At 37.5% G+C, this 118640-nt stretch overlaps 4 protein-coding genes across 4 annotated transcripts; 1 reads left to right on the top strand and 3 right to left on the bottom strand.

The window, feature by feature from the left end:
• Positions 1–15513: 15513 nt before the first annotated feature.
• PlexB (plexin B) lies at positions 15514–64174 on the top strand. Its single transcript, XM_044395311.2, has 5 exons — positions 15514–16364; positions 40615–45387; positions 46604–47190; positions 61279–61461; positions 61528–64174. Exons 1-5 carry the CDS (start codon positions 15854–15856, stop codon positions 61633–61635), a joined length of 6162 nt encoding a protein of 2053 aa, XP_044251246.1. The 5' UTR covers positions 15514–15853; the 3' UTR covers positions 61636–64174.
• Positions 64175–81356: 17182 nt separating this feature from the next.
• Positions 81357–85950, bottom strand: LOC138913723 (uncharacterized). The gene is made up of 3 exons (XM_070218015.1): positions 85167–85950; positions 81876–82673; positions 81357–81679 (listed from the first exon to the last, which is right to left on the bottom strand). Exons 1-3 carry the CDS (start codon positions 85948–85950, stop codon positions 81357–81359), a joined length of 1905 nt encoding a protein of 634 aa, XP_070074116.1.
• A 117-nt stretch (positions 85951–86067) lies between these two features.
• LOC123003300 (uncharacterized) lies at positions 86068–86646 on the bottom strand. The gene has a single exon (XM_044395405.1). It carries the CDS (start codon positions 86644–86646, stop codon positions 86068–86070), a length of 579 nt encoding a protein of 192 aa, XP_044251340.1.
• A 66-nt stretch (positions 86647–86712) lies between these two features.
• LOC123003299 (uncharacterized) lies at positions 86713–88011 on the bottom strand. Its single transcript, XM_044395404.1, has one exon. The coding sequence runs from the start codon at positions 88009–88011 to the stop codon at positions 86713–86715; it is 1299 nt and encodes a 432-aa protein (XP_044251339.1).
• Between the last annotated feature and the right edge of the window lie 30629 nt (positions 88012–118640).

Genomic DNA, 118640 nt, shown 5'->3' with positions numbered 1-118640 from the left:
GCGAGTACACTGAAAAAAATCTGTGATAAATTCTGTGATATATTAGGTTAAAAAGCTTGTTTTTGTTATTTATTTATTTAAAATGTTGTTTTGCTTAAAATGTAATAAATTCCTGAGTTTTTCTCCCCGTCCTGAATTTCTAATTTTATATCGGTTTTAAACTTAAATGGTAATCGTGACCCGTAGCGGCCCTACGCGCTGCATGGTTGCCGCGATTTAAAATAGAAAATGCCGATGGGAAGGAAAAGCCAGCAGGAGTAAAACCAGCCAAAGTCCTTAACTGGCGGCTATCACCACGAGTGATAGCCAGTCCAGTTGACGAACGGCTAGGAGGTGACGGGAAAGTTCGGTTTTGGAGAAAGCGCAGGACGGGTTAGGTCGGAAGTCCACCGGCGAGGGTCAGTTCCATCTCCCCACGTCCAAATCTGTGAAGGGAAAAGAATAAGAAAATTTAAATAGGTAATTTGTGAAGCGGATGTTTGTGATTAGGAAAGTTTGAGTAATTTTTTTTATATTTTCACTATTAGTTATTCTTGTTTATTTATTTATCATATTTATTTATTCTTATTTATTTATTATCGTATTTGTGCATCCTTATTTATTTATTTATTATTTATATTATTTATTTATTGGATTATTTATTATTATTGATTGTATTTGGGATTGGTTAGATAGGGAAAAGAATGGAGAAGGATGCAGATAATAGGCATGGCCATCAGCTAAGGTCGATGGGTCCTCCCAACGCCGACGAAGACGCACTCTGGTCCTCAGACGGAGAGGGCGCTGCAGGGTTGGTGCGAATGTCGCTGGCTGGGGGTTTACCCAGAACGCCGGTAGGCGGTGGTCCAGTGGATCGGCTTAGGGATCAACCGGTGGACATCGAACAGCATCGGTCGCCCAGAAATCTCGATTTCAAGGGGTTCTTCGAGGCGCGGGATAAACTGGCGGTTTCGGAGAAGAAGGATCCTCAGGAGCCAAACCTGGAACGGGATTCGGCAGCTGAATCGGCGGCGAATGCAGCGCTAGCACAAGCGGCACAAACATACCGCGCGTCCCAGGAGTCTGGGGTTAGCCAGACGTTGAGGGAGGAGATCAGGAACGGATTCATGGACATGATGAAGTTGCTGAACGATGTCCTTCGGCCAGCCGAGAGCAGACCGCAGCCGCTACAGGAGAGCGAGGATCGCCAAGGATCACTGTTGGCCAGGTCCACGGGTCCAGAAGTCGCCCCAAGTGGTGCAGCTGGCGAAGTCCATCAGCGGCAGGAGACGGACAGAGGCATCCGAAGGCCTCCAGAGCTGCCACCCAGGCAACGGCCTCGGCTACTGGTGGACGAGTCTCCGGGAATCGACAGCAGCCTGAGCCAGGAACCGGAGTATCATCCGCCAGGCCGGAACGATCGCCACGCTCGGCATTGGCGTGTCGAGGATCGCAGGGCTGATGATTTTAAGGACGAGCCGCGGCTGTACGCCAACTCGGGAGCTGGCAACGGGAACCGATGGATCCGAGTGGACCGCTGGAATGTCTCCTTTGACGGCGAGGACGACCGCAATTCCGTCGACGATTTCGTGTTCCGTCTTGAGTTCCTGCAGCGGCAGCACCAGTGTCCGTGGAATGAAGTTCTGCGAAACTTCCACGCCCTCCTATCGGGCAGAGCAAGGGAGTGGTATTGGGTCCATGTACGCCAAGCCAGGGTGGACACGTGGAACCAGCTGCGCAGGGCTCTGATGGATCGGTTCCGTGGTCATCAGACGGAGCACGAAAAGATGCACGAGCTACTACAGCGTGAGCAGCAGCCAGGAGAAGGCGTGGATGACTACGTTCACGCAATTCAGCAACTCGCCTCCCGCCTGAAAAAACCAATGCCAGAGCGGCAATTGGTGAAGGTGGTGAAAAAGGGCTTGAGGGATGGGATAGCCAGGTTTGTCTACGCAATGGACGTACTCACGGTGGATGAACTTCGGGAGGAGTGCGTCGAAGTGGAGAAGACGTTCGGTCGTCGAGGACGCGCTGCGTACGGGCAGCTGAACAAGTTGCGGGTCAGCGAAGCGCGCATACCGGACGAAGTCGACGAGCAGGAGATCCTGGAAGTGGACGAGATCCGTGGACGGCCTAGAAATCCTTTCAAGCCAGGCTACTGGAATTGCGGAGCCGCGGAGCACGGATTCCGAGACTGCCCGTCCACGGAGTGGAAGAGGTTCTGCTTCAAGTGCGGCAGACCGGACACCATTACACCAAAATGCCCAGAGTGTGCGGAAAACGGTCGACTGGGCAGTCAAAAAGTGGGAGGGACTCGCCCAGATTGGAATCCCACGAAGTAGTGCCTAAGATAGACAATAACGTAATAAATAATCACATATATAGCCAAGCGAATAGTAATAAGTACTGGTTAAGGTACCTACCGGCTGAAGAACGGCTACGGCGATATAGGGAAGCGCGAAACAGGATCTTTGCAGACCATCAACTGAGCGGCATGCGTATCGTCTCACGGAGAGTCCAGAAGGCAAGGGAACGCTTTAGGCAGCGGAGATCCCGACGACGAGAGGTAGTGGCTGCCGTGAAGCGGATCGATTCCGGAGATCCGAGACCCTTTGCAGACGTGGACATCATGGGCAAGCAGCTCAAAGGCTTGCTGGACACGGGGGCTAGTGTTAGCGTGCTGGGCAGACATTGTAGAGAGCTCTTGGAAACGCTGGGCGTGACGGCTCAGCCGTATTTCTCGGTGGTCCGGACGGCTTCTGGAGAGGATCGTTCAATTATCGGACGCGTGGAGCTACCTGTGAAGTACAAAGGCGTGAGTAAGCTGATCATGTTCTACCTTTGCCCATACCTGGAACAAGCCGCGTATTTTGGAGTCGACTTCTGGCGTGCGTTCGGACTAGCCCCAGCCGTCCTAGGAAACCCGGTGCCGAGAGTCGTGAAGGCAGCTGAAGAAATCCATGCCAGCCAGATGGAACACTACGCCGATCAGGAGGATGAGGACGAGACGAAGGAGGAACCCGAATGCTGGAGACTTTCTGCGGAGGAAAAGGAGGCATTAGAGAAGGTCAAGGAGGAGTTTCTTACCTTTGAACGGGATGGTCTAGGGACCACCAACCTGGAAAAGCATTCCATTGAGCTGATCGAGGGAGCCCGGGTGTTCAAGGATCGTCCGTACCCGATGTCTCCGGCAAAGCAAAAGGTGGTCGAGGATGAAATCGATAAGATGCTGGAACTGGGGGTCATCGAGGAGAGCAAGAGCCCGTGGAGCAATCGCACAACGGTGGTGTCGAAGCCCGGGAAAGACAGGTTCTGTCTGGACGCCCGTAAGCTGAACGCTCTGACAGTCAAGGATGCGTATCCCTTGCCCAGTATAGATGGAATCCTCTCCAGGATAGATCAGACGCATTACATCTCCAGCGTAGATCTCAAGTTTGCGTTCTGGCAGATCGAACTGGAGGACAAAAGCAAGGAGTATACGGCGTTCACGGTTCCAGGCAGACCGTTGTACCAGTTCCGGATGATGCCATTTGGACTGTGCAACGCGGCGCAACGCTTGGTGCGACTTATGGATCGGGTGATACCAGCGGAACTCAGATCCAACGTTTTCGTCTACCTTGACGATCTCCTAATCCTCGCTCCAGATTTCCAGACGCACCTGAAGTACTTGCTTCGCGTAGCCCAAAGTCTGAAAGCAGCAGGATTGACGATAGGGTTAAAGAAGTCGAAATTCTGCTTTAAGTCTTTAACGTACCTGGGGTTTATAGTCGGAGGTGGACTCCTGCGGATGGATCCTGGACGAGTGTCAGCAATTCAGAAGATGCCTTACCCGAAATCCATGAAGGAAGTAAGAGCCTTCCTGGGCACTGCTGGGTGGTATCGACGATTCGTGAAGAACTTCGCCACGCTGGCTGCACCGCTTTCCGAAGCCTTAAAGAAGACGGGAAGCACGAGGTTTTCATTGAATCCCAGCGCAACACAGGCAGTCGATGACCTAAAGCTGGCCTTGACGAGCGCGCCGGTCCTGGTTCATGCGGACTTCAAGAAACATTTCTTCATCCAGTGCGACGCATCCCACGTTGGCGTCGGTGCAGTTTTGTTTCAGCGGAACCAGGACGGAGACGAGCAACCCATCGCGTTCTTCTCGGCCAAGATGAACAAGCACCAGGTGAACTACTCGGTCACGGAGAAAGAGTGTCTGGCAGCCATCCTAGCCATTCGAAAATTCAGACCGTATGTGGAGGGGATGCCGTTCACATGCATCACTGATCACGCCAGTCTGAAGTGGTTGATGACGATGAAGGATCTGTCAGGACGACTTGCGAGATGGTCTCTCCAGCTGCAGGGTTACGATTTCGGCATTGAGCATCGTAAAGGCAGCGAGAACGTAGTTGCCGATACTCTCTCCCGCTGCATCGAGGAAGTCCTCATAGATCCAACGGAGTTATTAGGATTCGAGACGACCGAGTTTGCTGCAGAGGATTATTTGGAGTTAGTGCAAGATGTAGAGTCCAACAGGGAGCACTTACCGGACCTCAAAGTGGACGGCGGGCTGATTTTCAAGCGTTTGGGTAATCCGAATCTGGATGATGAACTGGAAGGATCCGAGTGGAAGCTGTGGATTCCGCAGAGCCTAACGCACAGCCTGATAGAGCGTGCCCATTCCGACCCCAAGGCTGGCCATGGTGGAATGGCGAAGACGTTGGAGACCATACGACGCCAGTTCTATTGGCCCGGGATGACTATCCAGGTGCGTGAATACGTCCGGGCTTGCGAGGTGTGCAAGGAGTCCAAAGCGCCGAACTTCAGGATGCAGGTGGGAATTGGGAAACGGGTAGAGACGGAAAGGCCATTCCAGAAACTCTACATCGATTTCCTGGGCAAGTATCCGAGGTCTAAGAGTGGTCACGCGTGGATTTTCATCGTGGTGGACCATTTCTCCAAGTACACCTTCCTAAAGGCCATGAAGGATGCGACGGCGTCAAACGTGGTGACTTTCCTGGTGAATGAGGTGTTCTACAAGTTCGGTGTGCCTGAAATTATACATTCGGATAATGGGAAGCAGTTCACATCCAAGGCGTTCGAGGAGTTGATAGATGGCTTCGGTATCCAGCACATCAGGACTCCGATATACTCACCTCAGAGCAATGCAGCGGAACGGGTTAACCGTAGCGTCTTGGCAGCGATTCGCAGCTTCTTGGACGAAGACCACCGGGAATGGGATGCACATCTGCCGGAGATTGAAGTGGCCATCCGGAACGCTGTCCACTCTGCTACAGGAGAAGCGCCGTTCTTCACCGTATTCGGCCATCATATGTTCCTCAACGGTTCCAGCTACAAGTTAGCCAGACAACTCTGGTCCCTGTGCGACCACGAGATGGCGGGAATGCAGACCAAGGACAAGCTTCGGATAATCCATGCCAAGGTTCAGAAGCAGCTGAAGGGCGCATATGAGATGAGCCGACAACGCTATGATAAGCGAGCCCGTACGCTACTCGCCAAACCAGGTCAAGAAGTCTTCCGCCGCAATTTCGTGCTGAGTGACTTCAGCAAATCCTTCAATGCGAAGTTTGCTCGCAAGTTCCTGAAGGCCAGGGTGGTCAAATCTGTTGGCGGCAATGCATACTTGTTGGAGGACCTTCAGGGCCGCAGTCTGGGAGTGTATCACGCTAAGGACATCCGGCTGTGATCTGCAAAAAAGGACGCACAAAGTACACAAGCATAGCAGCAACATCAATAATACTTCCCGTCATGCGTGGGCCCCGCGTAAGGCGCCGTCCGAACTGCAGGACGATGTCAGTGCCGTGTTGATTCCTGCCGTATCTCCAAAGCTACCAATTATTTCGTCGTTCTGCTGGGACTCCGGGTAGCGCCTCTCGAAATCTTTGGTTGGTGTTGCAGTTGGAGTCGATTGTCAGATAGATTTTATCGATAGGTCAGGACGATAAGGTGATGGTTTTGGTGGCGCCCCCCTGTGGGGAATCTGGAGGACGATCTGGCCATTTGGAGTAATCCCGGTTCGCTCAGGGACTACTCTCCCGTGGCCTTGAATCCGTCCGATGACCCAGTTTTGGGAGAGGCAAGGGAATATGGCAATACCGCCATGATGATAGGCAGATTAGAATGGTCGCAGCCATATTGTCCCAGAAGCTGGACGCAGCGGGAGTTATTTGAACAAGTGTTTGTGCAAAAAAACAGAAAAAAGGCAACCGGGGTCCCAACACCACGGGCCCCGGAAGATTTATCCCAGGAGATTTACTTTGGAAATACATTTTGGAAGTGAGGTTGGAAATTCTCCTACAACCCATACACACCTTGAAGTGGATCCGAGAGCCTGAGGTGGTTATATCCCTGAAGCCGTTTGGACTCAGCTAGACGACTCCTACCCTGCCTTCCTCGTACGCCGTCCACGCCAGGCAGCCGATCTCCGGTGAGTCCGTTCCGGGGTATCAGTCCCTCTCGCCTTCGGGTCCAACGGCGTCAATTTGCGCGGCGGTGAACGGCCACGCCATTTTATAGACCATCACCATTCCTCGAGGCTTTCCAGGCTTTAACGGCCGCTGGCCTCCAGCGGAATAGCCCTCGTCCGGGATAGAATATCGCCATATATCTAGCCTAGAAGTGGCGGAAAATTATAATAATTAGTCATAAGTATATCTTTGTAAATATTAATGGGAATACTTCCCGTGGTTACGTGTAAATTTATCCGGATCCAGACCCTAAAACCATAGTTGTCCTCAGTGTTGCCTATTGAAAGGGTCGCGAGCCTTAGTTTTCGGTGGGGGAGATTGCAGCGCGCAATTACATCTTTGGCCTGTCCCTTCTTTTCCCCAGGAGCTCCTTTGGATTAGGTGACCCGACACACAGATAGTGTGTCTTATTTGCGCCTCGTTTTAGTGTGAGCTCCACCAACAAATGACTGGTGGAGCATAGTTACGCGGCGCCTGCAGACTTTTCCCAGGGAAGCAAGTTCCTCTGCTTTGACCGCCTAAGTTTTGAAACGGCGGCCAACTGTGATATTAAAGGCTGAAGAAAGATAAATGAATTAATGCAAGAACAACAATAATGATGTTAAACTTGAACACTTGTACTTACCACCGATATTAAATGTAATTGAAGACCGAAATGCGTGAGTAAGTCGTCACTGTGGGGGAGATGGAGCTGTCGTAGGCGCGAGGAGTGACTCCGGCTGGCCAAGAATGGGTGATGCCTCTGCGGAATCCTCCGGGGCATCCTTGGTTGGGTGGGCGTGCTTGGCTAGGTCATCAATAGCCACCAAAACAATTAATATTTCCCGTCACTTGTAGTTATTTGCCTTTGTTTACGTTTTATATGTAGTGATGATCGATAGTTTAGTGATGTGAGACTGCGTAGTTGTCGATATTTATGTTCCGAGCTGTGGCATTAGGGGGACTCCGCCCTGAGGGAAAACTGAGCTAGCGGCACTGCCAAAAGGAAAATTAGCAGTTCGTAACAAGATCTAATTGAAGACGAGAACAAGAATCCGGTAATGACATAGACAAACACAGTTTAACGTCGTCAGCAAACATTAAAACAGTTGCGGACTTAATAACTTGAGGTAAGTCGTTAATCAACAAGCCAAATAATAAGGGTCCCAAATGACTTCCTTGAGGTACACCAGAGGTAACATTTATAGTTTTGGACGTTATATCATTATATTTCACCCTCTGACAGCGGTCTGTGAGGTATGAAAGTAACCACGCTAACAACTTTGGAGGGAACCCCATAAGATTAAGTTTTTTTATAAGTACACAGTGGTTTACCGTGTCAAATGCTTTGGAAAAATCCGTATAAATAACATCTGTTTGTTGCTTATGGAGAAAGCCACGGTTTACTAGTGAGGTAAACTCAAGCAAATTGGTGGTAGTAGATCGGCACCTGGTGAAGCCATGTTGACATGGCGAAATAAGCGACCGACATTGATGCTGCAATTGACTAGTTATTAATTTTTCGAATAATTTAGGAATAGCACTGAGCTTTGCAATCCCCCGATAGTTAGCAATATCGGACCTATTACCTTTTTTAAACAGCGGAACAATGAAAGATTCCTTCCAAGCGGATGGAAAATTACATTGATTTATAGACATATTAAAAAGGATTGTTACAGGACTGGAAAGAAAATTTGCACAATTTTTTAAAATACAGCTAGGAACCATATCTGGTCCTGCTGAAAAGGAGAGTTTCAAAGCGATTAAGCCCTGGAGAACATCGGCTTCGAGAATAACCGGATTAAAGATTGAGTCCAGATGAGGTAGAGAATGAGGATAGTTAAAATCTATACTACTGTCAACATTGGTATAAGTTGATTGGAAAAAATCAGCAAATAAATTAGAAATACCATTTTCATCGGAAGCAACAGCAGAATTAAAAAACAAGGAGGGAGGAAAGGATTGAGACTTTCGTTTGGCATTCACAAATGAATAAAATAGTTTTGGATTACTTTTAAAGTCATTTTTACAGCGAGCTAGAGAGTTATTGTAGCATTCAGAATTATGCTTTAAGTAGTCTGATTTGACTACCGAATATTTGGCAAAGTCCGTCTGCAAGCCAGTTTGTTTGAATCGTTTAAAGAGTCTGGATTTTTTATTCTTAAGATAAGAAAGCTGACGAGTAAACCACGGAGAGCTGTAAGGAGTTTTACCACTAAAAAGGAGTACATATTTATCAAACAAACTATAAAGGACACCATAGAAATACTCCACACCATCCGCAACAGGGACATCTGTTAGGCATGACCAATCAGTTATAGATAACGAATGCAAAAGCAGCGAATAATTAGTTTTTCTAAAGCAAAATCTTAGCTGTGGCCTTGCTGAAGCTCTCGCAGAGTGGAAAACACCATTTAAAGATAACTGGAGGGTAGGATGATGATTATCTTCAGGGAGAGATAGAGGAGGAACACGAGACACAGCGGCGTCGCAGTTATCAGATACAAAAGTCAAGTCTAAAATTCGTTCATTGTGATTGGAAATCCAATTTATCTGAAGCAAAGATAGTTCAATGAGGCCTTCAATAAAGTCATTTTGAGTTCTGGGAGTCATTAATATCGAGTCATTACTCTGGAACCAAGAAATATTTGGGAGATTAAAGTCACCAAGAACAATAAGGTGATCATTATCGTCAGCCAACGAAGATACATAACGTATTGCAGACAGGTGGAGTAAATACATGTCTATTTCAGACCCTGGAGGTATGTAAGAGCAGGTAATCAACATATTAGACTTTGGAAGGGAGAGTTTGACAGAAATAAATGCAATACTTGAGGAGTTAGGACAGTTAATAAGCTCTGAAGTCAAGTTGGATTTAACCGCAATAAGGACCCCACCACCACGACGACACGGACGATCATTTCTATAAATAAAGTAGTTTTTAGACAAGATTTCACTATCATTTACAGTCGAGTTTGCCAACAGAATTGGCAATTTATATCACTATGGACGGCAGTCTATGTAGTGACGAAGCGCACCAGGAGAGTGTGCGAAGGCGACTACTATTATATAGCCGCAAAATTGAAAATCTGCTGTGATAGTCCGATCGTAATAAGTAATACACCGATCGAAAGGTATTTCAAAAACTTAAAGGATTGCATACCAAGACTTTAAGAAAATCAATTGGCTTGGAAGAGAGAGCGGTGAAAGTGAAAAAGTGAAAATTTCGAAATTTTGAGCTGTTGGGGCCGGTGGGGATAAATGCCCCCTTGCAATGTTTTAGTTGTATTCCTTTTGAAAATACCCGTCGAATGAGGGGTCATTTGTCAAAATCCGACGCTCCGTTCAAAAGTTATAGCCAAAATAAGATTTTCTTCTTCTTCCCAAAATGAAAATTTAATTCTGTTTGTCAGTTTGTCCAAAACATGTTTCTTAAGTTTTGAAAATTTAATAAATTTAATTTAACATCGATATAAAAAACTTTTGTTCTACCACTTTTGGAAAAACTCGCTAGTTTAGCGGGAAAACAGCTATAAATAGCTAAAATTCGGAAAACCGTAACTTCTATACTACTAAAGCTACAGACTTGTGGTGCATCTTGTTTGAAAGGTATTTTTAAATGCTATAAATTATATTATATATAAATCTATATGCCATTTGTGTAAGCCGCTACTTTAGCGGGAAAAAGCTAAAAATGGCTAAATTTCGTTAGTTTGTAAGTTCTACACTACTAAAGGTACAGACATGTGCCATACCTCGTTTAAAAGGTATTTTGAAATACTTAAAACCATCTAAAGATATTTGGTTCTATTGCAGTTGCTCTGGACAACGGTCCACGAAAAGGAAGCAAGTTTCAACCAAAAGACAAAGAATATACAATGGTTGGATACTCGGTGGCGGCCAAAGCTTATCGCCTGTACGATTCAACTACGCGACTAGTATTCGAAAAAAAGAGATGTCTTTTTTGATGAGAATCATGATGCAGGAGACGATTGGTCACGATTCAAGCGAAACTGGTGGTGATGACAGCTCTAGTGAAAGTTCCGATCAGTTCGAGAGTGCATCAGAGTCTGACGAAAAGGATAAGGACAAAAAGGACAAGGACGAAAAGGACAAGGAAGAACAGGATGAGAATGATGACAAAAATGAGATAAGTGTAGGGCCTGGTCGACCGAAGCTCACCCGGACTGGCAAGCCTGGTCGTCCCAATAAGCAGTACAACATCCTAGGTGCCTTAGTTTCAAAAGATGTCCCGATACCAGCAACATTTAAAGAGGCTATGAGCAGTCCGTATGCATCCGAATGGCGCGTTGCTATGCAAAGGGAATATGATTCTCTTCTCGCAAACCAAAAAGATGGCAGATCTACCAAGAAATCAGCGTGCGATCGGATTCAAATGGGTATTCAACGTTAAGCGCGACAAGGATGGCCGAATAGAACGCTTCAAGGCACGTCTGGTTGCAAAATGCTGCTCCCAGCAGTACGGCGTTAACTATCAAGAAACTTTATCTCCAGTGTGCAGGCTAGAGAGCGTGCGTTTTATATTGGCCTTAGCAGCAAAGCTCGGTCTGTACCTGCATCAGATGGACGGATGTACAGCGTATTTAAACAACGATCTTAGTGAGACGGTATACATGAAGCAACCGGAGGAGTACATCGATCAAAGTCGTCCTGGGAAAAGTTGGCTTCTCAACAAGGCGATATACGGATTAAAGCAGTCAGGAAGGGAATGGAATTCCATGCTTGACAGTACCCTGGTTAAGCTCGGCTTCATTGCTTGCGAGAACGAACCATGTCTTTACAAGCAGACTGGAAATGAAAACCTCTCGCTAATTCTCGTATATGTCGATGACATTCTGGAAGCCTGTCAGTCAAAAGAGGATCTAGTCAGAATCAAATCGTGTATCTCAAAGTCTTTCGAATGCGTGGACAAAGGGTCACTAAAATTTTTCCTGGGCATGGAGATTGAGCGTGAAGGAGAGCTAGGACCAATTTCCCTAGGCCATTCGCAGTATATAAAGGATCTGCTGCATGCACACGACATTGAGGATTGCAAACAGGCGGACCACTGGATGCAGGATTCCAGGTAGCATGCACTAGCAATCAGTGCAAAAAGGTTGATCCAACTCTATACCAGTCAGCAGTTGGCAAGCTAATGTGGCTTGCACTTACATCCAGGCCGGACAATTTGCATTCCGTTTCCAATGTGACGTTCGTAGAAGGGCGGAGATATGTCGTTTTTAGGCCATGTCGTTTTAAAACGTCATATCTCCGCCAAATAAATCGCGACATATTTCCGCCGACGAAATGCACTGGGCGGAGATATGACGGCGGAGATATGTCGTTATCCGAGATGTTACATTTAAATTAGATTTCCTATTTTGTAAACATGCAAGCATTAAGGAAGGGTGTATGAAATAATTGTCTTTGTAGAAGTCTGGCAATGCTGGCATGTACTATAGAGGTCTCGCTCTTACGAAGATGGAGCAACATCAATGTATGATAATTGTATTCTCCTTTTAAGTTAGTTGCAAATAAACTCTTCATGTGAACACACGCACGGCGGTTAATATTATTAGATTTGCCAGCTCAATACAGAGGTTGTGTGCCCTGCGGGTATGCTGTGCGTACCGCATGGTATCCAATATGCGGCGTTGGTAATATCGTGAATTATACCGATCGACCTGTTGGCACTGGAATAAGTTGAGATTCGAGCAGGCAGCACAGGAATCGCAACTACTGAATCCCTACGGAAAAGGTGCACAGAACTTACCATTGCAAAATGCCAAGGGAGGTGGGAACGAAGTAGCACAGGACGTTGGACGTATAAGCTTATCCCAGAACTGCAGAGATGGCTGGGACGGAAGCATGGACATGTGGACTTCTACTTAACGCAAATGTTGACAGGACTCGGATTCTTTAAATATTATCTAAATACGTTTAAGTATGAAAGTTATCCGCACTTTCCAATCTGCGAGTTGGATAACGAAGACGCAGAACACGTGTTTTTTGTCTGTCCGAGATTTGAAAATGATCGAAGTTTACCAATTTTTTTGGTTTAAACCGCCATTTTTAGGCAAATTAGGCCACTTCTAGGTGAAATATCTTAAAAACTAATTATTAAACTGTCTTCATGTTTGGTTTCCCTAATTGGTTTGTTCATTAAGTACAAATTACGTAAAAACAAATAACAGTTCGAAATTAGCATCTCATTGCTATTCGATTTTTGCTAAAGGTCTCTTTTTTCACTACTTTTCAACTTTGGATGGAGATTAGAAAAAGATATATCATCATATTGCATTAAAAAAGAAACAAAACAAAAACAGAAGTTATTATAATTTTAGTCAAAAGTTTGCAACAGCGGACAGACTGACAGACCAATGACCAATATAATCTCTATTCTAATGTCGTTAGACAGACGGACATGGCTAGATATACTAGGCTATTGATGCTGATCAAGAATATATATATTTTATGGGGTCGTCTCCTTTACGGCGTTGCACACTTCTGACTGAAAATATAATACCCTCTCCAAGGGTATTAAGGGTATAAACAAATCTAAACTATTTTAACATATCCCACACAAAGTAACAGTTCATAACAAACTTAAAATAATTCATCGGTAGCCAAAAAACAATGAACTTAAGCATTATTAAATTATTTTCCGCCTTTGATTTGATTTGTTCTTCTAGTCAACGTTCCATTTTTCACAGTCAAGATGCAGAATTCAGAGTTGCACCGAAAAAACATCACCTGACTATCGCATAAAAGAGCCCGTCAAAGTCCGTCAAAATTGGATTGCGGTAAACTGGGAAATTTTCGGAACGGCAAACCTTTACGGACCATCCGTTCAACGGATCTCTGCGGATCTCTATTAAAAATAATTTTCCAAGTTACAATTATAAAAATTATGCCCTCTGTTCATTATGGACGCGTCGCGTTTGCATCCATTTACCGTTTAACGCGCCCAAATCCCATACAAAACTTGCTGGCGAAGGACGAGAAGGGGAGGGTGGAATATTGTCGCGTTACAGGGCTGGAAAATGAAATTGGTTGTATTTTTTAGCAGTATTAACCAGGCATGAACATTTTTCTGGACCCGAAACTGATAAGAGGCTTATAAGAAGCGGGAAATATTAAAACCATTTATTGTTGATATTTTCATGAACTTTATTTCGTATAGTTTTGGTACTTGATATATCATATATGCCAAATAATCTGGCAATAGTTCAGTATTCCGAGGATGATCCAAGCGCATAAAGGGCAGTAGCAGTTCGTTTATCCGATGGAATGGCTCGGCTAGAAAGGATCGGAAGCGATACGCATCAAGTTAGCAGAACAACTTTGGAAATTGCAATTTTTTTCTTATTAACAATTTGCCGTTATTTATCCGTAAATTATTCGTGAAAGAAAAAATTTAGTTGCTCTTGTTTTAACATTTTTGTTGTTTAAATCATAGTTGTTCTGCTAACATATGTATGTACAACGCGGACGGTAGCAGAGCTCTGCTAACGTCGACGTCAAATGTGTATAATTCGTGCATGTTTTGATTATTATGGCTTGTTGTCCAACTGTGAACTGTTTTAAATGTGTATCTTTTTAGCTTAAAACTAACAAGTTTGTTTGTGTTCCGTGGTGTACAACTTATAAATGGCACAAAGTTGCAAAAAGGTAAAACGCAAAGTTATTACCAAATGTATCCTTAATATCGCAAAACTAATAATTATTGCAACTTTTTGCACGTTTCTTAAAAAAAATTACTTAAATCCAGCAACTTATAAACATAAAAAAAAGTTCTATTTAAATAAAAAACAATCTAAGTGGCTTTCATTAATCTTAAAAATTGAATTTATGGAAAGGGACAAGTCAAGTGAAAATCCTGGCTCCAAAGGGCTCAAATATAAAGAAGCTGGATCCCCATTAAAGCTAAAATTGGCATCTGCTCTTAGATAATATTTCACTTTTCTTGTACATGTCAGCAATTTTTTTTTTTGACAAATTTTAAAAATTAACGTAATTCGAAATTATTTTACCGTCTTACCAATACAAATAAAAATTACTTTAAATCCCTACCAATTAATTTGAATATGCGGCGTGGGCGGTGGATGAAAGCAATGGTCCGATTCAAAAAGCAACAAAAACCGAAATTACAGCTTTATCTTAATAGTATATATAACAAATTTCTAAATTGTATCTCTAAAACTAGAGTTTATGCCAAAAAAATAGACTTTTTTCCCATAGTGCATTCGTCCACTGGTCCTGGTCGCAGCGCAGGTGCAAAATCTGCTTTGACCATAGATGGCCATTCCATATTCAAATGAAACACGTTGACAGGCGACTGCTGGAAAAGGGCACATCTCCCTCCTTCTTGCGCACAATGTCCTTGTAGGCGTTTCAGCCCCGTCTCAGATTCTGTTCAGTGACGTGCCGCCGCAGCTACTGCTGTCGCGGGTCGTGTCAAAGAATTATTTAAATGACTGTTCAGATCTATATATATGAACGCTTTTTGCAGCAGATCCTTTTGCTTTCTGCCGTAATAAATGCTCAAGCAGCATAACGTGGGATGTTGTTATTGCTTTCATAATTGCAGCAACGTTTCCACGCTGTTCAAATTCTATTCAAATTACAATTAGCAATAACAAATTATTTAAATTCATCGTGTACTTCAGCTCGCAAATGACAATAGCAGAACAGCTGTTTTCAGACGCGTTTGCCAATGGAAATACTTCACGTCCGACTATCGCGATGCCAATCGAAAATACACAAAAATATCGAAAAAACGGCATAGTGGAAAAATGCCTTTAATTCAGAGTATGTGCTCGATGTGCTCTTTAGGAAGAGGTTATTATCGGTCATCCAGAAAATGCATTGTAACTGTTACATGGATCTCTGTGGGAAAACCCTATTAAATATTTTTTTCCAGGTACAATTATAAAAATTTTAATATTTAATTCCGAGTATGTGCTCTGTGGGAAGAGGTTATTATGGGTCATCCAGAAAATGCATTCTGGATGTTGCTCTATGAAAATCGGATATTACGAGGTGAATGAATTAGTATTCGATAGATTGATATTACTGAAATAAGTTAGGCCTGCTCTAGGACTATTAGTGTACACACTAAGCGTTGCTCTGGAAATTTTGTATAAATAACATTTGCTTACCCTGACAAAATACTGTTTATTACGTCGAACAAGCGATCTTTTAAAAATCGGAAGTACCACCAAGAACAATATCAATATAAATTATTGCTTTAAATGTACTACATTGAAAAATAAATAAAATACGTATCGGTTAAATAAAAAATTAATTTGCCTGTATGTTCGATCCTTTTGGAAAATCATACTGACAAAAGAACTGAAAATGTAATTTTTTAAAATGTTATGGAAAATTGATGTTCAAAAGTTATTCAAAAAACAATAATAAATATGCAGCGAAAAGAATTTTATTGTGCGGACTATCTACAAATGATTTATGGGCTGTGCATTATTACCTTACTCAGTTCGCAACATCATTCCGTAAACTGCGCCAAGGAAATGCCGGCTCAGATGTCTTCTCCGTCAAATGACATCGTTGCCCAGTTTAACCTGCCTTCGATAACGGCCCCATTAACAGCACCCAGCTATGGAAATCGCTCAAAAGGAAATAATATTGAAATTGGTGGAGACTCTCAATCTAAGAACTATTTTACGCATATGAGCTTTGATTTTATGCACAATGTCTTATTTGCGGGTGCAACAAATAAAATACTTAAACTGAACGAAAACCTTCGTGTGCTGTCTGAGGCCGTAACTGGACCCGTAAATGATTCACCGCAATGCCATGCCGGAGGCTGCCCGGAGGACATAGAGACATCGCTGGTCAACAATTATAATAAAATTCTCGTAGTAAGCTACGCTCAGGACGGCATTCTTATATCGTGTGGTAGCATTCGACAAGGTAATATTCGTAACACATATATAAACATAGTGAAAAACAAGAGAGAAGCGAGCAGTCGAGTACTTCGACTATTAGATACCCGTTACTCAGCTAAAAGGAATGCAAGTGAGATCGATATATGCACTCGTCAAAGCTACTAGAGCTGTTTAATTTTTTGCTCAGAACTTGTTAATGGATTGTCCGATTTGAAAAATTTCTTCTACATTTCGAGAGGTTTTAATTCAGTGATGAACTTAATTCTTGGCACACTTGGCATCTTGGACTTTAGGTTCAATTTTCCCCGACCAATATATGAATAAAAAATTAAACAAAATTTGTTTATATAAAGGCCACATTTTACTGTTTAAATAATTTGGTTTCATATTTCTATCTCTTAAGACTAATTTTTTAAAACTCAAAAACGAAAAAATTTGATTATTCTGCTCGAACAAAATTCTTGGCACACTTGTGTTGTATTTAACTATTTCGCTAAAACTTAACCGATTTGACTCATTTTTTTGCTAAATCCGCTTTGTCTCAGTTGTCTAGGTGGCATAATGCTAAATTTATATCCTTAAATCATTAAAATAACTTAATTTTAACTAAAAACGGTTATATAAAAGTATGTTAAATGCCAATACCCATATCTGTGCGAAAAATAATATTTTAGGGGCAGGATCAGGGTCAATCATATGCTAATATTAGGAAACATGTGCCCAGAAGTTGTTTTTACCATTCGGATCCTTTTACGTCGTTTTAAAGGACTCTCACTGTCCCAAAAGGCCCTGCAATGTGCTAACTACATTTTTTTGCAGCTATGCCAAATATTTTTGGCATCAAAAAATCAACTCACTTTGCGCTGTATCATTTACATAACATACTCCTATTTTTCTAGTCTATATTAGCGACATAAATTTTAAAATTTTTGAATATTAGAATTTTTTAAGATCTTTATAAGTCAAATAATCCGTTATTTAATCTAAAGCATCGCAGATAAATTGTGTTTTTTTTTTCGAAAACACGTTTTGAAAATCCGTGTTCATCGGCATTTCCAAACGACTCAACCGATCGTTTTCAAACTTGTCACATTTTTTTCTGCATTAAAAACCCCTGGAAAGATATTTTTTCCATTATTTCCATTATTTCCAAGCAAAGTCGAATTGTGTATGCGGGTATTCCACGACATTGCACAGTGGTTGACTATTTCAACTATTTCGCTACTCGATCAAACAATTTAAAAATGATATTAAATCGTATTATTGTTCGTTTTGTTTTTTTTATAATTTTTTTGGTGTGGGTGGAGTTCAGTTATCACTCACACAGTTCTAAGTTTGTAAACAAATCAACTTGTTATTATTACAAAAATTGAATTTTTGATTGCCCTCTCTTGTAAACGCAAACACTGAGAAAATCGTTCCTATGGAAGCTATAGGATATAGTGGTACGATCTGGACAATTTTTAAAACATATATTTATAATATTTATCTAGATTTTTGGTAAAAGTTTCATAGCGAAAGCACATCTAGAAGTATTTATGGCCGCGGCTCCATTCAAGCCTCACCACTGTGCATTGTTCGGCTCATTCATTAGAGGCTTAGAATGGAACAAATATATATACATTTACTATAATTTGTTTGGGTAAGATGGCTTAGAATTGAAGCGTTAAATTGAAACATAATTCAAATAACTTTAAGTGGTTAAATCAATAAGGTTCAAAGCTGTAAAAACTAAGAGCGTATTTTGCTATGAAATTAGACATTTTGGTAGGTATTTCTAAATACCAAAAAAGACCAGAAGTCTGTTTTTCACAATTTTGCTCATTAATTGCTTATTGGAGCTGACATGTCTATGTCTTGCTCGCACCTACTTAAAATCGTATATGCTGAGAAAAAATTGCCAAACGATGTTGTAAACTTTGAAAGACCGTAAAAAATTTGTAAACTGAGAAATTAAAAATTGTGCTATATAGGGGCGGGATTTTTTTTAATTCTATAGGGAAATGTAAAAACAAAATGTAAATCGGATGATTTTTGGCTCCTATGGCAGCTATATGATATAGTGATTAGAGCCCTGCATGAGTCCACTTAAATTGACAAACAAGTCAGTTTTTTAAAATAGAGTGTTATAAGTTCAAGTCCACTCACTTACAAGTTAGATTCAAGTGAGTGGTGCTGGGTCACTTGGTTCACTTGCTCACTTGTAAGGAAAAACAAGTGATACAAGTCAGAGTGAGAGTAAGTTAGAGTGATAGAATTATTAAGCAAAATAAGTGAGTGATTTTTATTTCTTTTAGGGCGAATCCCCAATAAAAAACTTTGAGCCAATTATGTAGAAAGTAAATTTACCTTGAGCATGCCAATAAAGAAATCGCGGTTTATACAAGACATTTGGGCTTCACTTTAAATGCCCCTTAAAAATTCGCGGTTCACCGAAGGACTGTTTGTATCTAATCGTAGAAATCCCTGAGGTGAAATTTATCTTTAGCCGCTCCTTAAGAACTCGCGGCAGTCGCAAAAGTCGGATATATATCATTTAACTTCTTATGCCTCAAGAACTCGCGGTCCACGGAAGACTATCTAGTTCTTACCCATCAAAGTTCTTACAAACATATATATTCCTTATTAAAGAAAACTCACTTGCGTGTTTATGTCCCGCTCAAGATTTCGCGGTCCACGAAAAAACCCTTTACCCCCAACATCCTACCGAAGTCCAAGTTCTTACAATGCCAGCAATTAACTGTTCGTTACTGTCCTCCACCAACCCGAAACTTGACCACACTGCGCTGCGCCCACGTTTATTGCGAATTTTATATTCGCAAGCATTCAATTTATTTTGGGCCTCAGTTGGACATACCAGCTTTAAAAATATGTATTTTTTAATTTATAGTTTATTTTATTTTAACAAAAATATAGCTTACGATTTCCGAGGAAGCCATTTGAAACATGAACACAGAATTTTTTTCACTTGCAAACGTTCTACTGACTTGCAAGTCATAGAGTTCACTTTAACATTTCCAAGTGAACCGAGTGGACCAAGTTAACTTGAAAGTGGACTTGTTGTTTCAAGTCATAGAGTGAAAGATCACTTTAAATTCATAGACTTGGCTTGCTTCACTTGAACTTGTTTTTTTTTAAATTAGAGTGACTCAAAATTACAAGTTAACTTATAAGTTGTCACTTAAAAATCAACTTTGGCAGGGCTCTAATAGTGATCCGATTTTTTAAATATGGCTGATTCCACGTGAAACGTGACAGGCCAATTTGGGTCAAATCTCAAAATCAATCGAAACTTTTTTTTTAAATACAGGGATGGGTTTTGATTTTTTTTTTTTAATCTCTTACGTTTATTTTTAAAAAATATGTTTGTAAATTAGCTCCGATCGTTGTCTTCACTAGTAGGTCTTGCAAATACAAAAATTTAATTTAACACTTCGTGAAGAATTGATGAAGCAACATGAGGATAATTTTTTGGATATTTTTGAGGATATTTTTTTCGGAAATGGCGTGTACAAAATTTTTTAAACTTAAATATCCCTTAAAAAATACTTAATTTTAAATTTACAATTTTTTTAAAATATTTTTCTGAAAGATATGAAGATATCCCTCAAAGTTGCATACCAAATACTAAAAAAACTCAAAGGAGTCTCACGTGATGCATAACTGAAAAATGGGAGATAATTTACATAAATATTTTTTTTAAAATAAACGGTAGGAGAAAAAAAAAACAAGAGAGAACGCTATAGTCGGGTTGGTGTCCCGACCAGGAACGGACTTAGACAATTCGCCGCCCTAGGCAGTTTTGATTTTGCCGCCCTAGACTGCAGAATAATTGTCGTTTTTTATCGTTTTGTTATTGACCTTGTGTTATACAGTTGCATGCATTTCCACATTAGGAGTTAAAGAAGAAGGTATTAGTGGTTCAGAATGTTTTTTATTAATATTATATTTTTTGTTAGTTGTAGGGAGAGGTCTGTAGGTTGGTACACCTCTTGTTTTTAATCTGCCATTTCGACATTCACTTATGAAACTTTACGCATTTGGTACTGATCGAAAGGTAAGTCTATTAGCTTAATAAAAAACAAAAAAAAATATTTTTTTTCCTTAGGGAAAACTAAACAAATATTTTTTTTGAAAAGTCCCAAAAAACGACATTTTGAAAAAGAGGTCTGTAAGTTGAGACACTTTTAAAAGTCAATAATACTCACACAAAAAGTACTCCAAACTATAAGGAACTATTTATTTATGTTAATTTAATCAATTTTAGTTCGTCCTAAATTATTTCCCATCCATTTTTTAAGAACTTTTCCCCTAATATCAAAGAAATGTACTAGGCAGAAAGCGACCTCTGTCGGCCTAAGGCCTTTTTGTTTAAAAAAAGGGTGTCTCAACTTACACGCTCAAAGTGCCTCAACTTACACAAAATAGGATGTTTCGGGAAAAAATTAATAACTTTTGTTCTGACTGTCACATTAAGCTATTTCTTTTTTTAATTAGGTAACAGTTAATATACTAATGTTTTAAATCTCTTACCAAGTTAATTTTAGGACGTTATTAATTTTAAATGCAATATTAAAAAAGTAGAGAAAAACTTTTTTGGTGAAAAATGGTACACAACTCTCACAGCTTTAATCTAGCTAGAGCCTGGCTTATAATGTTTTCCCCAAAAGTTTTGTCACTAAAAAGGACTAAAAAAAAAAAATAAAAACAATTTTTTTAGTGGATAAGTTTTGAGAAAATTGAGTGTCTCAACTTACAGACCGTCTCAACCTACAGACCTCTCCCCTACATAGTCGGGGGTGTCACAGAAAACCATTCCAACCGAATTTCTCCCGAATAGCAAATCTCGGTGACACAGACGTCATTTTTGACGGTTTCTAAATCCCCCTTATTTTGCCGGACGTTTTGATAAAATTACCCAACTTAAAAATGTTTCCCAAAAATATAACTTTATTTAAGATAACTCTAATGAATTTTATACTACGATTTTTATACCTACTTCGGTTTATATTTAAAAACATGCTTTTTATAAAACCTCTCACAAAAAATTAGCTAAAAACAAGAGAGAACGCTATAGTCGGGTTGGTGTCCCGACTATCTAATACCCGTCACTCAGCTAAAGGGAGTGCGAACGCTGTGTCGGGTTGGTGTCCCGACTAATAATCGTAACTCAGCTAAAGGGAGTGCGAGGGAGATAGATATATGTTGACAATTTATAAAGCGTATAACTTTTTAATGAATGGTCCGATTTGAAAAATGTCTTCTACATTTCGATAGGTATAAATATACATAACAAAATTGCATTTATACTTCTCGGAAATCTTTAAAGATGTGGGCGCAGGACCCATTTTAAAATCGTTAGTGGGCGATTGTGGGCGTTAGAGGGGGCGTGGCGCTCGGCTAAAATAAACTTGCGCTGCGTAGGAAGCCAAAGAAAATGTGTGGGAAATCTCAACCTTCTAGCTTTTGTAGTTTCTGAGATCTCAGCGTTCATACAGACGGACAGACGGACATGGCTAGATCGACTCGGCTAGTTACCCTGATCAAGAATATATATACTTTATGGGGTCGGAAACGCTTCCTTCTAGCTGTTACATACTTTTGCACTAATCTAGTATACCCTTTTACTCTACGAGTAACGGGTATAAAAATCCGTCGGCAAACCGTCTACCTGGCAGTGTTACCAATTAGCCAGTACTTTAAAATACCAAATTTGTCCAAATTTCGGAGTTAGTTATCGAAATGTTTTGTTAACGAATTATTTATTCAAAGGTACTTAGTATTGTAGTTAAAATTGAAACTTATTTCTGGTAAAAATTTTATGGTAAAAGAAGTTGTAGTTATTGAGAAATTAATAAAAACAGGCCGCCTTTGCAAAAAGTTGGCATCACTGTCGTTTCTATTTTTTCCAGGTAAAACGCTGGCTGTGAAGAAGAAGACATACATGTAAAAAAGTACAAAATTTTTGTTTATTATTAATTTAAACTAATAAGCTTTGCTAATTTTCAGGGGTAAACATAGGTTACCAGCGCAAGACACCATATTCTTCCGATTCATTCGCGATAATATCGACATTGCCGAAGGATTTACTCAGGGCGGCCCAATCTTGTGAAAGGACCTGGCCAATGAGTTAAATCTCCATGGTAGTCCATGTAAAACCGTTTGTAAGGATCTCTCCTGCGTCCTAGCCTCTCGCAGTTTATGCCTTCGCAAGTACTCTAGAGCAGACGGCATTTTGGTTCGCTTTTAAAAATCTTGCCAACTTAGAAATGATAATAAACCAACGCAGCCGCGGCAAACCGTTGTTCAGGGCTGCAATATGTAGCCTGTACAATATGCGATTTAAACATATGATCTTTTTGTAATTTTGGAAGAAAAACATAAATTAAGTTTAAAACTTATTGGGAAATAGTCCAAATAAGTCAAATAAAATTCGATAATTATTGAATATTCGATATTTAGTGTATGCGTCCAGCCCTGGTCGTTTTTCGGTAAATTTTCCGAAAAAAGGAAATCTCTCGAATTCCTGTGACACCAACGGTTTGGGTCGGTTGGTTTCTAAACCAACCGTCCCCAAAACCGTCGACGGTTTCTGTGACACCCCTGAGTAAGATAATGTATCTGTAGATGAGTGCTTGTTCGGTGCCCAAATTGAATTCGGTTTATGTTAAATTCAGGTTCTTTCGTCGTGCTTTACGAATTGCAAATTCAGAAATGATTGCATCGCATTCTACCTCTCGTAAAACTTCCGCTTCTATTGTCAACAATAGAAGCCGCTGCAGTTTGTTATAGCCATGGAAAGGAAAATTCTGTAAGCAATGTCGATATTTGGAAAAACTTCGACAAGATCTTTACATCTGAAAAAGTTTAAAGTTTCAGTAGGTGTGGGTGTGTTCAACTCCAGATCACACTCCAGATATGCTTTAAAATGGATCAATTCCTCAACTAAACAACTTTCCAAATCTTCATTGAATGCTTCTTGCAAATCTTCGGCTTTTTCACGGATTTCCGCATTATTCATGTTTCTCAAATCAATCAAAACCGAGAACTTTTCGCAAACTTCTTTATGTTTTTGGCACCTTTCTCGTAAATCAAATAATAAATTGTCAAAAATTACATTGTACGTGTTGACTCTGAAATCATCTTTCCCTAGCAATGTTACCTCCTCTTTTTTGTTTTATCGTCATAAATTTTCCAACGTTTTACCCTGCCTTGAAGTGTTTTGTATTCTTGGTTAACTGATAACTCAAAGGTTTTTTTTTTCGAAATAATCAAAATCATCACGTAATCCACGTAACATTTATAAGACTTTGATACAATTCAGGTAAGTAAGCGTGGATTGTAATTTTTTGCTCACAGCATTGAATTTTGAAAGTAAAAAACTCCACAAAGATTGCATAAAAGCTGTTTCAAGTAATTCGAAACGAATCCTAATACCTTTGGCTTCACTTCGTGTAACAGCTTTTCGTGAAAGATCGTTTTCTATGTAATACAAAGCTCGAAGTATTTCAGTATAATACTGATCAAGAGTGCGAACGGCATCGTTGCGAGCTGACCAACGTGTTAATGAAAGAGATTTCACAGTAATTTTCTCAGATTTTTTGCAGAAAGATTGGAGAATATCCCAACGACTCGTAGATGCTGAGAAAAAGTTATATAAATTTTGAAGATCATTAAAAAAAGCAGCAGCTGAGGAACTACTTTCAACCGCGTGATTTTCAACTAGATTAAGAGAATGCGCTGCACAGGGAACATAGTATTCGTTACGATTTTTGATCAATTGTTGCAATCCTGCATAAATACCGCTCATATTTCGGGCTGTGTCATACGACTGACCTCGAAAATTTTTTTTCATATTCAGCAATCACAGTTTTGTCGATGCGACCTAAAGCACTCACTTTATCTTTCAAAGTTTTCAAACAAGTTTGATGCTTTTCAGAATTTTCATGTTGACTCATTCTTATTCTAGCATTTTTCCAATCGCTAAATCCATCTTTCTTAGAAAAAGCAGATTACCGCCAAAAAGAAGGCATTGAGCACAATATACCGACCCTTTGCTTACGGAATATACTAGCCAGACACGGGTAGTTTTTTCGCCATTTAAAAGTTTTGTTTCGAACATGGATGATATTGGATATTTCTTTTTGACTGCTAAAAATCCAGATGTTCATTTCTCTTATAACACTAGTTTACAAAATAAAATCGACCTCACCCTAATCGAAGGCAACCTTAATTTTCCGGTAAAGTACATCTCCCTGATTAAGAAATGGGCACTTATAATTTTTTGTATGGTGTCAATTTTTTTTTAAGTGTAAGAAACGTTTTTGGCCCTTTTTTATTTTTTATCTCGAGTTTTGGTATACTGCTCTTTCACTTTCTTATACACAGCATTGAGTTTCAGTCATTAGTTTAGAAGCCACACCTCGTCAAAGTTAAAAAATTTGAAAAAAATGCAAAAGTTTTGGCATAAATGGCTTCGTTAAAAATACACGCAAAAAAACCGAAATTAGTTTTATAACTTATTCTGGTAGATGGTACTTTGACAAAAAAAAACAAGCTAATGATCATTAGAATCCACCAGAAAATGAATTTTATATGAATATTTTAAGTTTGGGACAACCATGATTTTTTGGCCGTTTACAGCTGTTAACTGAGACAACAGGTCTCTGACAGGGCTCTAACAGGGCTGTAATATCCGTTTTGCCCAACTTAAAAAATCGATATAAAATTCATTTTCTGGTGGATTCTAATGATCATTAGCTTGTTTTTTTTTTGTCAAAGTACCATCTACCAGAATAAGTTATAAAACTAATTTCGGTTTTTTTGCGTGTATTTTTAACGAAGCCATTTATGCCAAAACTTTTGCATTTTTTTCAAATTTTTTAACTTTGACGAGGTGTGGCTTCTAAACTAATGACTGAAACTCAATGCTGTGTATAAGAAAGTTAAAGAGCAGTATATTACCTGTAAAATGAGTCATCGATGACCTCTGTCGGTTTACCAGAACTCGAGATAAAAAATAAAAAAGAGCCAAAAACGTTTTTTACACTTAAAAAAAAATTGACACCATACAAAAAATTATAAGTGCCCATTTCTTAATCAGGGAGATGTACTTTACCGGAAAATTAAGGTTGCCTTCGATTAGGGTGAGGTCGATTTTATTTTGTAAACTAGTGTAATTATACTTAGCGATATGATCACGTAATTCGTCATTTACGAGCCATTCCGCAGGGTCATCGCTGAATGAAAATATCGACTTTTTTTTATGTTATCTACTTTTTAGTCTGCGTACAAATTTTTTTTTTTTTACAAAAATACAGAAAATCTAGAAACTAGAAGTACCACCTTGAAAGAATTATGATGAGTAAAATTAAAAAAATAATAAATTATAGGGAACAAAAAATCATGAAATTCAAAATAATGTACCTGCAAAGTCTGTAGTTTCCTCGGAAATTTGGCTTGTTTCGCCCGTCACTCATTTTTGTAAAAAGTTAAAAAATGCATGCAATGCCCTTTTAAGAAATTTTTACGATTGTCAACAATGTGATTGCGAGATATTTCACAATCGTGTATAAGTGTGACCCACCTACTGCGCATTTGTGAGAAACCTTTAGGATTCGCCTTTGAGAAAAAAATGTTTGTGTCCTTTTAAATGCATTTTTAAATTTCAAATCTTAACCTTCTACCTTTTGTAGTTTCCGAGATCTCAGCGCTCATACGGACGGACAGACGGACATGGCTAGATCGACTCGGCTAGTGACCCTTATCAAGAATATATATACTTTATGGGGTCGGAAACGCTTCCTTTTAGCTGTTACATACTTTTGCACGAATACAATATACCCTTTTACTACAAGTATAGTATAGTATAGTATACAAGGGTATAACAAGAGAGATCGCTATAGTCGGGTGCCCCGACTATCAGATACCCGTTACTCAGCTAAAGAGAGTGCGAAGGAGATGAAGATAAAAACTTTGATCCGCCGTAACTTTCTAACGAATGGTCCGATTAAAAAAATTTCTTCTACAGTTCGATAGGTATTGATAAACACCACAAAACTGCATTTTTACTTTTCCAAAATATTGAAATTTTTAAAATCGTATATAAGTGATTGTGGGCGTTAGAGGGGGCGTGGCACCCTTTTGAAACAAACTTGCGCTGCGTAGGAACTCCTAGAATCTGCATGCAAAATGTCAATTTTCTAGCTTTTATAGTTTCCGAGATCTCAGCGTTCATACGGACAGACAGACGGACATGGCTATATCGACTCGGCTAGTGACCCTGATCAAGAATATATATACTTTATAGTGTCGGAAATGCTTCCTTCTAGCTGTTACATACTTTTGCACTAATACAACATACATAAAAAAACAAAAACCCATCCTTATATTTAAATCCTCTACCGAAAAAAAAAGTTTCGATTGATTCTGCGATTTGACGCAAATTGGCCTATTACGTTTCACGTGGAATAAGCCATATTTGATTCGAAATTCAGAAATATATAAAAAATAATATTCCCAAGAGTAGAAGGTACACTCAAAATAAAATTAACCCTAAAGTCAAGGAAATCGCCCTACTTTTGTCTTCAAGACAAGCTCGCCCTAAATTTTAGGGTCACATTTTTCTATATTTTTGATTTTGTTTTGACGTCATATTTCTATATTTTAGGGTAATTTTACTAAATTTAAGGGCAAAAATTTCTAAAAAGTAGGAAATTTTCCTAAAAAATAGAAATTAAAAACAAAACAAAAAAACATGTTCAATCATGATTTTTTTTTGTATATACGTTTATATTATGTACTCCTCCCTATGTACGTATGCAGGCGTTGTGTGTCTTGTATATTGTGAATGCTAAAGGTTATGTATTTATTATTATGTATTTGCGCTTGGATTTCTTATCTAACCAAAGCCAAATGTGGTTGTAAATGTGGACTAAGGGACTGCGGAAGATTGGGAATGTAGAAATTATGATTAGTTAATATTTTATCTTCATGAAAAAAACTTACATTTTTACTTGTCCGTCGGTGAGAATCGAACCCGGGTCTCCCGCGCGAGGAGCGAACGGCCTACATACTGGGCCATTGTAGCACTTAAATTTGCTCTGGCAAACCGAGCATTGTATGTAAAGGGTCAAGCGGACAACACATTTGAATACTAATTGCATAATTTTGACCATTCGCGTTTTACTTATTTACATACATATATACATACATGTATGTATATATTTATGCTATCGCAATTTATATTATGTGTAGTATATAGTAAATAGCTGAATATAAACCAAATTATTTTCGGTTTACCGCTTGCCATCAATAAAAAAAAGAATAAAAAAAGAGTAAAAAAAACAAATTTAAAAAAAAAATAAAAAAAACTTTAAAAAAAAGGTAAAAAATAGTTTGCTCTGGGACTCGAACCAGGGTCGATTCGATTTCTAACCAAGTGCTTTAACCGTCTGCGCTACGAGTACAGCCGCACGGCAGCTGACAAGTTCTGGCATTGAACATTTTGGTTTGCCAGAGCATTTGAAAACAACTATTTCCATTTTTTAGAAAAACTTTCTACTTTTTAGAAAATGTTTCTATTATTTAGGGTTAGCTTAATTTTAGGGCTAGGCCACTCATTTTTAGAAAAGGTGTTATAAAATATTTTATTATTTTCGTTTGCCTTTCTATTTTTCAGAAAATAATTTCTAATTTTAAGGGCATTTTTTCTAGATTTTAGGGTGATTTTAGTTCATGGTAACCATTTTCTACATTTAAGAAAAACTTCCTGGATTTAAGGACAACTTTCATGACATAAGAAAAATTTCCTTAGATTTAGAAATAACTTTCTTGTATTTAGAAAAAAGAAATTTTAATGGCGATTTTCTAAAATTTAGGGTTACATTTATTTTGAGTGTAATATTTGAAAAAACACCGAAGCTAGAATTTTCTTAACGTTTTTTTTTTCCGATCCTTCCTATAGGAGCTATAAGATATAGTTGTCCGATCCGGTCGGTTACGACATATATACTACCTGCAAGAGAAAGAAGACTTTTGGGAAAGTTGCATCCCGATAGCTCAAAAACTGAGAGACTAGTTTGCGTAGAAACAGACAGACAGACGGACATGGCTAGATCGACTCGTCTAGTGCGACATTCGCACGGTTTGAAGCCAAAAAAAAGTATGTTCCAAAGCGTTATTTTTTCGACAAATGAAAGGTCTTGACTAGCACTATAATGGGTGAAAGGACTGACTTTGAACTCTTGCTCGTTTTTAAGAAATATACAAAAAACCAAGCTTTTCGCACGCGACACAGATAGAAGTCATCTTTTTGACTATCACGCTAACCCTCGAACTCAGCGAATCCTGATGGAATATTTGGATGCAGTTAATTTTATATTGTTTCTCATTTATTCTTCTTTAAAATGTATTTGGTTAAAAAATATTGAGTAGTTATTTGTTTATTGACATTGACGTGATTGTAACACGCTACATGTCACACGCGACAGTTTTTTCCGTAAAATTTTTTGTGTTGCTTTTTTACCTATTATGTAATAAGCATGCATCACATGTATTTTAAACAGAGCATGTAAAAAACAGTTGACTTTTTCTAGCTGTCTCAAAATAACTCTTACTTTGGGACCCTTTGAGCAAATAGTCACATAGAAACTGTTTATTTCAGGGACCGTAAATAAAAGTTATTTGTGATTTTTATTTTAAAAGGCATACTGAGATTTGTACAAGTTTTTATCAACAATTTAACTGGTTTTTATGCACTTTATAGACATGAACAAATAACAGTTAATTTGCTTTCCAGATTTGTTGAAGTGTATATACTTTGTGGACAAGAGTAAAAAGAACGTTATTTTTGACGTTTAAAAGCAAATATCATAGTAGTCTTTTTAAAATAAAAATCACAAATAACTGTTATTTACGGTCCCTGGTTTATTTTGTTTCAAAAGGTTTTCGGTCTTTGCTCTACCAGTAACCGATTTTTTTGTTTCAAAACGGTTTCGGTTGATCAAAGACCGTTTTAACTGAACGTAGAACAAAAACGGTCTTTTGACTTCTTATACCTATGTTTAAACACAGAATATGTTCTATACACCAAAAATTTTGTTTGTTTTTTCCAAATATTTTAAACCTAATTACATTTTCTAAATTTAATTTTTAAAAATAATTCCATTCTTATTTATAAAAATCTTAAAACAAAGAGTATTTTTGATTTTATTGGTCTTAAGCTTGAACGCCAAGTACAAAGCTTTAGCAGACCAATATTTCCAGTTATCTTTATACCCTTGTTTTAACTAATGTAAAATATGAAAACCGCGAATTCTTCAGAAGATTATGGAAGATGATTTCCTCGGATAATACTATCTCTTAGACGCTTTATCAAACAAAATAAAAAACCGTCTTCAGAAGATGATGGCCATTGTATATATTTACTCGTATAACAACATCACCAATGGCGCTTTATCATAAAACTTGAAAACAGCGTATTCTTTAGAAGATAATGGTATTAGCAATTGTAATGCACCTGGTGCTAATAATTTTTATTTAGCATATATGTATTTTCAAATAGATGTTCTATTTATCAGCTTAAATTTTTAAAGGTGTAAGGCAAACTTAAATGATATGTTTACTATTAAGTAAAGGTTTTTTTAATTGAATAGGCGGTTCTAGCTGACTCTACCTGTTGGCCATCGCAACTAAACCAATGCATCTTGGATATACCTGGAATGCTGTTTACATCTTTCCATTTTTCGTCCAATTTGTACTGATTTGACAAGCTTTTAATTTTGTTCAGATGATATAAAAAACATTTTAATGCCATTTATGTTGTTTTCTGCGCATTGATAAAATGAAAGTGCATCGGGCAAAACTACGTTTTTTGATCTTAGTAGGGCGTGATTTGTTTTAGTTGTGCGAGTTGCTTTTCTAATTTACTTTGCCGTAACATCCGTTGTCGTATACGATTGTATTTTCGATTTTCTTCTATTACATCCTTATTACTTATAGTCAGCGCTTTCCATGTCTTTCTAGATTGACGCATTCTTTCGTTATTTTTTAATTTATGGTTTTGTAGTTTCGTCTCATTATTTTTCAACTTTTCTCTCTATCGTTTGCAGCTGTCTTTGTTTTTTCGGCATTAGTTTCACACATCTCCATTACAAAAAGTTAAAACCCATAAAGACCCATTTTAAAATCTTTAGTGGGCGATTGTGGGCGTTAGAGGGGGCGTGGCGCTCGGCTAAAATAAACTTGCGCTGCGTAGGAAGCCAAAGAATATGTGTGGAAAATCTCAACCTTCTAGCTTTTGTAGTTTCTGAGATCTCAGCGTTCATACAGACGGACAGACGGACAGACAGACAGACGGACAGACGGACATGGCTAGATCGACTCGGCTAGTGACCCTGATCAAGAATATATATACTTTATGGGGTCGGAAACGCTTCCTTCTAGCTGTTACATACTTTTGCACGAATACAATATACCCTTTTACTCTACGAGTAACGGGTATAAAAATGTTTTTAAGTTTTTATTTAACTAATGCTTTCCCTCACCAGAGCTGAATGTAGCATTTTGACATTGTTTCGTATATGTTACATTTTTCTCATATATTTTCAAGTGGTTCTAGAGGTGGGAGAAAAGATCATTCGACAATAAATGCTACTACATTTCGATATTCTCGTGCCTAAAATACGAAATATCTGAGTATTTTTTGACTATCGACAAAACGGCCATCGCAAAATTTTCGAAATAATCAAGGCCCACTATAGATGATTTCTCTGCAGAAAAAAAATTACGAATAACTGCCGTTAACAAAACCTGGCTATTTTTTTGCCGCTCAGGTTTGTCACAGGAAGTAAGAGGCAACAAACCACCATATCGATAAGACCACAGAAGGATTGCAAAATCAACAATAAAATTATCCCAAAAAAAGATCAAATGTGCGAGCATAGCTTAAAAAATAAACAATAAAGATTCAATATATAATGCAAACAAAAGCTTAATAGAACATTCAAATCTTTATTGTCCATGGTCAATACATTTGATTGTTCAAATCTCCTGCTGGCGGATAGTATGCGAAATTATGCCCATATTTCAGGTTTTGAACAAGAAAGGAAGCTACCTTCGGCCAGCCGAAGCTAATATACCCTTGCAGATAAAGTAATACTCACTCGGTGCAGTTTCAGGGATTCCAGATTCAGCGTTTCTATTTTTGAATTTTGTTTTTAAGTAGTCAAGAATTAAAACGCCTACTTGCTACAAAGCCACAATGAATTTTCTTATATATGTTTGAATATTCCTATGGGAGCCTTAAGATATAGTGGTCGGATCCGGCTTGCTCCGACATATGTACTACCTGCAATAGAAATAAGACTTTCGGGAAACGTCTCCGGAAACGTCTCCTTCACTGCGTTGCAAACATCTGACTGAAATTATAATACCCTCTACAAGGGTATAAATATAAAACAAAATGTCAACATATGTGTGTGCCGACCGCTGGTGTAGAGTGATACCTCATCTTGCCCGGTTACTCTGTCATTCTCCGAGTCTTCCCTCGTTGGAAATCCGTGAATCCGTTTACAAGTCTTATCTCCGCTGTCATATAATCCGTTTTGTCCTTTGCCAGAGCTTTGATCTCCCGAGACCCTGCTTTTCCGACCAACTTTTACTAGCTTGTGTTTTGTAGTGTTCGTGTATCCTTGCTTGGACTGTATTTAGGGATTCAGGTAGAATAGTTGTATAGGAGTCGTTGCCGACCCCAATCGTGCAAGTTCATCCGCCTTTTCGTTTTCTGGTACCCTGGCACCCATGTTACCTGTACATGGTTGTTTGTTGCTAGTATGTTAAGAGCCGACTTACAATCGGCTACTAGTGTCGAGATGGTTCTTGCTGCTGCGAGAGATTTGATAGCCGCTTGGCTATCAGAGTAATCCGTACCTTGGTTTTCCTGAGGCATTGCTAAATCGAAAGCTTGGGTGCTTCTAAATTAGCAAGTACCTCAGCCTGAAAAACTGTCGCTGATTCTGGAAGGTGAAATTTCGATTCTATCTCCCAGCTTTCAGTGAAAATTCCAGCCCCTACACCACAGGCCATCTTGGAGCCGTCAGTGTAGAGAGATACCTCATCTTGTCCGGTTCTATCATTCTCCCAGTTTTCTCTTGTTGGAAAGGTAGTCGTAAATCCGTTTCCAAATCTTATCTCCGCTGTCATATAATCTGTTTTGTTCTTTGCCAGATAGTTTCTGTCCTCTGAGATACGGCAGTGCCCTGTGTGGTAGCCTTTCCAGCACTCTGGCCGCACTCTGCGCTGCCGTATCCTTTATGAAAAGTTCTATAGGCATTATATCCAGAATAGTGTTCAACGCGGCAGCCGGGCATGACTTTAATGCCCCTGTAGCTCCTGCGCAAGCTGATCTTTGTATACTTGTCAGCTTGGTAATATTGTATGCTCTTGTCAGGGCTGGCCACCAGACTAGTGCCCCGTTTGTGAGAACTGTGTATGTACTGTGTAAAGCCATAATTAGGGTATATACCCCAATTTTTGCCGAACATTTTTCTGCACGAGTAGAATACTATACTGGCCTTTTTTACTCGTTCCGTGATGTTCAGTTTCTACGAGAGCTTCGGGTCTAGTATCACTCCTAGGTACTTAGCTTTACCCGATAGCTCGAGATCGATTCCATGTATTTTTGGTTTACTGTATGGTGGGATCTTTGTTCTTCGCGTGAAGAGCATTAGTTAGGTTGTACTCGGGTTTATACCTAGTCCGCAGGGGTTTGCCCATTCATTGAGTCAAGTAAGGGCCCCCGTCATTATGTTACTAATAACATCTGCGAATGGCCCTGATATTAGCAGCACTACGTCGTCTGCGTAGGCTGCTACTTTAACTCCTCCGCTATTGAGCTCTCTCAATATGTCGTTCATGTTAATAAGCCAGAGCAGTGGCGATAGAACCCCGCCCTGAGGTGTGCCTCTCTTCACAAAGCGTGTGAGGTAAGTACCACTTAGTTCGGCTGTTATCGTCCTGCTCGTGAGCATAACTCCGATCCAAGCTCTGATGTCTCATTCAATGCCGATCGAGTTAAGGGAGCTCAGTATGGAATCGGCGTTTACATTATTGAACGCACCTTCTATATCTAAGAAGGTGGCAATTTTATATTGGTTAAAATGTAGCGATTTTTATATGTGGCAGACTACTTCGTGTAGTGCCGTTTCTGTCGATCTGTCCTTTCGGTACGCATGCTGAGCGTCCGATAAATGCTGCTTCTCGGTGTTTTCCCGGATATGAATATCGATCATTCGTTCCAGCGATTTCATTAGGAAGAAGGTAAGGCTGGTCGTTCTGTAATCCTTTGCTAGGATATAACCTCTTCTTCCTGGTTTTGGTATAAATACAACTTTGGCTTCTTTCCATAAAAGCGGTATGTGTGTTAGTCTGATGCAAGCCACCTACTGATGCTGACCTGTGTTGCTTGAAGCATTGCCGGGAAAATGCCGTCTGGCCCCGGACTCTTATATTAATCGAAAGAGTTTATTGCCCATTTGATTCTTTCAATGGTTATGATACCGTTGAGTGTGTTGGTTGATGAGCGCTCTGACCTTCAGTAGGTGCTGGCTTTTCTCAAAGGTTGCCTGGAAAGTGTGTATCCACCAGTGTCTCCATGATTTCTTCCACTGCTGTAGTCGCTGATCCGTCTTGTTTGTGTAATAGAGTTGGACTGTTATACCCTTTGGCAAGGACCTTGCTTAGTATAGCCGAGTCTTTTATACATTCGAGCGATTCGCAGTTAGTCCTCAAAGAGTCTTTCTTGGCTGAGTATATCGCTTTTTTGTATGCTTTTTGTGCTTCTTTGTATGGCTCCCATTCCTTGGTAGCATAGCTGGAGATATAGGCTTTTCTTGCCCTCTCTCTCAGTGTGCATAGCTCTTTGTTAGGTCCTCTACTTCCTTGTCCAGGGTCGTCGTAGAGGTTTGTACCCGTATTCTTCATTTACTAACTTTCGAGTTGACAATCTTGCCGAATTTTTCCCATTCTACGGGGGTTACGTTGCGGATTCGGTTTGCTAATCGGAATCGAAATTTGGAAGAAAATGTACCTGTGATCTGAAAAGGAATTTTGATTCGACACAATCCACTTGTCAACCTTATATTTACTAAATTCTGTCTGTAAAGTGAGGTCTAACACCTCTTCCCATCCCTGAAATTCCCTAGTGCTTGGGAATATAAAGGTGGGTGTGTTACCTCTATGGGTTGCGGCGAATAATATTATCAAAAAGAGACTCACCCCTTTCGTTAGTTTCCGAGCTTCCCTATAGTGTGTGCCTCGCGCTAGCGTCGCATCCGAGCACCAGGGTCGTCTTAGTGACTTCCGCTCATTGCAGGAGCTTGATGACTGGCTCAGGTGGAGCAGGTACATCATGGGCCATGTAGGATGAGTATATCACCATCGATGTCCCATCCGCCGCCACGAATCTGGAGTGCTCTCGGCCTACCTGTCGAGTTAGTATAAGAGAGTGTATATCCTTGTTGTGTTAGACCCGAGATTTGTCTGTCTCGAGTCCATGTTTCTTGATTGATGCCTATGTCAATGTTCCTCTCACTGAGAAGAACTGCAAGATTGGCTGAAGCATGCGGGCTGCGCTTCAGGTTAATCTGCACAACTTAGGCATAGGTGTTGGTTGTTACGTCTGGGGTTTTGTCTTCGATGACCAGGTCATCCAACAGCTTCTTGGTGTCATCGGCCTCCTCGAGAACATCCTCTGGCTCTGCCAGGAAGACCTTGATCTTGGCCTTCCGTAGACCCTACCGGATGGTGTAGTCCGCCTTCTCAAGCTGCGGAAGACAGCGCTGGTTGATGAGGAAGAGGAACGGCTGACAAGTCTTCATCTCCTTCTCCACTTTAAGTATCGCCCAGTCCTCTGTGTGCACTTCTGGGTTCTGAGCCCTCAGCAGCGACATGCATCTCCAATCTTGGCTATGCATTCCGCCAGGAAGGACCTTGAGAACGAGTCATCGCACTTGATCACCCGGTGCCCCCTGATCATGTCCGACGAGTCGAAGGAGGGGATCGATGTGCATAAAGTTAGCGATGCAACTTTTGAAAATGCAAATTTTTTTCTATCGACAATTTGCTGTTATTTTTCCGTAAATTATTCGTGAAAGAAATAAATTTTCCGCTCAATTATTTTTAAAATTATGAGATGTTCTGCTCAGTTGATATCAATTTAGCAGAACACCCACACTAAAGTTCAAAATTTCCAAAATCTTTTCTAATGGGAATTTGCCGTTATTTATCCGTTAATGATTCGTGAAAGAAAAAATTTAGTGGCTGTTGTTTTAATTTTTTTTTTAAACTTAGTTGTTCTGCTAAGTTGATATCATTTATCCGTAAATGATTCACTAAAAAAAAAAAATTAAGTTGCTCTAGCTTTAACCTTTTTTTTTTAATCATAGTTCTGCTAACATCAGGGCTGTGAACCACTCCGGAGCTTTTTTTTTTGATATTCGGTTCGATTCACGAAAAATTTATTTTGTGTGTTCGTGTTTTTTTATTCAACAGTGTGGGGGGTTTTCTGATCATATTAACATAGAGTTTATTTACTAAGGGAAATAAAAATGCGCCAATTTTTGTGGCTATGCAATGACTGCATCTTACTCAAACAATCTAATAATATATAACTATCATCTTCCAAAACTTTTCGCAGTATGCCCACATTAAAATTACATGATTAAAGCAAAGAGTATACTCTTTGCCTTAACTGGTAAACACTTTATAAATCATAAATCTAGTAACTTTACTTATAAGTCTTAATGTTATGGTACATATTTCAATGAAAATACATGGAAATAAATGTTGACTTTATTATTTCATTAAAAAAAATTTATTTTTTTGAACCCTGGTTCGAACCTGAACCCTGCTCCGGCTCATCATTGAACCGGTTCGCAAACCGGAACATTATCTGTCGAACCCATGCAAAAATAATATGGGTTCACAGCCCTGGCTAACATACATATGTACAACGCGGACGGTAGCAGAGCTCTGCTGACGTCGACATCAAATGTGTAAACTTCCCGCGAATTCTGCGTCCTTGGGGTTTATTAATTTCTGCAGTGAGTCTGAGTCCGTGTGTACATATGTATGTTAGCAGAACTATGATTAAAAAGAAAATGTTAAAACAAGAGCAACTATATTTTTTCTTTCACGAATAATTTACGGCAAAATAACGTAAAATTCCCATTAAAAAAGATTTTGGAAATTTCGCACTTTAGTGTGTGTGCTAAGTTGATATCAACTTAGCAGAACATCTCAAAATTTTAAAAATAATTGAGCGGCAAATTTTTTTTTTCTTTCACAAATAACACTGTGCAGCATTTTATACGCTTTTTAAATTTACCTCGATGGATGCTATATTTTTGGATTCGTTATAAATTCCCAAGTTAAACTGCGTTTTCCAAAAAATTCCCCGACGCAAGGATTTTTAGCACAAGTACCTCAAAGTTCGAAAAATGCTGAAATTGGCCAACTTTCCGGAGGTCTCCGAGGAAAACGGATTAATGGTTTGTTTTGATGTTAACGTTTTTTTAAATATACACTCTTTATCTTTCAAACCCCTTACTTAGAATAATATTAGGACTTTTTTTAAGGGATACATAAATTCTAGAAAACAGAGTGAAAAAATATAAAAGCATACAGCTGCAGTCAAAAATGTTGGTTTTTGGTTATATGCTAAACAGCTGCAAATAAGGTTTTATATTAAGGGGTTATATACCTTTTTAAAAAAAAAAAAAAAGATTTTTTTTTTTTGCTGAATCTTAAAGTATATCCCCTAGAGAACATCTTTCCAAATTTTCATACAGATCCGAATAATAGTTCGATAGGAAAACAGCGTTTTGACGCGCTCGACTTCAATAGTTGCATATACTCAACGTAAAACTTTGAATGCGATTATCTCAAAGTCGTGTTTTTCCAAAAGTGCCTTCGCTGTGACCACGATTGCGCAAGAACTATTTGATCGATCATCTTCAATTTTTTTTAAATTATTCGTAATGATTGTGCCGAGTTCGTGAACGATTCAGTTTTTATGCGCCAATTTTGATTTCGCAGATCAGAATTTTTTAATAAAATTTTTAGAACTCAAAAAATCAACTTTTTGGAAAAATTGTTACTGTATGCAGAAAAAGCAAATATTCTTAAAAATAATCGTTCACGAACTGGAAATAATACTATACTAACTACAAATTTTTGGTTTTTTGATATCAGTTGACCTGCTGGACTTCCATCGTGGTCACCGCAAGCCGCTATAAAAAAAAGAGTTCCTAAAGAATTGCCATAACTTCGAAAATGATTCATATTTTTTCAAGAACAAAGGCTTGTTGTTTCGATAAAAACATGTACTATCAGTAAATAATAACTTTACTGTCATAAAATAATTGCTACACACATGAAAAAAATCAAAATTTCCCTCAATTTTTTCGCTCAAAAAAGGTATATAACCCCTTAAATTGATAACAAAAAAACTTTGGTTTATATTTTTAAGATTTTTTTTTAAATGTTAATAATTTAATCTTCATAGAAAGTGTACTACCTAGTCCGACTCCGAATTCGAGTCACAGCTGTCGTCAGAGTATCCATCATTTGATTAAAGTTGGGACACATCTTCTGGAAGCTCTAAGTGTCTAATTTTTGGTTTTGGACAATTTTTTACTGTCTATCATAAGGGCTAGTGCTTGATCTGCTGAAACGCGTTTGGAAGTGCCATTAGAAAATTATTAAGCTTTCTTAATTATAGTCCCAGTGGACGCGGGAGTATTTGATAATTCCATTAATTTAGCTGAATCCCGTTTTCCTTCCACCCGCAAAGCCTGTTCTGTGGCTAATAGCAGTTGATCCTCATCTATCGTTGGCAACAATTCTTGGCTTTTCCTTTAATGTGTTTTAGGACAACACTTAGAAAAGGCTTTTTGTGCCCTTCCTCTTGTACTTGAGGTGGAAGCAATGACATCAATGCTATAGTCTTCGCCATTCAATGTGACGTGAAGCCAACTTGCATTATGACCAAGATACCTGGCTTTATCTCTCCTAAACTTAAAAGACAGTTTACTCATGTGTAGTTTCAATTTGGAGTGATCAATGTCATTGCCAAACACCATCACTGCGTGCCTTACAAGAATGCCTACGAATTATGTATTCTGGTTAGATAGAATACGATAGAATAATATAAGTTTTTTTCCACCAAAAAACAAAAACATGAAAAATTAAACTTACTTTTTGGTACTTTTAAAAAAAAAATTTTTTTTTTGGTAAAAAAAAAATGTTTTTTGTCTTTGAAAGTATATTAAAAATTTTTTATTTTGTTTTGAGCCTGTTTTTGTAATAGTTGAACATTTCTAAAAGTGCTGCTTAAAGCTCATCGACTTCAAAAATAGTTCAACTTTTGCTAAAAGTTCCCCTAGATTGGCAAAATCTTACACTGTGCGCCCTGTGTTTTTAAAAGTTTGTTGCTGTAGCTTCTCTTATACGATTAGTATAATAGCACAATTATAATCAATACAATATTACCAGGAGAAAATAAATTATAACAACAAACTCTTAAAAACACAAGGCAAGATCACTACTACAATTTTGACCACATCTGCATGTTTTTATACCCATTACTCGTAGAGTAAAAGGCTATATTATATTCGTGCAAAAGTATGTAACAGCTAGAAGGAAGCGTTTCCGACCCCATAAAATATATATATTCTTGATCAGGATCACTAGCCGAGTCGATCTAGCCATATCCGTCTGTCCGTCTGTCTGTCCGTATGAACGCAGAGATCTCGGAAACTACAAAAGCTAGAAGGTTGGGATTTCCTACACATATTCTTGGGCTTCCTAAGCAGCGCAAGTTTATTTTATCAAGGTGCCACGCCCCTCTAACGCCCACAAACCGCAAAAAGCCGTGGCGCCCACAGTTTTGTGTACAAACAGTACCAATTCCGTGCCATAGATGGGCGTGTTTTACACTCCTTCTGGTGCTGGAAAAAAGATGCCAAGCTGATAAACAAAAAATACGTAAATATTTTAGGAATATTTCAAATAAAATGTTCTTTTCTTTCTACACCAGTGGGTTGTAAGGGAAAAGGGGTCAAAAATAGTAAATAGTTTACGGCCCTAGCGGCCAAACCAAAAGGCTGCATTAAAAATTTGAGCATTAATCGCCATCAGTGGAAGATATTACGAACCAATTTCCGTCAATATCGAACTTTTAAAAATAGTTTCATTCTGTCCAGGACACTTTATTAGACATTGGTTGCTCGCAAGATTTTTTGAAATAATTACTTTTTGAAGCGAATTGTTATGAGCTTTCTCTTACCAAATATTTAATTGGTCCTCAATCTTGTGGTATTTAGCAACACTTCAAACATTTTTTTTGGGGGAAAAAAGTGGAGGGTACTATATGATAGCACAGGTCCTTACTTTTTTTATGTTTCTGCAGGCTGGTATGTCGTGGTACTTAGCAAAACTTCAAACATTCATTATACCCTTGCAGAGGGTATTATGATTTCAGTCAGAAGTTTGCGACGCAGTGAAGGAGACGTTTCCGACCCCATAAAGTATATATATTCTTGATCAGCATCACTAGACGAGTCGATCTAGCCATGTCCGTCTGTCCAGTTTTCAAGCTATCGGGATAAAACTTTCCCAAAAGTCTTCTTTCTATTGCAGGTAGTATATAAGTCGGAACGAGCCGGATCGGACAACTATATCATATAGCTCTCATAGGAACAATCGGGAAAAAAGAAAATGTAAAAAAATTATATCTTGGGTGTTTTTGAACCTATAACATCCTACTTTTGGAAATGTCATTTTTTATCTAATTCTGAATTTCGAATAAAATTTTTTCAAAATCGGACGACTATATCATATAGCTGCCATAGGATCGATCGGAAAATTAATGGGAATATAATAGGAAATAAATTATTGCTTCGTTGGTTTTTATTGTATTCTCTTCTACTCTAGGATATAACTCTTTTCAAATATGTTCGAATTTCGATTTTAATTTTATCAAAATCGAACTACTATATCATATAGCTGCCATTGAAACGAACGCAAAGTTAATGAGAAATAATAGGAAAATTAACATTTTTGCGATTTGTAAATTAATAGGAATTATCTGCAAGGGTATATAAGCTTCGGCTGGCCGAAGCTAGCTTCCTTTCTTGTTTTTGTCTGATCTTAACTGGCTGAATACGCGAAGTATGGAAAACATAATAATTTATATTCTATTTATTTATTTATAGGAGCCTGTGAAATTTATAGCCTGCCACGCTTTCCATCAACTCCTCAGTTTTTCGCAGTTCCATTGGCTGCTAATGATGAAAATGCATCCACATATGCGTTTGTAGGTCCTGCTAGATATTCATGGAAAGAAGAGGATATTTTATATGTGGGAACCACATTTACTAACGTTGGTGACTATCGCCATGATGTGCCAGCTATTTCTTCCCGTCGGCTAGATGATTTAAACTACGCAGAGTTCTCAATACAGCAGTCTATTATAAATATCGATGTCAAATATCGGGATCATTTTTTGGTTGATTATGTTTATGGCTTTAATTCTTCTGAATATGCATACTTCATTATAGTTCAAAAAAAATCGCATTTAGCTGATGAAGCGGGTTATGTAACCCGTTTGGCACGTATATGTATCACAGATCCCAATTATGACAGTTATACTGAAATAACAGTTCAATGTACGGCAACTGAAAACCATGTTGACTACAATATACTACGCGATGCTAAAGTAACGCCGGCAAGCCAAAAATTAGCTCAGAAAATGGGCATAAAAAAAGATGATCATGTGTTAGTAACTGTTTTTTCGCCTTCGAAAGAGATAAGCGATCAACCAGAAAGCAAATCGGCTATGTGCATTTATAGCATAAAAGATATTGAAGACATGTTTATTGAAAATATTCATCTGTGCTTTAATGGAACCATAAAGGATCGAAATTTGGGTTACATTTCCGGCACTATTAATGATGGCCGATGCCCTATAGTTGGCTCGCTCGGTAACATTTACAACTTCTGTTCTGTAGGACTTAAGATAAGCGGAGTATCTCCCATAACTTCACATGCTCTCTTTCATTTTGATAATGTCTCCGTTACGTCAGTGACTGCAACTTCAACAACTGATCAACAGCATTCTCTTGCTTTTCTTGGAACAGACATGGGAATAATCAAAAAAGTACTATTATCTGGTCAAAGCCCAGGAGAGTACGAAGAAATAGTTGTGGATGCTGGAAATCGTATTCTACCGAATACTATGATGTCGCCCAAAAAAGATTTCCTTTACGTTCTATCTCAACGTAAAATAACTAAGCTGAGAATTGAGCACTGCTCTGTGTACACAAATTGTTCAGCTTGCTTGGAGTCTCGAGATCCCTTTTGTGGATGGTGTTCTTTGGAAAAACGGTGCACAGTTCGGTCAACTTGTCAGCGAGATACATCAGCATCACGATGGCTTTCACTGGGCAGTGGTCAGCAGTGCATTGAGTTCGAATCAATTATCCCAGAGAAAATACCAATTACTGAGCTAGCTCAACTGCATTTAATAATTCGAACATTGCCGGAACCCTTTAATGCAAAGTACCGATGTGTCTTCGGAAACTCTACTCCCATTGATGCTGAGATTCTGGACAATGGACTTGGTTGTGCCACGCCCCCTCTAGATGAAAGACCAGTAATACCAACTAATACTGATCATGTTTTGGTGCCCTTGTCAGTACGAAGCTCAGAGACAAATAAGGACTTTGTATCAAGATATTTTGCATTTTTTGACTGTTCGCATCATGGCAATTGTCAGGAATGTCTGCACAGTTCATGGGGCTGCAACTGGTGCATTTTTGACAATAAGTGTGTCCACAAATCATTGCAATGTCGTAATGTAGAAACTGCTGTAAGTACGGTTGGTCAATGCCCACATTTGAAAAAAAATCGACCGGCGATTCTTTTACCGGTGCGGGTGCCGAAAGAAATTCGGCTTGAGATTGAAAACTTACCAAAACCCAAAAGCGCTCACGCCGGTTTTTTATGTACAATACATATTGAAGCCGCTCAGATGTTATTGCCTGCGCACATTGAGTCGAACAAGATAGTTGTGTGTGAAAAAACACCGTATTTCTACGAAACTAATACACATGAATATAAGGCAAAAGTTGTAGTTACATGGAATTTCCAGCACTATGTCGACACTGCAGTTGTTACATTATACAAGTGCGACGTACTGGGCTCACATAGGGATCATGCTGATTGCAGTTTGTGTGTCACTCGTGATCCAAAATATCAATGTGCCTGGTGCAGGAACTCATGCGTATATAATGAGACTTGCCTAGCAGACAATGATCGTTCTATCAGCGCAGGATCTAAAACAGCTATAGAAAACGAGTGCCCTCTACCAAGGATCGATATTATTAAACCGTTATCTGGACCTATTGAGGGTGGTACTCTTATTACAATCGAAGGCAGTAATTTGGGTATTCGCGAAGAAGATGTGCGTGGGAAAATATTTATCGGATCTGTGCCTTGTGAACTAGTGAACTACCAAATATCCGTAAAGATTGAATGCCGCACTGGAGCTGTGATGTATGAAATGTCAGCACCGATAAAAGTGGCAAATGATGCAGGGTATACTGAATCTAGTGTACAGTTTCATTTTAAAAATGTGTTGTTAACAGGATTATATCCCACTATCGGACCCAGGTCGGGGGGCACACAGTTGTCCTTAATAGGAAAGTTTTTGAACATTGGATCAAGTATGCGTGCATTTTTAGATGAGTATGAGTGTCACATAAATGTTACACAAGCTTCGTCATCCCAAGTTAGTTGTACTACATCAGAGGCGACCCAGCCAGAACCAATTCGGTCCCTCCACCTGGTTATTGATGGTGCCAACCGAACATTAGAATGCCTAATATCAGCAACAAGCACGGCCAGTAAAAATCCGACCCGAAATAATTTTTCTTCTTATCAATTCCGTACTCCACCACGGCAGCCCTGTTCCATTTTTAACTATACCCAGGACCCGCGAATAATGCAAATCAAGCCTCTACGCAGTTTTGTAAGTGGTGGTCGCGTCCTGACTGTTCATGGAATATATCTTGATTCAATTCAAAAACCTGAGCTTGAGGTTTTTTTTGACAACGAAAGAGTAAACAAAACGTCTTGCATTGTAATTAATTCAAATCAAATGGAATGCCCATCTCCTCCAGTAAATCATAAATTTCAGACTTTTAAAAATACCAACAGAATACTGAATTCGGAATTTGGCTTTAAAAATTCTTCTCAAATAACTGAAAGTGGGCTTCAAAATGAATTGGTTAGGGAGAAACGAAGGGCAAACTTAGTGGACAACTTTCATATATACACTACAGGAGGAACTGCGTCTAGCTATTTCGTCAATAATAATATGGATGTCACAACTTTTGTAAAGGTCCATGAAACTCAACTAAATTTACAACTTAGTTTTGTAATGGATAATGTACCGCTTGTTCGAGACTTGAATAAATATTTTCATGATATAAGGAGCACTATTGTTTATTTAGCCGATCCCAAATATTTGCCATTTCCAAACGACGGCATTAAACTCTATAAGGGTGATAGCTTGGTAATCGAAGGCGAGCTTCTAAATTTGGCAGCTGATGAATACGACGTTAATGTAACCATTGGTACTACTCAATGCAATATTACCAGCCTCGCACTAACTCAACTTTTGTGCATTCCCCCGGAGCAACAACCACTGCCAACTGACGAAAATGGTGTTGATCAATCGACGGATTTACCGCTAGTTGTGGTTAAAGTAGGAAGAAATCTACGGTTCGTTATAGGATATCTGAAATATGACTTGAATAAACCCTATGTTTTTTCTCATGCCTTGTTTGTCGTTATGTTAACAGTGGCAGTAGTTGTCATTGTTTTGGTTATTGTACTAATAATATTCAGGAGGAGATCAACACAGGCAGAACGAGAGTACAAACGCATTCAGATTCAAATGATTACCTTGGAAAGCAACGTACGTTCCGAGTGTAAACAAGCATTTGCTGAGCTTCAAACAGACATGACCGATCTAACAGCGGACTTGGAGAGCACCGGTATACCTACGTTAGATCATGTTAACTATATTATGAAGGTGTTCTTTCCTGGAGTATCAGATCATCCTATTCTAAATTCCCCGAAATATCGTGGAAGTAACCAACACACTAACTATGATGCAGCCATGATGCAATTTGAGCAACTGATTGGTAACAAATATTTTTTGCTAATGTTCATAGAAACTTTAGAGGCTCAACGATCGTCTTTCTCAATTCGCGATCGTGTTAACGTCGCCTCATTGCTTATGATTGTGCTAATGAACAAAATGGAATATGCAACGGAAATTTTGAAGTCTCTTTTATTACGATTAATTGATAAATCGCTTGCTAGCAAGCATCCTCAGCTAATGCTACGACGCACTGAAAGCGTAGTTGAAAAAATGTTAACCAACTACTTAGCAATTTGTATGTACGATTACCTAAAAGAATACGCTGGATCGAATTTATTTTTGCTATTTAAGGCAATTAAACATCAAATTGAAAAGGGTTTGGTAGATGCAATAACCAACGATGCTCGTTACTCACTTTCGGAAGAACGTCTTTTGCACGAACAAGTTACACATTCTGTTGTAATATTGCACATTTTACAAGACGATCTTGATGAAAAAGTCCAATGTCGCGTAAACGATTGGGATACTATTTCCCAAGTCAAGTTGAAAATCCTCGACGCAATTTTTAAAAATACCCCGTTTTCAATGAGACCATCTGTACACGAAGTTGACCTGGAATGGAGGCATGGACGAGGAGGACATCTCACATTACAGGATGAAGACCTAACCACAAAAACAATTAACGGATGGAAACGCCTTAACACATTGGCTCATTATGGAGTAAAAGAATCAGCTGTAATGTCACTAATAGCTAGGCAAAATGATAACTACCATATACCCTATGGGAAAACCCAAAATCCGGCACCTTACCACAATTGTAAGTTTTAAACTTAAATAATAATTTGTTCATAACACAGGTACACAGCCAAAAATTTCCACGAACCATTTCAAGTTTTCCATGATATTTGGGTGCTCCTGAGTAAAAGTCCCATACAAAATTATTTTCCATCACCTACAGGTTCCGCGGTATAGCTAAGAATACAAAAAACCGATGTTTGCCGACATTTTGAATTACGTGGCCTATATAATTGGACTAACCTTTATTATTATCGGTAGGACCTATTCTCAATACATCACGGCATTCCTAAAAAATAGTCCCCATTGTGAACCATTGCCCATGTCTTTGGAATTCGACGCCAAAGTTGAAAATCCCAAAATTGTAGAGATTTTTCAGATGGAAAAACAATTCTGAGGATTAAATCTTGAATGGAAGTAATTTTGACTATTCATTGTATCTATTGTTCATTGTATGCTTTAATTTCGGTTTAAAGCGTTTTCATGAGGACATTTTATTGGATTTCTTATACTAATAAAACCGTTTTTTTTATTTCATTATCTACTCCTAAATGTTGTCAAATTTTAAAAAAGTCAAGGCATCCTACAGAATGGGAGTAAACATTTACATTTTTCTATGTATATTCAGTGAACGTATTTTAGTTTCTTAGTTCTAGAGGTTGCCATGACTTATTCTAAATTTGACAACATTTAGGTGTAGATAATGAAATAAAAAAATCGGTTTTATTAGTATAAGAAATCCAATAAAATGTCCTCATGAAAACGCTTTAAACCGAAATTAAAGCATACAATGAACAATAGATACAATGAATAGTTAAAATTACTTCCATTCAAGATTTAATCCTCAGAATTGTTTTTCCATCAGAAAAATCTCTACAATTTTGGGATTTTCAACTTTGGCGTCGAATTCCAAAGACATGGGCAATGGTTTACAATGGAAACTATTTTTTAGGAATGCCGTGATGTATTGAGAATAGGTTCTACCGAAAATAATATAGGTTAGTCCAATTATATAGGCCATGTAATTCAAAATGTCGGCAAACATCGGTTTTTTGTATTCTTAGCTATACCGCGAAACCTGTAGGTGATGGAAAACAATTTTGTATGGGACTTTTACTCAGGAGCACCCAAATATCATGGAAAACTTGAAATGGTTCGTGGAAATTTCACAAAGTTTAATTTTGTGTTCCTGTGTAATTAATAATTTGTTCATAATTATTAATTTGCTTTTATTGCAGTTTATTTTATAAATAATTCGCAAAGCCATATTATAATTAATAATGACATCGAGTCAGGACTGCAGCAGCCTCGACTTTACCATCTTATCAAGCCCATTATACCTGATCATTATATGAACATTAAAAACTCCGTCTTATCTGGAGCGTCACCAGCAATGCCATCATCGCATTTGGTAAACAGTTGTAACGAGAGGGTCAACAAAACGATACCAGAAGTCTATTTAACACGTCTTTTGGCCACTAAAGGAACTATACAAAAATTTGTGGACGATTTCTTCTCAATTATTTTAACTGTTAATGAGGAGTTACCACCTGCAGTGAAATGGCTTTTTGATTTACTAGATGAAGCTGCGCGACGTCATGATATTGCTGATACTGATATTGTACACGCTTGGAAATCAAATTGTTTGCCCCTTCGATTTTGGGTTAATTTTATAAAAAATCCAGATTTTATATTTGACGTCAACAAAACTTTTTGTGTGGATTCCTGTTTAAGTGTCATCGCGCAAACTTTTATGGATGCTTGTTCAACATCGGAACACAGGCTTGGAAAAGATTCTCCATCAAATAAGTTGCTTTTTGCGAAAGTAAGTATAAAGTAAACATTAATTTTTATTGTTATTTAAAATAAGTGCACACGTTACATCCTCATTTTGTAAGATATATTTCTATAGTTATTGAGGCCAGACCTCTCAAACCTTTTTATTTTGAAATAAACAATTGAAGGAAACTATATATATTCTTGATCAGGATCACTAGCCGAGTCGATCTAGCCATGTCCGTCTCTGTTCGTCTGTCTGTCTGTATGAACGCTGAAATCTCGGAAACTATAAAAGCTAGAAGATTGACATCTGGCATGCAGATTCTAGGAGTTCCTACGCAGCGAAAGTTTGTTTCACGCCCCCTCTAACGCCCACAATCGCTTGTATACGATTTTAAAAATTTCAATATTTTGGAAAAGTAAAAATGCAGTATAGTGTTTATCAATACCTATCGAAATGTAGAAGAAATTTTTTAAATCGGACCATTCGTTAAAAAGTTACGGCGGATCAAAGTTTTTATCTCCATCTCCTTCGCACTCCCTTTAGCTGAGTAACGGGTATCTGATAGTCGGGGCACCCGACTATAGCGTTCTCTCTTGTTATACCCTTGCAGAGGGTATTATGATTTCAGTCAGAAGTTTGCAACGCAGTGAAGGAGACGTTTCCGACCCCATAAAGTATATATATTCTTGATCAGCATCACAAGACGAGTCGATCTAGCCATGTCCGTCTGTCTGTCCGTCTGTCCGTCTGTCTGTATCTACGCAAACTAATCTCTCAGTTTTTGAGCTATCGGGACGAAACTTTCGCAAAAGTCTTCTTTCTATTGCAGGTAGTATATATGTCGGAACCGACCGGATCGGACAACTATATCTTATAGCTCCAATAGGAAGGATCGGAAAAAAAAACTTTAACAAATTCTAGCTTCGGTGTTTTTTGAAATATTACCTTCTACTTTTGGGGCTGTTATTTTTTAAATATTTCTGAATTATTTATTTAAAAAATCGGACTACTATATCATATAGCTGCCATAGGAACGATCGGAAAATTAATGGAAAAGTAATAGGAAATAAATTCTAGCTTCTTTGGTTTTAATTGTATTATCTTCTACTCTAGGATATGACTCTTTTTAAATATTTCCGAATTTCAATTTTAATTTGATCAAAATCGGACGACTATATCATATAGCTGCCATAGGAACGATCGGAAAATTAATGAGAAATATTAGAAAACTAGCAGGGTCTGTAGCCTGCAGCTTCGCCTGCGGAAATTAAAATTGAAAATTAAGCATTGCTTTATCTTTGGTACTTATTTTAAATTTAAAAAATTCCTAATTTTTATTCTATAAACCGAAAAAAGATTTTATCAGAACTTTTTCCCTTGATATCCGTAAAAACAAAAATATTTTGTCCTCTGAAAACTACTTAAAAAAACATGTGTTTTTTTAAATCTTTTTAAAATTATTATGGATTGTTTGCATAAGTTAACAGATGGACAAAACAGAAACAAACAGATTCCTTTTTCGACACAAATCCTTACACTAATTTCATTCAAAACATCAGTATTTTGTCCAAAACATATTATTTAAATATAGAATGTCATACTGCGTTGAGCATGTAATTACATTCCCAATCCATTGCCATTAAAGCCTAGAACCATTATTTGAAAAAAAATTTCTTTAAGAAAAAAATAGATGGGATACGAATTTGATTAAATTTACATGTTAAAAATATATAACTTTTTTTTTCAATTTCGGAGAGTTTTGACTATTGCTGTCTCGTTCTTACCCATATAAATTTATGCCTTTTTTTGTATGAATTAAGAGTGCAAAAATATGAATTTCAAAGCAGTATTTTATCGAAAACAAAGCAAAAAACTGCCAAAATATGGATTATCACGCCGCGTTAAGTTTGTAATTCAATTCCAAATCGATTAGCGTTTAACGCTGGAAAAAAAACTTGTATTCTTAAAAAAAATTGCTAAAAGTTTTACATAGCTCTCCAACAACCAATATAATAATTTTGATTAAGATTTAAAAAATTTGAGGGAATATTTGTAATTTAAGTTCGTCTTGAAATGTTACAACCGCTTCAAAATGTGATAAGATGTTTATCCTTCGACAGTTAAAAAAAAATTAATGTCTCCAATTCTTATTTTAAAAAAATGAATGCCAGAGATAGGATAATTTTAGGCTTACTTTTATTTCATCGGTCCCTTAAAACAAATCCTGTTGATATTGGCCTTACTACCTCGTTCTATATTTTCTATTTATATTTTCTATTTATATTTTCTATTTCTATTTCTTGTTTTTTAAAGATGCAATTTTTAAACTATTTAAACCGAGTTATGTTTGTAAAGATGTTAATTCTTGATAACACTGTGCAGTATTTTTAGTGCTTTTTAAATTTACCTCAATGGATGCTATATTTTTGGATTCGTTACGAATTTCCAAGTTAAACTGCGTGATCCAAAAAGTTCCCCGACGCAAGGATTCTTAGCAAAAGGACCTCAAAGTTCAAAAAATGCAGAGATTGGCCAACTTTGCTTTATGTATTTGACTAATTTAAGAAAAGACATCAAGAAAGGCAATTCCAAATTACTGCATTTCACCATTGATATTTTGTTTCAGTATTTTTGTTTTCACATTAATTTTTCACCTTGATTAGAACTATATTAATAATAAGGAAGGCAAATGGGCGGGGAAGCCGTGAATCAAATTGTTTAAACATTTGAATTTGTTTAAACAATATGAGGCACGTGTAATAAAGAGCAAGAGAATCAATTGGTATGGATATTTAATGTTCTTTTAATATTATCAATGCGATTTGAATTTTAGTTCACAAAAATCGGTTACAAAATTTCTTATGTAAGTATGTTGTGGAAATGTAAATGAAATATTCTTTTAGCAAAAGGATATCAGTATTATCTTGAATTTGAATTTGAAAAATTGAACTTAATGGGATTTCTGTAAGGTCTACCGATATTTTAAAATTTAACGTTTACTGAAGAAAAAGGCGCAAAAGAAAAGATTTGCGATGTAATCGATTTTTTTTGGCTGTGGTATTTTCATTTTCCCCTTGCGCGGTCACACTTAAATTGCGACAGCCGGACATACATATGTACATTAGGGTGGACTTCTTTAAGGTCAACTGAGCTCAGCATCTTAAATGGTAGGTTTCTGTGTCCAATAAATTTATGCGAAAACAGAAAAATTTTATTTCATCGTTTAGGCGGTGCGCAATGGCCCTAAAGTTTCGCTGAAAATTAAGTGTAAAACTAGGAATTTACCCCATTCCATTTCTTGTCAAATTTTAACATGTCAACTTTTTGGTTTCGCTCGAATAAAAGAGTCAAGTAGAAATTTATTTCATGAATATTAACAGTTGGACGTAGCCTAGCTAGTAGAGCTTCTGTCTCCGAACAAAAAAAACCGAGTTCGATCCCCGACTCATCATTTTTTTTTGTGACTCACAATAAAATAGAGATTCTATTTTACAATTTTGAAGATTAACTATCACTTTTGCGTTCGCCAATACAAATCTTCGTCAAAGAAGAAAGCCAGCATTTAGGATACAACAATATTGACTCTTATTTTTCAGAGACCGTAATATTTATAAGTTTTACTCTAAAAGTCCTTGATTATTCGTTATTATTGTTATTTTTAAGTTGTAATTGTCTCCCAGGGACTCGAATTTTATCAACGACTACATCCCTTGTTAAAAAGCTCGGGAAAGTGATTAAGATACTTTTTAAAATACTGTCAAAGTATAAAATTAAGTCTACGGCATCTAGATGAATCTGAAATATGCGTAATAAACTTTAAAGCCGTTGCGCACCGCCTAAAACTAATTATTTTTTACTTTTTCTTTCTTTAATGGATTAAGGATACAAAAATGCTATATATGAAGGGGTGAGAGCATGGCCTTAGAAATTTCATACAAATTAAGTCCACCCTAATGTACATACATACATGCGCCAGCAGAACATACATGCAAACATATGGGGACGCGTGACGTCACATCAGGTTAGCCAAATTTGAAAATATTGGGGACTTGGTTAAGGATGCTGAATCTCCAAGAAATTTAAATGCAGTTATTTGCGGGTATGCCATAAGATTATGAACATCACATTTTTAAACCATTTTAACAACATTTATAACAGAGAAATGGCAAAAGAAAGAATTAAAAAAAAAAAACAAATCGAACTTTGGGGCACTTTGGGGTCGTTTTTTGTTCTAAAAAGTACCCCTTACTCCTAATTATTTTAGTAATTACTGTGATTTTTCTAGATTTTTAGGTCAATCCGTTCGGGTGGAATTTGCTACTGACCGTTTTTTAATCAAGACAAATATTGATATAGATTGAACATTTTTGCGATTTGTTAATTAATAGGAATGATCTGCAAGGGTATATAAGCTTCGGCTGGCCGAAGCTAGCTTTCTTTCATGTTTTTTGGATACTTTTAATGCTATTTGCATTTTAAAGCACAAAAATCTATTAGAAAATGTCTTCGATCTGTTTTAGAAATGTAAATGCAATTTTTTTTATGCAAAAGGGTATCAGTATTATCATTAATTTGAATTTAAGCGAATCTAACTTTCTTAGTCAGCTGCAATGCAGACACACGCACATAGCTGGGGATTGTGTTTATAAAAACTAATTTTGTGGCTTATATATATTTCGTCCATGTGTGTGTGTGCAACGGAGCGAATTAATGTTTTTTAAAAATCATCAATTTGTCAATATCTCAACGTTTGAAAACTAATAAATAGTTTGCTGATCAGTTTTTTTTGCATTATAAAAATAAAAGGAATTTCAAAGAAAATTTCGACTGTAAAATTCATCTTAATGGGATTTGTGTAAGGTCTACCGATATTTTAAAATTTAACGTTTACTTAAGAAAAAGGTGCAAAAAAAAAGATTTGCGATATAATAAATTTTTGGGGCATTTTTTGGGTCGTTTTTTGTTTTAATCAGGGACCGTAAATAACACAGGTCGACAAAATCAAGACTTTTTCTTGGCCCAAGAATAAACGCTACAAAACCTGAAAGAATGTTAGCTGTAGATTACTACCTCATACTTGGAAACTTTCCAACACGTCGAAGATTTTAGAAATCCGTGGTCAAAATTCCAAATTTTCGATTTTTAGGCACTTTTTGCGGCTTAATAGTAAGAAAACCTTTCGTAGCCCAGAGCCACAATTTAGAGAAAGTGGTACCTTGAACCTTTAACTTCAAGAGTGTCCAATCACAAAGTTGGGCGACCTCTAGTTCGTTAGCTACAATGGATTTTACTGAAGTACTTTTTGTTACTTTTTTTCATCTATAGTAGCCTGATATTTTCCTTGTTGAACTGAGACCCATACACATACAATACATTAAAAATATCAGGCTACTATAGATGAAAAAAAGTGACAAAAAGTACTTCAGTAAAATCCATTGTAGCTAAAGAAGTAGAGGTCGCCCAACTTTGTGATTGGACAATCTTGAAGTTAAAGGTTCAAAGTACCTTTTCCGCTAAATTGTGGCTCTGGGCTGCGAAGGGTTTTCTTACTATTAAGTCGCAAAAAGTGCCTAAAAATCGAAAATTTGGAACTTTGACCACGGATTTCTCAAAACTTTGACGTGATAGAAAGTTTCCAAGTATGAGGTAGTAATCTACAGCTAAAATCCTTTCAGGTTTGGTAGCTTTTATTCTTGGGCTTTTTTTTTGTCGACCAGTGTAATCATTATTTGAGATTTTTATTTTAAAAAGGCTACTGTGATATTTTTTTTTAAACGTCAAAAATAACGTTCTTTTTACTCTTGTCCACAAAGTATATCCATTTCAACAAATCTGGAAAACAAATTAACTGTTAGCTTTTATTCTTGGGCTTTTTTTTTGTCGACCAGTGTAATCATTATTTGAGATTTTTATTTTAAAAAGGCTACTGTGATATTTTTTTTTAAACGTCAAAAATAACGTTCTTTTTACTCTTGTCCACAAAGTATATCCATTTCAACAAATCTGGAAAACAAATTAACTGTTATTTCAAGTCTGTTTCATGTCTATAAAATTCATAAAAACCAGTTAAATTGTTGATTAAAACTTGTAAAAACCTCAGTAGGCCTTTTAAAATAAAAATCTCAAATAATGATTATTTACGGTCCCTGGTTTTAAACTTTACGTCTCACTCTGCGCCTAATTATTTCCGAATTAATTTGATTTTTCTAGATTTTTAGGTCAATCCTATTAGGGTGGAGAGATGGATATCCAAACCAAAGTCGAAAATTTTACGTACTTTTCGGTTTATTATTTTTAAAAAAATAACTAGAAGGCGCACTCAATCCATTTTCAATCACGATAAAGTTTGATATAAAACAAATTAAAACAAGAAAGGAAGTTAACTTCGGCCAGCCGAAGTTTATATACTCTTGCAGGTATGCCTACTTAAAATGTTGTTTTTACATTGTCAAAAATCAAAACGCCTACTTTCTACAAAGTTACAATAGTTTTTCAATTATTTTTTGATTATTCCTATGGGAGCCATAAGATATAGTGGTCCGATCCGGCTCGTTCCGACATATGTACTACCTACAATAGAAAGAAGACTTTTATCATCGCGATAGCTTTAAAACTGAAGGACTAGATCGCATAGAAACGGGCAGACGGACAGACGGACATGGCTAGATGGACTCGGCTATTGATGCTGATCAAGAATATATATACTTTATGTACATCTGACTGAAATTATAACACCCTCTGCAAAGGTATAAAAATGTAGAATGTATAATGTAGAGAAATGAGAGCTGTGTGGCTATGAGGGCACCGAGGAAAGAAAGAGCGCGATAAGACCAAATCAGCAAAGAACCGATAACTCGAAAATGAGAGCCGGTGACTGAAGTTGGGAGATGAGTAGAGCAAACGGTGCGAGAGAGCGCCAAAACGACAATGTAAATAAAAAACAACAACAATGCACTCGCGTCGTTAACTATTTTTCAATATCTTTATAAAGACGATGGTTTTAACACAAATCACTAATTTGCATTCAAACGGCGGGCTCAACCGAATTGAGAATGAAAACTTTGTGAATATAAAAAATGAATAAGTGTGGGAGCGAATGTAAAACACGTCCGTATACAACAGAGAGCGAATGAACACTTTGTCTTCGATTGTGTGACCCAAGAAACTGATCCTTTTCTCTAAGAAATGGAATTTTTTCCACTTGATACGTAGTCTGTATTTTGCGGCCTCCTGTAGTACTTTTTCCAATTTCATTATGCATTTTTCATCTGCAAAGATAATTATATCATCAACGCATTACGTCATCTTGAATTAGGTCTTGGAAAACACAGTTGACAAAACGGTTAAACACTGCGGGTGAATTGCAAAATTCGAATGGAGCTTTGCAGAATTCAAAGACCTTTGCCGCTTGCAGCTTTTCTAAAACATCATCCATTAGTGAAACAGGGAAGCTGTCTCTGAGTACCATCCTGTTTAGCTGTCGGAAATCAATGCAAATTCTGTTTGTGCTATCCTTCTTCCTTACGACGACCACTCGACTTGCGAAGTTTGGCGTAGACTTCCGTAATACGCCCTCAGCGAGCCATTTTTCCACTTGTTGTTTTACGGCGTCTGTTTCTACTGCTGAGTATCGACACAAATAACGTTTTTTTTATGTCAAAAATATTTTGAATATTGGAAAATAACACACAAAGTACTATACAAATGTATAATACTGAAAATGATTGATACGCACAGTATACTATTCCTTGTGTATTATACATGTATGAAATAAAATGTGAAGTATTCTATTTAAATAAAACACACGAGAAAAATACATGTATTTTATTTTGACATGTACATTAAGTCGTGTACTTTATTTCTGACGTGTACGAAATAATTTTGATTTCGTACATCACTGTTTTGTTTATACTTAACAGAGAATATGTCATTAACTATTTTCCGTGATGCTGTTATATAAATGACCATATCTCCTAAAGAAATCGCGGTTTTTCACCTTATATGATAAAGCGCAATTGGTGATGCAGTTAAACAAGTGAATATATACAATGGCCATCACCTTCTGAAGAATTGGCGGTTTTTCATCTTTTATGATAAAGCGCCATTGAGAATACTGTTATTCAAGTAAATATATAAATGACCATCACCTTCTGAAGAATTCGCGGTTTTTTTATCTTGTATGATAAAACTTCTAGGTAATAGCGTTGTACGAGTAAATATACAAGTGACCATCATCTCCTCAAGAATTCGCTGTTTTTTATCTTGTATGATAAAACTTCTAGGTAATAGCGTTGTACGAGTAAATATACAAGTGACCATCATCTCCTCAAGAATTCGCGGTTTTTTATCTTGTATAATAAAACCTCTAGTGATGGTGTTATACGAGAATTGCTCGTCAAGCAAATATATATGACCATCATCTTCTAAATTTTCGGTTTTACAAGTTTTTAATAAGAATGTTAAGTGTTAACATAACTGTGATGTACGAAATCGAAATTACTTCGTACACGTCAGAAATAAAGTACACGACTTAATGTACATGTCAAAATAAAATACATGTATGTATTTTATTAAAATAGAATACTTCACATTTTATTTCACACATGTATAATACACAAGGAATAGTATACTGTGCGTATCAATCATTTTCAAGTATTTACATTTGTATAGTACTTTGTATGTTATTTTCCGAACCCTGCTATTCAAGGGTTATTTCAACTCAATCTTTACTTTTAATTTCTATTATAAAAGTTGACAAATAATTCTTATTTGTTGATTTTTATAATAAAAATCGAAGCTTCAGAATAGGTTGAATAGGTTAACTTACAATCCCTGATTTATTCAATGGATTGTATAATGAATATTCGTCACAAAAAATGATATCAAAACTTTTGTATGTTGAAGGTGCGATCGTCACTAGTTTTTTAGCTCTTCAAGATGTGTTTTTGTGATTGTGATATATACTACCGACAACAATTTTTGGGTCATCCTAACTTTCTAGCACTTGTTGTTTCCGAGATTTCAGCGTTCATACGGATAAACAGACGGACAGACAGACGGACATGGCTAGATCGACTTGGCTATTGATTCTGAATATATCCAGAATCGAGGTTCAAAGAGGATTATAAATTTTAACCTTTTTATACCCGTTACTCGTAGAGTAAAAGTATGTAACAGGGAGAAGGAAGCGTTTCCGACCCTGATCAAGAATATATCGGAAATGCTTCCTTCTCCCTGTTACATACTTTTGCACGATTACAATATACCCTTTTACTCTACGAGTAACGGGTATAAATACACATGTTGGTCATCCATGGTCATGAGAGCTCTTAAGAAATCGCTGTCCATCGCGGATCATTTTTTCGCGGTTGTTCCCTATAATACCAAATCAGATTTCTGGAATTTTAAATTTCGTCTTATTATGACAAAAAGGGAAAAATGCACATATGTTCATATATGATTTCCAAAAAGGATAATTGTTTATAAAGCAAAACACGCAACCTTAAAAATTAAAAATTACAAGAGAACCATGGCTGACCGCCAATTTTTTAAAATAAAAACTCTTTAATTTCGGAGTGAGGTTCCTTAAACTAGTGTATTACCAAAAATCGTTTTCCCAGCCCTTAAAACTAACTACTTTTGAGAAAAAACGATGGCCCACCCGTTAGGACCAAAAATTTCTGAAAACCAGGTCGGAATCTAACTTCGGCAAACCGAATTTTAATACCCATGCAGATTTCACGAATAACAAGAGCGAACGCTATAGTCGGGTTGGTGTCCCGACTATCTAATACCCGTCACTCAGCTAAAGGGCGTGCGAGGGAGATGGATATATAACATTTTTTTTTATTGCGCATAACTTTTTAACAGAGCTTGCAAATAACTGTCAACCGATTTTCCTGAGGCAGTTTAATCTCGACAAAACCGAAAAAAATGTTGCTCACAAACTCTCTCTCTGAGCGGAACCCTTTTTTAGTTTTGCTTGTCGGTTTCGGTCCGACCGTTCGGCTTAACCGAACCAAGCAAAGATAAGAAAGATATGCCAAAAGTGGAGTTTTGGAATCGTAAATTATTTAAAATATGTAGAATATTGGAATTTAATGGTAAATGGGCTAATCTTACAGATTTAGCTTTAGAGAATACACATTACGTATTTTCCCTTACCCTTTTGAATTTTAATAATCAAAAAGCAATGTTACGACTGAAACATTACTGAACAGGTCACACATACACACTCATACAGCTGTGAAAAAAATAATAGCACCACTAACCCAAAAAAATTTTAACTAGTCACCCTACTCACATTTTTTAACTTTTTTAACTTTTCAAAACGGGTTTTAAATAGTAAGACTAAACATAATTTGAATATGAAAAAAAATGTTAGCTTTATAAAAGGTTTCTGGACTTATTTAAGAAAATCCGTGCAAAACTGGAAAAACGTACGAAAAAAATAATAGCACCACTTCTCTAAAAATAGAATAAAAGGTAGAAAAATGACAAATGGGTAACTTAATCTTTAGTTGGCGGTAGCTAACAAGTAAATCTAAGTTTAAAGTGTAAATATCTTTTGCGATTTTTGGATATAATGACTTACTATCGATTAAACAAGTCAGGACCCTACCTATAAAGGAATTGGGGCCCAAAAGTCATGATATATTTTCAAATTTTGTTCGGAAATGATTTAAGACGTTTTAGATTAACTGTATAAACTGTCTTTAAAAAAAAACTCCAAGATTTTTGGTTGTGTTATGGTCAAGCGAGTACACAAGTCACTGTATATTGCTGACTGAGTACTTTCGAACTCTTTCTTTGCTATCCTGACCGTGATCCTGGCCGGATTTTATTGGTCAAAGATTCATTTAAGAAGTATTATGTATTCAGTTTAAGCTACGAATTACTACCGTATTACTATTTACATCATAGGATGATTCATGAACGATGTATTCATCCGTATTGATCTTACTTCAAGAAGGAAAAACAAGCCTATGTTAATACTAGGTCCATGCTCAATAAATGGATGTTTTGGTACCATGTTTTTGGTCAATTTAGGTGTTTAGAAGACACATAACTTATAAAAAGGATTTCTTCTTACCCAATTTAACTTTGCCTTCACACATTCTCATAAGTTTGCGGGCATTCATTTGTAAGTTTTTTTGACGAGCCCTATGCCCTTGTAAATGTGTTTCGCATTTCGGATAGGATTTTTTTTTAAAGTGCATGTTTTATAAATTTGCTTATTAAAGCATTATCCAACTATTAAAATATTCGCCATTATTTTAAGCACGTGTTTTAGTTTAGTTTTGGCCCTGATAAGATTCTTTGTGCTTTGTGATATAACATTTTAGAAGGAAAAATGGGCCAGGACTCGCTTTTTCTGTGTTATCCTTTAAAAGTTTATGCCATTTTTAATAAAGATGATCCAAGACCTAACAAATTGAGCCGGTTTTCATGACCGTTTTCCATCCAATATGTTTCTTTTTTGAATATTTTTCTTTTCCGACTTGGAAAATTTTCCACATGTCCTTGTATTGCCAAATGGTAATCAATTTGATGTCTGGATATCAGGAAAAGTTAGTTTTAGTCAAATCTCATAGAATATATCCTTTATACACATGAATATTAGCGCATCGTAACGTTTTATTTAAAGAAAACGGAAGTGGTGCTATTATTTTTTTCTGCCTTTTTTTGACTTTTTTTCTTAAAATCTGAAAAAATTATATGTAGACAATATTTTCGATATCCGTATCAATTTTTTCAAATAGGTGGAATACTAATCAAGATAATAAAAAACACTTCTTGTATAAAAATCCCCGTTTTCCACATATTTCTTTAATATTAAGAACCTGTGACGAAGTGGTGCTATTATTTTTTTCGCAACTGTACATTCACAAAAGACCGTTTTCCTTAACAGACCGAGCAAAGTAGTCAGTAGAAACCGAAACCGAAATAACTCTAAAAAAAAGTGTTTTGCTCTGAGCGTAACATCTGTTAAGCAAAAACCCTTTTAAGGGGTTAGCTCTCACCCAGTTGTCATAGGGTTGTTTGTGACAGGTTTTTTTCCAACACTTTGAAAAGGTTAACCGAACCTTGCAAGCTCTGCTTTTTAATGAATGTTCCGATTTGAAAAATGTTTTCTACATTTTGATAGGTATACACAACAAAATTGCATTTATACTTATCGGAAATCTTTAAGGGTGTGGGCGCCAGACACATTTTTAAATCGATAGCGGTCGATTGTGGGCCTTAGAGGGGTCGTGGCGCATGGCTGAAATAAACTTGCGCTGCGTAGGAAGCCCAAGAATATGAGTGGAAACTCTCAACCTTTTAGCTTTTGTAGTTTTCGAGATCTCAGCGTTCATACAGACAGACAGACGGACATGGCTAGATCGACTTGGCTAGTGACACTGATCAAGAATATATATACTTTCCAGGGTCGGAAATGCTTCCTTCTAGCTGTTACATACTTTTGCACGAATACAATATATCCTTTTACTCTACGAGTAACGGGTATAAAAATTTGACTAGAATAGCAACCGGAAATCATAAACAGCTGAGCTTTTCAAATTTTTCTCTCTACTGTTCCTATGGGAGCTATAGGATAGAGACATCTGATCGGCACTCCCTTTTACCCTGATCAAGGTATGCATAAAAGAATAAGATTGCAAAATATGCATGTCGATAGCTTTTACACTGCGCGAAGTATCTTAAATTTTAATGAGTTATATCCGATTGTTCCTTTGGGAGCTATAGGATATAGACGTCCGATCGGTCGATTTTTAAACTTGATCTGCGTACACATGTTATAGGAAGACTGTGAAAGTTTTAATCCGCTAGCTTCTGTCTGTATGAACGCTGAGATCTTGGAAACTATAAATAACCATGCAGATCCTTTAGCTTTAAAGCCACACCCACTCTAACTCTCACAATCGCCTTAAGCGACCCTAAAGTGTCGTTCTTAAAACCTTACATTTTTCAATATAATTTGCATGGGTATTAAAACATAGGTTTGTCGAAGCTGACGTGGTTATAAACTTCGCCAATTCGGTTATTCCACATTTTTTAATTTTTACCACGTTTTTAAATTGTTTTGGGCTGTTCAAAATACATCTGTAATTGTTTTTCATTATAATTATTATAATTATTAATACCAAACATTAATTTTTAGGAAGGCAATTTTATATAAATTTATAGACGCAGTTATGTCTTTATTTTTAGCGTTATTTTTAGTTGGCAACGGAGTAATTAGGCCTCTAAAATAAAAAGGTTTGACAATTCAATCAAAAAGAATCAAATTAATGTTTATTATTGATCCCATTTCACAGTAGCTCTAATGAATGAGAAAAATTGTACTTTTTAGATTCAATTTTGCTCATCGGTCCAGTTAGTACCGTATTGAGGCATTTTAAAATACCAAAAGTGCCCATCGGTTTTTCAATTTTGCTCATTGTAGCCGACATATATCTGTCTTGCTCGCACCTACGTAAAATCGTATAGGCTGAGAAAAATTGCTCTAATGAATGAGCCGAACAATGTAGTAGAATAACCGCTGAAAAGGTGGGGCAGCTAATCCGCGGAGCTTAATAGCTGCTGCCTTTATGATGGATGAAATGCTGGCGTAGCGCTGTGGGGCTGTTGCTGGCAGTTGCGGTGATGATGTTGATGATGAGGATGTCGATGCTGATGGTCAGGATGTCGATGATGACTTCGATGATGAGGATGCCGAGGATGACGCTCGGTTCAACTGCTGGAGAGTCGGTAATTTTTGCAAGAAAATAAAAAAATTGCGGAGCTTTTGTCTTCTCTTGTCAACGTTTTATTCGAAGTGACCGGAAACTCTCGTTAATGTAGAGTCCCCAGTTTTTAATTTTTACTTATTGAGGAATGGTGAGATAGGAACACTTGGTTTAAAACAATGTAGGACTAGAGGCTATTTACATGAGCTTGCTGCGTATTTACAGGATTACAGGCTATTAACATTGAAGTGTTAACAGTGATTTATTACAGGGGTTAGCGTGCGCTAGCAACCGCATAACCGAAGTTAGTTTCTTTTTTGTTATAAATAATACTAAATTTATGAACATTTTAATTTAAGTTAAATTATAAACACCTTTAATATGTTTCTCCATGCAGGATATCCCCAACTATAGAATAATGGTTAAGGAATTTTACCGCGATGTGTCAAGGCTTCCACAAATAAGCGACCAGGAAATGAGTACAGCTATGCAACAACTATCTGTAAGGCAGAATGATGAATTTGACACGATTTCTGCATTAAAAGAGTTATATATTTATATAACGAAATATAAGGAACAGGTTAAATTTTCCTTTAATCACAACTAACTTTTTTCACTAATCATTTATTTTTCTCTAATAATACAGATTATGGAAGCACTTGAGAACGATATAAATTGCAGGAAGATGCAACTTTCCCGAAAATTGGAAAATGTTGCTAATACGCTCGATGGTGACGGATCATCTAATTGCTGACATACACATGATATTTTAGGAATTGTTTGGTATATAAAATACATTAACTTTCCATTTTGTTTTTTAGCGAGAACAATATTAACTAATTGCCACTCAGCAAAAAGTTTTAATTTCTTTAGTTAAAGAAGAAAAAAAAGGTCATGCACAAGAAGCAGGCTTTGTAATATAAGAACAATACCCTACCGCTATTATTACGAAGAAGAGATACACAACATTTTTGTCGAAATATTAAATATTTTTATTTTAGTATTTACGCAAAGGCTCGCACTGATTGTTTTTACGGAATTTTTAATATAGTATGGCAGCACCATATTTAAAAGCCTTATATCCGAAAGTCGTGATAATATACTGCCATACTTTAGTAAGTGAATAATTAATGTTAGTAATAGTCTTAAAAACGCAAACTTAGCTATTAATTATACCAGCTACAAAATAAAATAGACCTCATCGAAAACGACTTTGGTTTTTCGATAAAGTACAACTACCTGATTAAGATAAGGGCACTTAAAATGTTTAGTATGGTGTCAAATTTGTATTTAAATGTCAATGTTCTTGTTATAGAATGTCCTTTAACTTCCTTATGCACATAATTAAGTTCCAGTCATTAGTTTAGAAGTTACGCCTCGTCAAAGTTTTATAAAGTTACAATCTTTTTTCTATTATTTTTTCGAATATTCCTATGAGACCCGCTCGTTCCGACATATGTACTACTTGCAATAGAAAGAAGACTTTTGGGAAAGTTTAATCGCTATAGCCTAGTACTCAGTTGGGCTAGGAGTTCCAATAGTCGAAAGATATTATTCTTTTGTAGTGTGACCGAGCTTTTCAGAGTTCACCCGCTTTGTTTGTGGCATGGTCTTATTGTAAACCACCTGCGCTTACACGCAGCAGACAAATCAACTGGGGCCAATTTTAAAATATTACAAAATGTTGAGCCGACCTGGGTCGCAAGCTTTAAATTTGCTGTTGGCATGGAGATATGTGTTGCCCCTACTCATACATGCGGTTTTCAATTGGTTTTTGGGGTTTTCCTTCCATTTATAATTGGTTATTGGCACACCGCTTCTGCACAAACACGGCCAAGGATAACATTTTTTATTCTTTGGGCCGCGGCTAAAGGCGTTCATCGGAATTCATCCGCTAAATCTGTTATTGGTTGATGGCTGATTAGGAATATATATACTCGCGAACATCTCCTTCACCGCGCTTAAAATATCTGAATGAAAATATAATACAAAGGGTATAAAAAGTTGTAAAATATGCAAAAACGCTGGCATAAATAGCTCATTTAAAAATACAATCCTTAAAACCAAAATTAGTTAAAGAATATGCTATTACGAGTTAAATGCGTCTTTGAATTGGCTTATCAGAAATCGAGATAGAACCAAAAACGTTATAAACAATTAAAAAAATTGATACCATTCAAACAATTTTAAGTGCCCTTTTCTTAATCAGGGAGGTGCCCTTTACCTAAAAACCAAAGTCGTCTTCAATGAGGATTTTGTCGATTTTCTTTTGTAAAATGGTATTATTAATAACCAAACTTAAATTTAAACTTTATAATTCAAATAACTTTAACTGGTTCATTAAATCATTTAGGTTGAATGCTGCAAAATTAATAGTGTGTGTTGGCAAAAAAAAGAGAATTTTACCACGTTTATAAATTGGGCTGTAATTGTTTTATTTTTCTGTAATTGTTTTTAATTTTATCACACCCGGCATTAATTTTTCCAGGTCCAGGTAGTACCGTATTGAAGCATTTTAAAATACCAAAAAAAATACCCAAAGTGCCCATCGGTTTTTAGAATTTTTCTCATTGATTGCTCATTGTAGCCGACATATATCTGTCTTGCTTGCACCTACGTAAAATCGTATAGGCGGAGAAAAAAATGCTCTAATGAATTAGCCGAACAACAAAGCGGAATTACCGCATAACCAAAACAAAAGTTAGAAATTTAGAGAAAATTAGATGCCCTAAACATACTGTTTAATCAATTTTTCTTCACTCATTAGGATTCAAAAGTCCCAAAAAAAAGAAGACTGGACCTTAATTAATTACATCTTTTCTCAGAAACTTTCAAAGTATTATTTCTCTGTATGAAAACCGAATTAATCACAAATTAAATACGTTTACCGGAAATTTGGTCAAATGTGTATAATAATATTAGTATATTTGCAAACTTGTTGTGCATTTAGCCTTCGTGTTAATGACGTTTGTAAAATTTTTCAGCAAGTAAAGAACTGATCAATGTATCTTTATAATAATTAATTCTGTATTTAAATTAAGCTATAAAATGTTAATAAATATATGTATTTATATTATATATAATAAGTTCTTAATAATATAAATGCAGTGGTCGAAAAATGTCCCTTCATCAACGACAAGCCTCCAATTAGTATAACTTTAGAAAAGATAATATTTTTCTTTCGGCCACGATTCATTTTTATGTCAATTAAAGTTTATTTAAATGGGATTAGTTTTGGTAAATAAAGAAATCTAATGGGAAAAATATAATAAAAAAATTAATAAATACTCTAAGGGAAGATTTTTTAAATGTGCAGTGTTAGCATAAACTCCATTTCGTACAGTTGTAAGGTACGTCTGTACAACTATGTGTTACGAGACGTAAGAAAATGTTTATGGGCGGAGGTATTTTCTGAGAACGTAAGCAAAACATGAGCAGAGTGTAAATAAATAAATAAATAAGATTCACACGTTTATGCGTTTCACATACATTCTAGTGCACCCAAGTCATACTTCTAGTTCAATTAGCATAGAGTGGGGTTCGATTAGAGTGAAAAGTTTGTAACCTTTGAATATGTATGTCGGTAGTAGACCCCTTTCATTAATGCATTCACTTAATGATTATTTTGAAAAATTTGTATGCAGCATACACATACAGTGGGAAGGGACACAGCATTTACAAACGAACAGACAGACAGACAGACAGACAGACAGACAGACAGACAGACAGACAGACAGACAGACAGACAGACAGACAGACAGACAGACAGACAGCCAGACAGACAGACAGACAGACAGACAGACAGACAGACAGACAGACAGACAGACAGACAGACAGACAGACAGACAGACAGACAGACAGACAGACAGACAGACAGACAGACAGACAGACAGACAGACAGACAGACAGACAGACAGACAGACAGACAGACAGACAGACAGACAGACAGACAGACAGACAGACAGACAGACAGACAGACAGACAGACAGACAGACAGACAGACAGACAGACAGACAGACAGACAGACAGACAGACAGACAGACAGACAGACAGACAGACAGACAGACAGACAGACAGACAGACAGACAGACAGACAGACAGACAGACAGACAGACAGACAGACAGACAGACAGACAGACAGACAGACAGACAGACAGACAGACAGACAGACAGACAGACAGACAGACAGACAGACAGACAGACAGACAGACAGACAGACAGACAGACAGACAGACAGACAGACAGACAGACAGACAGACAGACAGACAGACAGACAGACAGACAGACAGACAGACAGACAGACAGACAGACAGACAGACAGACAGACAGACAGACAGACAGACAGACAGACAGACAGACAGACAGACAGACAGACAGACAGACAGACAGACAGACAGACAGACAGACAGACAGACAGACAGACAGACAGACAGACAGACAGACAGACAGACAGACAGACAGACAGACAGACAGACAGACAGACAGACAGACAGACAGACAGACAGACAGACAGACAGACAGACAGACAGACAGACAGACAGACAGACAGACAGACAGACAGACAGACAGACAGACAGACAGACAGACAGACAGACAGACAGACAGACAGACAGACAGACAGACAGACAGACAGACAGACAGACAGACAGACAGACAGACAGACAGACAGACAGACAGACAGACAGACAGACAGACAGACAGACAGACAGACAGACAGACAGACAGACAGACAGACAGACAGACAGACAGACAGACAGACAGACAGACAGACAGACAGACAGACAGACAGACAGACAGACAGACAGACAGACAGACAGACAGACAGACAGACAGACAGACAGACAGACAGACAGACAGACAGACAGACAGACAGACAGACAGACAGACAGACAGACAGACAGACAGACAGACAGACAGACAGACAGACAGACAGACAGACAGACAGACAGACAGACAGACAGACAGACAGACAGACAGACAGACAGACAGACAGACAGACAGACAGACAGCCAGACAGACAGACAGACAGACAGACAGACAGACAGACAGACAGACAGACAGACAGACAGACAGACAGACAGACAGACAGACAGCGATGTCAGGCGATTTCAGCTGCATTAGCTTGTGGAGCATAGAAGAAAGTTCGTATGTGTCAAATTCCATGTTGCTCGAGCAGTTCTGCGAATACCTGAGAGACGAACTGCTTGCCGTTATCGGAGTGCCTTCAGATACCTGAATGTCTGGTGTCTTTTCTGCGTGCCTCTCCACTGCCAGAACCAGCTCTCGGTTCTCTTTTGACTGGAATGCGTCCGCCTTTAGATTCACTTGGATTTCTGCTGGGTCTTCTGTAGCTATCTCGTCCATATGTGTTCTCGAGAGCGCGTCGGGGACTACGTTCAGTGCCCCTTTCCCATGCTCAATCTGGAAATCAAAAGCTTGCAAATTTAAACTCCACCTTGCCAGTCTTCCTGACAAATCTTTTTGTCCCATGAGCCACTTTAAACTAGCATGATCCGTGATTACTTTAAAAGGCATGCCTTCCACATATGGTCGGAATTTACTAATACTTAAAATCGCGGCATAACACTCCAGTTCCGTTATGGAATAGTTCCGCTGAGCTTTATTCAACTTTGCAGACATGTATGCGATTGGATGTTCTCCGCCGTCCTCGTCGGTTTGAAATAACACGCCTCCTACTCCCGTTGTGGAATCGCATTGAATTGTGAAGGGTTTGGAGAAATTCGGGGTTATCAGTACTGGCGCGGAAACCATGCTGGTTTTCAGAGCCTCAAATGCTTTCACTCCTTCTTGGTCAAGTTCATATTTCTTAACCCGATCCTTTTTCAGACTTTCATTGAGCGGCGCCGCCGTTTGTGAGTAATTCTGAATAAAACGCCGATACCATCCTGTCATACCCAAAAATCTCCGCATTTGCTTGGCGGAAGTGGGCTGCGGAAACTCTTGAATCGCCTGTATTTTTGTCTGGTTTGTTTATGCAACCTCCGCCTACAATATACCCTAGATATTTAGCTTGGCTGTAGCAGAATTTACTTTTATCCACGTTAATCGTCAGCTTTCCCCTTCTTAAGCGGTCACTGACCTGCCGCAACATATTTAAATGTGCCTCAAAAGTAGGCGAACATACCAGCAGATCTTCGAGATACCAGCTGTTGTTTTGCTGGCGAGATGGGATAGTGCCTTTGCTTAATCGGCAGATTTTCCTGGGTAACTTCTATGACATGTTCTTCTAAACCAGTCTTCCCTAAGCCCATGTCTGAACATGATGGAAAGGTTGCCACCAGTTGGTTTAAGATGGTTTCTTGTTCTATCGAGAGTTTATGCGGAGTGTATGCGGTCTCCTGCCGTGCCGGCTTGTCTTCTTCTATGGGTGGCACTGGATCTACCTCGGCTACCCGCACGTAGCGTTGTCCTGGTAGCGGAAGCCCAAACTCCTCCCAGAACTCAATCCCAAAATAAAACGATTGCTGTAAGGCTGGCACTATCAAGAACTCTAGTTCTTTCGTTTCTTCTTCCCATTCTACTGGTAAGGTGATCATGCCCGTAACCTGGGTTTTTCCCCCGCTAGCGGTTTGGACATTCTGCTTTGTTAGCTTTTTCACTTTCTGTTCTCGCCCTCGCAAAAACACCTCCGCTCCTTTTCCAATGCAGTTGGCGCTTGCTCCGGTGTCTAGTAACGCGACTATCTCCTCGCCGTCTACTCTAGTCTTGGCAAACAAGCGGTTGTCGTTTTTAAGGCTGACAATGGAAGCCACTAATTTTTTCCCAAATTCCCGTGTGGTATCCATAGAATGATGTAGGTGTTGAAGCTTCTTGTCCTTCCGGTACTGACTCTCGTCCTTTTTTTTATCGTCCGGGTTAAAGATTCGTGCGCCAGCCGCCTCATGAAATGATTTATGCGGAGAAATCTGCGCCGGGCTCGCTATCGTGTTCTCTATTGCTTTTGGGTCTCGTTTTTCTGACCGGGCTCCCCTGCGTCCCTGGTCAGACCTTTCGATAAAAAAGGAGCCTGCGTTGAGTGATACGAGTCACTTTTGCCACAGTAATGACACTGTGTGTCATGGAACCGGGCTTGGCATACGGTCCCGTCTGCTTGGTTGCGGTGGCGATAGAAATCGGCCGGCTTGTTGCACGTGTAACACAAGTATGCGTGAAACGGGGATGAGCACTCTCCTTCTGGTCCGTTCCCTCCTGCGAAAACTTTCTTGTTCGCATTTTGCCGGAATGGGTTCATCCTGCTCGGTTTTTCCGCCTTCGCTCCCTGTGATCGCCGGTCTTTTTGGAACGCCTCAAGTTGGTACTCTTCTGATTCGCTGTCTTCTTCCGACTCGTTGAAAATCTCGTTGACGTGTCGCGGCCGTGCTCTCTTATCTCTTATCCACTTCTCCAACCGTCTTCCCTTCTTTTTGAACTCTGCTAACGAATCTATTGGAGAAGCCAACATAAATGCTCCGAGTTGGGAGTTCAAATTCTCTTTCAAAATCTCCACCAGGTCTGATTCCGGAATTTTCCTTGGCATCTTAAAATGCCGATTGTGCATTGCCGAGATGTAATCGTCCAAACTCTCATTATACCTCTGATGCCGCTTCACCAGATCTTTGATGGTAACATAATCGTTTTCCGAGGCTGAGAACGCCCTGGTCATTTCTCGTGTCAGCGAAAAGTAGCCGAATTCGTACTCATCAGCTTTGTCTTCTAACAGTTGCCAATACCACTTTAAGGCGGGGCCTGTGAGTAACACATGAAACTCTCTGAACACCTGTTCCTCCGTGCACCCGTATAAATCCTTCATCTTTTCCACCCGAAACAGAAAACTCTCCACGGACATACCCCTGGCAGTGCCATCAAACTTGTGATTCCACTTGTCGAGTCTGGCGTTTTGGTTTCCAGCTGATCGACTAATTAGCTGTGAAACTTCCTGCATACTAGTAGTCTCTCCCCTCTCTCGTTCATTTGGAGTAGGCGGATCCCCTGAAGCCTGTCCAGGATATCTTGGTGGTTCTGATCCTGAACCCATCCCGTCGTGATTCCTATGTCTGGTATCTCGACCATTTGCTGTTGGTTCTCGTCCCCTTGCTAGTTGTGGAGTGGAGCTATTGCCTCCTGATAAGTTCGCTTACTTCAGCGACTCGCAACTGGAGATTTATCATTTGTGTGTTTAACTCTGTGATCTGCGTTGCGAGTGTTGCCTTTAGTTCGTTGCCTTGTATAATAATGGCTGACATCATCCTCTCCAGCCTACTTTCGGAGGTGGAATGACGTGGCCTTGCTCCTGTGTTTGGGAGCATGCTGGACCTTCCTTGCGGTTGTTTACGTTTAGCTTGTGCCGTGGTAATAAGAAACTGACTGGCACGCGCCCTTCAGACGATCAAAAAAACAAATAAATATTCAAGAATAAAAATAATTGAGGTAAATCTTCAAATTACCAAAGTGACGGTCAAATACGATGACGACTATATAAGTGTATGTGGACGTATGGGTGTATTTATGCTGACTATACTTTTCATGCATAAGCTTTCTTTCAATGGACAAAGACTTGAAACAAATATAAATCAAATTTTTAAGTCGGGTTTGCTGGTATGATTGGGTATATACGGGTCAAGAAACCGTCCGAAATTAAGCCCCCGAAACTACAAAAAATCCCTAACCAATAAAAGTCCATGGGTGAATTCAACTGGCCTCCACCGGAGTTACCAGTTCCGTCCATGTCCTACTGACCCCTTCCCACGACTACAGCCTCTACCGCAGTGCTGATTCCCCGTAAAAGGTACTGTCCGAACCCCCTCCCCCCAGTCATCGGAAAACAGCTAAGCTCACTAATAGACAGACGAAAAGAGCTTTATTCCAAGACACTAGGAACTGCCTCGCTGCTTCCTCTCTCTCTGGTCTCGAACCTCTCGAGCGATCTGGCATCGCCTAGTACAAACGGATAGCGTCGGCCAGAGAGATGCAATTCGTCACCCGCCCTTGTAGTTCTGGTATCCATACAGACTCGAACCTCTCGAGCGACCTGGCATAGCCTAATACAAACGGATAGCGTCGGCTGTATGGATCCGGTCAGTACGCCCCCCTTTCCCCAGGTCATGAGATCGCTGATCAGCCACGTAATCGCAACATCCTGACACCGCCAGTTGTTACGCCGCAGCCTTTGCAGCAACTCAGCTTGATCTGGACTCGAACCTCTCGAAATACCTGGCATAGCCTAGTCAATTGGATAGCGTCGGCCAAAGGAAGCCCTTGAATTTAAATTCCTACAAAAAAAGGTCGGTCTTGCACGTAGTGTTTTAATAATATTATAAAAAGGAATTCTCATATTTCTCTTCGAAATTCTTAGTAAATTTTGCCATGTTCAAACAAAGGATATCTATTATTTTAAAAAAAGAACCAAAGTATAAAATCATTCCCCTATTCTGAGACAAAGTCCTGATGGATCAAATCTGACTGTCGCAGAAGTTGTGGACTTTACATTTTAAATTTTTTTCCAATGTAATATTGCAAGAAAACTGACGCTAGCCTTGGTTTAAACTACTTATCTCCCTTGCTTTAACAATAGTCAAATTAAAGTTTGGTATTCAAAGGTGGAAGTTATACCGAAATAAAGTACCCCTACTCTAACACCATAGGTATCTAAATGGTGGACCCTGCCAAAACTTCTTAAAGAATATACAAAAATCCTGCGTTGGGCGCCAATTCTGTTACGTCGGCATATTAGTGCCCCAGTCCTGAGAAGGACTTGGGCCGAGGAAGTTGCGTCCTGAGCAGGCACGCTGGCTGCCGGCTAAGCTCGCCGTATTTGGGGTGGGTTCTTTGGAAGCCACTTCCTCTCCAACAAAATGAGAACAAATTTATCGTGCCTGAAAAATGGATAGAATTTGTAAGGTCCGTTGGTCCTCTGTCTGCACTGCCCCACAAGCTCAGCTGTAGCTTGATTGTAACACGATCGGGCTGTGTTTCGGCCACATTCCCTCCCCTTCACACTTCGTGTGCCAAATGGATCGTCGCGGGCCGCGCAATACGATCCCCTAATGTCGCGGTCGTCAGTCAAAAGTTGTGTCACTGTTCTTGACCCCTTCTTCCATGTTTACCAGCTTTTTTTGTTTTATTGTGTGTACTTAGAACAGATTAATTATCTTTATTGATCATAAAAATAGTGACATCACCTAGCAAACTGTTGGAAATGAGTTCTGAATATACTCGTACATTGGGTACCGCGGCTACTATAATAGCTTTTTCTTGTTTGTTCCAATGAATTAATGGAGAGAAATCTAGACAGAAGGTCGCAATGTATAAATTCTCCAGTTCTGTTACGGATATTGGTAGATTGACTTTGGATAGCAAATATTTTACTTTAATAGCGAAATGAGGTTCTCTTGAAAGAGTAGTTAACATCGCCTGTGTTGTGATCATGGTGCAATTGTACATATATATACATATTTAGAGGAAAATGAATATATAGAAACTTACTCATTGATATCCTGGCGATGAAATCTCGACGCTCTGGATCATTTCGGTTGTAGATAAATATTAAATATTAAATTAAATATAAAATCTATATATATATATATATATATATATATATATATATATGGAATTAGTGCACTTAAAAATAATATTTATGGGTAATATATATTTTGGAACATCGCGCCTTTCGTGTAACTATTATAAAACTCTTAACAGACAAATAAAAACTATAAGCATATGGAGGAAATGAAAGAAGCGGCACTCGGTCATCCAGGTGAACTTTACTGCGGGAACTTCTCAATGAGCTTCTTATTACACATGCACGTTTGTGTGGTGGCTGATTTTGTTTTGGGTTTTCTGTTCTGTTACAGCACTAGTAACCCGGCAATTATACACAAGACATTAAAGACTTTCACGATTTCGTCCTTGTGGTCTATCACTTCCACATTGTTTATAACGTTGGCAGTATTGCCTTCCGCTTTTGAAACTTTGGACCCCATTTTTTTTATCTTTGGTCCTTAAACTGAATCTCCGTGAAACGCGAAACAAGGATTCATGTTCACTGTGTTGAACTTTCCGTCGAACGGATTATTTTTGTTCCTTGTGCTCGATTGGTATTATTGCCGGCCGTACCTGCGAATCTGACTGCTTTCTCCGTAGAGTTATAGTTCTTTTATACCGTAGTTAGAGCTTTTCTTTTTGCTTCCGGGTTCTTATTTTCATACGTAAGTGTTCCCATCTAGGCACTCATTTCCCCTTGCTCTAGCTAACTGGCCCGCTTTGGATTTAGCTAGCGTCAGCTTTCGGGTTCATTTCAGTCTCTCGTTGCTTTTACTGACCGATATATTATTCCATTGAATTGCCCAATTGGTGCATTATATTGCATTGTGCAAAGCTGGTCTTTCTTTCTTCTTTCGAACCTTAAGGAGTTTGTGGCTTCTGCTGTCCCCCTTTTTGCCTCGCTTCCCGCCATAACCGGCGCTCGTAACATGCTTGTAGGTGGAAGTACGGAGCATATATGCAGATAAAAACAAGAGAGAACGCTATAGTCGGGTTGGTGTCCCGACTATATAATACCCGTCTTTCAGCTAAAGGGATTGCGAACGCTGTACTCCGGTTGGTGTCCCGACTAATAATCGTAACTCAGCTAAAGGGAGTATATATTGCGTATATCTTTTTAATGAATGGTCTGATTTGAAAAATGTCTTCTACATTTCGATAGGTATAAATATACACAACAAAATTGCATTTATACTTCTCGGAAATCTTTAAAAATGTGGGCGCAGGACCCACTTTAAAATCGTTAGTGGGCGATTGTTGGCGTTAGAGGGGGCGTGGCTCGGCTAAAATAAACTTGCGCTGCGTTGGAAGCCAAAGAATATGTGTGGGAAATCTCAACCTTCTACCTTTTGTAGTTTCTGAGATCTCAGCGTTCATACAGACAGACAGACGGACAGACGGACATGGCTAGATCGACTCGGCTAGTGCCCCTGATCAAGAATATATATACTTTATGGGGTCGGAAACGCTTCCTTCTAGCTGTTACATACTTTTGCACGAATCTAATATACCCTTTTACTCTACGAGTAACGGGTATAAAAATATGGATTTTCTTTGTATAAACCATTAAAAAAGCGGTTTTAAGTTTACAAGAGGTATGTGCGTACCCAATTTTCTATCAACAGTAGACTTTTACGTCATTTATGTGTTACTAAAATGGCTTAACGAGAGAGAGTACGAACTATTCCACCCAGAATTAAGTCGATATGTAGGCTAGGTGTTAGTGTGTTGGTACACAGTGCGGTGAACACGAGTTCGAACCCCACATTTTTCCCCTTTTATTTAAAATGAAATTTTTGTTTGTATTACTATTTGTACTACATATCTAGGCAACTGATATATTTTTGAACTATTTAACTTGTGTGGCTGGAACCGCGTGCACTTGGCCAGCTTATATAAATAAGGATAAGCAAACTTTTGGCGCTCCCAATGCTCCATGATGCCAGTGCTCACATCAATAGGCTTCGGGTTGTATAGATCGATTTCTTGATTTTCTGCCTTTATATTGAAATCCATTATTTCATCGCCCTCTTCATCACTCGATACCACTTCAATCGAGTCTAAAAACTCACTTAAGAGGGAGCTACTATTGCGTTCTGCTGCGGTTGCAGATTAAATCCATGGTTAAATACATAAACATAAACAAAGGCTAGAAATATCTCCTTTACTGACTATAAGAATGATACCATTTAACGGGATGCAGAAGCCAAGTTCAATTTTTTTTCTTCAGAGGTGGTACGTCTGCATTCGCTACATAGGACTATACAAAAAAAACACCGAAAATCGGCAGAAAAAAATAAAAATCAACAATAATCATTATTTTGGAGTTTTATTTTTTTCGATCAGAAATAATGATTATTATACCCTTGCAGAGGGTATTATAATTTCAGTCAGATGTTTGCAACGCAGTGAAGGAGCTGTTTCCGACCACATAAAGTATATATATTCTTGATCAGCATCAATAGCCGAGTCCATCCGTCTGTCCGTTTCTATGCGAACTAGTCCCTCAGTTTTAAAGCTATCGCGATGAAACTTTCCCAAAAGTCTTCTATCTATTACAGGTAGTAGGGGAGAGTGGGGGAATTTCGTCAGCATTTTTTCAAAGCTATTTTTTGTCCATCTTGAGACACGTTATCATATTTCTATTTTTATTGTTGAATGCGGTTAGCACCAAGCTTAAAAATGTGACATTCCCCTATTTTTTTAATTACCTTGGTGATTTATAAAAAAATAAAATGTAATACCAATATACTGGGGAAATCTCGCCACACAGGGGGGTAAAATCACCACACCACCGGGGCAATTTCGTCACCTGAAAAATGTAGGGAGTTTAACGCCTGTAAATATGCTACACTGATCAAGCGTACCATTTTTGCTGACGTCCTATATTTGTTGCTGCTGCTGGTAGTCTGTTCGTTAGCCAGCTCGTCAAATATAAAAATATGTATTTAAAATAGGTGCGAATTTACCCTTAGCGTAGGGTGGCGAAATTTCCCCAGACAGTCCTTTTTTAGAAATAATTATTTTTCTTCCGAAATTAGGCGCGAAGTTAAAAATCACTGACGCAGAAATGCACATTATAGCACTGTGTATTATATAAAAAATCGTGTATCTTATTCCTTTTGAATTGTGGCATACAAAAAAAATTTCGTCGAGAACTAAATGTAGCTTTTGAACTGTTAAAACACATTTAATATTATAGCTTAATTATCTTGGCCTTCTGTGCAAAACAAATGCATTGGTTGTGTCTGGCCGTCTTGAAGGACTAAAACAAAAAATTATATATTTTTACGACTTATGGATTCCGAGATATTGCAGGTGAAGAAATTGCCCCTGTGACGAAATTCCCCCACATACATATGTCGGAACAAGCCGGATCGGACCACTATATCTTATGGCTGCCATAGGAATAATTAACAAAATAATAGAAAAAACTTTATAGAAAGTAGGCTTTTTGACAATGTAAAAATATTTTAGGTAGGCATACCTGCAAGGGTATATAAACTTCGGCTGGCCGAAGTTAACTTCCTTTCTTGTTTTTGATTATACCCTTGTAGAGGGTATTATAATTTCAGTCAGATGTTTGCAACGCAGTGAAGGAGACGTTTCCGACCACATAAAGTATATATATTCTTGATCAGCACCAATAGCCGAGTCTATCTAGCCATGTCCGTCTGTCCGTCTGTCCGTCTGTCCGTTTCTATGCGAACTAGTCTCTCAGTTTTAAAGCTATCGCGATGAAACTTTCCCGAAGGTCTTCTTTCTATTGCAGGTAGTACATATGTCGGAGCCAGCCGGATCGGACCACTATATCTTAAGGCTCCCAAACAAATATAAGAAAATTCATTGTAACTTTGTAGGAAGTAGGCGTTTTAATTCTTGACTACTTAAAAACAAAATTGAAATAAATAGAAACGCTGAATCTGGAATCCCTGGAACTGCACCGAGTGAGTATTCTTTTATCTACAAGGGTATATAAGCTTCGGCTGGTCGAAGGTAGCTTCCTTTCTTGTTTTATTTTAAAACTCAAAAATAATGATTATTTTATTTTTGAGGAATATTATTATTAAATAAAAATCATGGCGATAATTCATAGATTAAGCAAAGAGGATCACTATGGTGTTTTCCTTTTTTGCGCATATCGACCCTAAGTGCCTGATTTTTTGGTTCAAAAAATATATCAATAATTATTACACTGTGCAGCATTTTTAGTGCTTTTTAAATTTACCTCAATGGATGCTATATTTTTGGATTCGTTACGAATTTCCAAGTTAAACTGCGTTTTCCAAAAAGTTCCCCGACGCAAGGATCCTTAGCAAAAGGACCTAAAAGTTCAAAAAATGCAGAGATTGGCCAACTTTCCGGAGCTCTCAGAGGCAAACGGATTCATGGTTTAATTCGATGTTAAAGTTTTTTAAGTTTCTTTATCTTTCAAGCCCCATACTTAGAATAAATTTAGGATTTTTTTTAAGGCAGAAATAAATTCCAGAAAACATAGTCAAAAAACTTAAAAACATACAGCTGCGGTCATTATACCCTTGTAGAGGGTATTATAATTTCAGTCAGATGTTTGCAACGCAGTGAAGGAGACGTTTCCGACCACATAAAGTATATATATTCTTGATCAGCACCAATAGCCGAGTCTATCTAGCCATGTCCGTCTGTCCGTCTGTCCGTTTCTATGCGAACTAGTCTCTCAGTTTTAAAGCTATCGCGATGAAACTTTCCCGAAAGCCTTCTTTCTATTGCAGGTAGTACATATGTCGGAGCCAGCCGGATCGAACCACTATATCTTAAGGCTCCCAAACAAATATAAGAAAATTCATTGTAGCTTTGTAGGAAGTAGGCGTTTTGATTCTTGACTACCTAAAAACAAAATTGAAATAAATCGAAACGCTGAATCTGGAATCCCTGGAACTGCACCGAGTGAGTATTCTTTTATCTACAAGGGTATATAAGCTTCGGCTGGCCGAAGGTAGCTTCCTTTCTTGTTTTGAATTTCCTTTCGATCAGTACCAAATGCGTAAAGTTTCATAAGTGAATGTCGAAATGGCAGATTAAAAACAAAAGGTGTTCCAACCTACAGACCTCTCCCCTATTATATTTTAACCTTTTTCACGGTCTAAAGAAAATCGTAGAAAAGGCTACACCAATAATGCACGAATTTTATAATCCTCACCGCAATACAAGTACTTAAAAAAATTGAAAGAAGAAGTGCATCGCACCGCAGGCGAAAAATATTTTTTAAAAAATCGCGCGATACTTTGCAATATTGGACCGCGATTTCTTAAACTTTACTTTTATAAGTTACGCATTTGTTGGTCATTTGAATTCTTAAGGAACAGCGGTCCATCGGGGATATTTATTTCGCGGATGTAGGGGTCTGGCCCCCTATAAAAACAATTTCAGATTTTGGTCGAATTTTTGTGAACGCCTATTATTTTGACAAGGGATGAAAAGCCCTTATATTTTTTATAGCAAACTATTCAAAATCATAGAAAAGGCTATATTATTTTTATAGCAAAACACGTAACTTTGAAATTCGATTACAAGAGAACCATGGCAGTCCACGCCCATATATTTCTTGATGTAAATTCTTAAGAATCCGCGGTCCGTCGAGGATAATTTTTTCGCGAATTTTGGGGGTGAGGACCGTAAACTAGAGTATTACCATAATATTTTTTTCATTTTTTTTTTGTTTTAAATAATTTTTAAAAATTAAAACACAAAAAAATAAAATATAAAAAAACAACTTTTAAAACAAACATTTTTTGTGGGGAAAAAATGGATTTGTTTTTAAATTGTGACTTTGCCGATTTGTTAGCACTCCTTTGTCACGCCCATCCCCTGTCTTAACAATAATTTTAAAGGTGGATCAATTATCTATCATTTGCCGTTAACATCATTCAATTATCTACGCTGCTTCAAAAGTTATGATTTATTACCAAAAAAAGTCAAAAGGCGCCACTGCACTATGGGTAAAAAACCAATTTTTGGTGCAAAAACTCAAGTTTAAAAGATTTTATGTTGAAATTTTTTTTTTGCATTATTTGAAATTAAACAAAATTTTGAATTTTGTTTTTTTTTTTAATTTGATCCCTTAGTAGTAGGTAACATTTTTTTTTTGTATTAAGTAATTGTTAAAAATTTTACATGCCAACAGGCTTGCCACCGTTTTATTTCGATAAATACGGCTTTTCTAAGCATTATTTGCCACTACGCCTATACTCCATCAGCTCAGGTATTTCCGGTATCTTTAATTTAAGAAAATCTTAATTTTTCTGCGTCCTTTGGGATATATCTTCAAGAGTGGTCAACCAATTTTGTTACTCTTTTCGGAATTATTTGAAAATGTTATCTAACGTAACCACAAGAGAATGTGGGAGCATTCAAAGTTTGAAAGTCATAGCAAAATTTAAAAATCTTAATTTGTGAACAGCGTTTATAAATTAAATACAAATATTTTCTTCTACAATGCTTTTTTGACCCAAAGATATCTTACGTCCTTAATTTATAAGCCACTCACCAAGTTTTTATACCCTTGCAGAGGGTATTATGATTTCAGTCAGAAGTTTGCAACGCAGTGAAGGAGACGTTTCCGATCCCATAAAGTATATATATTCTTGATCAGCATCACAAGACGAGTCGATCTAGCCATGTCCGTCAGTCCGTCAGTCCGTCTGTCCGTCTGTCCGTCCGTCTGTCCGTCCGTCTGTCCGTCTGTCCGTCTGTCTGTTTCTACGCAAACTAGTCTCTCAGTTTTTGAGCTATCGGGATGAAACTTTCCCAAAAGTCTTCTTTCTATTGCAGGTAGTATATATGTCGGAGCCGACCGGATCGTAAAACTATATCTTATGGCTCCCATAGGAACAATCGGAAAAAAAACTTTAAAAAATTCTAGCTTCGGTGTTTTTTGAAATATTAGCTTCTACTTTTGGGGATGTTATTTTTTAAATATATCTGAATTTCGAATAAATTATTTAAAAAATCGGACTACTATATCATATAGCTGCCATAGGAACGATCGGAAAATTAATGAAAAAGTAATAGGAAATAAATTTTAGCTTTTTTGGATTTTATTGTATTATCTTCTACTCTAGGATATGACTCTTTTTAAATATTTCCGAATTTCAATTTTAATTTAATCAAAATCGGACGACTATATCATATAGCTGCCATAGAAACGATCGGAAAATTAATGGAAAAGTAATAGGAAATAAATTCTAGCTTCTTTGGTTTTTATTGTATTATCCCCTACTCTAGGATATGACTCTTTTTAAATATTTTCGAATTTCAATTTTAATTTGATCAAAATCGGACGACTATATCATATAGCTGCCATAGGAACGATCGGAAAATTAATGAGAAATATTAGAAAATTGAACATTTTTGCGATTTGTAAATTAATAGGAATGATCTGCAAGGGTATATAAGCTTCGGCTGGCCGGAGCTAGCTTCCTTTCTTGTTGTGAATGGTTTTGGATTTTTTAAAATTAATTTTCTTACTTCCTTATTAAAGACGATTCAGAAAACTGCGCCTATCTACAAACAAAGTTTGTGTCTAGGTTCTGATGCACTTTTTGCTACGGACTCAACAGGAACAATGTATTTTTCAATTATAATGTGGCTTTATAGGGAACCAAAAGTAATTAGTCCTATACATGGTGAACTCATATGTGGCTAGATAAACGCAAGTTTACTAAAAAAGAGCAAAAACAAGAAAGAAAGCTAGCTTCGACCAGCCGAAGCTTATATACCCTTGCAGATCGTTCCTATTAACTTGCAAATCGCAAAAATTTTAAAATTTGTATATTATTTTTTCTATCCTTCCCTATTGCAGCTATAGAATATTGTCGTCCGATTTTTGTTAAATTTAATTCAAAACTCGGTAATATTAAAAAAATCATATCCTAGAGTATAAGAGAAAACCAACGGAGCTATAATTTGTTTCCAATTAATTTCCCATTAATTTTTCGATCGTTCCTATGGCAGCTATATGATAAAGTCGTCCGATTTTGATAAAAGTAAAATTGAAATTCGTAAATATTTAAAAAGAGTCATGTCCTAAAGTAGAAGAGAATACAATAAAAACCAAAAAAGCTAACATTTATTTCCTATTACTTTCCCATTAATTTTCCGATTGTTCCTATGGCAGCTATATGATACAGTCGTCCGATTTTTTAAATATTTTATTCAAAATTCGGAAATATTTAAAAAATAATATTTCCAAGAGTAGAAGGTTTTTTTTCAAAAAACACCGAAGCTAGAATTTTTTTTAACGTTTCCTTCTTATGGGAGCTATAAGATATAGTTGTCCGATCCGGTCGTTTCCGACTTATATACTACCTGCAATAGAAAGAAGACTTTTGGGAAAGTTTCAAGCCGATAGCTTTAAAACTGAGAGACTAGTTTGCGTAGAAACGGACAGACAGACGGCCGGACGGACAGACGGACATGGCTAGATCGACTCGTCTAGTGATGCTGATCAAGAATATATAAGACAAGTAGGTAAGACGGCCAATAACTTTTGAATGGAATGTCCGATTTAAACCGATTACACAGGCCAACAAAATGTGACATGGGTCGGTGTCCAGGCTTGCCACCATTTTATTTCGATAAATGAGGCTTTTCTAAGCATAAGTTGCCACTACGCCTATAGTCCATCAGCTCTGGTATTTGTAGTATCTTTAATTTAAGAAAATCACAAATTTGTTTCGTTTTTTGGGATCAAGAGGGGTCAAAGTCACAGCAAAGTTTAAAAATCTTCATTTGTGAACAGCGTTTAAAAATTAAATAAAAACATTTTCTTCTATAATGCATTTTTTATCCAAAGACACCTTATGTCCCTAATTTTTGGGACACTCATCAGGTTTTTGTATATTGTTTTGGAATTTTTAAAATTGTTTTTCTTACTTCCTTCACAGTGACGATTCACAAACAGTGCTTAAACCTGTCACAATTTTACGTAACTCATAACTATTTTTGAGCACAAGTGACCCTTGCTTTAAAAATATTTATACATGGGCGTAAGCTAAAAGCTGAAGGGGGATTACACTTCAAGCATTTCAGCCCCCAAAGATTAGTAGGCTACGCTCATGTGCTTATACTCAAAGCAAAACTACTTAGATCGTTTAGAATTATGATATTTAAAATTGTGACAGCTTTGTGCACTGTTTGTGAATTGTCACTGTGAAGGAAGTAAGAAAAACAATTTTAAAAATTCCAAAGCAATACACAAAAACCTGATGAGTATCCCAAAAATTAGGGACATAAGGTGTCTTTGGATAAAAAATGCATTATAGAAGAAAATATTTTTATTTAATTTTTAAACGCTGTTCACAAATGAAGATTTTTAAACTTTGCTGTGACTTTAAAATTTTGAATGCGCCAACCTCCTCGTGTGGTTGAGATAGATTGAATTTTCCAAAGCGACCGTATAAAAGAGACATGTAACTATTTAATTCCGAAAAGATTACTAAAATTTGTTGACCACTCTTGAAGATATATCCCAAAAAACGAAAAAAATATGTGATTTTCTTAAATTAAAGATACCACAAATACCAGAGCTGATGGACTATAGGCGTAGTGGCAACTTATGCTTAGAAAAGCCTCATTTATCGAAATAAAATGGTGGCAGGCCTGGACACCGACCCATGTCACATTTTGTCGGCCTGTGTTATACTTTCTAAGTTTATAGGTCTTGGTGATGAATAAACAAGGTTTTTTTCGTATTTGAATGGACTGTATATTTTGAGTTAAACTTTATTGAGCCGACATGTTCCTCTGTAGTCTCATTACTTAACTTAGAAAACGAAAAAATCTCATCGTGTCACGCAGCACAGAAGATACCTAAAAATACTAAAAATGGGCGAAGCTGGTATTTCACATGACCAGTTAACAAAAATTTAAATTCAAATTATGGATGCAATCCGTTCATCAACATCCCGGGCCGCCCTGAAACATGGTTTCTGAATTAGGCAGCACAGCTAACTTAGTGATAGGTCGCGTCATCTCTCCAGTAGACGTCTTAAGTTTCACAGCGCGTACAAGTCCATCTGGTCCCTGATGAGCCTCCAATACGCGGGCTAGTATCCAAGATGCTGGAGGGAGATTTGAGTCCTTTACAAGGACTACACTACCTACAGCGATGTTACGTTCCATGTTGTTCCACTTTTGACGTTGCTGCAGCGATGTTAGATTTTCCTGGTGCCAGCGCTTCCAAAAACCCTGGTACATTGATTGTAAATGCTGCCAGTAGTCTAAGCGATTGATCGGAAAATGAGTCAGATCACCCTCTGGAACCGTTGTAAATGGGCGGCCAATTAAAAAATGGCCCGGAGACAAGTAGGTGATGTCAGTGTCAGGTGTGTAGCATAACGGTCTTGAGTTCACCACCGCACTGATCTGAACAATCAGAGTTTGCATCTGTTCGAAGGTTAGAACCGTTTTTCCCACGACGCGTCTCAGATGTAATAGATAATGTGCTAAGGTCGGTGGCCAGTTCCAAATGAATGGCTGATGTTACAAGGCAGACGAAGAGACATATGTAGCTTTTAGTTTTTCTGGGATTGCGCCCTCTCCTTTCCTTGAGGATGAATGGTCCAGCGTAGTCGCAGCCTGAGTGCTGGAAGGGAAGAACCTCCGTTATACGAATCCTTGGTAGATCGGCCATGAATTGGTCGCACTTTACGCAGTTGTGTACCAGGTTTCTTATTAGGTTACGCGCACCGAAAATCCAATACTTTTGACGCGTAAATACAAACAGAGCAGACACCCCTGGATGTAGATTTGCGGTATGTTCGTGTTCCAAAATCATCCTTGTAATGCGGTGAGATTTCGGAAGCAATATGGGGTGTTTGACGTCAGCTGGTAACTGCGAGTTGGCCAAGCGTCCTTCAACTCGAAGGAGGCCATCCTTGCAGACAAACGGTGAAAGCTTGATCAACTGGGAGCGGCTGCGAAGTGGTTTGTTTTCCGTCAGAAGATTTCGATCATCCATGAAGCATTTCTGAGCCTCACGCAGGCAAAGTATGCGAGCAGCCTGAATCTCTTCCAAGGTGAGCCTGGCCCCATTTGTCAGCGCTTCAAGTTTAATGGTCCTGGTCCTTTGTATGAAGCGTAATGCGTAAGCTACAACGTGGACCAATTTTGTGCAGGACGAGACCCGCTGAGTCAACGCTTCGATCGGTGAAAATGAGTCACCTTGCTGAGTGGTTAATGCGGTGTACTTGACTTCTTTTTTGCCATGGTTATCTGAAAGGGAAGAACAGATTTTTGTGCAGCTCAACTTTACCGCAAGCTTTTCTGGATCTTGCAGCCATGAAGGTCCCATCCACCATAAGCCGAAATGGAGAAGGTCTGCAGCCAGCATCCCTCGTGTGGCGCAGTCTGCCGGATTCTCCTTCGTGTTTACATGATGCCATGCACTACGCGGCAACGCGTCGAATATTTCTGAAGTCTTTTTGCTACAAATGTTTTGAGCTTCGATGGTGGATGCGAAAGCCAAGCCAAAACTATGGTTGAATCACACCATGCATGTATTTCGATGTCCTTGTGTTGCAGAGAATCCTTAACAGATAGGTAATAAATTGGAAGCAAACAATTATAGAGGCATATCTAAATTGTCAGCTATCCCGAAGCTTTTTATACCCTTGCAGAGGGTATTATGATTTCAGTCAGAAGTTTGCAACGCAGTGAAGGAGACGTTTCCGACCCCATAAAGTATATATATTCTTGATCAGCATCACTAGACGATGCTGTTCGTCCGTTTCTACGCAAACTAGACTCTCAGTTTTTGAGCTATCGGGATGAAACTTTCCCAAAAGTCTTCTTTCTATTGCAGGTAGTATATATGTCGGAACCGACCGGATCGGACAACTATATCCTATAGCTCCCATAGGAAGGATCGGAAAAGAAAACGTTAAAAAAATTCTAGCTTCGGTGTTTTTTGAAATATTACCTTCTACTTTTGGGGATGTTAATTTTTAAATATTTCTGAATTTCGAATTAAATATTTAAAAATTCGGACTACTATATCATATAGCTGCCATAGGAACGATCGGAAAATTTATGGAAAAGTAATAGGAAATAAATTCTAGCTTTTTTGCTTTTTATTGTATTATCTTCTACTTTAGGATATGACTCTTTTTAAATATTTCCAAATTTCAATTTTAATTTGATCAGAATCGGACGACTATATCATATAGCTGCCATAGGAACGATCGGAAAATTAATGAGAAATATTAGAAAATTGAACATTTTTGCGAATTGTATATACCCTTGCAGAGGTATATAAGCTTCGGCTGGCCGAAGCTAGCTTCCTTTCTTGTTGAAAATATTATTACACTTCATTTGCAGCACCAATGTAGGTCAGTTATATCTCCATGTCAACATGGTTTTATGAAACGTAGATCAACAATTACTAACCTTTTGGAGCTCACTTCATTTGTGATAAGGGGATTCAAAAACAATTTTCAAACAGACGTCATCTACACTGACTTTAGTAAAGCATTTGACTCCGTAAACCACCTACTTCTGGTTAGAAAACTCGATTTAATTGGGTTCCCAGTTGATCTTTTGAGATGGATCTCAAATTATTTAAAAGGCAGAACGCAAAGGGTACTTTTTAAAAATTCTCTTTCTTGTACACTCCAGGTTACCTCGGGTGTCCCACAAGGGAGTCAATTGGGGCCGCTACTTTTTACTTTATTCATAAACGCCCTTTCATCAGTTATAAGTCATTCTCGTGTACTTATGTACGCTGATGATGTGAAATTATGCCTGCAGTACAAGGATACTTTTTGCCAGTCTGATTTACAATCCTATTTAAATAGTTTCCAAACATGGTGCTCCGACAATTCGCTGAATTTAAATGGCTCTAAGTGTAAGATGATGACTTTTTGTCGTGTTACTCCTCAATATGCGATTTACACGCTGAGTGAGAGCACTCTGGACAGATTAGACCTAGTCAACGATCTTGGTGTTCTTTTGGACCCAAGACTAAAGTTCACTGATCACATTTCATCCATGGTAAATAAAGCTAGGGGTGCGCTTGGCTTTATTAAAAGGTGGTCTAAGGAATTTGATGATCCTTATATTACTAAGACCTTATTCATCTCGCTCGTCCGGCCGATACTTGAGTATGGATCACCCGTCTGGAGTCCCCAATACGGAATTCATATTGACTGTATCGAATCCGTACAAAAGAACTTTTTACTTTTTGCCTTAAGGCGCCTAAACTGGGATGCAAACCGCATTTTACCTTCTTATTCTAGTAGAATTCCCTAACCAACCGTAGAACGATGCTTGGAACTGCCTTCATTTATAACCTTATTCGAGGTGAAATTTATAGCCCCGACTTGGTTGGACGACTTAACTTTTTTGTTCCAAGTAGATTAACTAGAAATTACATTCCCTTAATTTTAAACCACTGTAGATCTAACTATGACATGCATGAACCTTTCAGAGTACTATGTTCTGACTATAATAGACTTTATCCTATTATATCAAATTCTGACTATCTGCCTCTCCTAAAACGATTAATATTAAATTTCCTAGCACAGAATTAGATCCTACTTTTTTTTCCTCGAACTATACTTATATTTTCTACATCGCGTCTATCATCTCGCGAATCGTGCCGTACTATACACGGCAGCGCCCCTCGGTCGGTTGGGCGGGAGGTGTGGCGTGGGACTCCGCGCGAAAAAAAAAAAGATAGGATTAGTCTGCTCAGTAGCAAAGCGCCACACAGCTCGAGGCCCGGTAGGGATTGCTGCTTTAGTGGAGCAACTCTGGTTTTTCCTGCTATGAGTGAAACCGATACGGTGCCATCTGCTCGCACCACTCTGCAGTAGATGACTGCGGAATATGCCTTGATGGAGGCATCTGAGAACCCATGCAGTTCGATGTGATCGCCATTGTTTTCGACAAATCGCGGCAGGCGTATTTCTTGAAGTATGTGTAGGTCGTTACGGCTTTTGTTCCACCAGTCAGCAATTTTTGGAGGAAGCTCCAGTAACCACAATTCTTGGAACAGAATTTTAAACTGCATCACCACTGGCGACAAAATACCCAGCGGGTCAAAGATCCGTGCCACGCCAGACAGCACTTGGCGCTTGGTGTTGTCCGGATTCGGTGCAAGGCAAACTTTGTAGGATAACGTATCCTCTTCTGGATCCCAATGAATGACAAGATCCTTTGCTGTAGAAGTGGATCCTTTGCCTTGTACCTCGGTTGTAGAAGTAGCTCGATCAGCTATACATGATGAATTTGAAACCCATTTGCCAAGTTCCATGCCTGCACATTTCATTAATTGGATCAGCTCTTTTTGATTGTGAATTAGCTCCTCCTCTGTAGGTGCTCCCGTCAGTACGTCGTCCACATAAAACTGCTCCTTTAAGATCCTTGCAGCGGTGGGAAACTCGTGTTGGTGGTCGTTAGCTAACTGATCCAGGACTCTTACTGACAAGAATGGTGCACTAGATGTGCCATATGTAACCGTGGAAAGCTCATAGTGCTTGATAGGTGTCATCTTCTCTTCAAACAATACGCTGATAGCTACAATGGTTGGCAGCCACCAAGATTTGTCGATACATTTTGACAATATCTGCAGAAAAGACGAACTTGAACATTCTGAAACGCATACAAATCAGAAGAGGTTTCGGAGAATGCTGGGTCCAATGTGTAGAGCATCGTTTAAGGATTTTCCATTCGTATCCTTGAATGAGCCGTCAAATACTACCCTTAGCTTTTGGGTAATTACTGGATGATGAGGCAAGTAAAAGCTTTTCCCTTTGTCAATGTCTCCTGGCGATAATTCCCGCATGTGTCCTAACTGAAGGTGTTCACGCATAAATTGTACATACTGTGAGTGCAGATCGGGGTCCTTCTTTAGGCGGCGTTCTACACACCTGAATCTTGCCAGTGCTCCTTGTAATGTATCCGAAAACTGTTCGTTGGAGTTTTTGAACGGAAGTTCGACTATGTAACGCCCCTTGGAGTCCCGAGTGTGCGTTTTCATAAAGTGCTGTTCAACTTCATCGTCCTCTGGTTTCCCATGGAATTCCTGGTTGACATCCTCCAGCTTCCAAAAGCGCCGAAGCGTTGAGTCAATGTCAATAGCCGAGTGCATTGTTGTTGTAGATGAACAGCCGGTAGTAACGATAGATGTTATGACCCATCCAAAAATGGTCGATATGACGATGATGTTGCCCTGGATGTCGAACATCTTTTGACCGGTGAACACGGTCCAAAAGTAATCGCTGCCCAAAAGAATATCGACTGGTGCCAACGATTAATAATCAGAATCCGCAAGCTCAAAGCCAGCAAATGCCTTGAGTGCTGAGGCCTCGATATCGTGTCTTGCTAACGTGGGAGTAATTTTGCTGAGTACGTGTGCGTGTACCTTCATTGTGTGATCTGAGATTCTTGACTGCATGTCCAGTGTGCTGCAGCCTCTAGTTATCTCCGCCTTGATCAATGAAATTCCAGACACTACAATGCGTGAGGGCGAGCGTGCCAGACCAAGTGCCTGTACGCACCTCTCTGAGATGTACGACAGTTCCGAACCACTATCCAAAAGTACCCGACATGTAATGTGCGATCCCTTTGCGGTTTTTTCAAATACCAGAGCTGTTGGCAATGCACTTTTCCTTAGCCCTTGGGGCTGTGTAGCCGTTGTTGATCCGTTGCACAAGGACTCAGCTGTGGGACCCGCTTGCGCGCGAGTAATATGGCTGATGGTCACCGTAGCATCTTCGGGAGCGCTTGAGACGTGCCTTTCATCAGTATGTGGCTGTGTCGTGGTCACAGCGGCTGGCGATCCAGGAATATCTGCATGTAGCAGCGAGTGATGGCGATTATGGCAAATCTTGCATGTGAATTTGGATTCACACTTGCGTGATATATGCCCAAGCTTAAGACAGTTGAAACACAAGGATTTTGTCTTTACAAATGTGCGTCTCTGGTCGATTAATGCTAATGGGCAACCGTAGATCTTGTGCTCCTTAGAGTTACATTTCACACAAGCATTATCTTCCATCGATACTAAGGCATGGGACGAACGCTTTGCTTTGCTCAGTTGTGGTGCGCCAAACTTGAGTAAATCATCCACAGACGGAGATTCAAGTTCCCGGCTTCCCTCAATCCATTTGCGTCGAGTTTCAGCGTCGATTTTGGCCAGAATGAAGTGTATGATCCAGCAGTCCCTGTTAGTTTGCCCTGCTGCATCCAATCCTCGTACAATCTCCGTGGCTCCGTCGGTAACCTTGCGCAGAACTGCAACATCTGCCCTGGATGTCGAAAGGAGATTCACAAACGTTTCCAGTAGAGTGTTGACAATGTGACGTGGTCTGTTGTATCGCTCAGTTAGGCAACTCCAAGCAGCCTCATAAGCAGCATCCGTTATTGGCATATGACGAATCAAGTCCGCTGCTTCCCCAGTAATGTACGTTTTTAAGTAAAGGAACTTTTGTATTGCTGTTAAATGCTGTTTGCTGTGGATCGTACTCTCGAAGATGTTTTTAAGCGCTGGCCACTCTTTGTAGTCACCAGAAAACACCTTGATGTGGATTTTTGGTAGCTCGTTGTGCATTACATTTGCTGCGGAGTTTGCTCACAAAAATGTTGATTGCTGCCCAGCTAAACGCTCATTCAGCTCCTGCTGTTGTTGTAGAAAACGAGCAAGGCGGCATCGTCAAGGTTGCCAGATTGCCTACCGTCGCTGCCTTCTCTGTCGCCCTCATTGGATGACTGACAGCGCCGTTTAATGGTGTGAAACAAGGTGTTTGCTTGCATGTACTTATCCTCGTACCTCTCGTTGTCGATGGCTGGATCGATGTACCCCTCTTCTTCACCATAAAGAGCCATTTGATCGCTAATGGTCTCAAACTCCTTCCAAACGTTGTTGAGCCTTTCCAATGAGACGATGATTTCGTCCAGTTCCCAGTTTGATCCCGCACGTGGATCTTGTGACGCCGTTAGCAAACGCGTAATGCTTGCCTTCGCACGACTTCTTGCTGCCTTTGAAAGCTTGAAATGATCCATGTTAATCAAAGCTAAATTTGGGTAGAAGGTCCAAAGATATGGTGATGAATAAACACGGTTTATTTCCGATTTGAATGGACTGTATATTTTGAGTTAAACTTTATTGAGCCAACATGTTCCGCTGTAGACTCATTACTTAGTAAAGAAACCGAAAAAATCTCATCGTGTCACGCAGCACAGAAGATACCTAAAAATACTAAAAATGGGCGAAGCTGGTATTTCACATGACCAGTTAACAAAAATTTAGATTCAAATTATGGATGCAATCCGTTCATCAACAGGTCTTGATGAGTAAAACAAAGTTGCCATACAATCCCTCTTTCTATCTCTTGTAGTTTTTTCAAAACCGTCTTATATCTGAAAATAAAGGAAAAACATGGAAACGGATGAAAATGGTAAGACAAGTAGCTAGGACTGCCAATAACTTTTGATTGGAATGTCCGATTTAAGCCATACTTTCTGAGTTTATAAGTCTTTATGAGTAGAACAAAATTGCCATACAATCCTTCTTTCTATCTCTTGTAATTTTTTCAAAACCATCTTATATCTAAAAATAAGGGAAGAACATGGAAACGGATGAAAATGGTAAGACAAGTAGCTAAGACTGCCAATAACTTTTGATTGGACTGTCCGATTTAAACCATACTTGCTGAGTTTATAGGTCTTGATAAGTAGAACAAAATTGCCATTTAATCCTTCTTTTTATCTCTTGTAGTTTTTTTTAAAAACTTCTTATATCTGAAAATAAAGAAAAAACATGGTAACGGATGAAAATGGTAAGACAAGTAGGTAAGACGGCCAATAACTTTTGATTGGAATGTCAGATTTAAGCCATAATTGCTAAGTTTATAGGTCTTGATGAGCAGAACAAAGTTGCCATACAATCCTTCTTTCTATCTCTTGTAGTTTTTTCAAAACCGTCTTATATCTGAAAATAAAGGAAAAACATGGAAGCGGATGAAAATGGTAAGACAAGCAGCTAGGACTGCCAATAACTTTTGATTGGAATGTCCGATTAAAGCCATACTTTCTGAGTTTATAAGTCTTTATGAGTAGAACAAAGTTGCCATACAATCCTTCTTTCTATCTCTTGTAATTTTTTCAAAACCATCTTATATCTAAAAATAAAGGAAGAACATGGAAATAAAAACTTCTTATATCTGAAAATAAAGAAAAACAAGAAAGGAAGCTACCTTCGGCCAGCCGAAGCTTATATACCCTTGTAGATAAAAGAATACTCACTCGGTGTAGTTCCAGGGATTCCAGATTCAGCGTTTCGATTTATTTCAATTTTGTTTTTAAGTAATCAAGAATCAAAACGCCTACTTCCTACAAAGTTACAATGAATTTTCTTATATTTGTTTGGGAGCCTTAAGATATAGTGGTCCGATCCGGCTCGCTCCGACATATGTACTACCTGCAATAGAAAGAAGACCTTCGGGAAAGTTTCATCGCGATAGCTTTAAAACTGAGAGACTAGTTCGCATAGAAACGGACAGACGGACATGGCTAGATAGATTCGGCTATTGGTGCTGATTAAGAATATATATACTTTATGTGGTCGGAAACGTCTCCTTCACTGCGTTGCAAACATCTGACTGAAATTATAATACCCTCTACAAGGGTATAAACATGGTAACGTATGAAAATGGTAAGACAAGTAGCTAAGACTGCCAATAACTTTTGATTGGAATGTCCGATTTAAAGCATACTTTCTGAGTTTATAGGTCTTGAAAAGTATAACAAAGTTGCCATACAATCCTTCTTTCTATCTCTTGTAGTTTTTCAAAACCGACTTATATCTGAAAATAAAGAAAAAACATGGTAACGGATGAAAATGATAAGACAAGTAGCCAAGACTGCCAATAACTTTTGATTGGACTGTCCGATTTAAGCCATACTTTCTGAGTTTATAGCAGAGCTTGCAAATAACTGTCAACCGATTTTCTTGAGGCAGTTTAATCTCGACAAAACCGAAAAAATTGTTGCTCACAAACTCTCTCTCTGAGCGGAACCGTTTTTTAGTTTTGCTTGTCGGTTTCGGTCCGACCGTTCGGCTCAACCGAACAAAGCAATCGGTCTTTCCATAACCACTCGGTGAGACCCTTTTAAGTTAACAGTCACCTTAAAGGTTTCTGAAAGACTACTGTTAAATAAAAGTAAAAAAATGGGTTTTCTCTAGAAAGGAAAAAGTATAGGCCTGCTGTGATATGTGCATAAATTTTACATAGGAAATCAAGATAATTCTAAAATTGCATTGTACATATAAATATAAAATTGTATTCTGAATATAGGTTAGCTGCTATTTTTTTGTTTGCTTCAATATATTTATTGACTATATAAGGAACTATCTTTAATAAGAAATGCCATAAAGAAACGAATTACCTTTCAAATGAGCTATACCATAAGAATAAATGAGAACTACCATAAGTCTTAAGATAAAAAATGGCTCAAAGTATTCCAACCAAGCCTATTCCTACAAAATGGATCGCGCGTTCCTTCAAATCTTTCGAAATATTTTGAATAAAACTGAATAATGTTGTGAAGATATTCTTAAATAGTTAGGAATTGATTTAAAGCTACATAAACAAAATTTGAAACTGCTAAAGGAGGTTTAACCTGTTAAAAAGCTCTAATTTTTCTTGTAGCTAAAATGATTCGCTTCTTATTACGTGGATTTGGTTATTAATTACTACATAAGAAAGATATGCCAAAAGTGGAGTTTTGGAATCGTAAATTATTTAAAATATGTAGAATATTGTAATTTAATGGTAAATGGGCTAAACTGCTGAACTCGAATTCCTCGCCGCGTCGGTCTAAGAACTTGAGTAAATCATCCACAGACGGAGATTCAAGTTCCCGGCTTCCCTCAATCCATTTGCGTCGAGTTTCAGCGTCGATTTTGGCCAGAATGAAGTGTATGATCCAGCAGTCCCTGTTAGTTTGCCCTGCTGCATCCAATCCTCGTACAATCTCCGTGGCTCCGTCGGTAACCTTGCGCAGAACTGCAACATCTGCCCTGGATGTCGAAAGGAGATTTACAAACGTTTCCAGTAGAGTGTTGACAATGTGACGTGGTCTGTTGTATCGCTCAGTTAGGCAACTCCAAGCAGCCTCATAAGCAGCATCCGTTATTGGCATATGACGAATCAAGTCCGCTGCTTCCCCAGTAATGTACGTTTTTAAGTAAAGGAACTTTTGTATTGCTGTTAAATGCTGTTTGCTGTGGATCGTACTCTCGATGATGTTTTTAAGCGCTGGCCACTCTTTGTAGTCACCAAAAAACACCTTGATGTGGATTTTTGGTAGCTCGTTGTGCATTACATTTGCTGCGGAGTTTGCTCACAAAAATGTTGATTGCTGCCCAGCTAAACGCTCATTCAGCTCCTGCTGTTGTTGTAGAAAACGAGCAAGGCGGCATCGTCAAGGTTGCCAGATTGCCTACCGTTGCTGCCTTCTCTGTCGCCCTCATTGGATGACTGACAGCGCCGTTTAATGGTGTGAAACAAGGTGTTTGCTTGCATGTACTTATCCTCGTACCTCTCGTTGTCGATGGCTGGATCGATGTACCCCTCTTCTTCATCATAAAGAGCCATTTGATCGCTAATGGTCTCAAACTCCTTCCAAACGTTGTTGAGCCTTTCCAATGAGACGATGTCCAGTTCCCAGTTTGATCCCGCACGTGGATCTTGTGACGCCGTTAGCAAACGCGTAATGCTTGCCTTCGCACGACTTCTTGCTGCCTTTGCAAGCTTGAAATGATCCATGTTAATCAAAGCTAAATTTGGCTAGAAGGTCCAAAGATATGGTGATGAATAAACACGGTTTATTTCCGATTTGAATGGACTGTATATTTTGAGTTAAACTTTATTGAGCCAACATGTTCCGCTGTAGTCTCATTACTTAATAAAGAAACCGAAAAAATCTCATCGTGTCACGCAGCACAGAAGATACCTAAAAATACTAAAAATGGGCGAAGCTGGTATTTCACATGACCAGTTAACAAAAATTTAGATTCATCAACAGGTCTTGATGAGTAAAACAAAATTGCCATACAATCCTTCTTTCTATCTCTTGTAGTTTTTTCAAAACCGTCTTATATCTGAAAATAAAGGAAAAACATGGAAACGGATGAAAATGGTAAGACAAGTAGCTAAGACTGCCAATAACTTTTGATTGGACTGTCCGATCTAAACCATACTTTCTGAGTTTATAGGTCTTGATGAGTAGAACAAAGTTGCCATACAATCCTTCTTTCTATTTCTTGTTGTTTTTTTTAAAACCGTCTTATATCTGAAAATAAAGGAAAAACATGGTAACGGATGAAAATGGTGAGACAAGTAGCTAAGACTGCCAATAACTTTTGATTGGACTGTCCGATGAGTTTATAGGTCTTGATGAGTAGAACAAAATAACCATACAATCATTCTTTCTATCTCTTGTTTTTTTTTAAATCGTCTTATATCTGAAAATAAAGGAAAAACATGGTAACGGATGAAAATGGTAAGGCAAGTAGGTAAGACTGCCAATAACTTTCGATTGGACTTTCTGAGTTTATAGGTCTTGATGAGTAGAACAAAGTTGCCATACAATCCTTCTTTCTATTTCTTGTTGTTTTTTTAAAACCGTCTTATATCTGAAAATAAAGGAAAACCATGGTAACGGATGAAAATGGTAAGACAAGTAGGTAAGACGGCCAATAACTTTTGATTGGAATGTCCGATTTGCTGAGTTTATAAGTCTGGATAAGTAGAAAAAAGTTTCCATACAATCCTTCTTTCTATCTCTTGAAGTTTTTTCAAAACCGTCTTATATCTGAAAATGAAGGATAAACATGGTAACGGATTGAAATGGTAAGACAAGTAGCTAGGACTGCCAATAACTTTTGATTGGACTGTCCGATCTAAACCATACTTGCTGAGTTTATAGGCTTGATGAGTAGAACAAAGTTGCCAAACAATCCTTCTTTCTATCTCTTGTTGTTTTCTTTAAAACCGTCTTATATCTGAAAATAAAGGAAAATAAAAACGGATGAAAATGGTAAGACAAGTAGCTAGGACTGCCAATAACTTTTGATTGAAATGTCCGATTTAAGCCATACTTGCTGAGTTTATAGGTCTTGATGAGTAGAACAAAGTTGCCATACAATCCATGGTAACGGATGAAAATGGTAAGACAAGTAGCTAAGACTGCCAATAACTTTTGATTGGACTGTCCGATCTAAACCATACTTGCTGAGTTTATAGGTCTTGATGAGTAGAACAAAGTTGCCATACAATCCATCTTTCTATCTCTTGTAGTTTTTGTAAAACCGTCTTATATCTGAAAATAAAGGAAAAACATGGTAACGGATGAAAATGGTAAGACATGTAGCTAAGACGGCCAATAACTTTTGATTGGAATATCCGATTTAAGCCATACTTTCTGAGTTTATAGGTCTTGATAAGTAGAACAAAGTTGCCATACAATCCTTCTTTCTATCTCTTGTTGTTGTTTTTTTTTAAACCGTCTTATATCTGAAAATAAAGGAAAAACATGGTATCGGATGAAAATGGTAAGACAAGTAGCTAAGACTGCCAATAACTTTTGATTGGACTGTCCGATCTAAACCATACTTGCTGAGTTTATAGGTCTTGATGAGTAGAACAAAGTTGCCATACAATCCATCTTTCTATCTCTTGTAGTTTTTTTAAAACCGTCTTATATCTGAAAATAAAGGAAAAACATGGTAACGGATGAAAATGGTAAGACACGTAGCTAAGACGGCCAATAACTTTTGATTGGAATGTCCGATTTAAGCCATACTTGCTGAGTTTATAGGTCTTGATAAGTAGAACAAAGTTGCCATACAATCCTTCTTTCTATCTCTTGGTGTTTTTTTTTTTAAACCGTCTTATATCTGAAAATAAAGGAAAAACATGGTATCGGATGAAAATGGTAAGACAAGTAGCTAAGACTGCCAATAACTTTTGATTGGACTGTCCGATCTAAACCATACTTGCTGAGTTTATAGGTCTTGATGAGTAGAACAAAGTTGCCATACAATCCATCTTTCTATCTCGTGTAGTTTTTTTAAAACCGTCTTATATCTGAAAATAAAGGAAAAACATGGTAACGGATGAAAATGGTAAGACACGTAGCTAAGACGGCCAATAACTTTTGATTGGAATGTCCGGTGTGAAACAAGGTGTTTGCTTGCATGTACTTATCCTCGTACCTCTCGTTGTCGATGGCTGGATCGATGTACCCCTCTTCTTCATCATAAAGAGCCATTTGATCGCTAATGGTCTCAAACTCCTTCCAAACGTTGTTGAGCCTTTCCAATGAGACGATGATTTCGTCCAGTTCCCAGCTTGATCCCGCACGTGGATCTTGTGACGCCGTTAGCAAACGCGTAATGCTTGCCTTCGCACGACTTCTTGCTGCCTTTGAAAGCTTGAAATGATCCATGTTAATCAAAGCTAAATTTGGCTAGAAGGTCCAAAGATATGGTGATGAATAAACACGGTTTATTTCCGATTTGAATGGACTGTATATTTTGAGTTAAACTTTATTGAGCCAACATGTTCCGCTGTAGTCTCATTACTTAATAAAGAAACCGAAAAAATCTCATCGTGTCACGCAGCACAGAAGATACCTAAAAATACTAAAAATGGGCGAAGCTGGTATTTCACATGACCAGTTAACAAAAATTTAGATTCATCAACAGGTCTTGATGAGTAAAACAAAATTGCCATACAATCCTTCTTTCTATCTCTTGTAGTTTTTTCAAAACCGTCTTATATCTGAAAATAAAGGAAAAACATGGTAACGGATGAAAATGGTAAGACAAGTAACTAAGACTGCCAATAACTTTTGATTGGACTGTTCGATCTAAACCATACTTTCTGAGTTTATAGGTCTTGATGAGTAGAACAAAGTTGCCATACAAGTCTTCTTTCTATTTCTTGTTTTTTTTTTTTAAACCGTCTTATATCTGAAAATAAAGGAAAAACATGGTAACGGATGAAAATGGTGAGACAAGTAGCTAAGACTGACAATAACTTTTGATTGGACTGTCCGATGAGTTTATAGGTCTTGATGAGTAGAACAAAATAACCATACAATCCTTCTTTCTATCTCTTGTTTTTTTTTAAATCGTCTTATATCTGAAAATAAAGGAAAAACATGGTAACGGATGAAAATGGTAAGGCAAGTAGGTAAGACTGCCAATAACTTTCGATTGGACTTTCTGAGTTTATAGGTCTTGATGAGTAGAACAAAGTTGCCATACAATCCTTCTTTCTATTTCTTGTTGTTTTTTTAAAACCGTCTTATATCTGAAAATAAAGGAAAACCATGGTAACGGATGAAAATGGTAAGACAAGTAGGTAAGACGGCCAATAACTTTTGATTGGAATGTCCGATTTAAGCCATACTTGCTGAGTTTATAAGTCTGGATAAGTAGAAAAAAGTTGCCATACAATCCTTCTTTCTATCTCTTGTAGTTTTTTTAAAACCGTCTTATATCTGAAAATAAAGGAAAAACATGGTAACGGATGAAAATGGTAAGACACGTAGCTAAGACGGCCAATAACTTTTGATTGGAATGTCCGATTTAAGCCATACTTGCTGAGTTTATAGGTCTTGATAAGTAGAACAAAGTTGCCATACAATCCTTCTTTCTATCTCTTGTTGTTTTTTTTTTTAAACCGTCTTATATCTGAAAATAAAGGAAAAACATGGTATCGGATGAAAATGGTAAGACAAGTAGCTAAGACTGCCAATAACTTTTGATTGGACTGTCCGATCTAAACCATACTTGCTGAGTTTATAGGTCTTGATGAGTAGAACAAAGTTGCCATACAATCCATCTTTCTATCTCGTGTAGTTTTTTTAAAACCGTCTTATATCTGAAAATAAAGGAAAAAAATGGTAACGGATGAAAATGGTAAGACACGTAGCTAAGACGGCCAATAACTTTTGATTGGAATGTCCGGTGTGAAACAAGGTGTTTGCTTGCATGTACTTATCCTCGTACCTCTCGTTGTCGATGGCTGGATCGATGTACCCCTCTTCTTCATCATAAAGAGCCATTTGATCGCTAATGGTCTCAAACTCCTTCCAAACGTTGTTGAGCCTTTCCAATGAGACGATGATTTCGTCCAGTTCCCAGTTTGATCCCGCACGTGGATCTTGTGACGCCGTTAGCAAACGCGTAATGCTTGCCTTCGCACGACTTCTTGCTGCCTTTGAAAGCTTGAAATGATCCATGTTAATCAAAGCTAAATTTGGCTAGAAGGTCCAAAGATATGGTGATGAATAAACACGGTTTATTTCCGATTTGAATGGACTGTATATTTTGAGTTAAACTTTATTGAGCCAACATGTTCCGCTGTAGTCTCATTACTTAATAAAGAAACCGAAAAAATCTCATCGTGTCACGCAGCACAGAAGATACCTAAAAATACTAAAAATGGGCGAAGCTGGTATTTCACATGACCAGTTAACAAAAATTTAGATTCATCAACAGGTCTTGATGAGTAAAACAAAATTGCCATACAATCCTTCTTTCTATCTCTTGTAGTTTTTTCAAAACCGTCTTATATCTGAAAATAAAGGAAAAACATGGTAACGGATGAAAATGGTAAGACAAGTAGCTAAGACTGCCAATAACTTTTGATTGGACTGTTCGATCTAAACCATACTTTCTGAGTTTATAGGTCTTGATGAGTAGAACAAAGTTGCCATACAAGTCTTCTTTCTATTTCTTGTTTTTTTTTTTAAAACCGTCTTATATCTGAAAATAAAGGAAAAACATGGTAACGGATGAAAATGGTGAGACAAGTAGCTAAGACTGACAATAACTTTTGATTGGACTGTCCGATGAGTTTATAGGTCTTGATGAGTAGAACAAAATAACCATACAATCCTTCTTTCTATCTCTTGTTTTTTTTTAAATCGTCTTATATCTGAAAATAAAGGAAAAACATGGTAACGGATGAAAATGGTAAGGCAAGTAGGTAAGACTGCCAATAACTTTCGATTGGACTTTCTGAGTTTATAGGTCTTGATGAGTAGAACAAAGTTGCCATACAATCCTTCTTTCTATCTCTTGAAGTTTTTTCAAAACCGTCTTATATCTGAAAATGAAGGATAAACATGGTAACGGATGGAAATGGTAAGACAAGTAGCTAAGACTGCCAATAACTTTCGATTGGACTTGCTGAGTTTATAGGTCTTGATGAGTAGAACAAAGTTGCCATACAATCCTTCTTTCTATCTCTTGTAGTTTTTTTTAAAACCTTCTTATATCTGAAAATAAAGGAAGAACATGGAAACGGATGAAAATGGTAAGACAAGTAGCTAAGACTGCCAAAACCTTTTGATTGGACTGTCCGATTTAAACCATACTTGCTGAGTTTATAGGTCTTGATGAGTAGAACAAAGTTGCCATACAATCCTTCTTTCTATCTCTTGTAGTTTTTTCCAAACCTTCTTATATCTGAAAATAAAGAAAAAACATTGTAACGGATGAAAATGGTAAGACAAGTAGCTAATACTGCCAATAACTTTTGATTGGAATGTCCGATTTAAGCCATACTTTCTGAGTTTATAAGTCTTTATGAGTAGAACAAAGTTGCCATACAATCCTTCTTTCTATCTCTTGTAATTTTTTCAAAACCATCTTATATCTGAAAATAAAGGAAGAACATGGAAACGGATGAAAATGGTAAGACAAGTAGCTAAGACGGCCAATAACTTTTGATTGGAATGTCCGGTGTGAAACAAGGTGTTTGCTTGCATGTACTTATCCTCGTACCTCTCGTTGTCGATGGCTGGATCGATGTACCCCTCTTCTTCATCATAAAGAGCCATTTGATCGCTAATGGTCTCAAACTCCTTCCAAACGTTGTTGAGCCTTTCCAATGAGACGATGATTTCGTCCAGTTCCCAGTTTGATCCCGCACGTGGATCTTGTGACGCCGTTAGCAAACGCGTAATGCTTGCCTTCGCACGACTTCTTGCTGCCTTTGAAAGCTTGAAATGATCCATGTTAATCAAAGCTAAATTTGGCTAGAAGGTCCAAAGATATGGTGATGAATAAACACGGTTTATTTCCGATTTGAATGGACTGTATATTTTGAGTTAAACTTTATTGAGCCAACATGTTCCGCTGTAGTCTCATTACTTAATAAAGAAACCGAAAAAATCTCATCGTGTCACGCAGCACAGAAGATACCTAAAAATACTAAAAATGGGCGAAGCTGGTATTTCACATGACCAGTTAACAAAAATTTAGATTCATCAACAGGTCTTGATGAGTAAAACAAAATTGCCATACAATCCTTCTTTCTATCTCTTGTAGTTTTTTCAAAACCGTCTTATATCTGAAAATAAAGGAAAAACATGGTAACGGATGAAAATGGTAAGACAAGTAGCTAAGACTGCCAATAACTTTTGATTGGACTGTTCGATCTAAACCATACTTTCTGAGTTTATAGGTCTTGATGAGTAGAACAAAGTTGCCATACAAGTCTTCTTTCTATTTCTTGTTTTTTTTTTTTTAAACCGTCTTATATCTGAAAATAAAGGAAAAACATGGTAACGGATGAAAATGGTGAGACAAGTAGCTAAGACTGACAATAACTTTTGATTGGACTGTCCGATGAGTTTATAGGTCTTGATGAGTAGAACAAAATAACCATACAATCCTTCTTTCTATCTCTTGTTTTTTTTTAAATCGTCTTATATCTGAAAATAAAGGAAAAACATGGTAACGGATGAAAATGGTAAGGCAAGTAGGTAAGACTGCCAATAACTTTCGATTGGACTTTCTGAGTTTATAGGTCTTGATGAGTAGAACAAAGTTGCCATACAATCCTTCTTTCTATTTCTTGTTGTTTTTTTAAAACCATCTTATATCTGAAAATAAAGGAAAACCATGGTAACGGATGAAAATGGTAAGACAAGTAGGTAAGACGGCCAATAACTTTTGATTGGAATGTCCGATTTAAGCCATACTTGCTGAGTTTATAAGTCTGGATAAGTAGAAAAAAGTTGCCATACAATCCTTCTTTCTATCTCTTGAAGTTTTTTCAAAACCGTCTTATATCTGAAAATGAAGGATAAACATGGTAACGGATGGAAATGGTAAGACAAGTAGCTAAGACTGCCAATAACTTTCGATTGGACTTGCTGAGTTTATAGGTCTTGATGAGTAGAACAAAGTTGCCATACAATCCTTCTTTCTATCTCTTGTAGTTTTTTTTAAAACCTTCTTATATCTGAAAATAAAGGAAGAACATGGAAACGGATGAAAATGGTAAGACAAGTAGCTAAGACTGCCAAAACCTTTTGATTGGACTGTCCGATTTAAACCATACTTGCTGAGTTTATAGGTCTTGATGAGTAGAACAAAGTTGCCATACAATCCTTCTTTCTATCTCTTGTAGTTTTTTCCAAACCTTCTTATATCTGAAAATAAAGAAAAAACATTGTAACGGATGAAAATGGTAAGACAAGTAGCTAATACTGCCAATAACTTTTGATTGGAATGTCCGATTTAAGCCATACTTTCTGAGTTTATAAGTCTTTATGAGTAGAACAAAGTTGCCATACAATCCTTCTTTCTATCTCTTGTAATTTTTTCAAAACCATCTTATATCTGAAAATAAAGGAAGAACATGGAAACGGATGAAAATGGTAAGACAAGTAGCTAAGACTGCCAATAACTTTTGATTGGAATGTCCGATTTAAGCCATACTTTCTGAGTTTATAGGTCTTGATAAGTAGAACAAAGTTGCCATACAATCCTTCTTTCTATCTCTTGTTGTTTTTTTTTTTTAAACCGTCTTATATCTGAAAATAAAGGAAAAACATGGTATCGGATGAAAATGGTAAGACAAGTAGCTAAGACTGCCAATAACTTTTGATTGGATTGTCCGATCTAAACCATACTTGCTGAGTGTATAGGTCTTGATGAGTAGAACAAAGTTGCCATACAATCCATCTTTCTATCTCTTGTAGTTTTTTTAAAACCGTCTTATATCTGAAAATAAAGGAAAAACATGGTAACGGATGAAAATGGTAAGACACCTAGCTAAGACGGCCAATAACTTTTGATTGGAATGTCCGATCTAAACCATACTTGCTGAGTTTATAGGTCTTGATGAGTAGAACAAAGTTGCCATACAATCCATCTTTCTATCTCTTGTAGTTTTTTTAAAACCGTCTTATATCTGAAAATAAAGGAAAAACATGGTAACGGATGAAAATGGTAAGACACGTAGCTAAGACGGCCAATAACTTTTGATTGGAATGTCCGATTTAAGCCATACTTGCTGAGTTTATAGGTCTTGATAAGTAGAACAAAGTTGCCATACAATTCTCCTTTCTATCTCTTGTTGTTTTTTCAAAACCGTCTTATATCTGAAAATAAAGGAAAAACATGGTATCGGATGAAAATGGTAAGACAAGTAGCTAAGACTGTCAATAACTTTTGATTGGACTGTCCGATCTAAACCATACTTGCTGAGTTTATAGGTCTTGATGAGTAGAACAAAGTTGCCATACAATCCTTCTTTCTATCTCTTGTAGTTTTTTTTAAAACCTTCTTATATCTGAAAATAAAGGAAGAACATGGAAACGGATGAAAATGGTAAGACAAGTAGCTAAGACTGCCAAAACCTTTTGATTGGACTGTCCGATTTAAACCATACTTGCTGAGTTTATAGGTCTTGATGAGTAGAACAAAGTTGCCATACAATCCTTCTTTCTATCTCTTGTAGTTTTTTCCAAACCTTCTTATATCTGAAAATAAAGAAAAAACATTGTAACGGATGAAAATGGTAAGACAAGTAGCTAAGACTGCCAATAACTTTTGATTGGAATGTCCGATTTAAGCCATACTTTCTGAGTTTATAAGTCTTTATGAGTAGAACAAAGTTGCCATACAATCCTTCTTTCTATCTCTTGTAATTTTTTCAAAACCATCTTATATCTGAAAATAAAGGAAGAACATGGAAACGGATGAAAATGGTAAGACAAGTAGCTAAGACTGCCAATAACTTTTGATTGGAATGTCCGATTTAAGCCATACTTTCTGAGTTTATAGGTCTTGATAAGTAGAACAAAGTTGCCATACAATCCTTCTTTCTATCTCTTGTTGTTTTTTTTTTTAAACCGTCTTATATCTGAAAATAAAGGAAAAACATGGTATCGGATGAAAATGGTAAGACAAGTAGCTAAGACTGCCAATAACTTTTGATTGGATTGTCCGATCTAAACCATACTTGCTGAGTGTATAGGTCTTGATGAGTAGAACAAAGTTGCCATACAATCCATCTTTCTATCTCTTGTAGTTTTTTTAAAACCGTCTTATATCTGAAAATAAAGGAAAAACATGGTAACGGATGAAAATGGTAAGACACGTAGCTAAGACGGCCAATAACTTTTGATTGGAATGTCCGATCTAAACCATACTTGCTGAGTTTATAGGTCTTGATGAGTAGAACAAAGTTGCCATACAATCCATCTTTCTATCTCTTGTAGTTTTTTTAAAACCGTCTTATATCTGAAAATAAAGGAAAAACATGGTAACGGATGAAAATGGTAAGACAAGTAGCTAAGACTGCCAATAACTTTTGATTGGACTGTCCGATTTAAACCATACTTGCTGAGTTTATAGGTCTTGATGAGTAGAACAAAGTTGCCATACAATCCATCTTTCTATCTCTTGTAGTTTTTGTAAAACCGTCTTATATCTGAAAATAAAGGAAAAACATGGTAACGGATGAAAATGGTAAGACATGTAGCTAAGACGGCCAATAACTTTTGATTGGAATATCCGATTTAAGCCATACTTTCTGAGTTTATAGGTCTTGATAAGTAGAACAATGTTGCCATACAATCCTTCTTTCTATCTCTTGTTGTTGTTTTTTTTTAAACCGTCTTATATCTGAAAATAAAGGAAAAACATGGTATCGGATGAAAATGGTAAGACAAGTAGCTAAGACTGCCAATAACTTTTGATTGGACTGTCCGATCTAAACCATACTTGCTGAGTTTATAGGTCTTGATGAGTAGAACAAAGTTGCCATACAATCCATCTTTCTATCTCTTGTAGTTTTTTTAAAACCGTCTTATATCTGAAAATAAAGGAAAAACATGGTAACGGATGAAAATGGTAAGACACGTAGCTAAGACGGCCAATAACTTTTGATTGGAATGTCCGATTTAAGCCATACTTGCTGAGTTTATAGGTCTTGATAAGTAGAACAAAGTTGCCATACAATCCTTCTTTCTATCTCTTGTTGTTTTTTTTTTTAAACCGTCTTATATCTGAAAATAAAGGAAAAACATAGTATCGGATGAAAATGGTAAGACAAGTAGCTAAGACTGCCAATAACTTTTGATTGGACTGTCCGATCTAAACCATACTTGCTGAGTTTATAGGTCTTGATGAGTAGAACAAAGTTGCCATACAATCCATCTTTCTATCTCGTGTAGTTTTTTTAAAACCGTCTTATTTCTGAAAATAAAGGAAAAACATGGTAACGGATGAAAATGGTAAGACACGTAGCTAAGACGGCCAATAACTTTTGATTGGAATGTCCGATTTAAGCCATACTTGCTGAGTTTATAGGTCTTGATAAGTAGAACAAAGTTGCCATACAATTCTCCTTTCTATCTCTTGTTGTTTTTTCAAAACCGTCTTATATCTGAAAATAAAGGAAAAACATGGTATCGGATGAAAATGGTAAGACAAGTAGCTAAGACTGTCAATAACTTTTGATTGGACTGTCCGATCTAAACCATACTTGCTGAGTTTATAGGTCTTGATGAGTAGAACAAAGTTGCCATACAATCCTTCTTTCTATCTCTTGTAGTTTTTTTTAAAACCTTCTTATATCTGAAAATAAAGGAAGAACATGGAAACGGATGAAAATGGTAAGACAAGTAGCTAAGACTGCCAATAACTTTTGATTGGACTGTCCGATTTAAACCATACTTGCTGAGTTTATAGGTCTTGATGAGTAGAACAAAGTTGCCATACAATCCTTCTTTCTATCTCTTGTAGTTTTTTCCAAACCTTCTTATATCTGAAAATAAAGAAAAAACATTGTAACGGATGAAAATGGTAAGACAAGTAGCTAAGACTGCCAATAACTTTTGATTGGAATGTCCGATTTAAGCCATACTTTCTGAGTTTATAAGTCTTTATGAGTAGAACAAAGTTGCCATACAATCCTTCTTTCTATCTCTTGTAATTTTTTCAAAACCATCGTATATCTGAAAATAAAGGAAGAACATGGAAACGGATGAAAATGGTAAGACAAGTAGCTAAGACTGCCAATAACTTTTGATTGGACTGTCCGATCTAAACCATACTTGCTGAGTTTATAGGTCTTGATGAGTAGAACAAAGTTTCTATCTCTTGTAGTTTTTTTTAAAACCTTCTTATATCTGAAAATAAAGGAAAAACATGGTAACGGATGAAAATGGTATGACACGTAGCTAAGACGGCCAATAACTTTTGATTGGAATGTCCGATTTAAGCCATACTTGCTGAGTTTATAGGTCTTGATAAGTAGAACAAAGTTGCCATACAATTCTTCTTTCTATCTCTTGTTGTTATACCCTTGTAGAGGGTATTATAATTTCAGTCAGATGTTTGCAACGCAGTGAAGGAGACGTTTCCGACCACATAAAGTATATATATTCTTGATCAGCACCAATAGCCGAGTCTATCTAGCCATGTCCGTCTGTCCGTCTGTCCGTTTCTATGCGAACTAGTCTCTCAGTTTTAAAGCTATCGCGATGAAACTTTCCCGAAAGTCTTCTTTCTATTGCAGGTAGTACATATGTCGGAGCCAGCCAGATCGGACCACTATATCTTAAGGCTCCCATAGGAATATTCAAACATATATAAGAAAATTCATTGTTACTTTGTAGGAAGTAGGCGTTTTAATTCTTGACTACTTAAAAACAAAATTCAAAAATAGAAACGCTGAATCTGGAATCCCTGGAACTGCACCGAGTGAGTATTACTTTATCTGCAAGGGTATATAAGCTTCGGCTGGCCGAAGGTAGCTTCCTTTCTTGTTTTTTTTTTAAAACCGTCTTATATCTGAAAATAAAGGAAAAACATGGTAACGGATGAAAATGGTAAGACAAGTAGCTAAGACTGCCAATAACTTTTGATTGGAATGTCCGATTTAAACCATACTTTCTGAGTTTATAGGTCTTGATAAGTAGAACAAAGTTGCCATAAAATCCTTCTTTCTATTTCTTGTTGTTTTTTTAAAACCGTCTTATATCTGAAAATAAAGGAAAACCATGGTAACGGATGAAAATGGTAAGACAAGTAGGTAAGACGGCCAATAACTTTTGATTGGAATGTCCGATTTAAGCCATACTTGCTGAGTTTATAAGTCTGGATAAGTAGAAAAAAGTTGCCATACAATCCTTCTTTCTATCTCTTGAAGTTTTTTCAAAACCGTCTTATATCTGAAAATGAAGGATAAACATGGTAACGGATGGAAATGGTAAGACAAGTAGCTAGGACTGCCAATAACTTTTGATTGGACTGTCCGATCTAAACCATACTTGCTGAGTTTATAGGCTTGATGAGTAGAACAAAGTTGCCAAACAATCCTTCTTTCTATCTCTTGTTGTTTTCTTTAAAACCGTCTTATATCTGAAAATAAAGGAAAATAAAAACGGATGAAAATGGTAAGACAAGTAGCTAGGACTGCCAATAACTTTTGATTGAAATGTCCGATTTAAGCCATACTTGCTGAGTTTATAGGTCTTGATGAGTAGAACAAAGTTGCCATACAATCCATGGTAACGGATGAAAATGGTAAGACAAGTAGCTAAGACTGCCAATAACTTTTGATTGGACTGTCCGATCTAAACCATACTTGCTGAGTTTATAGGTCTTGATGAGTAGAACAAAGTTGCCATACAATCCATCTTTCTATCTCTTGTAGTTTTTGTAAAACCGTCTTATATCTGAAAATAAAGGAAAAACATGGTAACGGATGAAAATGGTAAGACATGTAGCTAAGACGGCCAATAACTTTTGATTGGAATATCCGATTTAAGCCATACTTTCTGAGTTTATAGGTCTTGATAAGTAGAACAAAGTTGCCATACAATCCTTCTTTCTATCTCTTGTTGTTGTTTTTTTTTAAACCGTCTTATATCTGAAAATAAAGGAAAAACATGGTATCGGATGAAAATGGTAAGACAAGTAGCTAAGACTGCCAATAACTTTTGATTGGACTGTCCGATCTAAACCATACTTGCTGAGTTTATAGGTCTTGATGAGTAGAAAAAAGTTGCCATACAATCCATCTTTCTATCTCTTGTAGTTTTTTTAAAACCGTCTTATATCTGAAAATAAAGGAAAAACATGGTAACGGATGAAAATGGTAAGACACGTAGCTAAGACGGCCAATAACTTTTGATTGGAATGTCCGATTTAAGCCATACTTGCTGAGTTTATAGGTCTTGATAAGTAGAACAAAGTTGCCATACAATCCTTCTTTCTATCTCTTGTTGTTTTTTTTTTTAAACCGTCTTATATCTGAAAATAAAGGAAAAACATGGTATCGGATGAAAATGGTAAGACAAGTAGTTAGACTGCCAATAACTTTTGATTGGACTGTCCGATCTAAACCATACTTGCTGAGTTTATAGGTCTTGATGAGTAGAACAAAGTTGCCATACAATCCATCTTTCTATCTCGTGTAGTTTTTTTAAAACCGTCTTATATCTGAAAATAAAGGAAAAACATGGTAACGGATGAAAATGGTAAGACACGTAGCTAAGACGGCCAATAACTTTTGATTGGACTGTCCGATCTAAACCATACTTGCTGAGTTTATAGGTCTTGATGAGTAGAACAAAGTTGCCATACAATCCATCTTTCTATCTCTTGTAGTTTTTGTAAAACCGTCTTATATCTGAAAATAAAGGAAAAACATGGTAACGGATGAAAATGGTAAGACATGTAGCTAAGACGGCCAATAACTTTTGATTGGAATATCCGATTTAAGCCATACTTTCTGAGTTTATAGGTCTTGATAAGTAGAACAAAGTTGCCATACAATCCTTCTTTCTATCTCTTGTTGTTGTTTTTTTTTAAACCGTCTTATATCTGAAAATAAAGGAAAAACATGGTATCGGATGAAAATGGTAAGACAAGTAGCTAAGACTGCCAATAACTTTTGATTGGACTGTCCGATCTAAACCATACTTGCTGAGTTTATAGGTCTTGATGAGTAGAACAAAGTTGCCATACAATCCATCTTTCTATCTCTTGTAGTTTTTTTTAAAACCGTCTTATATCTGAAAATAAAGGAAAAACATGGTAACGGATGAAAATGGTAAGACACGTAGCTAAGACGGCCAATAACTTTTGATTGGAATGTCCGATTTAAGCCATACTTGCTGAGTTTATAGGTCTTGATAAGTAGAACAAAGTTGCCATACAATCCTTCTTTCTATCTCTTGTTGTTTTTTTTTTTAAACCGTCTTATATCTGAAAATAAAGGAAAAACATGGTATCGGATGAAAATGGTAAGACAAGTAGTTAGACTGCCAATAACTTTTGATTGGACTGTCCGATCTAAACCATACTTGCTGAGTTTATAGGTCTTGATGAGTAGAACAAAGTTGCCATACAATCCATCTTTCTATCTCGTGTAGTTTTTTTACAACCGTCTTATATCTGAAAATAAAGGAAAAACATGGTAACGGATGAAAATGGTAAGACACGTAGCTAAGACGGCCAATAACTTTTGATTGGAATGTCCGATTTAAGCCATACTTGCTGAGTTTATAGGTCTTGATAAGTAGAACAAAGTTGCCATACAATTCTCCTTTCTATCTCTTGTTGTTTTTTCAAAACCGTCTTATATCTGAAAATAAAGGAAAAACATGGTATCGGATGAAAATGGTAAGACAAGTAGCTAAGACTGTCAATAACTTTTGATTGGACTGTCCGATCTAAACCATACTTGCTGAGTTTATAGGTCTTGATGAGTAGAACAAAGTTGCCATACAATCCTTCTTTCTACCTCTTGTAGTTTTTTTTAAAACCTTCTTATATCTGAAAATAAAGGAAGAACATGGAAACGGATGAAAATGGTAAGACAAGTAGCTAAGACTGCCAATAACTTTTGATTGGAATGTCCGATTTAAGCCATACTTTCTGAGTTTATAAGTCTTTATGAGTAGAACAAAGTTGCCATACAATCCTTCTTTCTATCTCTTGTAATTTTTTCAAAACCATCTTATATCTGAAAATAAAGGAAGAACATGGAAACGGATGAAAATGGTAAGACAAGTAGCTAAGACGGCCAATAACTTTTGATTGGACTGTCCGATTTAAACCATACTTGCTGAGTTTATAGGTCTTGATGAGTAGAACAAAGTTGCCATACAATCCTTCTATCTATCTCTTGTAGTTTTTTCCAAACCTTCTTATATCTGAAAATAAAGAAAAACAAGAAAGGAAGCTACCTTCGGCCAGCCGAAGCTTATATACCCTTGTAGATAAAAGAATACTCACTCGGTGCAGTTCCAGGGATTCCAGATTCAGCGTTTCGATTTATTTCAATTTTTTTTTTAAGTAGTCAAGAATCAAAACGCCTACTTCCTACAAAGTTACAATGAATTTTCTTATATTTGATTGGGAGCCTTAAGATATAGTGGTCCGATCCGGCTGGCTCCGACATATGTACTACCTGCAATAGAAAGAAGACCTTCGGGAAAGTTTCATCGCGATAGCTTTAAAACTGAGAGACTAGTTCGCATAGAAACGGACAGACGGACAGACGGACAGACGGACAGACGGACATGGCTAGATAGACTCGGCTATTGGTGCTGATCAAGAATATATATACTTTATGTGGTCGGAAACGTCTCCTTCACTGCGTTGCAAACATCTGACTGAAATTATAATACCCTCTACAAGGGTATAAACATGGTAACGGATGAAAATGGTAAGACAAGTAGCTAAGACTGCCAATAACTTTTGATTGGAATGTCCGATTTAAGCCATACTTTCTGAGTTTATAAGTCTTTATGAGTAGAACAAAGTTGCCATACAATCCTTCTTTCTATCTCTTGTAATTTTTTCAAAACCATCTTATATCTGAAAATAAAGGAAGAACATGGAAACGGATGAAAATGGTAAGACAAGTAGCTAAGACTGCCAATAACTTTTGATTGGACTGTCCGATCTAAACCATACTTGCTGAGTTTATAGGTCTTGATGAGTAGAACAAAGTTGCCATACAATCCTTCTTTCTATCTCTTGTAGTTTTTTTTAAAACCTTCTTATATCTGAAAATAAAGGAAAAACATGGTAACGGATGAAAATGGTATGACACGTAGCTAAGACGGCCAATAACTTTTGATTGGAATATCCGATTTAAGCCATACTTGCTGAGTTTATAGGTCTTGATAAGTAGAACAAAGTTGCCATACAATCCTTCTTTCTATCTCTTGTTGTTTTTTTTTTTAAACCGTCTTATATCTGAAAATAAAGGAAAAACATGGTATCGGATGAAAATGGTAAGACAAGTAGTTAGACTGCCAATAACTTTTGATTGGACTGTCCGATCTAAACCATACTTGCTGAGTTTATAGGTCTTGATGAGTAGAACAAAGTTGCCATACAATCCATCTTTCTATCTCGTGTAGTTTTTTTACAACCGTCTTATATCTGAAAATAAAGGAAAAACATGGTAACGGATGAAAATGGTAAGACACGTAGCTAAGACGGCCAATAACTTTTGATTGGAATGTCCGATTTAAGCCATACTTGCTGAGTTTATAGGTCTTGATAAGTAGAACAAAGTTGCCATACAATTCTCCTTTCTATCTCTTGTTGTTTTTTCAAAACCGTCTTATATCTGAAAATAAAGGAAAAACATGGTATCGGATGAAAATGGGAAGACAAGTAGCTAAGACTGTCAATAACTTTTGATTGGACTGTCCGATCTAAACCATACTTGCTGAGTTTATAGGTCTTGATGAGTAGAACAAAGTTGCCATACAATCCTTCTTTCTACCTCTTGTAGTTTTTTTTAAAACCTTCTTATATCTGAAAACAAAGGAAGAACATGGAAACGGATGAAAATGGTAAGACAAGTAGCTAAGACTGCCAATAACTTTTGATTGGAATGTCCGATTTAAGCCATACTTTCTGAGTTTATAAGTCTTTATGAGTAGAACAAAGTTGCCATACAATCCTTCTTTCTATCTCTTGTAATTTTTTCAAAACCATCTTATATCTGAAAATAAAGGAAGAACATGGAAACGGATGAAAATGGTAAGACAAGTAGCTAAGACGGCCAATAACTTTTGATTGGACTGTCCGATTTAAACCATACTTGCTGAGTTTATAGGTCTTGATGAGTAGAACAAAGTTGCCATACAATCCTTCTTTCTATCTCTTGTAGTTTTTTCCAAACCTTCTTATATCTGAAAATAAAGAAAAAACATGGTAACGGATGAAAATGGTAAGACAAGTAGCTAAGACTGCCAATAACTTTTGATTGGAATGTCCGATTTAAGCCATACTTTCTGAGTTTATAAGTCTTTATGAGTAGAACAAAGTTGCCATACAATCCTTCTTTCTATCTCTTGTAATTTTTTCAAAACCATCTTATATCTGAAAATAAAGGAAGAACATGGAAACGGATGAAAATGGTAAGACAAGTAGCTAAGACTGCCAATAACTTTTGATTGGACTGTCCGATCTAAACCATACTTGCTGAGTTTATAGGTCTTGATGAGTAGAACAAAGTTGCCATACAATCCTTCTTTCTATCTCTTGTAGTTTTTTTTAAAACCTTCTTATATCTGAAAATAAAGGAAAAACATGGTAACGGATGAAAATGGTAAGACAAGTAGGTAAGACGGCCAATAACTTTTGATTTGAATGTCAGATTTAAAGCATACTTTCTGAGTTTATAGGTCTTGATAAGTAGTACAAAGTTGCCGTACAATCCTTCTTTCTATCTCTTGTAGTTTTTTCAAAACCGTCTTATATCTCAAAATAAAGGAAAAACATGGAAACGGATGAAAATGGTAAGACAAGTAGCTAAGACGGCCAATAACTTTTGATTGGAATATCCGATTTAAGCCATACTTGCTGAGTTTATAGGTCTTGATAAGTAGAACAAAGTTGCCATACAATTCTTCTTTCTATCTCTTGTTGTTATACCCTTGTAGAGGGTATTATAATTTCAGTCAGATGTTTGCAACGCAGTGAAGGAGGAGACGTTTCCGACCACATAAAGTATATATATTCTTGATCAGCACCAATAGCCGAGTCTATCTAGCCATGTCCGTCTGTCCGTCTGTCCGTTTCTATGCGAACTAGTCTCTCAGTTTTAAAGCTATCGCGATGAAACTTTCCCGAAAGTCTTCTTTCTATTGCAGGTAGTACATATGTCGGAGCCAGCCAGATCGGACCACTATATCTTAAGGCTCCCATAGGAATATTCAAACATATATAAGAAAATTCATTGTTACTTTGTAGGAAGTAGGCGTTTTAATTCTTGACTACTTAAAAACAAAATTCAAAAATAGAAACGCTGAATCTGGAATCCCTGGAACTGCACCGAGTGAGTATTACTTTATCTGCAAGGGTATATAAGCTTCGGCTGGCCGAAGGTAGCTTCCTTTCTTGTTTTTTTTTTAAAACCGTCTTATATCTGAAAATAAAGGAAAAACATGGTAACGGATGAAAATGGTAAGACAAGTAGCTAAGACTGCCAATAACTTTTGATGGGAATGTCCGATTTAAACCATACTTTCTGAGTTTATAGGTCTTGATAAGTAGAACAAAGTTGCCATAAAATCCTTCTTTCTATTTCTTGTTGTTTTTTAAAACCGTCTTATATCTGAAAATAAAGGAAAACCATGGTAACGGATGAAAATGGTAAGACAAGTAGGTAAGACGGCCAATAACTTTTGATTGGAATGTCCGATTTAAGCCATACTTGCTGGGTTTATAGGTCTTGATGAGCAGAACAAAGTTGCCATACAATCCTTCTTTCTATCTCTTGTAGTTTTTTTAAAACCTTCTTATATCTGAAAATAAAGGAAAAACATGGTAACGGATGAAAATGGTAAGACAAGTAGCTAAGACTGCCAATAACTTTTGATTGGAATGTCCGATTTAAACCATACTTTCTGAGTTTATAGGTCTTGATAAGTAGAACAAAGTTGCCATAAAATCCTTCTTTCTATCTCTTGTAGTTTTTTCCAAACCGCCTTATATCTGAAAATAAAGGAAAAACATGGAAACGGATGAAAATGGTAAGACAAGTAGCTAAGACTGCCAATAACTTTTGATTGGACTGTCCGATTTAAACCATACTTGCTGGGTTTATAGGTCTTGATGAGCAGAACAAAGTTGCCATACAATCCTTCTTTCTATCTCTTGTAGTTTTTTTAAAACCTTCTTATATCTGAAAATAAAGAAAAAACATTGTAACGGATGAAAATGGTAAGACAAGTAGGTAAGACGGCCAATAACTTTTGATTTGAATGTCAGATTTAAAGCATACTTTCTGAGTTTATAGGTCTTGATAAGTAGTACAAAGTTGCCGTACAATCCTTCTTTCTATCTCTTGTAGTTTTTTCAAAACCGTCTTATATCTCAAAATAAAGGAAAAACATGGAAACGGATGAAAATGGTAAGACAAGTAGCTAAGACTGCCAATAACTTTTGATTGGACTGTCCGATCTAAACCATACTTCCTGAGTTTATAGGTCTTGATGAGTAGAACAAAGTTGCCATACAATCCTTCTTTCTATCTCTTGTAGTTTTTTCCAAACCGCCTTATATCTGAAAATAAAGGAAAAACATGGTATCGGATGAAAATGGTAAGACAAGTAGCTAAGACTGCCAATAACTTTTGATTGGACTGTCCGATCTAAACCATACTTGCTGAGTTTATAGGTCTTGATGAGTAGAACAAAGTTGCCATACAATCCATCTTTCTATCTCTTGTAGTTTTTTCAAAACCGTCTTATATCTGAAAATAAAGGAAAAACATGGTAACGGATGAGAATGGTAAGACAAGTAGGTAAGACGGCCAATAACTTTTGATTGGAATGTCCGATTTAAGCCATACTTTCTGAGTTTATAAGTCTTGATGAGTAGAACAAAGTTGCCATACAATCCTTCTTTCTATCTCTTGTAGTTTTTTCAAAACCGTCTTATATCTGAAAATAAAGGAAAAACATGGTAACGGATGAAAATGGTAAGACAAGTAGGTAAGACGGCCAATAACTTTTGATTGGAATGCCCGATTTAAGCCATAATTGTTGAGTTTATAGGTCTTGATAAGTAGAACAAAGTTGCCATACAATCCTTTTTTCTATCTCTTAAAATAAAGGAAAAATATGGTAACGGATGAAAATGGTAAGACAAGTAGGTAAGACGGCCAATAACTTTTGATTGGAATGTCCGATTTAAGCCATAATTGTTGAGTTTATAGGTCTTGATGAGTAGAACAAAGTTGCCATACAAACCATCTTTCTATCTCTTGTAGTTTTTTCAAAACCGTCTTATATCTGAAAATAAAGGAAAAACATGGTAACGGATGAAAATGGTAAGACAAGTAGGTAAGACGGCCAATAACTTTTGATTGGAATGTCCGATTTAAGCCATAATTGTTGAGTTTATAGGTCTTGATGAGTAGAACAAAGTTGCCATACAATCCTTTTTTCTATCTCTTGTAGTTTTTTCAAAACCGTCTTATATCTGAAAATAAAGGAAAAACATGGTAATGGATGAAAATGGTAAGACAAGTAGGTAAGACGGCCAATAACTTTTGATTGGAATGTCCGATTTAAGCTATAATTGCTGAGTTTATAGGTCTTGTTGAGTAGAACAAAGTTGCCATACAATCCTTCTTTCTATCTCTTGTAGTTTTTTCAAAACCGTCTTATATCTGAAAATAAAGGAAAAACATGGTAACGGATGAGAATGGTAAGACAAGTAGGTAAGACGGCCTATAACTTTTGATTGGAATGTCCGATTTAACCTATACTTTCTGAGTTTATAGGTCTTGATGAGAAGAACAAAGTTGCCATATAATCCTTCTTTCTATCTCTTGTAGTTTTTTCAAAACCGTCTTATATCTGAAAATAAAGGAAAAACATGGTAACGGATGAAAATGGTAAGACAAGTAGGTAAGACGGCCAATAACTTTTGATTGGAATGTCCGATTTAAGCCATACTTTCTGAGTTTATAGGTCTTGATGAGTAGAACAAAGTTGCCATATAATCCTTCTTTCTATCTCTTGTAGTTTTTTCAAAACCGTCTTATATCTGAAAATAAAGGAAAAACATGGTAACGGATGAAAATGGTAAGACAAGTAGGTAAGACGGCCAATAACTTTTGATTGGAATGTCCGATTTAAGCCATACTTTCTGAGTTTATAGGTCTTGATGAGTAGAACAAAGTTGCCATACAATCCTTTTTTCTATCTCTTGTAGTTTTTTCAAAACCGTCTTATATCTGAAAATAAAGGAAAAACATGGTAACGGATAAAAATGGTAAGACAAGTAGGTAAGACGGCCAATAGCTTTTGATTGGAATGTCCGATTTAAGCAATAATTGTTGAGTGCATAGGTCTTGATGAGTAGAACAATCCATCTTTCTATCTCTTGTAGTTTTTTCAAAACCGTCTTATATCTGAAAATAAAGGAAAAACATGGTAACGGATGAAAATGGTAAGACAAGTAGTTAAGACGGCCAATAACTTTTGATTGGAATGTCCGATTTAAGCAATAATTGTTGAGTGCATAGGTCTTGATGAGTAGAACAATCCATCTTTCTATCTCTTGTAGTTTTTTCAAAACCGTCTTATATCTGAAAATAAAGGAAAAACATGGTAGCGGATGAGAATGGTAAGACAAGTAGGTAAGACGGCCAATAACTTTTGATTGGAATGTCCGATTTAACCTATACTTTCTGAGTTTATAGGTCTTGATGAGTAGAACAAAGTTGCCATATAATCCTTCTTTCTATCTCTTGTAGTTTTTTCAAAACCGTCTTATATCTGAAAATAAAGGAAAAACATGGTAACGGATGAAAATGGTAAGACAAGTAGGTAAGACGGCCAATAACTTTTGATTGGAATGTCCGATTTAAGCCATACTTTCTGAGTTTATAGGTCTTGATGAGTAGAACAAAGTTGCCATACAATCCTTCTTTCTATCTCTTGTAGTTTTTTCAAAACCGTCTTATGTCTGAAAATAAAGGAAAAACATGGTAACGGATGAAAATGGTAAGACAAGTAGGTAAGACGGCCAATAACTTTTGATTGGAATGTCCGATTTAAGCCATAATTGCTGAGTTTATAGGTCTTGTTGAGTAGAACAAAGTTGCCATACAATCCTTCTTTCTATCTCTTGTAGTTTTTTCAAAACCGTCTTATGTCTGAAAATAAAGGAAAAACATGGTAACGGATGAAAATGGTAAGGCAAGTAGGTAAGACGGCCAATAGCTTTTGATTGGAATGTCCGATTTAAGCAATAATTGTTGAGTGCATAGGTCTTGATGAGTAGAACAATCCATCTTTCTATCTCTTGTAGTTTTTTCAAAACCGTCTTATATCTGAAAATAAAGGAAAAACATAGTAGCGGATGAGAATGGTAAGACAAGTAGGTAAGACGGCCAATAACTTTTGATTGGAATGTCCGATTTAACCTATACTTTCTGAGTTTATAGGTCTTGATGAGTAGAACAAAGTTGCCATATAATCCTTCTTTCTATCTCTTGTAGTTTTTTCAAAACCGTCTTATATCTGAAAATAAAGGAAAAACATGGTAACGGATGAAAATGGTAAGACAAGTAGGTAAGACGGCCAATAGCTTTTGATTGGAATGTCCGATTTAAGCAATAATTGTTGAGTGCATAGGTCTTGATGAGTAGAACAATCCATCTTTCTATCACTTGTAGTTTTTTCAAAACCGTCTTATATCTGAAAATAAAGGAAAAACATGGTAATGGATGAAAATGGTAAGACAAGTAGGTAAGACGGCCAATAACTTTTGATTGGAATGTCCGATTTAAGCCATAATTGCTGAGTTTATAGGTCTTGTTGAGTAGAACAAAGTTGCCATACAATCCTTCTTTCTATCTCTTGTAGTTTTTTCAAAACCGTCTTATATCTGAAAATAAAGGAAAAACATGGTAGCGGATGAGAATGGTAAGACAAGTAGGTAAGACGGCCAATAACTTTTGATTGGAATGTCCGATTTAACCTATACTTTCTGAGTTTATAGGTCTTGATGAGTAGAACAAAGTTGCCATACAATCCTTCTTTCTATCTCTTGTAGTTTTTTCAAAACCGTCTTATATCTGAAAATAAAGGAAAAACATGGTAACGGATGAAAATGGTAAGACAAGTAGGTAAGACGGCCAATAACTTTTGATTGGAATGTCCGATTTAACCTATACTTTCTGAGTTTATAGGTCTTGATGAGTAGAACAAAGTTGCCATATAATCCTTCTTTCTATCTCTTGTAGTTTTTTCAAAACCGTCTTATATCTGAAAATAAAGGAAAAACATGGTAACGGATGAAAATGGTAAGACAAGTAGGTAAGACGGCCAATAACTTTTGATTGGAATGTCCGATTTAAGCCATACTTTCTGAGTTTATAGGTCTTGATGAGTAGAACAAAGTTGCCATACAATCCTTCTTTCTATCTCTTGTAGTTTTTTCAAAACCGTCTTATGTCTGAAAATAAAGGAAAAACATGGTAACGGATGAAAATGGTAAGACAAGTAGGTAAGACGGCCAATAACTTTTGATTGGAATGTCCGATTTAAGCCATAATTGCTGAGTTTATAGGTCTTGTTGAGTAGAACAAAGTTGCCATACAATCCTTCTTTCTATCTCTTGTAGTTTTTTCAAAACCGTCTTATATCTGAAAATAAAGGAAAAACATGGTAGCGGATGAGAATGGTAAGACAAGTAGGTAAGACGGCCAATAACTTTTGATTGGAATGTCCGATTTAACCTATACTTTCTGAGTTTATAGGTCTTGATGAGTAGAACAAAGTTGCCATACAATCCTTCTTTCTATCTCTTGTAGTTTTTTCAAAACCGTCTTATATCTGAAAATAAAGGAAAAACATGGTAACGGATGAAAATGGTAAGACAAGTAGGTAAGACGGCCAATAACTTTTGATTGGAATGTCCGATTTAACCTATACTTTCTGAGTTTATAGGTCTTGATGAGTAGAACAAAGTTGCCATATAATCCTTCTTTCTATCTCTTGTAGTTTTTTCAAAACCGTCTTATATCTGAAAATAAAGGAAAAACATGGTAACGGATGAAAATGGTAAGACAAGTAGGTAAGACGGCCAATAACTTTTGATTGGAATGTCCGATTTAAGCCATACTTTCTGAGTTTATAGGTCTTGATGAGTAGAACAAAGTTGCCATACAATCCTTCTTTCTATCTCTTGTAGTTTTTTCAAAACCGTCTTATGTCTGAAAATAAAGGAAAAACATGGTAACGGATGAAAATGGTAAGGCAAGTAGGTAAGACGGCCAATAACTTTTGATTGGAATGTCCGATTTAAGCCATAATTGCTGAGTTTATAGGTCTTGATGAGTAGAACAAAGTTACTATACAATCCTTCTTTCTATCTCTTGTAGTTTTTTCAAAACCGTCTTATATCTGAAAATAAAGGAAAAACATGGTAACGGATGAGAATGGTAAGACAAGTAGGTAAGACGGCCAATAACTTTTGATTGGAATGTCCGATTTAAGCCATAATTGTTGAGTTTATAGGTCTTGATGAGTAGAACAAAGTTGCCATACAATCCTTCTTTCTATCTCTTGTAGTTTTTTCAAAACCGTCTTATATCTGAAAATAAAGGAAAAACATGGTAATGGATGAAAATGGTAAGACAAGTAGGTAAGACGGCCAATAACTTTTGATTGGAATGTCCGATTTAAGCCATAATTGCTGAGTTTATAGGTCTTGTTGAGTAGAACAAAGTTGCCATACAATCCTTCTTTCTATCTCTTGTAGTTTTTTCAAAACCGTCTTATATCTGAAAATAAAGGAAAAACATGGTAACGGATGAGAATGGTAAGACAAGTAGGTAAGACGGCCAATAACTTTTGATTGGAATGTCCGATTTAACCTATACTTTCTGAGTTTATAGGTCTTGATGAGTAGAACAAAGTTGTCATATAATCCTTCTTTCTATCTCTTGTAGGTTTTTCAAAAACCGTCTTATATCTGAAAATAAAGGAAAAACATGGTAACGGATGAAAATGGTAAGACAAGTAGGTAAGACGGCCAATAACTTTTGATTGGAATGTCCGATTTAAGCCATACTTTCTGAGTTTATAGGTCTTGATGAGTAGAACAAAGTTGCCATACAATCCTTTTTTCTATCTCTTGTAGTTTTTTCAAAACCGTCCTATATCTGAAAATAAAGGAAAAACATGGTAACGGATGAAAATGGTAAGACAAGTAGGTAAGACGGCCAATAGCTTTTGATTGGAATGTCCGATTTAAGCAATAATTGTTGAGTGCATAGGTCTTGATGAGTAGAACAATCCATCTTTCTATCTCTTGTAGTTTTTTCAAAACCGTCTTATATCTGAAAATAAAGGAAAAACATGGTAACGGATGAAAATGGTAAGACAAGTAGGTAAGACGGCCAATAACTTTTGATTGGAATGTCCGATTTAAGCCATAATTGCTGAGTTTATAGGTCTTGTTGAGTAGAACAAAGTTGCCATACAATCCTTCTTTCTATCTCTTGTAGTTTTTTCAAAACCGTCTTATATCTGAAAATAAAGGAAAAACATGGTAGCGGATGAGAATGGTAAGACAAGTAGGTAAGACGGCCAATAACTTTTGATTGGAATGTCCGATTTAACCTATACTTTCTGAGTTTATAGGTCTTGATGAGTAGAACAAAGTTGCCATACAATCCTTCTTTCTATCTCTTGTAGTTTTTTCAAAACCGTCTTATATCTGAAAATAAAGGAAAAACATGGTAACGGATGAAAATGGTAAGACAAGTAGGTAAGACGGCCAATAACTTTTGATTGGAATGTCCGATTTAAGCCATAATTGTTGAGTTTATAGGTCTTGATGAGTAGAACAAAGTTGCC

Source organism: Drosophila takahashii, chromosome 4 (assembly GCF_030179915.1).
Source record: "Drosophila takahashii strain IR98-3 E-12201 chromosome 4, DtakHiC1v2, whole genome shotgun sequence".
NCBI classification, from domain to species: domain Eukaryota; kingdom Metazoa; phylum Arthropoda; class Insecta; order Diptera; family Drosophilidae; genus Drosophila; species Drosophila takahashii.
The sequence above is the reverse complement of the archived record's forward strand: the minus strand, read 5'-3'. Positions and strand labels throughout refer to the sequence as shown.

Bases quoted from the DNA above. Each gene is read 5' to 3' on its own strand.
- LOC138913723 (XM_070218015.1), bottom strand. From the start codon at position 85,950: ATGACACCTATCAAGCACTATGAGCTTTCCACGGTTACATATGGCACA. The intron at 82,674-85,166 runs GTGGCGCTTTGC...CTTCCCTTTCAG, and splicing joins CCTACCGGGCCTCGAGCTGT to ATAACCATGGCAAAAAAGAA. The intron at 81,680-81,875 runs GTGGGAAAAACG...TCAATCGCTTAG, and splicing joins TATTACATCTGAGACGCGTC to ACTACTGGCAGCATTTACAA.
- LOC123003299 (XM_044395404.1), bottom strand. From the start codon at position 88,011: ATGCACAACGAGCTACCAAAAATCCACATCAAGGTGTTTTCTGGTGAC.
- LOC123003300 (XM_044395405.1), bottom strand. From the start codon at position 86,646: ATGTTCGACATCCAGGGCAACATCATCGTCATATCGACCATTTTTGGA.
- PlexB (XM_044395311.2), top strand. From the start codon at position 15,854: ATGCAGCGAAAAGAATTTTATTGTGCGGACTATCTACAAATGATTTAT. The intron at 45,388-46,603 runs GTAAGTTTTAAA...CTTTTATTGCAG, and splicing joins TCCGGCACCTTACCACAATT to TTTATTTTATAAATAATTCG. The intron at 47,191-61,278 runs GTAAGTATAAAG...TTCTCCATGCAG, and splicing joins ATAAGTTGCTTTTTGCGAAA to GATATCCCCAACTATAGAAT.